A 139,654-nucleotide genomic window follows, 5' to 3' on the forward strand; every position below is an offset into this window, starting at 1 on the left:
CACCTGAATGTGGCAGGCGGGCAGCAGGAACGGGGGCTTCCCCGGCCACTGCGGTCAGGTGGCCACTCTGCTGTGGGCCGTGGGCAGCCTTGTGAGGCTGTTAGCAGTGGGGCAGGGATGGGATCCAATTTGGATTCTGGGTCATTCTGGGGGAGGGACCATGTGGAGGTCGGACTGGATGGCCGGCTGAGTGGTGCCTCTGGCTTGGGGTCTCTCGTGAGGCTGCAGTAGAGTAGTCGGCTGGGGCTGTGGTCTCACCCAAAGGCTCAGCTGGGAGGTGGTCCACTTTCACACTCACTCACGTGGTCGTTACCCAGACTCGGTTCCTTGCGGGCTGTCAGCCGGAGTCCACCCTTCGTTCCCTCTGCTGGACGGCTCACAGCAGGGCAGGAGGCTTCCTTAGAAAATCATGCATCAGAGCTCAAGAGGGCAAGCAAGACAGAAGCTGGAGTCCTGCAAACGAGCTCGGAAGGGGTATCCCATTCCTTGTGCTGTCCTTTCTTGTTTAGAAACAAGGCACGGGCCTGCATCACTCAACGGCTGGAATTACACAGGGCCAAAGAGGTGGGGTCCTCAGAGGCCATCCCCAAACTGCCTCAGGGGAGCTGGTGCCCCCCGGCCGTGAACCCCAGTGTCCCAGGGACGCCTCCGAGGGGGTTCTGTTCAAAGGAAACAGACCCAGGGGCTCAAGGCCCCTTGTGTTGTTGGCACCGAGATCCTCACCTTCCCCACCCTCGAGTTTCCGATCTGCTGCCATTCCCACCCTGGGGAAGGCTGTGAGACTGAGAGGTTTCCAGGGCTCACAGTCCTGGTTATGGTGAAGCAGAAGGTGTGAAGATTTTCAATTTTCCTTTTAATCAGGGTGGCGTCCACTGGGGAAAACCTGCCAGGTCATTCTGAAGAGCGCTTGCCAAGTCCACGTTCCTGGGGAGATTGAAATAAATCTGGGAAAACATGGCGAGGATCCCACACCAGCATCAGGGACCCGGGACCCGCAGCCGCCAGCCGCTCCTGATGCAGACGCGATTTCAGCGCGCCCGTCCTGAGCCCCTGCACACCTGCCCGTCCTGTTCTTAGGACTCCCCCTTTCCCTCTTCACACCCCTCCCCTCGCCCACCGCACTGCCCCAGCTGATCTGATGACCCTCCCTTTGAGCCTCACCCTACTTCTCCCACGCTGGGCTGCTGCCCCTCTGGAAACAGCGTCTTGGTTTGCAAAGTGCCCACTCGGGTCTCCTCTGAAGCTCCAGCATACCGTGCCGGGGGCTCTTGTTTGTAGGCTGAGACAGAGTTTAGATCTAGGATGTAGCAGGATGCAGGGGGCGGGTGACACAGAGGACGAGCTATGCGTCAGCTCCCCCGGGGCAGAAGCTCCCCAGGGAGCAGAGTTGAGCAGAGACGTGGGCGACAGTGAGGGGCCCAGGCGCCTGGCTCACAGAGGTAGTGGCAGGGAAGTGCGTTGAAAAGAACTGACACATACACATTACCATATATAAAATAGATAATTAATAAGGACCTACTGTGTAGCACTGGGAACTCTTCTCAATACTCTGTAATGACCTATATGGGGAAAGAATCTAGAAAAGAGTGGATACATATATATGTATAACGGATTGACTTTGCTGTACCCCTGAAACTAACACAACATTGTAAATCAACTAGACTTCAATAAAAACTAAAAAAAAAATTGCCCAGAAAAAAAGAGAAAGAAATAGGAAGGGCTGGTCTGGTTGGAGGATGCCTGGCAGAGTGGGGCTGGGGGCAGGAGCGGGGTGACAGGTGCAGCCCAGGCAGAGGTGGTTGGGCCGAAAGGTGTGGCTGTGGGGTGCGCTCAACGTCACTTCCCACAGCCCATCAGACCCAAACGCAGCCGCAGCATCAGGACTCTTTAGCTGCCAGCAAAGACCTCTGCGTGGCCCTCAGGGGAACTGCATCCCTGAGGGGTGAGGGAGAGAGAAAAGTCACATTTTCCAGCATTTTCTGAGAGACCCCCGCACTCCCGGCCTGCGGAAGCCGAAGAAGCTGCTGTCCGTGATTAAAGGGTTCGGGGCTCCCCGGCGATGTGGCCGGTGTAGGACACGCAGGCCAGGCTTGATTACCTTCCAGGAGGGGAACGTGGACGTCCAGGCTGTGCTCTCGGCCCCCCAGAGCCCCCGGAGCAGCTGCATCCCTAAACCTCCTCCTTGGGGCCTTGGACCAGCCCCGCAAGTTCACCACAGACCAGAGGTCCCGAGTGTGTGCTGGAACTCTACACCCAGCTTCCTGTCTACGCCACACCGTGAGTCCTCTTGAAATAATACACCATGAAAAACACGCACTGTTTCTAGCGAGGCCCCCGGTTGGGAAAAACAAAGTCTCAGCTTCATGGAGGACAGTACCTGCTCCCAGAGGGCCACTCAGGTGAGGCTGTGACCAGAACCCACTGGGCTTGGGCTCCACCCAGACCTGGCCCTTCTCCCAGGAGGGTACAAAATCAACATAGCAAAAGAAACTTTTTTCATATCCTGGAAACAACCATTTGGAAGTTGAAATTTAAAGAAAACCATTTACAATAGACTCAAAAAATATGAAATATTTTGGGACAGATATGACTGGGTGAAACCTGCTCCCTGAAAACCACGAAACATCGCTGAGAGAAATGAAAGGACTGAGAAATGGAGTAACACCCCACGTCCACGGGCTGGAGGGCTCAGTGCGGTCAAGATACCAGCTCTCCTCATTTTGATCTATTTGTCAGTGCAATCCCAGTCGGAAATCCTGGCAGGATCTTTCAAAGAAAATGACAAGCTGATTCTAAAATTCGTGGAAATGTAAAGGGATTAGAAGAGCCCAAACAACTTTAAAAAGAAGAACAAAGTCAGAGGACTAATGCCATGTGGTTTCAAGACTTACAAAGTAACCAAGATGCTGTGATGTAGGCATAAAGACAGATCTGCGCAACAGGACAGAGTGTCTGGAAATAGACCCACATCTATATGGGCAACTGACTTGTGATAAAGGGGCAGAGATAATTCAGTGCTGAAAGCTTTCACAAACGATCCTGGAACAACTGGATACCCATTTGAGAAAAAGAAAAAGATCTATACCAGGCTGGGAGAAGTGGGAGGGAAGGGTGCAGGGTTACTAGGGGCACAAGGAAATTTTTAGTGGTGATGGTTATGTCCATATCTTGACTGTGGTGATGATTTTATGAGTTATACATGTAAAAAATTATCGAGTTGTACTCTTTTAATATGTGTTTATTTTATGTCAAAAGTTGCCTTTAAGACCCTGTGTGGCCTGTCCATTTACCCCCTGACCTTAACTCCTATAGCTCTGTCCCTCGCTCAGTCACCCTGACTACAGAGGACTCTTGACTGGTTTTCGGCCACGCCCTCACCTTGGGGCCTTTGCACCTGCTCTGCTATATGTCTGGGGCGCCTTTCTCCTGGAATCTGCTCTCTCACCCGCTCGCCACCACAGCTTCCTTAGGTCTTGGCTCAAATGTGACCCCTCAGAGGCTTTCCCTGGCTGTCCTATTTAAAATCAACACCTTGCACCTCTCCCAATACACACACACACACACACACAGAGTCCTGACCCACTTTGCTGCTTTATTCTTACCCACGGCACCCACTAATATTCTACAAGTGTTATTCACTCATTTCCGGTCACCCTCCCACACACCATGACATACACCTTCCAGAAGGACAAGCACATTTGTCCCTGTGGTTCCCCACTGCATCCCCAAATCTTGGAATAGGGATGGTCACTTTTGAGACACTGGATACACATGTTGCATGAATGAACAAAGAAACGTTTACATAGTGGGATATTACGCAACTGTTAAAAAGGGTTGGAATGGACTTATTCATGTTGCCTTCCTCTCAGCATGAACGGGGCTCAAGGAAGCCTCTATTTAAACAGCTTCTCCCAGATTCTTCTGCGTGGGGTCCTGGGGCCCCACCCCAAGGAGGCCTCAGGACATCCTGCCATCAGGTCAGATGTGTCTCCACCTGCAGCAGCCCCAGCCTCCGCCCGGGCCCTGAGCCCGAGCGCTCCATCTTCAACGCACTACCTGGGAGCAGACCCCACCCGTCATACCATCCTCCCTCCCACTCTCCCAAGTCTGTCAGATCAGACATGAAGGAGGTGAGTGGAAAGTGGGAAGGGGCCAATTTATCATCACCTCTAGCCCCCCTCATTTTTTTAAAAATTAGGCAGAAAAGTTTTTACAAATCAGAAAATTCTTCTGGCTTGTTTGTGATGCATTTTGAGTCAAACTGTATTCTCTCTTTCTCTGAACTCTGAACATTAGCAAGAGGAAGTAAAATCCAAAGAAAAAATTCCCACAATCAGGTAAAAATCCACGTCCCTAATTTTTATTTCAACTGTAAGTTTAGTTAATGCCAAAACAGAACCTTAAAATGCTGTCCCTGCATGTAGAAAGATGTCCAAGATATAGTAAGTAAATTAAGCAGTGTGCAAAGCAAATGTGGAGAGGATTTCAGTTATATAAAATGAATTCACTTACACAAACAAACACATCAACAGTTGTTAATTGTGGTTAACTAGGTAACGGTGGGATCGCGGAGGACTTGCATTGATTTACGTTATACACTTCTGTAAAGTTCAACCAATTTTTTGTCAAAAATGTATTATATTTATCATCACTGAATAATAACAGTATTTCCATTGGGGGGGACACAAATGAAATGGGGGAAGGAAACATTTCCAATTATCCTGGACCTTCTGAATACGCCAAGTAGGCAAATTATAAGAATAAACAAAGAACGAGAAGATTCTCATTTTTGTTCCTAAAACCTCTTTGTTATTTTAAGAATGCTTGAGAAGTAAGCGCTCGAATAGTCTTGATTTCCCCCACCTCTCCCATTTGCTATGCATTCTTTCCTCTTGGCAAAGGCTAGTTTGCATTTGGCTAGCCCGCGGATAAACATGTGTGTCGAAGATAAGCTTGGGATCAGGAAGAAAGCCTGTTCTCTTTCCACGGGGGGCCCAGGAGAAAGGAGTGAAAATGCCAGTGCCTCGTCCAAGGGCATCTCTCTGTGGCAGGAATGTTTGGTTGTTGGACGTTGTCCTTGTAAGCGAAACCTGTCTGGGGGGAGCAGAGAGCCCCAGACCGAGATGTGATTGAAATTCCTGGAAGCACGGTGAACCTAACGACTTCCATGGTGGGACGGATGCCTCACCCGGGTAAACCACAGAGCCCTATCCCAGGGGGGCCAGAACATCCAGCTGCCAGAGTCGGATTAGCTCACTTCCCGAAGGTCTGGATGACCCGGGGAAGTAATCTGAAGCCGTGGGTTCCGCCCAACACTACTACTGCAAGAATGTGGCCAGGTCAGGACAGCGATGGGAGCTGCCCAGGCCATTTGGACTGGACTCCACGGGCAGGGGTGGGGGGCTCCTCCTTTGGAGGTTCCATAACCCCAGGAAGTCATCTTTCTGGCCCAGTCCTGTTATGGACCCCAAGCTTGTACTGCTCGCCACATGCCAGACCAATAAATCAAGAGACCAGGTGTTGGGCAGGGAACGGGGACTTTACTCGGAAAGACAGCAGACCGAGAAGATGGTGGACTCGTGTCTTCCCCCAGTTAGAAGTCGGGCTGCTTTTATACTCAGAGGGGCGGGGTTAAATCGAACACTTCCTGCTTCCGGTCTGCCTCCGGAGGGGACGTGTTAATTTCTTCCTGCCTGAGGTCACTTATAGGTGGGCCTGGTCAGGATGTTTCCTGTGAGCTCAGCAGAGGTATTTTAGCTTAATGCTCATTACCTGGGAGGCACGGTTCCCAGAGATGGGCCATTATGTATCATTTAAGCTTCTAGGCAACGTCCCTTCAGTGATGAACTTGCAATAAAATACAGAGGTTCTTCCGTGTTACAGTCCCACTGTCTACCTACCTTCATATTAATGTTAAAAAACAATGATTGGCTCCCCCTGTTTATGAAATGCAGTCAGGATTCCTCCACCGGGTACGCTCGTGGCTTCAGCCTTACCTACCAGTGTTGCCCAGACCCTTTCCCCTCCAGCTCCTTGCTCTCCCTGTGCCCCTCCCAGCGAAATACCCCTTGAGTCAACACCCCCTCCCTTTCCATGTGTCACACAGCGTGACGCGACCCCCGTGAGTCACAGCCTTGCACAATCCTCTCCCCTTGAGTGTGGCCGGACTGTGACCTGCTTGCAGCCATCACTATGGCAACTAGGATCAGGTATCAGGTGGCCACGAGTGTGGTTTGCACAGGACAGACACCTGCCCCAGTCACCCTTTGCTGAATAAAAAAGGACTTACTGGGCTTCCCTGGTGGTGCAGTGTTGAGAGTCCACCTGCCGATGCAGGGGACACGGGTTCGTGCCCCGGTCCGGGAAGATCCCACATGCCGTGGAGCGGCTGGGCCCGTGAGCCATGGCCGCTGAGCCTGCGCGTCCGGAGCCTGTGCTCCGCAACGGGAGAGGCCGCAACAGTGAGAGACCCGCGTACCGAAAAAAAAAAAAAAAAAAAAAAAAAAGGACCTACTCCTTCATGCAGAGTTAATAGCATATTTTTCTCTAAGGAAGCCCCAGGATTTGATTAATCGTGGCGTAATTAAAGGAACTACGACCAGAAACCTACCCAGCAACCAGAACATAACTGGATCACAGTTGAATCTTTAATCTATTAACCAAAACTAAGTGAGTGAAAATACGTGAATAACCGATTCACCTTTGTCACGATCATTATATAAACGAGCTTCTACATCAGCCCTGAAAAGCACATTCTCAGCTGACTCAGTGTTGACTTAATAAAGGAGCAAAACAAATCTCTGTTTAATAAACAACCCTGTCTGTAATCACATTTTTAACCACTTGCCATTTGAGACTAAAGAAAACTAAGCATTCTGCCTCTTGGGAAAATCTCTGTAATGTCTCAGCGTTTCTTCTCAGAGTAGAAGGTATACAGCCCCGGGCAGACACTCGACTGACAGAGTTTGGCTATGAGACAGCCAGACCCTCTGCTGCCTGCGTGGAGCTGGAGGGCTCCTCTGAGAAATCAGAGCTTGCTTCGGAGGAGGCGGAATTTCCAACCCTGCGCAGGCGGCGAGGGGAGGGGAGGGTGTGCAGGAATGGGGGCAGTGGCGGGCTTCACCTCCTGGCCTCTCTCAGCAGGTTCTCACGGGCCATCAAGTTTAAATTCCACACCCCAGGTGCCCAGACCTCGGGACGGCACACGCGTCACCACCGACCAGCGCACTGCGGCTATCACGTCAGGATGGCAGACGTGTAGAGGCTGCTTCTGGGGGGCCGGGGTGTGTGGTCACCCGTCCCAAGCCATCCGAGGGACCCGCACCCGTGGGTCCTCCCGGCTCAGTCCCTCTCCCAGTCGTGTGACAGGTCAGCACCTGGCACAGACTGGGAGCAGAGGGTGGGAGGAGGACCCCCGATGGCCAACCCTGGTGGCGTTCAAAGGGCTCTGCGGGCAGAGGCCCGGCGAGTATGCTTCCTTGATAACAGGACAGAGGTTTGCATTTCCAGGTCATAGCGCCTTTGCTTAACAGGGGGGATCCCAGAGCAGACAGGCGGTGAGTATGTGGGAGAGCACAGGTGACCTACCTCACAGGACAGGACAGAGACCAGACAGCCCGTTCCTGTGGCCACAGCCCTGACCCTGGCAGGCTCACGACCAAGGTGAGGGGCACTGGAGTCTCTCCAGGGCACGGAGTCACCCAGGGCTGTCGGTCAGCTGCCTTTGAGCCTGGAGCCAGAGGCCACGTGGAGTCTTCTCCGTGAGCGCCGGTCACAGCTGTGTCCAAAGCCAGTGGCTGGAGGGCAGAGACAAAGCTCGGGGTGGGGGTGGCAGGCATCAGAGAGGAGGGAGAGCAGACACAGAGGGAAGGAGGTGGCGGGAGAAGGAGGGACAGATGGAAGAGGGTGAACTGCGACTCGGGCCGTCCGTCTGCCACGGAGCCCGCACCCTCGTCCAAGAGCTGCCCTGCACGACTCTGCCCTGCCTGCCTGCCCTTGGCCGAACCAGGGTCAGCTTCCCCTGTGCCCCCGGCTGGGTCAGGGAGTCTTAGGGCCCCACCAGCCACGTGTCCGCCTTGGACGCTCTCAGAGGAGCTGTCTGGACCAGTTCTCGAGAGCCTACACGGAGAGCTGCCTAAGTGAGAGGTCATGTTGGCCCTCCTTGCCGGGTGGTGTAATTTTTCTTTCTTTCTTTTTTTTTGAGCTTAGAGCCACATTTTATTTTATTTTATTTTATTTTGGTATACACTAAGCTTTTTTAAAAAAATTGTTCTTTATTGAAGCATAGTTGATTTATAATGTTGAGTTAGTTTCAGGTGTACAGCAAAGCGACTCGTTTATGCATACACATCTATTTTTTTCAGATTCTTTTCCCTCATAGGTTATTACAGAATATTGAGTAGAGTTCCCTGTGCTCTACAGTAGGTCCTTGTCGGTTATCTGTTTTATATGTCGTAGTGTGTATATGTTAATCCCCAGCTCCTCATTTATCCCTCTACCCCCCTTTCCCCTCTGGTGGCCGTGTTTGTTTTCTACGTCTGTGGGTCTGTTTCTGGTGGCGCAGTTCTGAGTGGTCGACGTCGCGAATTAAGAAAAGCAGGAACTTCACTCTATGTGGTTTGGTGGCGCTGCCTTTAGCAGTGCCGGCTCAGGGCATCATGGGTCACATGCCCCTTGGCCCCTGAACCGTGGCTGCGCGAGATGACGGGAGCCGTCCCTTCCATAGACGCCCCGCCACGGGTTGATGGCTCACCTCCCGCCAGACGAGGGCGCTCCGGGCAGCTTCACTGGGCGGCATCGGTCAAGGCACAGGGCGGCAGGGGGACGGTTCCATTGACCCGTTTCTGCCCACAGCCACCCCAGAGGTGCACAGGGTGCACGTCTGAGCTGGGGCAGCACAGAGGCTGTCGCAGAGGTTCCTGGGTGGTGGGGTCAGGCCAGGGGGCCGAGGCCCCGGGAGGGCCACCCAGTGAGGGTACAGGCGTCTGGGAAGCCCGCCTCCTGCCTGCGGCCCAGGCTCCCTTTGTTCACTATGTCTGCGGCTCTAGAGAAAATACTGCCTCTCTCCCCAGCCCTTCGTGTCCCGCCCTGCTTCGTGTCTGTCTGTCCTTTCGCCCACTGCCTTCACACAGCCCCCCGGCGGTCACCACCCTCCCTGTGCCTGCCTGAACCCTGAGCCCCCGCTGGCCCTGCCCAGAGCCCCACAGGACAGTGGAGGGCACGTCCCCACCGGAGCCACAGCCAGGGCGGTTATGCTGGGATTGCTGCCACCCAAAGTCTGACTATTCAACTGACTGCTGTCCCCACGACGTCTCTACAGCCCAAGGACCCCGTCGCATCACATGTTACGTCAGCTGTCAGGTCCCCTGAGTCTCCTTCCGCCTGCCCGAGCTGCTCAGTCTTGTCTGGACTTGGGCGATCTTGCCCCTTTCCAGGCGCAGGGCAGTCGTGGCATAGCCGCCCCCAGTGTGGGCCTGTCCGCTGTTTCCTCCCGTCGGGTCCAGGCGCCGCGCTAGGGCAGGACTCCCAGACCCATCCGGTCCTCAGCTGCATCCCGTTGGCTGGCACGCGGCTTCGGTCTGCCCGTCACGGACGGTGTGCACGTTGTTGCCTGAGCGGCTGTCCCCGGAGCTTCCAAACTGCCAAGTTGCTACGTTACTATGTAACTGTACATTTTGCTGTGTAATTAGGACATGTTTTGCAGGAGATTCTTTGAAAGTGTGTTAATGTCCCTTTTCTCATCAGACTTGCCAGGAAGTCATTTATGTATGTTAGGATAGACCCGTGGTTTCCCGTCCTCAGTGAGCTCTAGGCCTCTGCTGGCCGTCTGGGTGACGAATGCTTTCAGATTTAGCTAGAACAGCCCGGGAGGCTTCCCAGAGGAGGACACCTGGGTGACCCTGGAGGGAGGAGCAGTCTTCCAGGTGGACAGCTCAGGGTGGGGACAGCACTAGGGACAGAGCGGGCAGCATGACCCCTCAGAGCATCATGGCCAGCCTGGGCACTGCGGTGGCCCCAAGCAGCTGGAATTTGGGAAGCGAGACAGGGAGGGAGGAAGCAAAGGGGGAAGGGCCCGCAGGGCTAGAATGTCTGGACCAGAGTTCCCGAGGGTCAGGGAGGTCAAGGAAGCTCGCGGGGGAAGTCACGGCAGGCAGGAACCACGTCCCCCTCCCCTCAGAGCGGGAGAAGCAGCGTCGTCGGGGGGGGGGGGGGGCAGCCACCTCCACACCTGATGGTTGGATGTGCTCTGTTACCATGGAGATGGCCCAGCCCCAAACCCCATCAGGCATCTCTGAGAACACGGCCCATCCAGGAAAGACTTTAGTCACGTTGAGCGTCACCCCAGAGGCCATGAAGATCTCCTAGATCGCCTGGGGGAGGGAGTGCGTTAGTCTCCTGGGGCAACAAAGCACCACAGACCCCGGGGGCTTAAGACAACAGAAAGTTATTCTCTCCCGGTTATGAGGCCCGAAGTACGAAATCAAGGTGCTGGCCACACCAGGCTTCCTCCGAAATCCCTAGGGAGGGTCCTTTCTGCCTCTTCCAGCTTCTGGGGGCCCCACCCCTCCCATCTCTGCTTCCGCCTCCACACGGCCTCTCCCCTGTGTGTCTGAGTCCAAACGCCCCTCTTCTTAGAAAGACACCAGTCACATCCCCTTTGGGCCCAAGCTCCTCCAGGGTGACCTCATCTTACCTTCACTAATCACATCTGTAACGACCCTATTCCCAAGTAAAATCCCATGCTGGGAGCCAGGACTTCAGCCTATCTCTCTGGGGGACACAGTCCAACCCCTAACAGGGAGTCACTGTCCCTGCCTGGGGCCCCCGGGGCACGGTTACCCCACAGGGTCAGGCCAGCCCTCTGCACCCCTGTCTCCCACCGGGGTCTGCTGGCCCCTCGCCCTCCGGACAAATTCCGGCTCCTTCTGTCTGCTGTCCCGTCCCATGGCCATGCCCAGAAGGTTTGGCCTCCGACGCCTTAAGCTCCAGTGGCCATCTCTGCAGACTCTCTCCTGTCCCCAGGCCCACTCCCTCCACTCTGCAGGAACCCAGCCTTGGCCCTCAGCAGGCCTCTCTGGCTCCGTCCCCCAGGCTGGATTCCGGGGTTGACCGTCTGTGACTCACATCGGGACAGGTGCACAGAATCCCCAGGTGGGTCTGGGCACAGAGTGCTGATGGCAGCCGGCCAAGGAACCTCCAGCCATGGATGCCCCCCACCCCAGACCCTTCCTCCACCCCTACCCGGCCACTCCTCAAGAAATGAGGCCATCAGTCACCATGTCACTGGCCACTTTAGGGGAACTCAACAAAAATCAATTTTTCTGAAAGGAAATTTTCTGATGGCCAAGTGAGCAACTGATCACCGCGTGCCCCCGAGCCCTCGCGTGGAAGGGGGCGTGCAGCAGAGAGAGCGCCTGAAGAGAGGGCCGCCGGCCCGCCGCACGCACGCACGCATGCACGCACGCACGCACGCACGCGTGGGAAGGCTCGCACCCTGGGCGCGCTGGGTGGGCTGGCGCTCGGCTCCCGGGAGGAGGTGCCTGGAATCAGTGAAGCCCCAGCTCCCGGGGAAGGTGCTGCCCTGGCCCATAAGCACCCGCCTCTCCCTTCTCTCCACTGGAGGCTCCCCCCGCAGCCTGCACGTCCCCAGAGCCTGCGTCCCAGGCCTTCCCCGCTGTGGTTCCCAGGGGGCCCCCCACCCCGAAGCCACACACACCACTTCCCTCTTGAGCCCATTGACCCGAGACCCCACTGCCTGCCAGTGGTCTGTTCACCGTTTCCACCCCCAGCTCCTGCCTGCCCTCCCTCCACTCTGACCCTCTCCCCTTCTGAAAGCCCCCCACGCGGGGAAGCCTGTCTCCCCTCCTGAGCACCCTGGCTGGCCCGCCCCTGCCCTCCTCCTGGAAACCTCGTCCGGAGATGCGGGCCCCCCCGTGAGGCCCCTTAGGGTGGCCGCCCCTCCTCCCCCCATCCCCCACTTCCCTCCGCCCAGCTGCCCCCACGGCCGCACCCTGAGTCCCCTCCTGGGCTGGCGCTGCTCTTCCCACACTCTCTCCCCCTCTCTACAGGCTGATGGCCCGCTGCCCCCCAATCCAGGACCCAGCCCTCCCCTTCTGCCGCCAGCCAAGCTGACCGCTGACCTCGCAGCCGAGGCCAGTGTCCTCCCTCCGTGTCCCCACCTGCCCCGAGGCCAGTGTCCTCCCTCCGTGTGCCCCCACCTGCCAAGCCTCAGGGGGGCCTCGGCGTCTCCCCCCGCGCCTGCGGAGGCCCAGGGGCGGCAGCAGCATTGCCCAAACGGCAGGACCGGCCCGAGATCGCCCGCTCGGCTCGGAGCTCAGGAGCAGTGGGTCTGTCTGTCCATCCTTCTGCGGCGAGGGCTAGAGACCCCGGCTGGCACACCTGCAGGCAGGTAGAGGGCACACGGAGGCCTCAGCGCCCGACCCTGAGCTACCCTGGGCGTAGCACCCACTCCAGGAGGAAGCTGTGGGTCTCAGCTGCACGGGAGACGGTTTTCTGAAAGAGCTGCCGGGGGACACCACAGGCTGTCTGTGTGACCCTAGAACAGGGCCCCTGGAGCCCCAGACGCCAGCCAGGGGTGGGGACGGGTGGGGAGGCAGCAAGCCAGAGGAAGGCGGGCCCCCCTGGGGTGGCCTGACCGCCCAGCTTCACCCCCAGCCCGGCGACCAGAGGCAGCGCCGTCCCCGCCGGCACCCTCCGTCATGCTGGAGGAGAAGCGTCCCCGACGGCCCCGAGGTGGCCCACTTTCCCTGCTGAGAGCCTCGGATCTCCCATCGTAAGAAGGCCTTTCTGCCCCGTGGCTGAATCAGAACCTCGAAGCCGCCTGAGCAAAGGGTGGGTCGGGCCTCGTGGTGGGGGAACCTTGGCCCTGAAGGCGTCCATGTCCCGGAACTGAGACCGTGTGGGGACTTCGCAGCTGGGATTAAGGTAAGGCTCCTGAGGGAGAGGGCGTCCTGGATTGTCCGGTGGGCCCAGTGTCCTCACGAGGGTCCCTAAACGTGGCCGACAGCAGCAGGAGTCCGAGAAGGAGATGCGAAAGGGAAGCGGCTCCGAGACACCAGACGGACAGACGGCGCTGCCTCTGCGGGCGGGGGAGGGGCCGGTCAGCCAGGAGCTGGAAAGGCAGTGAGGGGACGCCCCCGGGCCCCCAGGAGGGACTGCCTCACCTTGACTTTAGCCCACATCCCCTTATGGACTTCACGTTCTCTCTCGTCTGCATCTGAGCCACCAGGACAAGATGCGGCAGCCAGGCCGCGACGCGGCGCTACAGGTGGAGGCGCCCGTCACGCATACCTGCGCACACAGGTGTCGTTGCCCTACACGCTTGCCCTAGACACGGGGATTCCGAGATCCTATTTCGCACATTTCTCTATAAAGAAAAAAGTGTGTGGTGAGTTTCTAATCGTGCGCCCGGAGTTTTAGTCAATTCGGTCCAAGTCGGAATCCTGAACCAGGAGCACGGATGTCCTTGGTGTCCCGGCTCGAGCAGAGAGCGAGGTCGCCCTTCCTCTGCCGTCTTGTCTTATTTGGCCTCAGTGGATCGCGGGATGCCTGCCCGCATTGGTGAGGATGACGTTTACTCAGTCCATCGACTCAGATGCTAGTCTCTTCTGAGACACCCTCACAGACGTGTCCCCGTCTCTGGGTATCCCTCGGCCCAGGCAAGCTGACACTCCTGGCCTGAGGCAGGAAAGGACTGGTGTCCTGCCCGAGCATCCCTGAGAACTGCATCCTCCACCTTAGACCATTTTCCTGAGCAGCTTCTGCACACCTCACCTTGCCTCTCCTCCCCCACCCCTCGTGCTTCTGTTCCGTGCGCTGTAGGATGTCACCTCTGGCCCTGCTCCTCCCTGCCACGATTCCAGGCACGGTGTGGGCGGGACCAGTCCTTCAAGCTCACCCCAGCCCAGGACGGCTAATGGTGACGCACCTCTGCCCAGAGAGACTGCAGATGTCCTGAATGGGTCCCACGAGACCCAGGCTGCTGAAGATGTCCTCCACGGTGCCCGAGTGCCCACGGCCAGCCCAGCACCCGGGACACGGGCAGCAGAGCAAAGGTAACGGGCTTAACGTTTGGTTTCTTGCTCTTTGCCAAATGTACAAAACTGTGTGACTGTCTGAACTCGGTGCTGAGGCTTCCCAGATCTTTGGAACAGGTTCACACAAGTCCGGATGCTCCCTGAATTCAAGCAGGTTTGCCGTTGGGGGTAATCCCATTTGGGGAATCAATCATATAAAGTAAAACTGTGAATATAAGATACAGCTCCAGGCATCTGCATGGTTGCTAGAGCGGCCAGGTCCTGGGACCCACAGGAGAACTGTCGAATAGACGCGGCTTTGGGCTGACAGTAGAGCCAGGGTCTCCTGTGAGTGTGCCCCTGGGGACACGTGACAGTGTTCAGACATTCTGGGTTGCCTTGACAGGGGCTACTACTGGCATCAGGGCGTGGAGGCCGGGGATCCTGCTACACGTCCACCATGCGCAGGACAGCCTCTCCATGGAGGATTATTCCACCCCAGCCTCCGTGGCGTGAGGCGGAGGCACTCCGTGCTAGAGTATTAACGGCTGTTGCAGAGAGCGGGTGAGCCTGATATACAGAGACCTGGCAGAGGTCCAGAGAGGAAAATGCAGCAGTGGGGAGCGTGTTTACAGAGCAGGACAAACTCTGGGCGCCCTGGGCGCACACGGTGCTTGGCTGGGTGGGGAGGGGACGGGGAGAGGGTCTGTCCACGCCGGGCCGTTAGCACTGAGGGGCTGCTCAGAGAAGCAGAGTGGAGAGGGGGTGGTAACCACCTTGTCTCTCTTTTTCACTTTAAAGATATTTCTCTGTGTGCGATGTGTTCCCATTGTTTGGCCAGCTTAAGGGGCCAGCGGCTGACGTCTCCCTGGGAGCAAAGCAGGCGGCGAGGCTCGGCTTTCAAGGCCCACGGGCTGCCTCCCGGCCGTCCAAGGAGCCGGATTTAGCGCTGCTTCAAAAGCCATTTGCAGCCCTTTAATTCCCAGCCGCCACTCTGGCCCAGCTCGGGCCTCCTGGCTGCCTGCGTCGCGGGCTCACAATACCTGCTTCTCAGATGAATCGGGGAATCTAGGACAGCCGGCGAGAACTGAGCCAGGCAAGCTGCTCTGTCATCAACCTGTTTCCACCAACACCAGGGAAGGAAGAGCCACAGGATCAGACAGAGGAGGCCGGCGGGCGGCCGCCAGGATGGCTGGTGCCCAGCTCCCAGCAGAGACCCTCAAAGGCAGGAGAGCCGGGAGCCCCCGACGGCGGCAGGACAGGGCCCCGCTGCCCGGACGCCTCGGTCGGGCTGAGAAACACGCCGAGCCCCGGTTCCCATAAATCCGGCTTTTATGTGGCGATGAATAGGGGTAAACAATGGATCTATTTTAGGCTGCGGAGAAACTGGCCCAGCCTGGGTCTCCCTCCTGCAATTAGGAGCCTCAACATGGCGGGGCCTGGAAGCCCTGGCTGGCATGGAAGCCTCACGAAGACCAGGTCCGCCTGGTTTGGGGGAGGAGATTCCACCCTCCCCTGGGGTCTGTTGCTGGCAGGGCCCCCTCTCCCAGCATGGGAGGAAGTGATGCTGGCAGCCCCGGCTGCCAGCAGGGCCCAGCTGGTGCTGACTGTCCCATCGCCCCGTCTCTGCGAGCACAGGTTGGCCCTTGGCCTCCAGAGGTGTCCCGCAGCTGCCCCCAGAACGGGGAGCCCCTCCACGACCCCTCCCGCACGGCGGCCAGCCTCGGCGGGACCTCCCCATTCCTGCTGGAGCACGCCCCGAAGACGTCTCAGAAGCCACGGTGCCTCCCTCCAGCCCCGCACTGCCTGCGGACGCTCAGCCCACCCGTGGGGTGGACACTCAGTGCGCCAGGCGCAGCCTGATGGAGCGAGTTGGCCACACTTGCACAACAGCCCTCCCTGTCACTGCCACGGTCCAGGGGGGCATAGCACCCTCCCACCCCGTATCTTCCTCCTCCAGGCAAGCGTCCGTTTAAAGTGCATCTTCTCCAGGCCCTCATCACCCTGTCCCCAGCCCTCCCCCGGGTAAGGATGGCAGAGGGCATGGGGATGGCCGAGGGCCCTTAGGTGCCACACGGCCCTCACCCAGCTCCAGGACGCACTCCCCGTGCATGGGGAGAAACGCCCAGCCTGTCCCTCCTGGAAGCAGCCGTTCACCTCTACCAGCTGTTCTTCTGGTCTCCACCTACTTCTGTCCAGAGAACAGTGTTCCCCCCATGACGGTTGCCTCTGTGTGTCACCTGGGCTGGCCACGGTGCCCAGGTATTTGCTCAAATGCCAGCCTAGATGTCACTGTGAAAGTGTTTTTTAAATGAAAGCAGACAGTCCTCCACAGCGCAGGTGGGCTAAGCAGAATGCTTTAAAAGAGAAAAGACTGAGGTCTCCAAAGAAGACGGCATCCCGCCTCCAGGCCATCTGTGGACTCAGGCCTGCAGCCTTGACGCTCCCCTGGGCGTCCCTCCTGCCAGCCTGCTCTGCAGCCTTTGAACTTGTCAGCCCTGCAACCGCATGAACCCCCTCCTTAAAGTACGCCTCTCTCCCTCTGTCTGTATAGACACATCCTGTCGGTTCTGTCTCCCTGGAGACCTGGACTGATCCACACCCTGCGGTGGGCAGCCTCCGAGATGGTCCCCAGTGATCCCTGCCTGTGGGTGCCTATGCCCTCCCGTGAGTGTGGGTGGGGGCTGGTGACGGATCCTAATACAGAGAGCCTGGCACCCGTGGTGAGCAAACCGCCTCTGGGATTAGGGTACAGAAGGATGCCCGTCGTGCTCACCCTCTCTTCCTCTCTCTCCCGGGGGTCAGAACCTTCCCTCTGAGGGAACCCAGCGGCCCCGAGTTCAACTACCCCATAGAGAGGCCCGTGGGGCAGGAAGCCTGCAGCCGCCAGGGCTTTGAGTCCAGGCAGCAGCCCTGCGAGTGACGTGGCTCCTTCCCCAGCCCGGCCTTCAGGAGGTACAGCCCCAGGCGACACCTTGTGGGCGACCCCGAGTTGGGAGACCCCGCTGTCCTGTGCCTGGATTTCTAACCCGCTCGTGGGTTGGGGTCTGTTGTTGGAGGTGCTTGGTTACACTGGAGCAGGTAACTAACACACACCTGTTTCTTTATCATCTTAGAACTTATCTCTTGACAGCTTCCTCTCTCAACTCTGATTCTCCCTTCTCTGGCCTCCCAACACGTCTCAAAGTTTAGTTAGAATCAATATTCCAGTCTCAAGGGATTACGACCAGGTAAAGAAAATGTGCTACTGAGCTAAACTGTGCATTCTGATGGTGTTTCACTCTCTATGTTTTCCCCCCAGAGTTAGTTATTGCCTTGCTTTTATTTAAAAACAAAAAGGGTGGGGGCAAAGTGTAGCTTCCATGTACCCGTTTATAATTATTCAATAAATGCTCTATCAGAATTTCCAAATGCCGTCCATGTCTGCCCAAGAGCTCAAATGCTCAGATAACCTACTGTTGCCATTTCCTTTTCTGCTGAAAATCTAGCCCCGTCCCTGGAGTCCTGGTTCCCTGGGCCTGCAGGATACCTGTCGCTTAGGGGCTTCCCTTCACCTCTCTTTGGAGGCGTGAGACCGACTGTCTGTGTTCCGCTGCTTCTCAGAACACTGTGTCACAAAAACACGGGACGGGGAGCCTGGGAGATACAATGCTGAGTCTGTGTAGGTCCCCAGATGCCTGTATTCTCTCCCAGGGGTGGCTGATGCGTGTTTTAGGCACAGTGTCCTGGCCCCCATCCAAAGGCCGGCGTCATCTTCCTGTGTCGCCCAGCTTCCAGGGTGGCCAGAGAGATCTGACGCCACTGGAATTCCCACTCTTTTTATGTGACCTGTCCTTGCAGCTTGGAGACTTGTAGACTTTCCTCTCGTGTCCAGTGTCCTGAAATTTCCAGAGTTGTGCCTCTGCGGGTCTTTTTTCTCACTGGACGGGGTGCAGCCCTGTCTTTCTGGAGGCTCAGTCCTTCCCCACGAGGACACTCCCTTGAACGACCGCTGCTGACGTTTATGTCGGATCTCCTGAATTCATCCTCCACTGTTCCCATCTTTCCTCGGCGATTTTCTTTTTTTGTCTTTTTGTTGTATTTTAGGAGAGATTTTCATTACTCTACCCTCCTGTCTTTCTGTTGATTTTTAAGATGTTAAATTATTGTATTTTGAATTGTCAATTCTGTTTCTTGTTTTCAGAATGCTACTTTCATTGTGACATCCCATTTTGTTTCGCGGACACAACGTCTCATCCGGCACTGATAATATTAATGTTTTAAGCCGTTTTTTCTTTCCTGCTCCCTCAGATGTAGGCTCATACCTTTAATCTGGTTAGTCTTGATACTGTAATAGCTATCACCAAACGCCCGGAGCTTCCTGGATGTTATCCCGTGATTTTGCCCATTTCTTGGGTGAGAATCTGAGGCCCTGAGGCGGGGTGTGTCCTGCCCATTCTCAGAGCCTGTCAGAGGTCAGGCCAGACTCAGGCAGTAGGACCCCTCCTGAGCCTGGGCTCTGACCACTGGACCATCCTGCCTCAGTCTGGGGCCAGCCCGGGAGGCGGAGCCCCTCACTCCCACACATCTGGCTGGCAGGACGGAGGCCCTTCACCGTCCGCCCTGAGCTCGTCTCTGCCTGAGGCGCACTCTCCGTCTCTCTAGAGCGCAAGTCCTTCCAAGACGCCCCCAGCCTTTGGATGGGGGCCGGGACATGCACCTAAAAGATGGATCAGCCGCCCCTGGGTCCAGGACATGCTGTGGAGGCGACCCCAGCCCCAAGTGACACCAAGCGGCACGGCAGACCCTGTTCCCTGTCCCCAGACCCTGCCTCCTCACACAGCCCGAAGCCCGGGGTCGCCCCGGGTGCATCAAGGGACCCAGGGGTCATCTTGCACGTGCACCCCCAGCCTGCCTCAGACCACCCTCCTCTCCACCCGCCCTGCCCAGCCACCTTCTCCTGCCCGGCCCTCACCCGGCTCCCGGGAAAGTCCTTCTCTCCTCCAGCCTTGGGGAGGCAGGGTCCCCCTAGGCCCCACCCACTGCCTGCAGAGAGCGGACAGGACATGCAAACCGCAGACCCGGGAGGGCACGAGATGAGTGGGCCCACGCGGCCTGCAGAGGGCTGGAGCATGCCTGCCATGCAGTCCCCAGCCCCCTCCCACCAAGATGTCCAAATCCAGTGAAAGAAAACTCGCACCTCTGAGGGATAGACATCTGGGTTGGATCCACCCTGAGGGCTGCCAGCGAGCGTCTGCCTGCTAACTGAGAGGGGCCGAGAGCCTGGGAGAAGAGGGGCAGGGGGTGGGCAGGGGCCCCTGAGCCAGGCCAGAGGAGGGGCTTCCTCTCCAGCCAGGGACCTGGCTGCCCTCCCCGCCCCTCAGTGACACAGGCCTGAGGCGGGCGTCCTAGCCCTGTGGTCCAGACACCACAGTGCTGGACACAGTTGAACGTGAGTAACTGTCCAGTGAGCGGCCACCCGGCTCCGCCGATCTCAGGAACCCTCGGCTGTCCTTCCAGAGCCATGGGTTACAGAACCCTCTGGGCTTCTTGTGGCCAGGGTGGGCCCCGAGCCACTGCAGGGAGGCTGCAGCAGCACCTGGGGCGTGTGCCTCCTGGGACGGGACGGGTGGTTCTGTCTGGGCAGCCAGCTGGACGCACCAGCTCCCGGGAGCCCAGGGGCCCTCAGAAGACCGGGGGCATCGTGACGCCGGGAGCGTGTTCGAAATGCCGGGGCTCGCGGCTAGGCCGTCTGAATGAGACTCCGCAGGGGCACGGTGTGCACCCAGGGCGGGGCGGGGGGTGGCGCAGGAACGAGTGTGGTCTGACCCTCTGAGCGGGGCTGCCCCTGGGCCTCCACTGTTTACTGGCGGCTCCGGCAGGTCCCCAACTCTGAGAGCCTCGGTTGGTTTCTTCCCCAGTGAGTGGGGACAAAAGCAACAGCTCTGACCGCACTGGGAGGCAGGGATTTTGGTGGTTGGTCCAGAGAGGGGCCTGGCACAGAGAATGCCGTACGATGCCAGGCCCACGGGTGGAAACCCAGGGATGGGGTCACCTGAGTAAGTGTCGCGGTGTTTTATCACACAGCGAGGTGACCTGGGTACCCTGGAGGCTCACCGTGCCCTCCGGCACACAGATCGCTGAGTCTGACTTTGCCACGAGGGGAGTATGGACCCGGGTTTGGCTCTGGTCTGGCCTCAGAGCGCTGCACTGCGTCCTTGGGAGGACTGAGGGATACACAGGTCTGGGGCAGCCTCCAGCCCACCTCACGCCCATCCCTCCACCCCGCCTCAGTCGTAGTGCCCAGCTCCGCCCAGGCCTCACTTGCTCTGCAGCCCCTCGCCTGCGGCCCCCCTCCATTCCCTCCGTGCTTCTCTGAGACCCCAGCACCAGACCCCCGCAGGACCCCAGCGGGCACCCCTCGCCTGGAGTTTGGGGAGTTAACTCCCAAGGGCAACCCCCAACCAACGAGACAGAAGACCTCAAATCAGCGCTTCCTCTGGTCTGAGGACTTGGGAGCCCCGGGTGGGCGACGGCGTGCCCCGGGCCCAGCTTCGCCCCTTCTGTTCACGGCTCCATGCGGACTCCCAGCCCTGCTCCCTGACCACGCCCCAGACAGAGCATGCTGGCTACGCCCACACCGGGCGACGCTGATGGAGGCCTGCGGTGCTGGGATGTGGCCCTCGGGAGCTCTCAGTACCCTGGGAGGTGGGGGGTGAGTGGGCAGCCCCTTGTCCTGCGTCTCCCATCACTCTCCCAGGTGGCGACCACAGACCTCTCCCTCCAGGGCCCTTTCCTCCCGCACAGCCAGGGCCACACCTACGGCCTGGACACGATTCCTGCACCACCATGCTGCCGAGGCCCTGGGCTGCCTTCTTGGGGAGTATTTCCAGGAAGATGACCGCTGCACAGGAGCCTTGGGGGCCTGGGGGCACAGCTGGTCCAGCGCTGTGTCACAGACGCGTCACAGGCTCCTGGCGTCTGTCACAGCTCACATCTCATGCCAATGCTTCCCATTCTCTGAGCCTTGGGGCTTTGGGGCACTGCCCCCATGTCCTCATCCCTGGCCCCAAGGTCCCTAAGCTCCAAGCCTGAGAGGAAGAGGGCCCTCTAGGAAGGTCTGCCCCACCTCTCCGGCTCCATCAGGCTCTCTCTCTTACGAGCTCCGCTGGGCCCTAGACAGCTGTGGACTCGGGGTGTGTCAGACCAGGAGCTTCGCTGACCGGGGGAGCTCAGGGCTGCAGCCCGGCTGCCCATCCCGTGTGATGACAAGACCTTTGCGATGCTCCAGGAAGAAGCATCTTGGAAAAGACCCTCCCATGCCTGCCCCGCCCCCAGGGCTGGAGTCTCCTCTCACTGCCTGCTGGAGCCTAAAGCCTTGGCTCCGGGCCAGAGCCTGGGCTTGTCACCACGGGCCAGGCAGGGCCACATGGCTCCAGTTAGATTAGAACCTCAAATAATCAGTGAACACTTTTGAGTAGCGGGGTGTCCTGCATTCCACCTGTCCACCCCGGCACCCGATGGGTCCGCGCTGCCTGGCCTCACTCCACCCCAGGCCAGGGTCCCCTCGGCTCAGGAGAAGGCTTCTCGTGGAGTGAACTGGGACCTGGTCACAAATTCTCACAGATCATTGAAAGGACGGAATGATTTTTGTGAAGAATCACACGGGCCTTAGGCGTGTAACTCCCGAATCTCCCCTCTGCCTTCGCGGGCTTTGACCAGCTCTCCTCGGATTCCAGTGAGCGTGGCGCCCCCTGGAGCCCACTCTCGGATGCGCCGCCCATGATGTCAGGTGTGGGTCTGTCCCGGTTCCAACTTTGCAGAGTTCTCCAACCCACACTCGACAGTAGTTTCCGGCAACGTTCACCTCGAGTCGGCCTTTCCAAGGCAAGTGAGTTTTCACGCACGAAACTCTGTTCACGTTCGTTAGCTTTCACGGTATTTAATTAAATTCTTTTCTTAAAATGACAAATACAATCAGAGCCTGTGGGTTTGGAAACAAAGAATGTGGCTGTCTCTTCGATAAGTGGTGCTGGGAAAACTGGACAGGTACATGTAAAAGTATGAGATTAGATCACTCCCTAACACCATACACAAAAATAAGCTCAAAATGGATTAAAGACCTAAATGTAAGGCCAGAAACTATGAAACTCTTAGAGGAAAACAGAGGCAGAGCACTCTATGACATAAATCACAGCAAGATCCTTTCTGACCCACCTCCTAGAGAAATGGAAATAAAAACAAAAATAAACAAATGGGACCTAATGAAACTTCAAAGCTTTTGCACAGAAAAGGAAACCATAAACAAGATGAAAAGACAACCCTCAGAATGGGAGAAGATATTTGCAAATGAAGCAGCTGACAGAGGATTAATCTCCAAAATTTACAAGCAGCTCATGCAGCTCAATAACAAACAAACAAACAACCCAATCCAAAAATGGGCACAAGACCTAAATAGACATTTCTCCAAAGAAGATACACAGACTGCCAACAAACACATGAAAGGATGCTCAACATAACTAATCATTAGAGAAATGCAAATCAAAACTACAGTGAGGTATCACCTCACACCACTCAGAATGGCCATCATCAAAAAATCTAGAAACAATAAATGCTGGAGAAGGTGTGAAGAAAAGGGAACACTCTTGCACTGCTGGTGGGAATGTAAATTGGTACAGCCACTATGGAGAACAGTACGGAGGTTCCTTAAAAACTACAAATAGAACTACCATGTGACCCAGCAATCCCACTACTGGGCATATACCCTGAGAAAACCATAATTCAAAAAGAGTCATGTTCCAAAATGTTCATTGCAGCTCTATTTACAATAGCCCGGAGATGGAAGCAACCTAAGTGTCCGTCAACAGATGAATGGATAAAGAAGATGTGGCACATATATACAATGGAATATTACTCAGCTATAAAAAGAAACGAAAGTGAGCTATTTGTAATGAGGTGGATGGACCCAGAGTCTGTCATACAGAGTGAAGTAAGTCAGAAAGAGAAAGACAAATACCGTATGCTAACACATATATATGGAATTTAAGAAAAAAAAATGTCATGAAGAACCTAGGGGTAAGACAGGAATAAAGACACAGACCTACTAGAGCATGGACCTGAGGATATGGGGAGGGGGAAGGGTAAGCTGTGACAAAGAGAGAGAGTGGCATGGACATATATACACTACCAAACGTAAAATAGATAGCTAGTGGGAAGCAGCCACGTAGCACAGGGAGATCAGCTCGGTGCTTTGTGACCACCTAGAGGGGTGGGATAGGGAGGGTGGGAGGGAGGGAGACACAAGAGGGAAGAGATATGGGAACATATGAATATGTATAGCTGATTCACTTTGTTATAAAGCAGAAACTAACACACCATTGTAAAGCAATTATACTCCAATAAAGATGTAAAAAAAAAAAAAAGAATGTGGCTGTGAGAGGCTCCCCTCCCCGTGCAGGAGCAGAGGGGCGGGCGCTTCTCCAGCGGACCTGGGTCATGGGGGGGAGTGAGGGCAGCACAGCCGGGCGCAGGGACAGCCGAGTGAGTGGCTGGCAGGACCCGGCTCTCACACTGACCAGGTGAACCCGGCCAAGCACAGACCTGACCCAGGTGTTCAGTCCGTGCTCTCAGCCAGCCCCATGCACCCTGGCCAGGAGCTGTTCCAGGCCCGGGACACTCGGATTCTCTCAGGAGCCTAGGGCTCAGAAAGGAAGTGGGCAGAGCACAGAGCCAAGAAGGAGGGCAGTGTCGCCTGCTGGGACCAGGGACGTGGGACAGAGCGACGTGGGCTGGGAGATGGGGGAGCTCCAGAGGAGGCGGGGCTCCTGGGCTGGGGAGCAAGTTCCCCAGCGTTGAAGCGGCGGGCACATTCCAGGGCCCGAAAGCAAAGCGAGCTGGCCACTGGGGTCCCGGGAGCGGACTGGGTGAGCAGCGTGGACCCTTCCAGCAGCAGATCAACACGGCGGGTGGAGGCGCGCTGAGGGTGGTCCTGGGAGGGGCTCAGGGAGGAGGGGCCTCCAGAAGCACCGGGCAGGGGGCCTGTGTCCCGGAGGACCTGTGGCTTTAGGACTTCATAATGAACAGGGCTCTGGCTTGCGTTGGAACGGCTGAAAGAACTGTGACGCAAGCGCCCTCCTGCCCTCAGGAGACCCGAGGTGGGCCGGGTGCTTGTCCTGGGGGGCGCAGGCTCTGGAGTGTGCAGGGCTCAGGCACCGTAGCAGGAGGCCACACCTGGTGCTCCCGAGCTGGCAGCAGGGGGCGCCCCGAGACCTCCTAATGGGAGCAACTGCGGGACTGGCCCGGGAGGACCGGAACCAGGGAGGACCGGAACCAGGCCGCCCCTGGGGCAGGTGGAGCCGCAGAGGTGAAGGGCCCCCAGGTCGGCCGCCCCGGCCCCGCCTGCCCGCACAGCTGGCAGAGCTCCGCAGCCCGGCCCCTCTCTCTGCCTGGGTAGCAAAGAGGGAGACGGGCAGCTTCTGTCCACTTCGTCCCTCGAGACCCGTATATTGCAACCAGAGCTGCTTCTCACCGCAGGCAGGTGGGACCTTCGGAGGCTCCGAGGCGTCCACAGGGAGGGTGCTGGGCAGGGCAGGGCAGGGGCAGTCAACCCGGCTTCAGAGATTTCACCACCACCAGCCTGGGTCCCACCCCTGAACCATTATATTATCATCCTGCCTCAGGAGCCTGGGGGCTGGAAATCCTGACTATTTAAAAGCTCTGCAGGTGGTCCCCATGTGCAGCCAGGGTTAAGAACTTCTCTGGACAGCGGCTCTCAAAGCCTGGCCCTGGATCTGCTGAGCGCACCCCTGGTAATGTGATAGAAAGGCAGAGTCCTGGGCCCACCCCTGAGCTCTTGAATCAGAACTCTGAGAGGTAGGGGCCCAGGGATCTGCATTCTGCCATGTCCCCTAGGTGATTCTGACACTGCCCAGGTGGCGAACCTGCTTGTGCGTGCCTCCCTGCCCTAAATGTGCTCTGGGACCAGCAGCACAGACATCTCCTGGGAGCCTTGAGGGATGCAGGGTCCCAGGCTCTACCTCCAACCTGCTGAATCAGAACTGCATTTTAACAGGATCCCTGGGCGATCTGTACATAGTGTGAGAACCACTGCTTTGGGGTCCCACTGAAAAAGAACAGTACACGGCTGGGTGTGCAGAGCCCCAGCAAGGGTCACTGGGGGAAGGCTACCTGGTGAGGGGGTGAAGGGGCCATCTTCCAGGGGGCAGAGGAGTGGGCCCCAGTTGGGGTTCTCCAGGTGGGACCCTTCAGGTGGAGCCCCTCCAGGTAGAGCCCTCCAGGTGGTGCCCAAGACGTTCTGTGTGCAGGTCAGCAAGGGAGAGGAGCTTGAAGAACTCAGGAGGCAAGAAAAGGTTGGGGGTGGACACACCTGGGGGTGGATATGGAAGACCCAGGAGGTTGACCCAGGCCAGCAGATCAGAAAGCTAAGTAACAGGGAGCTTGGGGTGGTGGGTTTTCTTAAGATTTTTTTTCCCATTATAAAGGTAAACAAACTTATGGTTACCAAAGGCGAAAGGTGGGAGAGGGATAAATTAGGAGTTTGGGACTGACATATACACACTCCTATATATAAAATAGATAATCAACAAGGATCTACTGTACCGCACAGGGACGAACTCTACTCAATACTCTGTAATAACCTATATGGGAAAAGAATCTGAAAAAGAATGGAAATATGTGTATGTATAACTGAATCACTGTGCTGTACACCTGAAACTAACACAACATTGTAAATCAACTCTACCCCAATATAAAATAAAAATTAAGTAAAAAAAATAAAAGTAATGAATTAAGGAAAACGAATACCCAGAAAGAAGGAAAAACATATATACCCATAGCTCCCAACACCATCACTGCCCATAGCTCCCAACACCATCACTGCCCATAGCTCCCAACACCATCACTGCTCATTACTTGTGGACTTTTTCTATGTATAGTGTTTTATAGTGAAGTAATCAGTTATAAAATAAGTACTTGTAATTTTATTTCGTTTTCCCCAACATCACAGGGATGTTCGCACATCGTCTTCAGACATGGAACCGTTAGTGATGGACAACGTGGTGATGACGGTAGCAAGACCGGCTGGTCCCCGCTCCCCGCCGCGCCCCGACCAGCTGCACACTTCCCCCGCAGAGCACCGGCGGTCCCAGGCTCACCGCAACGCCGGGCCCGAAACGCACAGACGCCAGACCCCGCGGAGGCTGGCTCCCACCCGCCCTTCCAGACTTCACATCCTCAGCTCCCCATACTGCATAAGGCCTGTTCCTACCTAAACCCCGTGTCCCCTTACGCTCCGAGTGGCCCTGTTGGGTGGAGTACTGGAGCCGGGAGAGGGGTCCAGGGGGTTACAGGGCTCAGGAGGGGCTCGGGAGCTGCTTCTCTGGCCTCTGACATCGGTGGCGCCATTCGCAGTGGTCAAGGGCCTCCGTCGTCCACCATCGTCCACGGCACCAAGTGCAAGATCGAGTCCCGAAGCCAAGTGCCTACAGGAGGCACAGCTGTGGGTGACCAGGCAGCTGCTGTCACAGCCCCTTAGTGGGAATAAGGAGTAAAGACTGTTGGGTTGGCTGGTAGCTTCTAAGTGTGCTGGAGAATTTGGGAAAAGGAAATGAGGAGCTCAGAGCTTAAGATTCCCAGCCAGGGGCAGACAGAGAACCAGAAAGCGTCTGTGCTGTGCAGAAAAGCCCCTCAGACAGGCCTGCCCGCGAGGCTGGCCCTGGGCTGGGCGCGCCGGGAGGGTCCCCAGCCCCCTCGTGGAGCAGGCGGCCTCATGGCCCCTAGACGTTTGTGCCCAGTGAGGCTCCTGCGGAGTGCCGCTTCCTCCTGGGAGTCTGGAACCTTCACCAGGCACAGGTGCCCGCGACCACTCCCAGGAAAGCCCCAGGCGCTGTGTCTCCGACGGGCTCCCCGGGGAGACAGCACGTCACGGTCTCGTCACGGCTGGTGGTGCGGAGCTAAGCGTGTCGTGTGAGGGGAGGGGGCTCTGGAAGCTCACGCCTGGTCCCCGACTTGTCCCTGCGCCCCTTCCTTTTACTGATATTCTTTGTATCCTTTCTCTGTCCTGAATCCAGCTGTGAGCACGGCCTCTGCTGAGTCCTGGGGGCCTCCTAGCGAACCTGGGAGAGGTTCTGGGGTCCCCGACACAGTTACCAAGTGCCCACCTGAGGACCCCAGCTCAGCTTCCCTAAAAGAATTTCTCTCTTGGAGGCACAGGGTCCGACTTCTGAAAATAAAACCCAAAGTTCAGCCTGGTGTGCGGCCGCATCACAGGCAGGTTGAACAGAGGACTCTCGGGTCCCATCTCTGAAAGTCTGGGCATTCTGGGGGGAAGCATAGCCCCTCCTCACTTGGGTGGGGACGTGTGAGCAGATTCTGGTGGAGCCGGGGACTCGAACCCCTAAATTCTGCTGGGGCTTCTTTGCCAGAAGACATCCTTCCTGCGCATCTGGGGGCTATAGTCCCCTCATACCTGAGTAACCTGTAATGGTCACCTGCTAAGTAGCTGTCTTGCGTGGCGACAGACTTAATCACTGCTTATAAGCCAGAGGCGCCAGTCTGGAGGTGGGACATCAGGCTGGACACCCCGCTTCCTGCCTGTCACTGTGCTCAACGGTGACCTGTCGGCGGGGACTGCTGACCCAGGGCTGCTGTTGGCTCCCCGAGGGTCCCGTCCTGCCTGCCTGTCCCCGGGGCAGCTCTGTGATTACCCTGCTCCCACAAGGGGGGCATCGCAGCCCCAATGTCAGACTTCGAATGTCTTTCTCTCCTGGTAGAAAGGAAATTGGGTTTATTTTGAGTACCAATGTTGAATTCAGTCCTAAAACCTTAGGCCTGTGCAAAAATGTTTTTCTCCCAATTTGATCTTTGGATCAGATTCCCAAAAGTGGACTCCTGGGAGGTGGCCGCCAGCAGGGTCACAGAAGCCCTCAGTCCTCTGGGCGGGGATGGAATATTCAGTTTGAAGGTTCACGGAGGTGACGTCTGCCCCTGTCCCCGGCCTTTTATAAAGGGGAGCCTGTGCGCTGGCAGCAGACGCCCGCCAGGCTACACGGCTGGGGGACAGCAGCTGCGAGGTAACCTCTGGGGAGGGCATATGCGGGGTTGGGGGGGGATTCCTTAAATAGTTAAATTAAATAAGGCCAACTGATTCTGCCTGGGGGTTAGCCTCAGAGGAAAGGCTTGAAGCCACTGAAATCGAAATTGTCAGGAAAACACTGGCAACTTCTCTTTTCACCAGAGCTGTTTTCCCAGGAGTGGCCCACCTGTGGGTGGCGGGAGCAGTGGCGGTCCGAGGGGTGGGTGGTCTCACCTGTCCGGGTTCCTCTTGCTGCAGGTGGACCTGAGCACCATTGGTCGGTGGGGGACAGGCCTGGGGAACATGAAGACCTGCCTGGTGCCCGGGCTGGCCCTCTGCCTCCTGCTGGGACCTCTGGCAGGTGAGGGGCTGCCTGTCCTCCTGTGCTGTCCTGTCTAGGCACTGGAGTACCAGTGGGTGGTGAGGTCCTTCCTGGGGGGCCTCTGGGGTGACTTCTCTCCCTTCCCTCGCAGGGGCCAAGCCGGTGCAGGAGGAAGGAGGTACCGTATTGCTTTCCCGATTCTGGTCTCACGTGTCTGGGGGGCGGTGGGGGAAGAAGAGTGGCTGGGTGGGAGCTGGCCTCCGGTCCAGAGCAGGGGAAGTGGGAGCCCCGGCTCAGGTGTAGGCTGAGCCGCACTGGCAGAGGGACTGCAGCCTCTTCCCTGGGCCCTCTCCTCCAGCCACTGGGGACACACCGGGCAGGAGAGACCCTCTGAGCCCCCGAGGACCCCAGCATTCTCATCTCAGGCCCCTAGTCCCACCTTGGTGCAGAGCATCCGGACTCCAAGGCTGGGGGCTGTGGTGTCGTCCGAATCCCACCCGCATGCCCTGCATCCCGCTCAGTGTCTGCAGGATGGGCCAGACTTCGCCCTTCTCCCCTCCTCTGTCCCCCAGGCCAGGAGTCCTGAGGGGCAGGGCTGGTGTTACCCGCAGCTGCTCCTCAGATGGCCAGGCTCAGTGCCTCCGCGCAGGTGCGGGTGGGTCAGCCCCTGAGCAACTGTTGTCCTCCCTCCAGACCCCTACGCGGAGCTGCCGGCCATGCCCTACTGGCCCTTCTCCACGTCCGACTTCTGGAACTATGTGCAACACTTCCAGGCCATGGGGGCCTACCCCCAGCTGGAGGACATGGCCCGCACCTTCTTTGCCCACTTCCCGCTGGGGACCACCCTGGGCTTCCACGTCCCCTACAGGGAGGAGTGAGCATCCGGGGCAGGGGGGCCCCCAGCCCGTGGGAGTCGGGCCGGCCTCGTACTGAATAAACTCCTGGCTTGAATGCACGACGCACGTGGTGGTCTTCTTGGTTTTCTTAGGAGAAGCATCTCCACTCTGCTCCGCTTACTCTCTCATTTGACAAATCAGCCCGGCCCCTCTTGCCCATCAGGGAACACTTCTTAGAAAGGCCTGTGCATGGTGTCTGTCCACAGAGTACCAACTGCGATGCCCCCTGTCCTCACTGACCCTAGGAGGATCCTCGGAGTGTAGGGGGGGAAACTGAGGCAAGCAGACACCAGGTAACTGCCTGGCTTGTTGACAGGACCCAGGTCCCATCCAGGCAGCTGCGCCCCAGGAACCCCCCCACCCTTGGCCACTGAGCTGGACAACAGGCAGACCCACAGCGGCCTCCCTGGGCTGGACGCCCTGCCGGGGCTCCACCCCTCGCGCTCAGCTCACACCAGGGCAGCCGGTCTGTGGGCATCGCCGAGTGCCTGGGCGCTGGGTCTGCAGGCAGAAGGGCCCCCAAAACATGACCACCAGCAGTGCAGACTCGGGGACTTGGGGGGAGTGGGGCTGCCTGCCCTGGGCAGAGCCAGGATGCCGAGCTTCGGGCCCCGCCCCATCAGGGGGCGAAGAAATCGGTTTAATGGGCTGCAAGCTGCTTGTCTTTAAAATAAAATAATAGAAAATACTCCCTATTTAACTTTAGACACTGGTATTTGTACTAGCATCTAACCATAGCAACCATTACACACAATAAGAATTTTGTAAGGTTTTGTGAAACTCGGGTGCTGCGTGTTCTGCTCGTTGGAAATATGTGATGGAATGAACGCCATCCTGTGTGCAGCCTCCAGGGTCTGCAGGCTGTCCTTTAAGGTGAGTGAGAAGTAGGGGTTATTCTGAGAGTTCTCTCCCGGGACGCTGGCATGGACACCCAGCTGTGCTGGGAGGGACCTGGGAGGGGGAGGGGAGGTGGCCGCGGTGCCCAGGCAGTGGCTACCCACTGGCCCCAGCCGTCCAGCAAGGCTTCCTGCCCTCACTTCTGTCTCCACCTCCTGTGGCCAACGTGTAGCTTCCCTCCCTGTGTCCAGGCTTCAATGTGAAAGAGGAAGAATCTGTTGGCCTAGCCTGTCGCTTTGGGAAAAACCAGTACATTCTTTGTTTCTTTTCCCCCTTGAGCTGGTCTGAGTTTGGTTTCTGTAAATTAACTGCACACACACACACACACACACACACACACACACACATACACACACACACACACACAAAGTCCCGACTCCCATGAGAGTCCACTTGTGGCAGCTGGGCCTTGACCAAACGTACCAGACGAAAGGCACCCTCACCCCCTGGACATGGTGCTGACCTGTGTGTTAATTCATGTGCGTGCGTGTGTGTTTGCGTGTGTGTGGTCATTTTCATGCCACTCGGATTTTCATGCACCCGGTTACGTCAAGCATTGGAGAATGACGGCTCCAGATGCCCCTCCAAAGTGCTCGAAGGACTGCCTCCCGTGCGCCTCCCGGGGAAGCCCCTGGGGTGCCCTGGCCAGAGCTGTGTCCCCTCTTGGACACACCCATGACCACCCAAGACACATAGCTGCATTATTGCGTGTCTTCAAAGTCCCAGCTGCCCTCCTGTTCTCAGAAGAAGAAAAACCCACCCTCAAGCAACCCTCAGCAGACGCCCTACCCGCCTGCCCTGTGGCCCTGGGGGCACCCGGCTCCCCATTCAGGATCCTCTCTGTTCACCTGAGCACACACAGCTCCATTTCCCTTCTGTGCACCCCTCTTGGTTTCCCTTCACAGTCAGACCTGGTGGCGGGGGACCCCTCCAATTCCTGCCCCATGTCCTCAGCTGGCTTCACCCCTCAATGCTTGCTACCAACAAGCACCACTGGCAGCCACTGTCTTCTCATCCCTGCCTCGCCGCTGATGGCCTGGGGGGCCACACGCCCTCTGTGCCCAGCAGTCAATGCCCCTGTCGACTGAAAAAAACGCACAACCTAGAAGTTGAGAATTATGTTTTATTTGGCAGACATACTGAGGACTTAAGCTCAGGAGACAGCCTCTCAGATCTCAGGGTCCTGAAGAGGGAAGGGAGGAGCCAGGATCTATAGTTTTTGCCAAAAAAGACTAGGTAGTTGGGACATCAAAAGATTCCTGCTAATTAAAGAAAACCAGACATCTCAAGTTAATGAATTTAGTGCTTTTCTTTGTACGGGAAGATGCAAGCGTCTGGGCTCACTGAAATTACTCCTTTGATATGTACCTGAACTCTCCTGCGGGCCAGGATCCTACTTCCCTCCATCCTGAATCCCCTCAGGGTGCACAGTGGGAGCCGCTGCAGAGGCTGAGAGGCTAAGGGCCTGAGGGCCTCAACATCCTTTGTTTACTGATATGGCCTGCGACATTCTTTGTTCACACCTGCTGTCCTGGAGCAGTCACCAATAGGGTCCCTTTCACTCTCAAAGGATATGGTCTGGATGTGATCACCCAGCGACAAGCCCAATCCCCTGGTGCTCTGGGGGTCCCCCAAGCCTACCCTGTCCTTCCAGCCCTGTGACATCACTGCCCTGCTTCTGCTCCTCCACAAACATAAACATGTGTCCCCTGGGGCGGACTCTGTGCCCCGCTCTCCTGGAGACCTCACCCCTCCACAGGAATGGGGGTCCCTGCGCTTTGAAACGACTCAGAAGGGGAGTTGGCTGGTACCACGGACTCAGGCTTCACTGGTCTGACTTTCCCTCGGGCACTTGGGGTGACTCGTGTCATGGTGACATTGGAGGCTCACCCACCCGGCCAGTCACCTTCCCTTCTCCCTTGGCCCTGCGCTGTCCACCCACGCCTGACCCGGGGCCACAATCCCTGCTCAATCTAGGCTCAATTCCCGTCTCCCTGGAACCACCCTCCCTTTCCCCTCCCCCCCCACCCCCACTTCTCTGGCAGCTTAGCCCCCAAGCCTACCTACTTCTAAAAGTCTAGCTCAGATATCTCATGCTCTCCTTCCCCACCATCCCTTCCCCTCTCCCTCCTGCCCTCACTTCTCTCTCATTCACATTCTTTTTAAAAACTTATGATAAAATGCATACAATGGAACATTTACTACCTTAACTTTTTTTTTGTTTTTGTTTTTTTTGCGGTATGCGGGCCTCTCACTGTTGTGACCTCTCCCGTTGCGGAGCACAGGCTCCGGACACGCAGGCTCAGCAACCATGGCTCACGAGCCCGGCCGCTCCGCGGCATGTGGGATCTTCCCGGACCGGGGCACGAACCCGCGTCCCCTGCATCGGCAGGCGGGCTCTCAACCACTGCGCCACCAGGGAAGCCCTATCTTAACTATTTTTGAGAGGCATTAAGTGCATTCACATTGTTATGCAACCATCATCATCCATCTCCAGGCTATTTCTTCTCCTCATTAAGCACTAACTCCCCCTCCCCCTCCCCCAGCCCCATTCTACTTTCTGTCTCTATGAATTTGATTACTCCGCGTACCTCATATAAGCGGAATCATACGGTATTTGTCTTTTGGAGATTTCACTAAGCATAATGTCCTCAAGGTTCATCCACATTGGAGCAGCTGTCAGAATGTCCTTCCTTTTAAAGGCTGAATAATATTCTACTGTATGGATGGACCACATTTTGCTCAACCATTGAAATGTTGAGGGATACCTACCCGAGTTCTTTCACATTTTAGCCATTGTGAAAAATGTTGCTGTGAACGTGGGTGTACAAATACCTCTTCGAGACTCTGCTGTCAATTCTTTTGGGTTTATGCCTAGGGTGGAATCCTGGACCATACGGTAAATCTATGTTTCACTTTCGAGGAACCTCCGTACTGTTTTCTACAATAGCCGCACCATTTTACATTCCAACCAACAGCGCACAAGGGTTCCAATTTCCCCACATCCTTGCTAACATTTGGTATTTTCTGGGGTTTTGACAGTAGCCATGCCGATGGATGTGGGGTGGTATCTCATTGTGGTTTGGTTTGTCTTTCTCTGATGATCAGTGATATTGAACATCTTTTCATAGGTTTATTGGCCAGTTATAAATCTTCTTTGGATAAATGTCTATTCCAGTCCTTTGCTGATTTTTTAATCGGACTCCTTGTTTTCTGTTGTTGAATTTTAGGAGTCCTCTGTACATTCTGTATATTAATCCCTTATCAGATATATGGTTTGCAAATATCTTCTCCCATTCTGTGGGTTGCCTTTTTACTCTGTTACCCACGCATACTCTTTAATGGGTATTTCCTGGGCACCTGTCAGTGTCAGGCCCTTAGGTCCAAACTGTCTGTGGCCGCGGTGAAGTCACGGCTTCCCTTGTGTGCCGGCAGCCACGCGGAGACCCCGCCCACCCCAGCCCCAACCAGGCCAGTCCTGCCCGCCCCGACTAATGGAGGAGGGGACCATAGCGTGGAAGGTCCTCCGGCGGCTAGACCTGCCAGATGGTGGGGGACGAAACCATAGAGTCGGCCGTCCTCTCGAGTCTAGACTTGCCAAGGCGGGGCTTGCACCGGAAGAGGGAGTCAGCGGGCCGGAAGTGGTTTGGGGACGCCGGAGCTGCAGGCGGAGATGAAGCCGGCGGTGGACGAGATGTTTCCCGAGGGTGCGGGGCCCTACGTGGATCTGGACGAGGTAAGGCGGGCGGCGCCGGGCCGGGCGGGAGCGGAGCCAAGGCCAGCTGTCGGGCGCGGGCCGGGTCTGGGGCGAGAGAAGGCGGCGGTCTGCGCGGGCGTGCTCGCCGTCCCGGCGGTTCCTATCTCGGGCGAGAGAATGGGGCCTCCGGGAACCCAGTGAGGTGGCAGCCGGGATGGCTACGGGCCGGGGTTGCGGTGAGCGTCGGTGCCTGCGGCCTGGAGCCCCGCAGGAGCGATTGGTGGGGACCCCGGGGACGGGGTTGAGCTCGTGCCAGGTGCTGGGGAGGAGGTAGGCCCCGGCCGGGATGGCGTGCTGTGGCGCGGCGGGGGCGAGTCCCCGTCTGGGAGGAGGGGAGACGAGAGCTCGGCTGACCAACGGCCCTTGGAAAAGAAGCGGCCGCCAGCCCGCGGAGCGGGGGAGAGGGGCGCCTGGCAGGTCTGTGCTCCGCGCGGGGCAGTTGCGCAGGGTGGTTGTGTCACCCCATGCTCTGGGCACAGGGCGTTCCTGTCTGGTGTTGGTGGTGTGTGCTCGGAGTGTCAGGCCGGCTTCGCGGGGTCCGGACCTCGATTTCTCCTTGTCAAACCTCAGGGGGGACAGACCCATTCTGTGTGCTCCTGGGCGTCCCGGGAGCACAGAGAGACGCTGGGTGCCAATTCTTAGTGCATCAAAAGGCGGTGCGGGTTGCTAGAAGCCCCCGGGCTTTGGGGTGGCCCAGCAAAGGCTTAGGAGAGCAGCTGGCTGCAGCCAGATGCTGGCGGCGCGCTGGGGCGCAGGTAGGGGCGAGGCCTGGCGGGATCGGGAGCGAGGCCTGCAGGGTCTAGGGGAGGGCAGGTCGTGCCTGAGAGAGCGGGAATGGGATGGAGCCGGGCAGGTGGGGTTGGGGGGCAGATGGTGCATGGCCTGTAGCCGTCCTGGGACAGGTGGGCCCTCTGCACCGCAGTCCCGAGGCACCTGCACTCACTCCCTGCTTCTCAGCCCTGTGCTCCAGGCTCTACTTTAGGCAAGCGTGGAGTCGCTGGAGGGCTTTAAGGTGCGGAGTGACGGCTCTGACTGGTTCGTGGCGCCGTCGCTCTGGAGGGTTTGGGGTGAGAGAGTGGGGCAGTACAAACAGGGGGACAGGGGGCGCGAGGAGGGTCTGAATGAAGGCAGTGCCTCCAGAGGGAGGTAGGCGCAAACTCCGCAGCTGTGTCACAGGTAGAATCCGCACAGCTTCCTGTGGGGACGGGGCAGGAGGGCGCCTGAGGAGGGAAGGAAGGCTCTGAGAGTCCCCGCTGCTAAGGGAGCACGGGAGGTGCTCTGCCCTTTGAGCCAGCAAGAGGCAGGGCAGACAGCCTGGGGGCGGTCGGGAGTCAGGGTGGCAGCGGGCCTGTGGGCCGGCCGTCCAGGGTGCTGCCACCAGAGGCCTCTGCTCTGGCTGTCACCATGTGACTCTAAAAGAGGCTCAGAACCCTCGCCACGTTGCCCAGCTTTGGTTGTGGCGTTGTTTCACTGCCACCGTTGAGTGGTGGCAGTGGGAAGGCCCGTGATGGCCCCGCCCCCCTCCCCAGAACCCCAGGTCAGCAGGTCGGTTTCTCAGGGGAAATGGTTTAACTCTCAGAAGCAGTCCAGAGCAGAGCAGGGGTCAGGCTCAGTCTTGCGCGCACTCGGGGCCTCTTGTCCAGGTGTGCGCAGCAGGGCTGCTGTTCGGGGCAGCGGCAGGACTCTACGGAAAAGGCGAGAGGAGTCGAGGACGTCCGACCCGAGGGGACCCTCGCCGTAATTCCTTGGAATGCCGCCTCCCCAGCCCTGCGCGCGCTCCCTCCCTTCCCCTGGACTAAATGTTGTCTCCGGCCTGGACACTTTCTGCCCAGGAGTGGTGTGGAGCCTGCGTGGCACTTACACCACTCGTTCTCTCGGAAAACCCCGCTGCCCTGAGCTTTCCTTTCCTTCCCCAGGCAGGAGGCAGCACCGGGCTCCTGATGGACTTGGCGGCCAATGAAAAGGCAGTTCACGCAGACTTTTTTAATGGTAAGGACGCTGGGATTGGCTGGCCGGTTTTAATCTGTTTCTTCTGCAAGTTATGCAGTGGAGCAACTTCGTGACCTGAGTGACTTGGATCGTAGACCAGTAAAGGCCAGGTCCTGTGCCATTCTTGGAGCGCCACGCAGCCCTGTTTTTCAGGAGGGAAAAAAGCTTCCAGTCTTATGTTCCAGTTGTTGAGTTTGAGCCATGAACGTGCACTTGGACACTGAAACTGTAGCAGGGTCTGGTCCGTCTGGCTTTCTCGTCTCCCCTCTCTCGCGATGGCTGGTTTGCTTTCCTCTCCCTGTTCGCCCCTGGGTTCCTGTCCCCTGGGCTCTGCCTGTGCAGAGTGGCAGCCGCACTCCTGCTCTTCTCCGCCCCTTTTCTCTGACACCGGGAGCTACTCGCATGTAAGGGCTTAATGCTAGCTTCAGGAACATGGGTGGAGTTTTACCAAATAAACAGTGAGAAACTAACTTTATAGGAAGTCTTCATATACGTTTGAGGGGGTCCTTCTCGTGTCCCCTTCTGGTTTCTTAAGGCCTTGTTCCTATAGAGTATGTTCATCCCTACCAAGGGTTAAATCATAAGAAACACAAGCTCGCTTTCTTAGGAGAGTAAAGTGGTATTTTATCTCTCACCGTCCGTCTGTCATCCAGGGTGCCCGCCACTACAGAGAACTTTCGTCACTAGTTAGTGGCGGCCAGGATGTTGCCTTGCCATGTTGGTTTTCAGGGGCCCCGAACCTCTGTGGCGCCCGAGCCCGTGTTGCTTTTTCTGGCTGCTTTTCAGGCGTTGTTGCCTAACGAGAGAAGCCAGGCTGCTGCATGAGGGCAGCCTTCCCGGGGAGCCCAGCTGCTCTCCCCAGGCAGCGTCCCCGCAGGACTGAGGGGGGTGACGTTTGTTAAGTTCTCCGGGGGAGCAGGTGTGGGGAGCACGGGGTGCAGAGCCGCCGCTAGGACCTCACCCGGGTAGGGGTGTGTGGTCCCCAGTACGGCACGATCCACTCACACTTTGAGGGTCTCCTTGCAAGCCCCCCTCCTCCTCTGCCAGCCCGGGGCTTAGAGACAGTTGGCTGATTTCCACCTACAGCCCTTTAATTCTGACAGAGCACCTGTGAGAAGGGCCCAGGCCTTCAGGCCAGGTGAGCACGGGAGCGGATGAGGGCGCTTCTCCCTCCGAGTCCGAGTCCGGCAGGGAGGAGAAGGGGCGCAGGCGAGCAGACGCTGCCCGGCAGGTTGTGACGGCCCAGGTGTGCCGGAAGCCGTTCCCGCGAGGAAGCCGAGTGGCCTTTGGAAGGACTTGTCCGTAGTCCTTTTCACTCATGATTGAACAGATAGGTTTTGATGGCCTGTCGTCCCCTAGGCAGTGGAGTTCAAACCCCAAGCGAGGTTCGCTCTGCTCACTCACTTTTACAGAATGGGAGCGCTAGACAGGGTGGGCCGGGACGGCTCGGGGCGAGAGCCCAGACAGGTGGGCGCAGGGGGAGAGTGGCGGAGCTGCGGGACCACAGGCCAGGCCAGGCCAGGCGGTGGCAGAGGCGGGCACCGGTGGGGCCGTCCGGGGGGCGGGGCGGGGCGGGGCAGGAGGTGCCTGGGTGCCTTTCCCCGGGGAGCAGGGGTGTGGGGACCAACCCGTCCTCCTAATGGCTCTTCGCTTACTCTGCACATTCTCAGTGCACGGTACACGTGAGTGGCTTTTTCTCTTCTTGTGAAAGTAACACATAACCCGTGGTGGGGATGTAGGAAATATACAAAGAAGTAAACAGAAGGACAAATAACCATGAGTTTGGCTTTGACCCCCTCGCAGCATGCAGCGCGCTGTGAATTTCTGGCGTTTCTTCTAGTGGGAATGGTGATCAGGCTGTGTTTCTCAAGCTTAACTATAGGTCAGACTCTCTTAAAGGGAGTCGTTCTCACAGGGCTCTGTCCCTCCACCGCCTTTCTCCCCCCAGCTCTGCAGTTTCCTGCTCACGGCTGGGAGCCGCAGGCAGCTTCAGCCCACCTCCCCTGCCCTCCACACAGCGTTGGGGAGAGCAGAGCCCTGGCCGTACTCACGGGCATGCAGTCACGGCTGTGAGGGGTCGCCCACGTGGTCCAGAACACGCCCTCGTGCATTTTCTTAAGATTGTCATCTAAATAGAAACAAGAGTAAAGGTGCACTCTGGACTGCTGTCCCTTTGGACTGTCTGAGCCCCGGTTGGATAAAATTGATAAAATTGAGAACCTGTCCTGGGAAAAGTCCTTTATCAGATTGTTCACTGTTTTCTCTCTAGTTTTGAATGACCATATACCTCATTTTATAGTTATTTCCTCAGCTGTAGACCTCGTGTGCCCCATCAATGTGTGATTTTGCTCATTTTGTAGATTTTGAAGATCTCTTTGATGACGATGATATCCAGTGAGGTGTGTCCGGCGGTGCGTTTGCTCAGGCTTTGCCATGCCGTGGTGTGGTGGATCGCCTCAAAGGACAGTTTTAGATGGTTCTGGAGAACTTGTGGAAATCACTTGAAATTCGGAGATGGTTAACGAAGAAGGAAGAGATAGTTTTAACCATCTGGATGAAGCCTGTTAATCTCTGAATGTGACCGCCTTTTGTCCTTAACTTCAATTAAAAAAGTGATGTTATTCCTTGCAGGGTGATTTTAATGCTTGCGTTTTTGAGTGAATATTACAATCCCTAGACGTCTCCGTGTGCATACGTGTACATGCATGCCTGTGTTCCATGCTAAGAGAAACAGGTCTCAGCATAGAAATACATGGTGCACTTTTTGTTTTTGCGGTACGTGGGCCTCTCACTGCCGTGGCCTCTCCCATCGCGGAGCACAGGCTCCGGACGCGCAGGCCCAACGGCCGCGGCGCACGGGCCCAGCCGCTCCGCGACACGTGGGATCTTCCCGGACTGGGGCACGAACCCATGTCCCCTGCATCGGCAGGCGGCCTGTCAACCACTGCGCCACCAGGGAAGCCCCACATGGTGCACTTTTTGCTCTGTGGCCTTGAGTAATTCTGACAGCTCACGGTTGCTAACGTGGTGTTTGTGTTAGACCCGTAAGCGGTGCAGGCCGGCTCCTGGAAGTGCCTGTGAGACCTTACTCGGGTCCCACCCCTCCCCTGGAGGCACATGTAGCTGCGTGTTTCCCCTCCTAATGTCAGAGCAGCTGCTGTCCCCACATCTGAGGCTGGAAGAAGCAGGGCAACTCGATAATGACTCTGGAAGAGACGCCTCCTACCTGAGAAATGCGTGCGTTGGTCCATCTCCAAGGAGAGCGCAGCACCTACGGGGGAAGTTTCTTGCTGGTCCAGCTCAGCAATTGATAATGGTTGTAAACACTAAGATTACTATTTAATATCAGGCTCGAAGTGAAGAATGTTCCTTCGCTAAGGAAAGGCCCAGGGCACATGGCTTCATCGGTCCCCACAGCTCAGAGTCGAGCAGAGCCACGTAGATGAGTTGGGATGTGCTGACCTTCCCCGTGAGAACTGCCGTACGGAGCACCTCGATGGCCTGGTTATGAAAGACATTTCACCGAAGACCAGGTGAGATTTTAAACAGAACGAGACGTTCCCTCTGCCTGTTTTCTCATGAGTGCCGAGTGGGCTTCTGCCACTTAGCAGGCCTGTCCTGATGGAGCTCGGCCCCCGGGAGGGAGGGCCAGTCATCTAGCGCGGCTCAAGGGGCTGACACGAGGGCAGCGACCCTGGGAAGACCAGCTTGGGAGAAACTGGGAACACCCTTCATTTGAAGCCCCGCCCTGTGTCGGGATTCGGGGCTACATCTGTGTCAGACTCACAGCTCAGATCTGCAGCCAGAGTGACAGGGCCTCCAGGCGAGCTGCACGGCCTGACCTCAGGGAGAGACATCTGCTTGTCCTTGAGGTCAAGTCACAGGCAGCTACGTTTCCTCAGCGGGCTCCTCAGAGCAGGCCCGGAAGGCTCTGTGGGGAGCACCTGGGCATTTGGGTGAGTCCTTAGCCAGCAGGTGGTTGCCCTGCAGCCGGCTCAGTTGAGGCCCTTCGGGGCACTTCACCGTGTTAAGGGCGTGGTGACAGCTCAGGCCGGTGGCGCCCCGAGTTGTCCCTGCGTCGAGCATGTCACCGAGGAGCAGTGGTTGTGCCCCATCAGCTCCCCTGCCTCAGGCCTCTGTTCCTCGTTGGTAGACACAGCCCTTGGTCCCCGCGGTGCCTTCTGGTTCAGGGTCTGTGGTCTTCAGCAGGGAGGAAGCAGCCCAGGCAAAGGAAGGGCTGCCGCGGGCCCGGGTGAGGAGCTGGCCTGTCCCTGCCAGGCCGCGGCTGTAGGACCCCAGCGGGCTCCGTGTTGGCCTCAGAGTTTCAGACCAGTCTGGTGCTCAGTGAACGTCAGCTGTGTGTGTGTGTGTGCGCGTGCGTGCGCGCGTCGGTCTTTTGCACTCTCAGGCCTCTGCTTACGCGCTAGGCTCTAGGCCTCCTTTGCTTTCACAGAACCCTCGCAGCTTCCTCAGTACCGTGAGGCCGCGGTTCAGAGTCCCTTCCTTTCTTCCTCCTCTCGCTGTGGCTTGGCCGGCACCTGGGGGAGCGGTGGCTCCCTCAGGAGATGCTCATGCCTTTGACGAGGAAACTCTAGCCGTTGTCCGTAGTGTGTTTTCGCTCACAGTGACAAAGCACGTGTTTTTCACTTTCTGTTCCTAACTGCCGGGGTCACAGGGATCGGCCTGCGTGCCGGGCTGGAAAGCCCACGGCAGAGGGAAGCTGTACCGCCTTCCCCCGCAAGCTCGGCTGCCAGCCGGCTGCAGAACAGAGGACGGCAAAGCACGACTCCGGCCGGAGTGCCTGCGGCCACCGGGAGAAGAATGGGCGGAAGGCGAGGGAGACTCCTGGGGGCTGGAGAAGAGACAGGAGGGAAGCATCCTGCATTGGAGTCCTTGGAAGCGAAAGAAAGGAAGAATTTGTCGGAAAGCTGTGGAAGACAGGCGAGCAGAGGGCCCCGGGGCTCAGGCCACCTGTGGGCGCACCCGCCTGTTGGCTTCTCGGCCCAGGAGGTCTTCATCCACACGGGAGGTGTGGTTCCCACGGTGCCCTGCTGTTCTGCTGCCAGCGCCACCCCGCTGGGGGTTGAGGGTCCGCAGCAAGCACTTGGGAAGGCCTCTGATTGGCGCACCCTCTGTCCGTCCCACTCCCTGGCCCGTCGGCAGTGTCCACGCTTCTCGCTGTGAGCCAGGAGGGCAGCACCCACTCACAGCTCGCAGGATTGGGAAGGCCCTTTCCTCTGGGGGAGGGTGCACATGGGGGCCGCCGCTCGGTAGCTGGGGTGGGGACCTGGAGAGTATCATCTGCTAAGGTGGGGTGTTGTGGATCCTTGGGAAGCTGCGGGCTCTTGGAAGGTAGGATTCCATGAAGGGAGCCCTTCCTAAGCCACGTGATCAAGCGCGTGGCTTTTACACGCTTTGGTTTTTGAGAATCTGGGTTTGGGGAGGTAACCGGAGAATAGAACTGTTTTGATGCTTTGAGCTGTTGGAGGACTTCAGTCATGGCCTTTGAAGAAACCATCTGCTTCCCCTGCCCTTAGAGTTCTCCTTCTTCCCGGGTAGAGGGAAAGCGTTCATCCCACGGTCAGCCTTTGCACTGGCCGCTTGTTGGGTAGAAAGGTGCTCGGGAAGCCGCCGGGGAGAGGCGACAGGCCTCTGATTCTTGGACGAACACTGAGCAGCCGGGTTAGGGGCACTTCCAAACAAGTCACATTTTTAAGAAGCCACGTTATTGACTTTAGAAAATTCACTGCTGTGAATTCTGCTTGGAGCCAAGATGAGAAAGTGCTGAGAAAAGGATGCTAAAATAAAAAGCTCCTTTGTCCCTCAGGAGGCCAGAGGTGGGCCTTCGGGCGCTTTCCACTGGCTCTCGGGGCCTGGGTCTCAAGAGTCCGGGCCTCAGCAGGGGGCAGAGGGCGAGGCCCCCAGTGCCCCGCACAGCTCCGCCCGCGCTCCTCCCCGACAAGGCTCACGGGACGAGCGGCTTCTCCACGAGCGTCCTGAGGCCTCCATGTCACTCGTCCACCCCCAGCGTCAAGCCGGGGTCAGTACTGAATGGTCACGGCCGCGCTGAGGGGTCTTTTAGGTGCCTGTGTTGTGTGTGAATAATTATTATCTGATAAGTCACAAAATAAACTGCTCATAAGTGGCTTTAATGGCTGTCATCACGAGGGAGTGTGATTCCGTGGAAACAGCAAGGGCTCTGCAGTCAGAGAGGTTGTCCAGGGGAGGGGACAGTGGAGTGATGTCCAGGACAGTCAGCTGACCTGCAGGGTGACTGTGCTAGAAGACAGCTGGTCCCTTTGTCCCTGCACCTGAGCAGAGTGTCCCCCACGTGGCAGGTGCTCGGCGCATGTCTGATCCATGTAAACAGACAGCGGTGTAATAATCGAGTCCTGGTGCTGCTGGGAGGGGAGAAACCTGACCCAGAGGGGTGCAGAGCGCCTGCCCGGAGCTCCACGCCGGTGCCTTGTGGCTTCAGGGCCGGGGCACCGAACTCCAGGCCCCAGGAACTGCCCACGCGTGACTCACAGGGAAAGCCTGGGACTCAAGTGCTGCCACGTGTTCTCAGGTCACACCCGGCCAGAGAGAGGCTGCCGTGTGAGACCCTCAATTCAGAGGCCCCGGAGGTGGGACAGGCCAGACCTCACCGGGGTCAAACAGGCCCTGCCAAACAAGACCGCCCCCTCCTTTGCCCCCAGAAATGTCCTGGCCTCAGCTCTGATTGAGACGGGGATTCGGAGAGGGAGGGGGTAGAGGAAGAGCTCTCAAGACGAAGCTGTGGTGAACAGCGTCCCTGGAGCTCGACTCCCCCTGGGTGGTCTTGGGACACCCGCAGCCTCTGAGCCTGTGAAGTGAGGGTACCATGAACACCTTCCCCGTGCGGGCACGAGAGGGGTCACTGAGTGAATTCGAGTTGCACCTGGACAGCGCCCTGTGTGTGGTGGAGCAGGTGCCTTGAACATGAGCTGCAGTGTTGTTTTCACGTTCGTGAGTCACAGGAACGCCTTGTGCTCTGTGCTTGGGTTTTTTCCTTCCCTAAGTCCCTATCCTTGAACAAACACTGTCTTCTCATCGCGCGAGTGATTTGCCCCAGGTGACTCAGCGTTTGGGAGGCAGAGAGGCGCCGGACTGTGGCCCTTCGTCAAGGGCTGCGTTCTCTCTCCGCAGAGACCACGAACAAAGCCAGGAGACAACCAGCACATTTGGAAGGAATACAGGAAACCTGGCTCCCACACAAAGGGCTGAAGTGATCACATTTGCAGACGTAGAGAACTTTTACAAAGTGGCACGAAGGAGGTGACGCGTTGGAAAATGATGGGCACAGGTTACTGAAAAGTCAGTTTGCAGAAGAACATGTTCAAAGGGCCAGTAAGTACTTCAAGGTGCTCAGAATCACAAGAAGTTGGTAAACGTCCATTAAGGCGGCAAGGCGCCGCTTTACTCACTGGAGGGCAAGGGCTTTGAGTGATGGAAGGCTGCCCACGCTGATGCGGGGTGGGGGGACCATGGGACGTGGCCATGATGAAGACTGGAGACCCGGCGGAACCAGGACAGGAGGTTGGTCCCAGCATTTTCCCTCCTGGCAACAGACCATGGAAAGAGTGAACGATCGTCGCTTGAAGAAGCATTGGTGCATCACACCACGGGGAGCCCTGCACCCCCTAGACCGAGTGGCCTTTGACCTGGAGGGGGTTCCACAGGGCCCTGTGGATGGGGAAGCTGAGATGCAGGAGGTGGGCTGTTACCGGGCACATTTATACCTGTTCATCTGATGTATAGAACTTGCCTCTCGGGTGTGTAAAGAGGTGCGTTTTGGGGGTGAGTGTGTGTGTGCACATACACCTCCTCCTGTGCACCCACCGCAGCCCACGGGTTATGATGATACTTGTGTGTATATATATGATCAGGCGTGTGTATGTGAAAGTTTCACAAAAGATGGAGCTCACAGCCCTGTGGGAAAGGACAACAAGCAAAGAGCCTGTGAAAACACTGTAAAGGTGTGAGGGCAGGTGTGCGGGCAGGTATGAGAGCAGGTGTGTGGGCAGGTGTGAGGGCAGGTGTGCGGGCAGGTGTGAGAGCAGGCAGCCAGGGGCCATCCCCGCTCCTTGAGGTAAATGGGAGAGGGAACCTCAGGAGAGGGAGGGAGAGAGCGGCCCAGGTGTGTGCAGGGCCCAGAGGCGGGCAGGTGGGCCGACAGCAGGGTGGCGAGGGGGCCCCCCGCGCAGTGAGGGGTGCTGGGGCGGAGGACAGCGCTCACACGGCTCTTCCTGTCTCCTGCGTCCGCCCCAAGCTGGGGTCCCGCTCCGTTTCCTCTGGTCCTCGGTTTGCAGCCGAAGCAGAGAAGGCAGGCCTGGCCTTCGAGGTCAGGGACGTTAGCGCTAAAGGGGGGACGGATTTCATGGCTGAATTCCTGAGTTTGGAGAGACTGTCAGGGCCTGGCTGAGCCCTGCAGGCCGGGTGGGCCTTGCCTGGAGGGAGGCGCGCTGGGCCGTCTTCAGCGGGAGCCTGCCCCGCTCCGCAGCGTTTTCTGCTCCCCTGAGGACTGGCCCATGTCCTGGCAGCACAGAGACAGCTCTGTACCGCTGAAGGGCACTTGGGGTCGGCAGATGGAGGCTTCCTGTCGGAAGGGGCCCGTATGGGGACCCAGATGATCGCTCCAGCCGGCAGTCCATGGCCGCTGCTGCTGCTTTCGTTTGTGTTTTATTTTTTTCCTTTGACTTTCAACTTTAACATTTATTTTGCTGAGACTTAATTTATCCTGTCACTTGTAAGGCTCAGTTCTGTCCCCAACTGTGCCCAGCGCAGTTAAATAAATGTTGAAGGAACCTGCTGGAACTTTTGCTGCTGAGACAGGAAAACCACCAAACCTGCTGTGAGAAGAGCATCTGGACAGTTCGCTGTAGTTTTCCTTTACTTAGCATCTTGCTGACGGTCCTAAGAACGCCCCAAAGGTGCCTTTCATTGAGAGCCAACTTCGGGCGCAGCGTTTATAGTCCATCCAGTCCTCAGAATGTTCCAGAGGGGAGGGTCGTGTGCTCTGTTTGCACGTGGATAAGCTGAGGCTCTTGGAGGTGACAAGACCTGCCTGGACTGGCCCTCCGAGGGGACAGAGCGGGCTTCACCCTGGAGCAGCGCAGTGGAGCGCCCTGCTTCGGACACTCAGGCCCGGGTCGCGGTTCTACCTCTAAATTCGTTAACTTCCTTACCTCTGCATTTCCCATCTGCACAAGTGGAGGCAATAGAAACACCCAGCTCAAGAAAAGATGAAGAATTTCTGCTCAGCAAAGATGCCATTGAGGAATGGTCGAACTGCAACTGTGGCAGTGTTGCAGTATACGTAGCTCACAAAGGACCCATTCACAATATATAAAGAGCTCCTACAAACCAACAGTAAAACTCGGGCAGCCTAATGCAAATGGGGGCAAAAGACAGCAATGAAAAATGGATACGTGGAAACGTGCAAATGGCCACTGAGCATCTGACAAGATGCTCGACAATCGGGGAAATGACAGAGCAACGTCCTTTCACATTGACTTGAAGGGCCAAAATCCAGAGTAAAAACTAACGCCTTAATTGATAAAGTCCCCCCACCCCTCCCCAGTAACTTCACTTCAGTGTGAGCCGTGACCTACGCGTATTACTGGCTAACAGTCCCAAAGAGTGTAGTCAAAGCAACGTGGCTTTGGAGAGCATACTGTGAGCGAGGGTTGCGGCTCGCTCTTCTTTAGTGTGGGTGAGGCTCCCTGCTCAGAGCTTTACCTCATTTTACCACTTAATCCTTACAACCCCTCTGCAAGGTAGGTATTATCATTAATATTTTTTCTTCTTTAAAACTCTTTGTGGGACTTCCCTGGTGGCGCAGTGGTTAAGAATCCACCTGCCAATGCAGGGGACACGGGTTCGAGCCCTGGTCCGGGAAGATCCCACATGCCGTGGAGCAACTAAGCCCGTGCACCGCAACTACTGAGCCTGCGCTCTAGATCCCGCGAGCCACAACTACTGAAGCCCACGCGCCTAGAACCCGTGCTCCACAGCAAGAGAAGCCGCCGCCATGAGAAGCCCACGCACACCGCAAATAAATAAACAAATTTATATGAAAAAAAAGCTCTTTGTGTTAGGTACTGAAGTTGCCACCACCCCCCATTCATATGCAATGTTTACATCCTGGTTTTGGTATTAGAAAAGCGCTGGCCTCATAGAATGAGTTGGGAATTGTTCCCTCTGCTTCTATCCTCTGAAAGAAATTACAGAGAATTGGCACAATTTGTTTTCTTTTTTAAATTAATTAATTTATTTTTGGCTGCGTTGGGTCTTCGTTGCTGCATGCGGGCTTTCTCTAGTTGTGGCGAATGGGGACTCCTGTTCCTTGTGGTGCGCCCTGGCACAGTTTCTGTCTTGAATGTGAGGTAGAATTCACCAGTGAACCCATCTGGGTTTGGTGCTTTCTGTTTTGGAAGGATATCAATTATTATTTTAATTTCTTTAAAAGAGACAGCCATAACAAGGTTGTCAGTTTCTTCTTGTGTGAGTTTTGGAAGATTGAGTCAAGGAATCAGTCCATTTCATTTCATCTAGGTTGTCAAATTGTTTGGCATAGGGTTGTTTTAGTAGTCTTTTGTTATCCTTTTAATGTCCATGGTATCTGTAGTTCTGTTCTTGTCATTTCTGATATTAGTAATTTTTGTCCTCTTTGTCTTTTTCTTAGTTAGCTTGGATAGAGGCTTATCAATGTTATTGATATTTTCAAAGTGCCAACTTTTGGTTTCATTATTTTCCTCTCTTGTTTTTCTGCTTTTAATTTCATTAATTTCTGCTCTTCTATTATTTCTTTCCTCCTGCTTACTTTGGATTTAATTTTCTCTTCTTTGTTTCCCTAAGGTGTAGCCTTAGATGATTGGTTGTAGATCTTTCTTGTATTCTAATGTGTGCTTTCACGGTACTCCACAAACTCTGATGAGTTGTGTTTCATTTTCATTTAGTTCAAAATATATTTAAACTGCTCTTGAGATTTCTTCTTTGACCCATATGTTATTTAGGAGTAGGTTGTTTAATATCCACATATTTTGAAATTTTCCAGCTATCTTTCTGTTACTGATTTCTAGTTTATTCCATGGTGGGCTGAGGGTAGAAACTGTAAGATTTCTTTTATTTTAAATTTGTTAAGGTGTTTTACAGACCAGCAGGTGATCTATCTTGGTGAATGTTCCAAGCGAGTTTGAGAATAATGTGTCTTCTGTTGTTGATGAAGTAATCTATAGATGTCCGTTATAGTGATGATAGCGTTGTTTCAGCTATGTCCTTACTAGTTTTCTGCCAGCTAGGTTCACCCATTTCTGACAGAGGAGTGTTGGCATCTCCAGCTGTGATAGTGAATTCACCTGTTTCTCCTGGCAGCTCTGCAACGTTTACCTCATGCATTTTGATGCTCTGTTGTTTGGTGCACACACGTTAAAGTTTGTTATATCTTCTTAGAGAATTGACCCCTTTATCATTATGTAATGCATCATTATGTAATGCAAAACATACATGTGTATATATATTTTTTCTTCCAGTCTATGATTTGTGTGGGCGGTAGGCAACTTCCAAGATGGCCCCAGAAGATCTCTGCCTCCTGGTAGGCAACTTCCAAGATGGCCCCAGAAGATCTCTGCCTCCTGGTTTCATGCTTTTGTTTAGTTCCCTTCCCTCGAGAACTTTGTTACTTCCTTCTAATGAGTAGAACATGGCAGAAGTGATGATGTGATTCTTCCAAGAACAGGTTAGTTATGTAAAGACTGTGGTTTCTCATTTGATCTCTTTCTTTATCTCTCTCTCCTCTGTCTCCCTCATCATTTTCTCTGAGGTAAGACAGCTTTCCTATTGTCAGGACACTCAGGCACCATATAGAGCGATCCACTTGGCAAGGAAGTGAGTTATCCAGTGAGGACCTGACACCTGTTCACAGTCACATGAGTGAGCTGGGAAGCGGGTCTTTCAGCCGATTGCAGCTGCAGCCAAAACTTAGAATTCGAAGTGTTGCGGCTGAGCTGCTCCCAGATGGGAGACCCTCGGTAACTCTGTGAGATAATATATGTGTTTGTTTTAAGCTACTAAATTTTGGGGTAATTTGTTGTGCATCAATAGATATCTAGAACAGATTTTGGCGCCTGGAAGTGGGTGCTTCCGTAACAAAATGCTAATGTAGGAGTGGCTTCAGGACCAGGCATTGAGCTTTGATGAGGTATTTGTGAAAGTCTAGGGTGCCTTGAGGAAGCTATTTATAGAAGCCCCATGGTCTTTGATGAGGGCTTGCAGGAACGTGAGGGGCGTTTTCTTGGAAACTGTATAGAAGGGGACACCAGTTTTGTGGTGACAGAAAGTTTGTTAATGCTATTGCCTGCGTTAATGGGGAAAGTAGGAATTACGGTTACTGAATTGAGATGTCTTGCTAAGGAGATTTCCAAGCAAAGTGTTGGAGGTGCCACCTGTTTTCTTTTTGATCCTTGTGGTAAAACGCAAGAGGATATAGATAAACTAAATTAAATGCTATTAAACAAAAAGGAGCCAGGAATCTGTGGTTTTGAAAATTCTCATTTTCTCCAGATGACAAATGGTGCTTCTATTAAGAGATGAGCTCTGGGCTTCCCTGGTGGCGCAGTGGCTGAGAGTCCGCCTGCCGATGCAGGGGACACGGGTTCGTGCCCCGGTCCGGGATGATCCCACATGCCGCGGAGCGGCTGGGCCCGTGAGCCATGGCCGCTGAGCCTGCGCGTCCGGAGCCTGTGCTCCGCAACGGGAGAGGCCACAACAGTGAGGGGCCCGCATACCGCAAAAAAAAAAAAAAAAAAAAAGAGATGAGCTCTAAGAAAAGCTCAAATCCAGGGCACTGCTAGGAAAACGGGGAAAGAAATGAAGCCAAGGGTGTGACCATGAAATCCTTCGTTAAGATCTTAGAAGGATCTAAAGTGGTGCCTCAGTCATAAAAACTCTTTCAGAACAAGGCTGCGCCCCGACCCCCCTCCACTCACACGATGGTGCCTCCGCGTGGCACAAGGACATTGTCTGCCAGCAGGATGCCGAAGGATAGAAGGAGTTGCCTCAAGGAGCCCCAAGATTTGCAGGACACCTTCCAGGTTCTTAAAAGAGTTAAGTATGCGGAAGCAGCACCAGCTAGCCGTGAGGAGGACGGTGATAAATCAGAACGCGGAGAGGCCTTCCGGTCCCCGGAACTGTGGGTATTGGCAGAAGTCAGGGTGAGAGAGCTATTTAGCTAAAAACATTTTACACCTTTCATGTAAAAGGAAAGATGGGTCAAATAGCAGAACTGAGAACCCAGAGGGCAGAGCGAAGGGCCGGAGAGAATGATTCCCAGGCAGTCCAGACATAATTAAGGAACTTGCAGAATTTCCCAGCTAGATTTGAAACCTGCTGTGGTTCAGTGACACCTTCGTGCTTCCCGTTTCCTTCCTTTGTGTGCAGGAATGTCTGTAGACATTATCTTATTCTTGACCCACCATTGTGTCTTGGTGTGCGGGGATGCAAATAACTTCTCTCTTTAGTTCTACAAGTCTACAGATGGAGAAAAACTGTACTCAGTGAGCCATAGTTAAGCAACTACAGCTGAGGAGCCTCACCCACACTTGGGCCTAATATAAATGATAAGATTCTAGACTTTGAGCTGATGCAGTAATGGGATGAGATTTGGGGAACCCTGGGATGGAATGAGGAGTGTATTATTCATGTGGGATAGAAATGAGTCAGATGAATAGAATACACAGAAATATGGGATGTATTTCTGAGATTAGATTATGAAACAACTCTGGCTTCCACCTTGGGGTTTTCTTCTCCCCATCTCTCTCTCTCTCTCTCTCTCTCTCTCTCTGTTTCTGTCTCTTATTGCTTATTCTGGAGGAAGTCAACTGCAATGTCATTAGTACTGTCGAAAAGATGCTTTTCTTTTAATGAGCTTGGAAGTAGAACTTTTGAGTCTCGTCTGTGGACACGGGTGATCTTGGGAGTGGATACTCCCCCAGTTGAGCCTTTAGATGACCACAGCCCAGAATGACATTTGATTTCTGCCTCAAGAGAGACCTTGAGCCAGAACAACCCTGCTAAGCTGCTTCCACATTCCTGACCCACAGAAACTGTAAGATGATAAATGTTTTGTTGTTTTGTTTTGTTTGTTTTTGGTTTTTTTAGCCTCTAATTTTGGGGTAATTTATTAATCGGTAATAGATAACAGAGCTATTCTAGTTTCTTTGCATTTCCATGTAAATTCTAGAATTAGCTCATAATATGTACCCAAAAAAAGAAAATCTGTGAGGATTTTGATTGGGTTTGCATTGACTGAATCTATATATCATATTTGGGTGAATTGATATCTTAACAGTATAGAATATTCCATTCGTGACCAAAAATGATCTCTCCATTTATTTAGGCTTTCTTTAATTTTAAAATTAGTGTTTATAATTTTGTGCGAATATATCTTGTGCTTATTTTGTTAGATTCACACTGAAGCATTTCATTTCTCTGGTGCTATTGTAAATGGTACTTTTAAAATTTCAATTCCAATTGTTTATTGCTAGTATATATAAATATTATTGCTAGTATATAAATATTTTGTATGCCTACTTTGTATCCTGAAATTTTGCTAAGCTTATTTATTTATTTATTTATTTTGCGGTACGCGGGCCTCTCACTGTCGTGGCCTCTCCCGTTGCGGAGCACAGGCTCCGGACGCGCAGGCTCAGCGGCCATGGCTCACGGGCCCAGCCGCTCCGCGGCACGTGGGATCTTCCCGGACCGGGGCACGAACCCGTGTCCCCTGCATCGGCAGGCAGACTCTCAACCACTGCGCCACCAGGGAAGCCCAAGCTTGTTTATTGTTCTAAGAGATATTTTATAGATTCTTTGAAATTTTCTGTATAAACAGTCATGAAGTCGTCTTAACTGGCATTATCTACTAAAGTTAAACATGTGACCCAGCAATTTTAGTTTACTTGGTATATTTGCAATGTAAATCAGTACTTACAACCATCAAAAGATATACAAAAGATTGCTCATAGCAGCTTGAGTTATGACAGCTCCCAAGGTGAAACAACTCGAATGGCTATGAACAGTAGAGAGGATAAATAAGTTCTGTATATCTATGTGATAGGGTACTAGGCAGCAGTGGGAAAGAATGAAGCCCTGCTGCGTGCAGCAGCGTGGATGACTTCCACGGGCACTGCGGTGAGACCAATAAGCCAGACAAAAGAGTGTACATTATGTGATTCCATTTTTATAATGTTCAAAAGCAGACAAAAGCAGTTTATGCTATTAGAGATCAGAAGAGTCGTCACCCTCGGAGCAAGGTATTCATTGGAAAGGAACACAAAAAGGCGGGCCTTCTTCGGTTCTGAAAGTGTTTTCAGTCTTGACATGGATGGTAGTTTCACGGGGATTTTCATGAGAATCACTGAGCTGCACACTTAGTATTTGTGCATTACGGATGGGGATGGAGGAGATTGGACGACCTCATACAGAGATAGTGATCTTGGAGGTCACCGAGGGAGGGCAAATGATTACAGAGAGATGAGGGACGAGAACAGCCCCCCAGAGGGCACTAGCCTGAGTGAGAGAGTCCCACCAAAGTGTCTGGGTAGGATGGCCAGGGTCGTTTGGAAAGAACCAGTATCGCCAAAATAACATCAGACACTGAAGGGCAAGCTGAGGCTGACATGTACGACGCTGATACCCGTGATTAACAGAAGCTGGCTCATGTTTCCAGCAAAGACGGAAGGGCCAGACCAGACTGAAATTCTTGGGAGAAGCCGCTCTTGACATCCCACAGGCAACTGAAAATAAGCTGCAGTCCTTGCCTATCCCTGGAACTTAGGAGAAACACCATGCATGGTTGGGTTGTCTGGAGGATGCAAATGCCACGTTTGCGCATACGGCTAGCTCCAGTCCACACCCTAAAGAAGGCCATGTTCGAATGGGGGACTCAACAACAGCAGGTTATATCTGAGTCGCAAAAAGCAGCCGCTCTACCGTGCCCTTGGCCCTGATGACCCCACTCAGTTATGGCTCTGGAAGAATCCGTGAGTCACACTTTGCAGACCGGAGCTCATGGCTAAAGCCCGTGAGTGCCGCCCAGTGGCAAACACTGGGATTTTGGACCAGGACGGCTCCAGACCCAGCGGTGATGGTACACACCGTCTGAGAGCCAGTCACCAGTTGCTGTTGGGCATTGAGTGCGAGTGTCCCTGAGACTGAGGACGTAAAATGGTCCTGAAGCCGGAAATACCCATAATGTCTTGGGCGATGTCAGAGAAACACTGCGATACGGAGGGAGTTCCATGATGACCCGGAAATGGACACTCAGGAACACGCTGCCTGGGGGTGGGAGGACCGGTTCCTTGTATTCACGCGCTGGGAGCCTCTTCTCCTATGGCTGGCTTTAGGGCCATATGCAGAGTGGCCAGGTACTGCTGCCGCGCGGACAACTTCCTATGACCATCGCTTGATTGACCAACCGTAAGAGTCTTGGTTCAGGGAGGGAAGCATCCTGTCCCGGCACTCCAGGAGGCTGTAAATGGGTCCTGATGGGAAGAGACACTCCGGACAAGGCTTTGCACACCTGACGGTAGGTGAAAATGCTGAAACACTGTAAAAAGACTGGAAATAAGATACTGTACCGATTTGGACCGCGGAGCTACATTTCTTCAAACCAGGGAACACGCCTTACAGCCCACGGTGTCCAACAGTGGGCAAAGAGACACCGTATCCGGTGGATACATCATGTAGCATTTCATCCTCAGAGTAGTGGTTTGATGGGGAGTTGGAACGGGTCGTCGAAACACTTGTTTAAAGGGTACGTAGCACTGGCTCCCTCTCAGCATGAGGGAGGCCAGGAGAGGGTCCCTACTCAGTAGCCCCCTCCTTTGCTGGGGGAGGGGGAGGGGAGATGCAGTTCTCAACTTTCCTTTTCCTGTGCAGTGGTCCTGGGACCAGGGCTGCCACTGCAGGTACTGGAAGCAGGGAAGGCCCCTCAGCAAGAACCTATAAGGGTGCTTTAAACCTTTAGGCCAGAATTTCCGAGGGAGATGGGGTGAATTGTGCCCCATTGTCTCTGGAAGCATTGGAGCAGGCGGGGAATGCAGTGGTGTGGTCGCTGGTTGAGGAGGCCCATGGACTCTGCCCTTGGGTGCCCCCCCATGTTGGGGGAGCTGGCTGAGGGGGAGGCCCTTGCTGGACTGGCATTGCTGCCAGGATTCTGGAGTAGCACAGGGGCTGAAACTAATGTCCCTTGCAAAGGTGGAAAAGTTTGGACTAAAATCGATGACAAATGGAGAGAAAGAAAGATAATACCTGAGGGCAAAGGAATGCATAAATGTCATCTGCAAGGAGGGAAGTCCAGATAGCCTCCCAAATTGGACACGGGAGACCCCCTGTGACTTTGAGAGAACAAACATTTCTTGGACAGTGCCAACCTAAAAGAAAACGTGAACGAGCGAGACTGATAAGGGAGAAGGCATCTCTCCATTAATAAGGAGTAACTTCCCTCTATCAGCACCATGGACCAACTTAGGTCACACGTCTACCTGAAGCTGAACTCTCTCCAAGGCAACACTGTGAGCTGGTTTTCTGAATTCTGGGTTCTTGTGCATCTGTTGAGGGCAAATGGGTGTAACAACCACGCTTAGTAAACAGGCTTAGACTAGTTAATACTCTCCCAGGAGTTAGGAACAGGTGGTCTTGCCCCAAGTCCCATGGACTCAGTAGGGAAGGGATGGGCCCCCAGACAGACTGGTGCCCAGGACTTCTGTTCATCAGAAGAAATTAGTGAGAGGATGAAGAATGGAGAATATACCAATATACAGAGTGGAGAATATACTTGTAATACAAATAAATTACCAAAAACACCTGAAGTTATAAACACAGAATTCAAATCAATGAAAGAAATACAGTGAGTTCAATTAAAAACAAGTAAAAGACTTAAGTCTTTCACCAGGGGGTAAGAGGATGGGGGGAAGGAGGGGAGGGATGAACTGGGAGACTGGCAGTGACACATACACACTACTATATATAAAATAGGTAACTAATAAGGACCTACTGTGTAGCACAGGGAACTCTACTCAATACTCTGTAATGACCTATATGGGAGAAGAATCTAGAAAAGAGTGGCTACATGTATATGTATAACTGATTCACTTTGCTGTGTACCTGAAACTATCACAACATTGTAAAGCAACTATATTCCAATAAAAATTTTAAAAAAAAACAAGTAAAAGACTTAAGTAGGGGCTTCCCTGGTGGCGCAGTGGTTGAGAGTCTGCCTGCCAATGCAGGGGACACGGGTTCGAGCCCTGGTCTGGGAGGATCCCACATGCCGCGGAGCAACTAAGCCTGTGTGCCACAGCTACTGAGCCTGCACTCTAGAGCCCGCAAGCCACAACTACTGAGCCCATGTGCCACAACTACTGAAGCCTGCGTACCTAGAGCCCATGCTCTGCAACAAGAGAAGCCACTGCAATGAGAAGCCCGCGCACCACACGGAAGAGTGGCCCCTGCTCACCGCAACTACAGAAAGCCCGTGTGCAGCAATGAAGACTTGATGCAGCCAAAAATAAAATAAAATAATAGATAAATAAATTAAAAAAAAAGACTTAAGTAGTTGTTTCTGAAGAAAGAGAGCCAGCTGGACGCTAAGTGTATGAGCAGGGGCCCAACTTTACCTGCAGCTATAGGGAAATGCATGCTGATGTAAGAAGACATCATCCAAGTGGACAAGAACATAAAAATGTGAGCTCGATCCACACTCTTCATTAGTTGGTTAGCTTCTATTGCGTGGACGTAGTACAGTTTGCTTATTAAAGGACATCCGAGTTATTTCCAGCTTTTAACGGTTATGAAAAGAGCTGCTGTAAACATTCGTGCATAGGTTTTTGTGCAAATATACTTAGCTTTATAAGAAACTGCTGAGCTGTTTCCCAGGGTGGCGGTACGACCAGAGTTGCAGCCGCACCAGCAGTGTCCGGGAGTTCCAGTCTCCCTGCATCCTGGCCAGCGGTGAGGTTGTGGCTAATGGAGGTGCACACTTTCTCCTGTGCTTTTGGCCGTCCTTTTATCCTCTTTGATGAAGCGTCTGTCCGCCCATTTTGTAATCGGCCGTCCTTTTTTCATTCCATTGGCTTTCCCGAGAGCAGGAAAGTCACTGGCAAGTTGGGGTATTTCTTTACAAGCATGACAACCTCCCTCTGCATGCTCCTCCCCATGTCCAAGCTCGGTGATTCTCCATCAAGGGCAGCCCCAGACTCACTGGGCAAGCACAGGTCTCTAGGTCACTCCTGTTCTCCAGCCAACACAAAACCATCTTCTGGAAACGTTTGCAAGACGGGCCTGTTTAGGCTGAGACTAACACAATGGTGTGTGTGTGTTGATTACATAGATGGGGGAAAGGTTCTTATGCCAGAAACTCAAATTTCCCTGCCCCTTTGTGAGTAATAACATCCATGAACCCTGAGGTAGGGCAGGGTCCCCACCGAGTCCGTCGCCCCGGACCACGCCGCGGCCATGGCACCTGCAGCGCCCCTGCCCCCAAGCCAGACTCATACCCCTCCCCGGCTCCAAAGGAAGGGGTAGCGTAGGTCTTGGTAAGGACAGTGCTGTGTGGCTGGAGACTGAGTGGATTGGCGAGGAAGCGCGGTCAGGGGCCAGGACACCTGGACAGGGCACAGGGAGTGTCAGCAGCGAAGCCCAGCGGGGCTGTGCCCCCAGCAGACGTCACGAGCAGGACCGGAGGCCCGGGACGGGAGGGGAGATTCCGCGCTAGTTGGTGATGTGGGCAGTCACATCTCCGTGGAGGGGTGAGTGGACCCTGGAGCCCCGCATCTGTGCGCGATGGGGAAATGGCCAACAGCCGTTCTTCCGGCGCCGCCTTTGAACAGGCAGATGTCAGAGCCAGGCCGGCTGCTTCAGGACAGGCCAGGCCACGCTGGGGGCCGCCCGCTCCGGGCCCAGTGGGCAGAGAGGAGCGACGCCCGGCCTGCGGTGGGCTCGGGGAGGCCAGGGACACCCGCGGCTCTCCAGGTAGGTTTCCGTGGGGTCCTGCCCCTCGGTGAAGTGGCCGGTCTGGCTGCCTCTGGACCTCGTCCCTCGGAGGGAAGTGTTTGGGGCGGGGCCGGGGTTGAGAGGTCCCTGATCTCACAAGGTGGGGGCTTCCTCCCCACGTGCTTCACCCCACTGCACCCGCATCTCCAGCATCCTCCCCCCTGAGCTCTGAAGTTCTCCACCGAGGGGCACTCTTGCCACCGCCCACTTCGTCCTCCCCCCAGGAGACTCCTCCCACTCTAGGAACATGCGGGAACCCCTGCCGAAGGTCTGCTTGTCCCTGCCCGCCACCCCAAGCTACTTACAGGATGCTCTCCATCTCTCTCCCCAACACATGCCTGCCTGCCCGGGCCCCCTCCCGTTCCCTCCTGTCCTCACAAGGAGTCTGCTGAAACGGGACATGGAGGGACGTTTCCAGACAGGAACACTCTTTGTGTCTATTCGCCGTTTGCTGCAAAGCCAGAGCGGGTGTTGGTGGGAGAGGGGGGTGCAGGCTGGTGCTGTCTCCACTTTGCTCACGTCCCTTGTCGGGGTGCCCTGAGTCTCAGTGCAAGGGACCCCCGATTTGGGGGAGAGCTACCCCCACCGCCGCCCCTCCGGCCCCGCATCCTCCCCTCCAGCCCCCGCCTCCTCCCCTCCGGCCCCGCATCCTCCCCTCCTGCCCTGCATCCTCCTCTCCGGCCCCCACATCCTCCCCTCCTGCCCTGCATCCTCCCCTCTGCTCACCCGCCTCCTCCCCTCCGGCCCCGCATCCTCCCCTCCTGCCCCGCATTCTACCCTCTGGCCCCCATATCCTCCCCTCCTGCCCTGCATCCTCCCCTCCGGCCCCCGCATCCTCCCCTCCTGCCCTGCCTCCTCCCCTCTGGCCCCCGCATCCTCCCCTCTGCTCACCCGGCTCCGGCCCCCTTCCACTGTCTCCCTCAATCCCACTGTGTCTGGCCCTCATGTAAACTTCCACTGATCCCCTCTCTGATGAGGCTGGAAATGACCACACGTTTCCCTCATAACTGGGAACTTTGAGAGCAACAAGAAATGCAGAGGAACCTAAGAGTCACTTCCTTGAAACACTCTGCTCCGGCCCAGCAGACTAAGGGCTGCTGCACATCTCAGCGTGAAAGCCAGTGGCTTCCCCATGGCCCACGAGGTTCTGCTGACGTCCCCCCTTCCTTGGTGACAGAGCCCCCAACCACTGCTCTGTGTCACTCTGCTCCAGCCAGGCTGTGTCCTTGCCGCCCTCCACGCACCCAGAGGTGCCCTGGTGTCCCCCCCGCCCCCCGTAGCCCCCTGGCCAGTCCTCACCCCGTGGGGACTTTGCCCCTGGGTCGGTGTCGCCTTCTCACTGACACTTGCTCCCCACGACCCTAACCCGGACCCGCCTTCCGGTCTCACTCTCCACCTCCGTACATCCTAAGCAGCTTATCTGCGTGTTATGAGTGGTGTTTACTGTCCTGTCTGCTTCCCTGCCCTCCCTAGAACTTACATTTCATGGAGGCAGAAGTTTCCGACTGTTTTCTCTCCCCATCGACCCCAAGTACCTTGAAACCATCACTTCCCAATAGTGGGCGCTCAGTATCAGATGGATGGATAAGTAGGGGCCCCTCCCCTGCTTTCTCCGTGAGGTCTGAACATTGCGACCCTACTCACTGGGTCTCTACATGGTGGTCCCTCAGATCCAACACGTCCCAAAACAAGGTCTTCCTCCTCCTTTCTCTCACAAGTGTGCACCTCCCTTCTGCACCCAAATCCTGAGCTCTCCCTTTGGGGGCATCTCATAGCAGCGCTGGGAGCCCAGGGAGCCCTCGGGAGGAGATCACAGCTGAGACCTGACGGACGCCCAAGTTCCGCTGGTGACGGGGCGGCAGGGCTACCTGAGGTCAGCAAGGGGCTCTCAGGGACTGAACGTGATTCCTCGGGCAGGACGGGGACAGACAGGAGCGAGGGGGCAGCAGAGGGCTTTGCTCAGGAGAGCGGCGTTTGGACGGATGCGGCTGGGAGAGGGATCTGCGTGCAGTTCTCTGCCCCGCGCAGGGTGGACCAGATGGAGTCAGGGACTGTGGAGAAAGACCAGTCAGAGTTTTGGTTACGATCATTCCGGTGCGGTGATGGAGCCCGAATTCGCGGTGGCTGGAGGAAGCCCACGAGGGTGGCGGCAAGGGAGCCTGCTGGAGAGACGTGAGGCTGTGGGAGGGGTGGGACCGGCCTTGTCTTAGCCACGGGGGTAAGGAGAGCCGAAGCTTGGTGTCCGCCCGGGCAGCGGGGTAGATGGTGGTGCCCTGGTCCGAGATGAACACGAGGAGGGCGTGGACTCCAGGGCCCGTGGAGGCCTCCTGTCATCGGCTGGACGCACGGGTGGGATCTGCAGACAGACAGGGCGGTGCGGGCGTCATCTGGTGGAGACTGGAGGTGGGTGGCTTTGCTGAGTGTGGACAGTGAGAGCAGAAGGCTGGGGCCACAGCACCAAATGCGGAGGCGAGGCGAGTGGAGACGGAATGAAACATCCCCCAGAAATTAGGGAAGGGCTGGTTACTGGCATCTGGGGGGCCACCGGTCCGCGGCGCGTGGGGACAGAAGCCAGGTGGCTGCGGGCCGAGGGGGCAGGAACCCAGACCATGGCTGCCCGTGAGCATTGATGGATGAGAGGGGTCCAGGCGTGACAGAGATGCCAAGTCGGGGGGACGTCTGGGGACTCAGCGGAGACAGGGGCAAACAGGAGAGCCCGGAGGAGAGAGGGCGGGAAGCATGTGCCCAAGGAGACTGGTTGCGGGGCGTGAGCAGAGCTGCAGGGGTGGCTCGGCTCTGAGGCAGGAGCCCCGCACCCCACAGCTGGAGCCAGACCACAAAGGAGCTGCAGGTGCTGCCCGCTGAGAGGGCCATTCTCGCCCTGCCCAAGGGTCCAGCCCTTCCGGGTGCACGGGGACATGGAAGCTGCCCCAGCCCTTCCAACTGTTCAGGAGAAGCAAGAAATCTGTGCTTCTGTGTGGAATGTGCTGATTTTCCAAAACGATGATCAAAGTGAGGGTGTAGGGCTTCCCTGGTGGCGTAGTGGTTGAGAGTCCGCCTGCCGATGCAGGGGACGTGGGTTCGTGCCCTGGTCCGGGAAGATCCCACATGCCGCGGAGCGGCTGGGCCTGTGAGCCACGGCCACTGGGCCTGCGCGTCCGGAGCCTGTGCTCTGCAACGGGAGAGGCCACAGCGGTGAGAGGCCCGCGTACTGTATAAAAAAAAAAAAAAAAAAGTGAGGGGTGTAAAGAGTTTTCTGTTATAAAACGTGTAGGATAAAAAGGGTCGTAATAACTCAATGGTGTCTGGGAGGGACCTGCAGCGTTGCTCAGGCTTCATTTAAATTCTCCCTCTGCCCCGCCATGAAACCTGCCCCCCAGGTATTCTTAAAATGTTGCTCATCTAAATCTTTCACTTATTCTCTAACAACCAAAGCCCAAAGGAAACCAAGGAGCAGGCAGGCCCCTGGCGAGTCGATTATGCCTCCACACTTGCCGGCCATGCTCTCTGCTCCACTGATGTCCGTGGACAAGGAGGCTGGGACTGCTGGGCTGCAAGTACTGATGCTTTATCCAGCGGAAGTTTGCTTTCTGATGTAACATACAGAGAAAAGAGTCATTTCGTTTTTTAACAAATATTTAACCTACGACCTTGGCATCACTTATTAAGCAATCCACGCTTTCCTCACTAATTATATCCCATGAGCTCTGATTTAGGACTTCTGCACTGTTTCCACACTGGCCCATTGACTAAATGGCAGTACTCGTTATTTTTAACATTTATTTTATTAAACTATTAGTTCCATTTTATTGTATTTTCTTATCTCCAAAATAGCCAGTCCACTTCATTAATCCTCTCCTTTCTTTTTCATGAATTTTATTTGCTATTCCCGTCTGTTCATACTTGCAGATGATTTTAAGAATTATTTCATTCTGTTCTTTTAAATTAATTTATTTGTTTTTATTTTTGGCTGTGTTGGGTCTTCTTGCTGTGCACGGCTTTCTCTAGTTGCGGTGAGCGGGAGCTACTCTGTTGTGGTGCGCGGGCTTCTCATTGCGGTGGCTTCTCTTGTTGCAGAGCACGGGCTCCAGGCGCACGGGCTCAGTAGTTGTGGCACGCGGGCTCAGTAGTTGTAGCTTGCTGGGTCTAGAGCGCAGGCTCAGTAGTTGTGGTGCACAGGCTTAGTTGCTCTGCGGCATGTGGGATCTTCCCGGACCAGGGCTCAAACCCGTGTCCCCTGCATTGGCAGGCGGATTCTTATCCACTGTGCCACCAGGGAAGCCCTTCATTCTGTTTTAAGAAAAATAAAATTTGGTGAGATTTCAACTATAATCGAATTAAATTTTAAAATCCATTTGGAAATATTGATAGCTTTACAATATATTTTTCTCATCAAGGAACGTCTTTGTTATTAATTGCTGGATATAGGAAGACAGTTATAATATCGGTTTTGAAATCCCTTAATTATAATAAGGTTCTGGATTTTCTAAGTTAAAAGCCATGTTATTGGATGGGGAGGCTGGGAGGGAGACGCAAGAGGGAGGGGATATGGGGATATATGTATATGTATAGCTGATTCCCTTCGTTATACAGGAGAAACTAACACACCATTGTAAAGCAGTTATACTCCAATAAAGATGTTAAAAAAATAAATAAAACCCATGTTATCTGGAAATAATGATAATTTTGTCTACTTTCTCCTTTTTGTAGTAGGTAGCAGAGGGCAGTGTTGTTGTGTAGTGGTGGTTAAGAAGAAGATTCATCTTCATCCTGATCTCAGTGGGACGGGAGTGATGCTGGTGTCAACCACAGGGATGTTACAGGCTGTTGGTTAAGAGATTATTATTATTTTTTTACCTGATGTCATGATTTATCAGAAGCCATTGCTAAAAGAATCTACAACAAATGGTACTGAGATTTTTTTGGTTCTAAATTTTTATTGGAGTCTAGTTGATTTACAATGTTGTGTTAGTTTCAGGTGTACAGCAAAGTGATTCAGATAAATATATATAATGTGTATATATATCTATTCTTTTTCATTCTTTTCCATTAGAGGTTATTACAAGATATTGAGTAGAGTTCCCTGTGCTGTACAGTAAGTCCTTGTTGTTTGCCTATTTTATATATAGTAGTGTGTATCTGTTAATCCCAAACTCCTAATTTATCACCCCCCTTTCCGCATTTGTAACCGTAAGTTTGTTTTCTATGTTGAGTCAGAGATTATTTATATATGAAAATAAACCCCTTATTTGGGGATGACAAATGTATAACAAGTTTGGAATGGTTTTTAATCTAAGCCTTTCCACAGCAGCTGGGCTCCCGTGTGATCATTTTGGTCACTTTGCCAGCCTGGCAGCCTCCCTGCACTCCGAGCGGCGGCACGCTGGCTTGTCTGCAGCGTGTGCCCTCCTCATGTGCTGCTGGGTGCTACTTGCTGGCTTTTTATCTGATTTTTGTAACTATAGTAAAAAAAAAAAAAAGAAAATTGGCATAGAGTTCTCCTTTTGTGCAAAGGAATTTGCCACTTTGTGAAATGAATTGGGAAGAAATTCCCATGCCCTGTGACAGTTTACAAAACATGAGGAAGCTCTGCTCCTGGTATAAAGGGAAGATTCGTGCTGCTGAAGCATCTGAGGCCACTGGCTTTCTCTGAAGCAACCCGAACAATTCTTGTGTTTATATTGTCGTGATGTTGAGGTTTCTGTCTTCACTTGTCAGTGTTCTCGGAAAGTGGTGACTTTGAGGCTCTAACACTGACCATTGCATGACCGACTGCCTTTAGGAATCGCCTAGGCTCTTGGTGTGTCATTTTCCTCATCTGTAAAATGAAGCTATAAAAAGAACCACTGGGCTTCCCTGGTGGCGCAGTGGTTGGGAGTCCGCCTGCCGATGCAGGGGACGCGGGTTCGTGCCCCGGTCCGGGAGGATCCCACATGCCGCGGAGCGGCTGGGCCCGTGAGCCATGGCCGCTGAGCCTGCGCGTCCGGAGCCTGTGCTCCGCAAGGGGAGAGGCCACAGCAGTGAGAGGCCCGCGTACCGCAAAAAAAAAAAAAAAAAAGAACCGCTGCGTAAATCTTTGCCTTTTCTTCTGGCCAATACTGTTTATTTTGTGAACTTTCATTTTATAGCCTGTTAGAATAGTGTCAGGGGGCAACCAGAAACTCTAACTGTCCATCTTAACAATTCCAAATTTCTAGCCCACACCCATATGGGTTCACTTTTTTCTCTTGTTGCCATCCCTCGGGAAGAGCCCCAGCCTTGGTGTTTGAGGACCCGGTGTGCACTGGTACTGCCACGACCTTGGGTAAGTCGTTGCACTTTCCACTGTGAGCCTCAGATTTTCATCTGAAGAATGTGAGCCTTGTTCTCCCAGGGCCGTGGTGAGGGTTACAGGGGGGGTTTATGTGGACACACCTGACACTTGATAAGGGCTGGGTGCGCCTTTATGGCATTGAGGCTGGCTCTGGGGGACCCACCTGCAGGATGGAGAGAGCGTGCCGGCGCGGCCACCGGACTGCTCTGGAAACACTGCATGTAGGAGCCCTGTTTTCATGCCCCCTTCACTCCCCCATCACCCCGTCACGTGCTGGACAGGTGGCCTCTCCCTCAGCGACAGGTCCCTCGAGAATGTTCTGGACTCCTCCCCTCTGCCGCCCAGCCACCCTCTGCCTTCTGTTTTCTCTCCTCCAGGATCGTGTTGACACCTCCCCTTGCTGTACTCCCTCCAGATCTTTTTGATGTTATGGGGTTTTATCTTTTTCTTCCTTTACCATATTTTAAGGGGGCCTTGACATGGTGCAAAGACAGACACGTGACCACTCTCCCCTCTTGGCCTGGGAGGCTGCTTCTGCTCCTGCAGACCCCCAGCCCTGTGGAGGGACCGCATGGGTCTGGGGTCTGGTTAAGCTGGCTGCCACACACCCCAGCATCCCATGAGCCCTCCTGGTGTCCCTTCCTCTTGTACAGTCATCTCTGAAACCAGGTGAAAGGCCAAGCACCTACTAGTGTAGATGACCCTGTGGCGAAGGGCTGTGCATCCCTATTGTTGTTAGATTCCTTGGGAAAGTCTGGGTTATAGGAGCAATTAGATGCTTTCAAGATTGCCTGGGGGAGAAAAAGGGCAGCGTGTTCTGGAGCCCCAGGGGTCACCAGGAGACCTAGAGCTGCCATGTTCAGTGGTAAAAGCTTAACTTGGAGACACTTTCTGCTCCCCTGCTGCTCCAGGAGCCAGCTGTCCCCTCCTTGGGCCAAAATTCACCCCCAGGCCGAGCTGTGCTTTCTTCCCCAGCTGTCCTCGGCCCTCATCTGGCACGAAGCTGGTTTGCAGCCCTGGGCTCCCCACACGGAAGGATGAGGGGAGAACGTGACCGAGGTCGGCGCCTTCGTGCTGGTGGGCTTCCTCACGGCCCCGGCTGCCTCCCTCTTCGTGCTGGTGGAGAACCTGGCCGTCATCCTCACCATCTGGGGCAGCTCCTCCCTCCACAGGCCCATGCACTACTTTCCGGGCATCCTGTCGTCCCTGGAGATCTGGTACGTGTCTGACACCATCCCTAAGATGCTGGACGGCTTCCTCATGCAGCGGGGACGCATCTCCTTCGTTGGCTGCATGACTCAGCTCTGCGTCTTCAGCTTCCTGGTGTGCACCGGGCGTGTGCTCCTGGCCTCCATGGCCTGCGACGGCTACCAAGCCATCATGACCATGGGGCTGTGCGTCCAGCTGGTGGCCTTCGCCTTCGTGAGTGGCTTCATCATCTCTGTGATCAAGGTCTACTCCAGCTCCAGCACCACGTTCTGTGGCTCCAATGTCCTGAAGCACATCTTCTGTGACATCTCCCCCATCCCCAAGCTGGCCTGCACGACTTCTCGACCACCGAGCTGGTCGGCTTCGTCCTGACCTTCAGCATCCTGGTGTTCCCGCTCGTGGCCACCATGCTTTCCTATGGACACATCACCCTGGCCGTCCCGCGCGTCCCCTCGGCCACAGCCGTCGGCGAGCCTTCTCCACCCGCGCCTCCCACACGGTCACCACCTTCTACATGGCCTTGATATTCATGTACGTCTGGCCCCAGGCCATGGATTCCCGGAGCTCCAACAAGCTCATCTCTGCTGTTTACACTGTCCTCACCCCAGTCATCAACCCCTTGATCTACTGTCTGAGGAACAAAGAATTCAAGGATGCTCTGAAAAAGGCTCTGGACTTAGGTCAACTTTCACAGTAGCACAGTTAAATGTCCTGTAGTCTAATCTGTGGTGATAATAAAAACAACACCTTATAGGACACTTTACTTTCTTTAATAGTGACAATTTATGTAATTAATTAGTTTATTTCTGGCTGTGCCACGCAGCTTGCAGGATGTTAGTTCCCCCACCAGGAATCGAACCCGCACCCTCAGCAGTGAAAGTGCAGAGTCCTAACCACTGGACCACTAGGGAATTCCCACCTTAGGTTTTTTTTTTTGTGTGTGTGGTACGTGGCCACTTGCAGAGCACAGGCTCCAGACGCGCAGGCTCAGCGGCCATGGCTCACGGGCCCAGCCGCTCTGCGGCATGTGGGATCTTCCCGGACCAGGGCACGAGCCCGTGTCCCCTGCATCAGCAGGCGGACTCTCAACCACTGCACCACCAGGGAAGCCCCCACCTTAGGTTTTTTAAAGTAAATTTTAAAATGAAATTTAGCAAACCCACAGGACTGTGAATAAATAATAAGTCTTCATCCGGATTTGGTTTCACAAAAGAACCACACTTATGTCACCAGCACCCAGATCAAGAGTCAGAAGCTACCCTCACGGCCCGTCCCCAAGATTTCCACTATCCAGACTTCTAGCACCAGATACTACTTTTTGACGTTTTTATGAATAAAACCATGAAGGATGATTTTACATTTGACTTCTTGCGTTCATTATGATGTTTGAGTGAATCCTCAACGTTTCTGCATGTAGCAATAATACATGCACCTAATGTGTAATGTCCCACAGTACAAATACATCACAACACGTTTATGCATTTTACTGTTGGGGATAGAATTATGGGTACTGCCTATTACGGATAGCGCCGCTATAAATAACTGATTTGTGTCTTTTCATGAATGTACATACAGTTTTGTGAGCCGTGTGCTAGGCCAGACCTACGTACATAAAGGCTTACGCCTACAGTTCCTGCAACAAAAGATTCACGTATGATCAGGCTTCATAGAAACAGCAAGACTGTTTCCCCAAGTGGGTGCGTGAGAATTCCAGTAGCTGCATATCCTTACCGACACTTGGCACGCTAAGCCTTCTCTATTTGCCTTTCTTCTGGGGTTGCAGAAGAAGTTCTCTCTGCAACCTTAACTCGCATTTCCAATGACCAAGGCTGCTGGGCACTTCTGTAAGTTTAGTGGTTTAATGTCCTTCCGGATGTGCCCTTTCTGGAGGGCTCTTGCAATCAGGTCTTTTGCCTATTTTTATATTGAGTCACTTTTTCTTTTTAACATGCAGGAGTTCTTACATATTCTGGGTCCATGCCCTCTGTTGGTTATATTTACTGCAAAACTGCCCTAGTGTCTGGGCTTGCCTTTCATTCTCTTAATGGTGTCTTTTGATGAAGAGAAGGTTTTTATTTTGATGTCCAATTTGTTCATTTTCCCCGTTTATAGTTAGCCCTTTATTTTCCATCTGTTTGCCTCCAAGATCATGAAGATATTCTCCTGTTTAATTCCAGAAGCTTTGTTGTCTTACCTTTCATGTTTAGATTCAGTCCATCCAAAACTGATTTTTATTTATGGTATGAGATATGGGTCAACATTAATTCTTTTCTATAGGGATATGAAATTGACAAGAACCCACTATTTATTGAAAAGACCATGCTTTCCCCTCCGCAACCTCACTCTTTTCATAAACCAAATACCTATCTATCTATCTATCTACCCTTATCTCTTTTTGTACTCCTCATTCTGTCCCATTGGTCTGTTTGTCTATTCCTGCACTAATACCATGCTGTTGTAATTACTACAGCTTCCTCATATATCTTGATACCTGGCAGTAAATCCTCTGTCCTCGTTCTTTTTCTTCAAGGTCGCCTTGGTTATTCTTAGTCCTTCCCAATGGGGGTTGGGGGAGATACAGTTTAGAATCAGCTTGTCAAGTTCAACAAAAGAAAACTTGGGGGGCTTTTTATTGGGATTCTATTAAATCTATAGATCAATTTGGAGGTAACTGTCCTCTACAATTTTGAGACTTCTAATCCAAGAATACGGCAAATCCTCTCTTCATTTGCAAGTCCTTCAATTTCTTGATCTACTTTTGTGGTTTTCAGTGTAGGGCTCTTTCACATGTTTCTGGGGATTTGAGTTTTTTGGGTTTTTTAAACAAAATTCTAACACAAATGGCATCCTTTCTTTTAAATTTTTAAAGTTAAAATTAAAAATTTTTCTCTCTCTTGTTGCTGGTACATAGAACACAATGTTTTAAACTTTCTTCTTGAAACAATTACAGATTTACAGGAAGTTTCAAAGAAAGATGGAGGGAGGTTCTGTGCACCCTTCACCCTGTCTTCCCCGATGACACTGTCCTACATGATGGTAGCCTCCACACTGGGACACTGACTTTGATGCAATCCGTGGAACTTAGATTCTACCAGTTATACATGCATTCACCTGTGTGCGTGCACCTGTGTGTGTGCGCGTGCACATGCACGCAGATACGCTTGTAGCTCTATGCTGTTTTGTCAGCTGTGTAGCTTCGTGGACCACCACCATCAAGATATGGAACGTTTCCATCACAACCCCCCATTCCCTAGCCTCTGGTGACCACTAATCTGTTCTCCATCTCTATATAATTTTGTTATTTCAGGGCTGTTACTTAAGCAGAATTACATTGTATGTAATCTTCTGAGATGGACTCTCTTCACTCAACGTAATTCTCTCCAGGGGTCCAGGCTGTTGCCTGTATCAACAGTCCATCGGTTTTTCTAGCCGAGCAGTGTTCCATGGTATGGACGTGCCACGCTTTGTTTAGCTGTTCACCTTTGAAGAACAGGTGGGTGGTTCTCAGTTTTTAGCTGCTAGGAATGAAGCTGCTACGAACGTTCATTCGAGTTTCTCTGTGAACCTAAATTTTCATTTCTCTGGGGTTAATGTTTAAGACTGTAATTGCTAGGCTGTATTACAGTTCATTTTTAGTTTTACACCTTTTCCAATTTGGAAACTGCTAAACTGCTCTTTAGCAGAGCGGCTGTACCTTCTCACATTCTTACTAGCAGTGTATGCGTGAACTAGCTTCTCTTCATCTTCTCCACCATTTGGTGTTATCACTATGTTTTTCATTTGGCCTTTCTGATAAGTGTGAAGTGGCATCTCATTGTGGATTTAATTTACATTTTTCTAATGGCTGATCACGTTGAACATCTTTTCATGTGCTTATTGGCTATGTGTATAACCTCTTCAATGAAATGTCTGTTCATGTCTTTTGCCCACTTTTTAATTGGATTACTTCTTACTGTTCAGTTCTGAGATTTCTTTATGTGTTCTAGATGCAAGTGCCTGGTCACACCTGTGGTTTGCAGGTGTCCACCTCCACCCCCATCCCCACAGTTGCTTTTTCATCCTCTAAGGGTTTCTCACAGAGCAAAACTTTTAAAAAATTTTGATGAGGTCCAATTTACCAATTTTTCCTTTTTTGTATTATGCACTTGGTGTCAAGCCGAAGAATTCTTTCCCTAGTCCCAGGACAGTGATGTCCGGTATTTAATTTAAGGTTATTTTGTTTCCTACTGGGATCGCTCTCCCTTTTTCGCTAGGGCATCAGTAAAAGTTGTTAAACACAGAACTTTGTCTTGGGAAGTGAGATGAAGGATGTGTGTTTGCTTGGGGTGAAGCAGGAAAGACAACCGGAGTGCTGGAGGGAAGATGCAAATGGTGTGGACAGTGACACAAGGCCAGAGAGTCTGACAGGGAGGTGTCCCCACCCTAACCCCCCCGGACTTCTCAGACGCGCTGGCAAGGACACGGAGCTTCTCAGACACATCAGAATGTAGAGCCAAGCCTTGGGTGATAAGCGGTGATTCCACAGGGCTGGATGACTTAGGGCTACCTGGTCACGCCTGCTCATCCAGCTGTATTTGAGGTGCACCTGTGATGTGTTAGGAGCTTTGCTTGGGGCTGGGGGCACAGTGGTGTAGGATCTGGAAGTGGCCCATGCTGCCGGACAATGCAGGGTGCAGAACACTATTCTCTCGATGTGGCTCATTGACATCAGAATTAGCTGGAAGCTTGTTAAACACATTTTAGGGCCCATCCCAGATCTTCTAAATCAGACCCTCTGGCACTGGGGACTAGGAATCTGTATTCTGGACAAGCAGGGATTCTCTTGTTAGAGAAACAGCCATTGAAAGGACCTTCGTTTTTACAACTCCATGATCATTCTGAAAAGTTGAAAACCAAATGAAATTTAAACAAAAGAAAAGTTAGGGTGTTAAAAACAATAAGCCCGCGGAGGAGAGTGAGGATCTTAAAGCCTTTTCAAACGGCAGCCTGGTAGGTAAGAAAGCTCACATTAAAGTCACCTTCTAACCTGAAAGGAACTGAGGCCCCCGGTCATTGGATCATTGAGGTTTTAACAGGGGAATGAGGACAGCTTTTGTTTGCATGTTACTCAAGGTGTTGACAACACCAGGCCCGCCAAGGGGTATGAGACCTCTTAGACCTGGAGTCATGAGCCAGGCGGGGAGATGGGCCCTGGGGAGGCGGAGGATGCGCGGACCTCAGCCAGGCCGGCCCTGCTGGACAAGCGCCGTGGGTCGGGAAGGTCAGTCTACGGTCCTCCTTCAGAGCCTCTCGGACGCCCGCGCTCGTGCTGGGTCGCTCTCACGCCGGCCCTCCTTTCACCCCCCGCCCCTAGCCCCAGGCCGCCTTCCTAGCCTCGGGTGGTTTGTGAGCTATGGAGACACTTTCAAGGAGGTGGTTTTGAAGTCCGCACCTGCCGGTCTAGGGAGTTTGGGAGGGTGGGGAGCGTCCTGGACGCGGGATGTGCTGCAGCAGTAACTACGAGGTCTGGGGCGGCCTCGGCTCCCCGCACTGCGCGTCCTCAAAACCGGGCAGTGGGCAGGCCTCCCCTTGGAGCCCGGGCGGCGGGAGCCCCTCCCCTTTGAGCCCTGGCGGCGGGCGGGCACTACAAGGTCCAGACGACGCGGACGCCAAGGGAGACCCGAGGTTAATCAGCCCCGGCTGCGCTCTGCGCGCCTGCGTCCGCCGTCCGGAAGTTCCCGACAGGCGCGGCGCGGGCATCCCGGCAGTGACGTCACTGTGGCGCGCCGGTCGCGGGAGGGGCCCTGTCGCGACTGCGTCCCCTCGGGTCCTTGAGCCGGTGCTGACAGCGGAGCCATGGCCTTGAGGCTGCTGAGACTGGTCCCCGTGTCCGCGACCTCTCGGGGCCTCGCGGCGGTCGTCCAGCGCGTGGTGAGGCGGCGGCGGGCGGAGGCCGCGGGTGGGACCTGGCTTGTCCTCCTGGCGCCGCCCCTTCCTCACCTCCCCGGGCCTCCCAGCGTCATTCTCGGGGGGGATCCTACTGTCCCCTGGAGAGTTTGGTCCTGAGTCGCGAGGGTAGGCCTCGGAAGGGCCGCCGCGAGCTTCTCCAGGTCGTTTTCTCTCAGCTCCGAGCAGAACGTGGGGCCCGGAGGGGAATAGGCGGCCTGGCCGCCCTCCTCGGGGAGGCCAGGTTGCAGATATTATTACCCAGTGCGATTGTGCGATAGACGAATGAGCTGGTGTGGGCGAGCCCCGAGAGCCTGGGGGCGCTCATGCATTCATTAATTCATGTGGCAGCGCTGTCAAGGGCCAGGTAAGGGGCGATGTGACGTTGAGACAGTGGAATGACGTCGTACGCGGATTCAACAAGACAAGCAAATGAACTGTGGCTGGAAACCTTAGGAAAAGTATTTTATGACAGAGACTGTACATAGCTCCTTTAGATACTAGTGGCTGGAGCAACGTTGGTGTCGAACTGTAAAGGGACTTGACCTCTGTGCTCAGGATTTTGATGAGCAAAGGATTTTGAACAGAACAGTACAGTAACCTTATTAAAAAGTCATATAAATGTTTTCAGGAGATAACTCGGGCTGCAAAGTAGAAGAAAGAGAGAAAGAATGAAAGAGGGAAAGGTGATTGTCTGTAACACCCAGCGTACTTCCCTGCATTAGTGACAGTGAGGGCCCCAGAGTAGAGGGGGCTGCCGGGCACACACTAGATGGACCCACCTGTAAAACTGTTCACCTCTGGACGCTGCTCCCTACAGGGGATGTAGATGGCCTTCAGTAGGTCCAGAGAAAAATGAATAAGATGAAAAGGGTATACAGCTTGATACTTGGAATAATTGAGGGAATTGGAAATGTGTCGTGAAAGATCACTTATTCCCTGTGATTCCAGAGAGCGGAAGAATGGGACTGAGGATGGGAAGTAATAGAAAAACTGTCATAACCGTAAAAAAGCACTTTCTAAAGATTTGAAGTCGGGGAAGAGTTGATTGCTTTATTCACATATCACTGTGCACCTGCTGTGTGCCACATCCGAGGTAGATTCAAGTTGGGGACACAGATGGGAGACAGTTTGCACATGGCTCAGAGGTAACCTGGAGGAGAGAGTGATTAATTTCTTGGGTGCAAGGTACCAATATGATTAACACCCCCTCACTTATCTCATCTGCTACTCTTCCCGCACCCAGTCCACTTGGCACCAGCTACACTGGCCTTGCTGACCTTGCCTCAGGGCGTGGGCGCTTACTGTTCCCCCTGCCCGAGAGGGAGACCCTCTTCCAGGTAGCCACGTGGCCAGTTCCCTCACTGCCGTCCAGTCTCGGTTCAAATGTCACTCTTTCTGCGAGGGTTCCGTGACCACCCGTTTTAACGTACATCCCATCCCGTAAACCGACCTCCCCTTCACAGCACTTACTTAATATGCCGTATAATTACTTCTTTTGTTATCCTGTGGAATTTTTTGGCTCACTGCTGTATCCCCATCGTCTAGAAAAAAGACTGCATAGTATGGGAATCTAATGAACAGTTGCCGAATGAATAAATGAATGAGTGAATGACACACAGTTGCAACTGAGTAAATTGGGTATTCGCAGTTGTTGGGATTTGAGAGTTTTGGAATATGTAGAGAACATCCTGCCGTTTACTCCCCTTGTCGCCTGTCGAGGGACCTTCGGTTGGGTCCAGTTGTTGTTGTTGTTGCAGGTGTTACTCCGTGAGCGTTTTGATATGTACCATTCCTCCTGTTTGCTTCTCTTGGTTGCGGTGGCTTCTCAGATTCTCCTTGTTTCTGTTGACCTTGGCAGTTCTGAGCAGTACTGTGTGGGTAGTTTGTCCCTCAGTGGGACCCGTCTGATATTTCTCGTGACTTGACTGGGGCTGTGTGATCTTAGGAGGAAGAGCACAGAGGCAAAGTGCTGTTCTCATCACATAATATGAAAGGTACACTGTGAGCATGACTTACCACTGAGGACCTTCGTCACCTGGCTGAGGTGGCGGTAGTGTCTCTGCTGTGAAGTTACCCTTGCTTCCCCCTTTCCATCGTGTCCTCTTTGGAGGGGAGTCACTGCGTGCACACAGGGAGTGGGGGGTTAGGCTCCCTTCCTCGAAGGCAGAGCAGCCACATAAATGGTTTGGAATTCTTCTTTATGGGAGGTTTGTCTCTTCTCCGCATTTATTTTTTTATACCAGCATGGACTTGTGTATATTTATTTTAAATTTGGGGGTAAAGTTCAGTACAGCTCTCCTTTGTTGCTCAGACCGTTCCAGCTGTGGCCATTGGGAGCTCTTTCAGGGGGCTCCTGTGTCCCTGTAACCTGCCCCTCACGGTGTGTGTTGAGCACTTCCTTACTACCTGGCCTGGCCAGCTGGTAGTCGTAGAATGAGCCATTTCTCTGAGGAGCGCTTGTTCCTTTTACTGGAGAATGGCGTTAGAAACCCAGACCTAGGTACTCCGTGTGACTGATCTTGGAGCTTTGTTGCTTCTAGGTCCTCTCAGCAGACAGAGCAAGGGAGTGTACTGTACTAACCTGTGTACATGCCCACGTCTATAAGTACTTCTCTGTGTCCACTAAACGAGTTCATGCTGTGTCTGTAGCTCCAATGCGGTACTGCATGGGTCATTCCAGCTCCTCCCCTTGCTGATCCGTGGGTTTTTTTGTTTTTCAGGGATAGGGGTTGTTTGAGTTTCAGTGTGGAGAGTAGATTGGGACACCGGAGACAGGAGACAGAGCAGGCATTTGCGTTGCAGACGAGAGACGTGAGGATGTCGCAGAATCGGTGCACTGGGGGCGGGGAGGGGCCGCTGGCCCGACAGACTTCAGATTAGGATCAGTAGGGTTTTGTGAGTGATTATGGAGTTGGAGGAAGGAGGAGGGTATCAAAGGTGACTCGTGGCTTTGCTCTGTTCTGCTTGGTGGATGGTGGATAGGGAGCTTGTGAGGGGAGCAGATTGGGGCTTGGGGTGCGGATGCTGAATTTCAGTTTTAGGTCTGTTAGCTTTCAGGTACTTTCAGGACATCTAGGACATCAGGAGCTGTTTAAAGGCATGAGATAACCCGTTCCAGAGCTCAGGACGGGAGCCTGCACTAGAGAAATGTTCCTTATCCCCTTCCGCCCTGTCCCCCCCTCCCCCTCCTTCCTGCCTTTCTGTCATCCGTCCGTCCATCCATCCATCCAATTTTTATTGAACGTGGTAAGCGTGTCCTGTTCCAGGCCCTGAGGATTTAGCAGTGATCAAAGCAGGCAATCGCTGTCTTTATGAACTTACGTTGGGGGTGGGGCTGAGAGGCAGTAATTCAACAAATAGGTTATACAGAGGTCGGTGTTTTGTCACCAGGGGTCTTCTTGGCGTTTATATTTACCTAATAGCTGCTGGTGTCCGCGGTGACCAGAATGCTCACGTGCTGTTGTCTGCTGTGTGTTTTTCAGGGAGGAATTCACACAAGTGTCCAGTGCAAGCTGCAGTACGGCCCGCTGGCGTACCTGCTTGGTGAAAGAACGACCAAAAAGCTGACGGGAAAGAGCAAAGTGATAACTGTGGACGGCAACATATGTTCGGGGAAAGGCAGGCTTGCAAAGGAAATAGCAGAGAAGCTAGGTATGAACTCGTGTCCTGCAGAGTGACACGAATTTCTCAGATACGCAGTTACTTATCTGAGTTGGATTTTGCTTTAATATTGAGCAGGTAGAACTGCGCCTGAGGTAGGTATTTTACGCTTTTGAAATATTTACTGAAAAAGCTGTTTTTAGTCTTTCAGGTTTGGAAAATTTTAGAAGTCCATGCTGGTTGTCAGTTTGAATTGGGATTTTATCTTGACCATGTAAGCAGAGCACTTTCACAGGAGCAGTCTCATTTGAACTGCGTAACAGCCCGTGGAACAGGGCTGACAATCTCCTCTCACTTACGGACGGGCAACCCCAGTAAGAAGCTGGGTCACAGGCTGCTTTGTGTAGGGCCAGGCGTCCAGCCCGTTTCCCGACTCTGGAGCCGGTGTCGTCCCCGTGCCTTTCTCTAGTGTTTGACAAGCCGAAGCCCAGTTGCATGCAGCGGGCACCCACGCTCAGGCTCTCCTCAGGAGGAGTTCATACGACGGTGCAGTGGGAAATGCTGCCGTGCAGCCCTGGACCTTCATGCTGCCCTTGCACATGTGCTTCAGACATGTCGTCTTCCGTGTCTCGTGTGCTCCCTTTCACGCACCAAGAACACAGGCGTCAGGGTAACTTTCCCCAGGTCTTCGCCGACCGGCCTCAGCAATGGTGTTCAGATGCATCTCCGCCGCTTGCTGGTGGGATGCGCCGTGCCCATAGCATGTTTTGTCCGGTTGTTTCTCTCCTCAGGCCTGAAGCACTTTCCCGAGGCAGGGATCCATTATGCAGCCAGCACCACTGGGGATGGGAAACCCCTGGACATACAGCTCAGCAGCAACTGCAGTTTGGAGAAGTTTTACGATGACCCGAAAAGTAATGACGGCAACAGCTACCGCCTGCAGTCCTGGTTGTACGCCAGTCGCCTCCTGCAGTATGCGGACGCCTTGGAGCACCTGCTGAGCACAGGTGCAGTATCTGTGGTTGGGTAGCTGTCGGGCGTGTCCTGCACTTGAACCCTTTTCTGAAATGTAGTCGTTTTAGATTGCTGCTCATTAGAGCTTTTTCGAAAGGGTATTTGATGAGGCAAGCTCTGGCTTTCCAATAAGATCATGGATTCTCTGAGATCCATGGTGGTGGGCGTGGGGCGGACGCCCGGGGGGTCTTACTGAGCATCTGGGATGGGGGCAGGGTTGCAGTGGACAGGGACGGGGGGTGGGGGCACGGGGCAGGACCTATGGTTCCAAAACGAAATCCCTTTCTCTAGTAGCCGGATGCTTTCGTCAGGGCTGAAAGAATGAAACAGAACGTTGTATCGCCAAAACCAAAAAAGTATTGTAGTTCTGAAAATGATTTCCCACTTAGAAGTGCAAGTGTGTTCTTTTGAAATACTTGGTTTGGAAATGGAATTGTAAGTAAGTTTTTCCCTTTCTAAAATGAAAGGGCTAGTTTTCGTTGCTTTCATTACTACCTGAGTTTTGATGTTTGTCTCCATGTTTTTACACAGGGCAGGGTGTGGTGCTGGAGCGCTCCGTCTACAGTGACTTTGTCTTTGTGGAGGCGATGTACCGACAGGGCTTCATCCGGAAGCAGTGTGAGTCCGGCCGGCAGGCTGGCCTTCCTGGGCGCATGGGGTGACTTGGTAAAGGCCCTGCTACACTCACCCTGCAGTTAGTATGCGTTTTGTGAACATCCATTAAATAGATGAATAATGCCATTCCACAGGAAAAACCAATTCCTTCCACCCTCTCTCCCTCCTAAATTCGTCTCTCCCTGTGAAAGCACAGTGGTGTACTGGATCCTGAACGCACAGCTTACGCCGAGTCTCCACACAGCCTCCCAGGAAACTTCCCGGCTCTCCAGCCACCTTGTGGCACAGCCACGTGGCTCTGTGGCCCGTGGCTAGCTTCACTGAGCGGTCCTGTTCCCGTGCCTCCCTCCCTCCTCTTTGCTGGCCCCCGTGACTGCAGCATTCTTGTCCTTTCCTTCTCTCCTGCACGTGCGGGTCTAGTGCTTTTAGGGACACTAGCACTGGGGTGGGGGATTGTTGAAAGTCTGGCAAGTGGCCAGTGACAAGAACAAAGGCTCCCGGCTGAAGTAGCCTGGCCGCGAGGGGTGAGGGGGCCCGGCTGAAGTAGCCTGGCCGTGAGGAGTGAGGGGCCCGGCTGAAGTAGCCTGGCCGTGAGGGGTGAGGGGGCCCGGCTGAAGTAGCCTGGCCGCGAGGAGTGAGGGGGCCCGGCTGAAGTAGCCTGGCCGTGAGGAGTGAGGGGGCCCGTCCGGTTGGGGCCGGGGTGTCTGGAGCTAGGCGTGTGCTGGACAGGGCTGTGGAAAGGCCGTGTTGTCGTTCAGCCTGTGGGCATTTTCACCGTGAGCTTGGTCGCCTGGATCCAGCAGGCGGCTAGATCTGGAGCGCAGAGTACGAGCGGTGGGTTCCTGAATGGGGAGACCGAAGCCAGCCAAGGCTGAGCGGTGAGGGGGCCGCCCTTGGTCTGCGGGCCCGTCCTGCTGTCTGCGCAGTCCTGGTGCCTGTGCGGAGGGCAGCCAGAGCCCGTGCTGCTGAGCCAGGCACTGAGTCACACAGACACTCCGACAGCCTCGAGGCCAGCCAGCCGGCCTTTCTGGGGTGCGCGCTGTGTGCCGGGCTCTGCCTTAGGTGAGACAAGGCCCGCGCCATCCTGGGGGGAGGGGTGGGAAGGCAGCCTAGGTGCGTAGTTGCAGTGAGCGCACTTGCTGGCTGCGCAGCGTGGTCCCCGGGTGCAGAGGAAGCGTGTCGAGAGTGTCTGACCCGTCGGGAGACGGGGTGTTGTGGGCAGCGTCCCTGAGGAGTGAGGCTGGCTGAGCCGTTGGTGGTGCCGCTACAGGGGCTTTGAGGGCAGCAGGCGCTGGTGCGGCTTGGAGGGGGCCGGGTGCTGGCGGAGGGGCGGGCAGGGCCGCGCTAGCAGGACGGGCACCTTGGCCGGGACGCTTAGGTTCCTCCTGAAAGTACTGAGGAGCCCCTGAGGGGTTTTAGGTGCGGGAGGCATGTGGTTAGATTTGAATTTGTTTATCTGAAGGATGGTTCGGGGAAGGCAGGTCAAGGAAAAGGAGAGCCTTGGGCGCAAGTCGGGGTTGGAGGGGGCCCCGCGGGAGGGAGGCCCGTGGCGGGCAGCGGAGCAGCCTGCTGGGCTGGGCGGACCTGGACACGGGCGCGCTCTTGGCCAGCCCGGCTGCTCAGCTCTGTGGGAGAGGAAGAGTGGACCCAGCTGGGCCGACGGGGCCAGCAGCGAGGAGGACCCGGAGGGGCAGCAGGCTGGGAAGGTGCTGCACCCTCCGTGTGGCCGGGCGCACTTCAGGTCTGGCCTTTAGAAAGCTCTTAGGCCGGGCCTCAAATCCCGGGGTTGGTATAAGTTGCCTGATTTCTCTGGCCTGACTCTTTTGGTCTGTAGAGATGAGAAGCCCTGCCCTGCAGGGTGGCTGTGAGTGCTGCGGTCGCCGTGTGCCAGCCTCACGTGTGTGCAGCTGGCGGTAACGGCCGTGACTGTTACATGGTTCGCAGGTCGACACGTGGCTCTGAGAACCGCGTGTACCTTTGGCCTTTTATTTGAAGAGAAGTGTGCATCTGAGGGCTGTCCGTGGACCATCGGCTGACAGATGGTGCCTCTCTTGTGCCAGGTGTGGACCACTACAACGAGGTGAAGAAGGTCACCATTTGCGAGTACCTGCCCCCTCACGTGGTCATCTACGTCGACGTGCCCGTTCCCGAGATCCAGAGCCGGATCCAGAAGAAGGGAAACGTAACTCAGCCTTTAAGTCCAAGACCACTGTCTCTTTATGTGTCCTCGTTACGTTTGACATAGATCAGCGCTTCACACCGATACTTATAGTGGGATACTGTGAATTCCTGATGGCCCCCACAGGGACGGGGGCACGCACATGGGTCCCCCCGGGGGAGCGGGCACTTGCGCGATGGGCGACTGAAGGAGGCCCCGGCCGCTCACTGCTCTCCTCCAGTGCTCTCCGTCCCTGGTACCATCCTGCCACTGTCCCCTGACCCTGGGTCGCCTGAGCCACTCTGAGGATGGGTGCATCTCCTGACAGGACTTCCCTTTCTGTTTTTCTAATGGGCTTTTCATGCCCTGTTGTTTCCTACAAGTTGAAAATAATTTCTAATACCCTTTCAGTTTACCACTCCCATATGTTGGGCCTGTCTTCCTCTTTTTCCTACTCAGTGACCCTAAAACAGTAGAGCAGTGATCTCCACACGCGTTCATTAACTCTTAGGAGCGTCGAGACAGGCAGGTGCCTAGAAACCCTGTGATTTGAAGTTGGCTCTGCAGGTGTGATGCAGGATGCAGGTCAACAAGGCCCGTCTTTGCCCTTTTGACTAGTTCTTATTTGGAAAGATCCCTCCTACCTGGAGTATTTTTTCCTGGGAGGAAATGCTCTTTTTGACATTGTGATGAAAAGGTAGGCTTGCCTGTATATCTGTCATCCCAGGGCCCGTCCTTAGCGCTGGGAGTCTCGTGGGTGCTCCGTGAGTGCCTCTGATGGCAGGTCCTCGCCAGGGTGGCAGAGACGCTCTGGGTGTCTTTGGTGGTGAACACACGTGACACCCGTGGCTCCCTGTTGGTTACCAGTCTGCACCTGTGTGAGAGTTTCCTCCTAAGTGTGATGTGTAAGGTAGACTTTGGAGAATATTCCGTCAGGTGGCGGAAGGAGGGAACTGCAAGTCAAAAGTATTTAATTATCATTCAGTGGAATAATTTTGAACACTTTTGCTTATTAGAGTGACGTTTATTGAGAAATATGAAGATATATATTTAGAATTCTCTAGATAACTTTTGATATCTGGATAGCAATATTTTAGAAACCATCTTGAGGAACAACTTAGAGCTATGAACATTTTTATTTTTCCAGTATTCCATGAATACTGTCACCGGCTAAAATTACCACTGTGTCTAAGTAAAGGAGACATTTTATCAAAGAAACATTATGTCATTAATAGATGTGTGTTCTTATATTCTAGCGGGGAGACTAATAGTAAACAGGGAAATAAGGAAGAAGTACGGGAGATAAAGGCAAATGCCATGAAGAAAATCAAACAGGGTGACAGATAACTTAGCCTTTAGCGTTGCTAAACCGTGAGAGGTTTTCAGTATGGAAACTTGCCACTCATAATTGGAGCTTTATGTTTCTGAAATTGGCAAACGTTGTATGAAAGGGAAGTGGAGATGGAAAAAGCGGGAGAGGTGGGGGTGCGTGGTAGAGAAGCGGGGTGGGCCACGGGGGCGGGCTCTGCGGCTCGGGGGGGAAGTGGGCCAGTGCCCCTCCCAGTCCCCTCGTGTGGCGTGTTGTCTTGCATCGCCTGCACTCGGGCACGGCCCAGAACGGGAGGCGGGGCTGTAACGATAAAGGGGGTTCTTCCTGATCCTGTTCTAAGTCCACCTCTTAGAGTCTGTGGAAGAAAGGTCATGCCATACGTTCACCTGGGCAGGCTTCCGTGCTCTCTGCGGTGCAATGAGAACTGTTCTAACTGGTACCGAAGCCCCTCCCATCACCCCACAGTTCCTAGAGCACCCAGCGTGACTCGTTCTAGGAAAGCTGTTCGTTGATTCTCACATTTTCCATAAGCACGGGAAAAAGGAAAGTCCAGACGTATCACACTTCTCTGCTTCTTTTTAGCCACGTGAGATGAAGATCACCTCCGCCTACCTTCAGGGCATCGAGAATGCCTATAAGAGGACCTTCCTTCCCGAGATGAGGTGAGCCCAGGGCACAGTGGATTGATGTATTTATTTAATTTTATTTAATTTTATTTTTCTAGATGTTTTTGATGTGCACCGTTTTTAAAGTCTTTGTTAAATTTGTTACAGTATTGCTTCTGTTTTATGGCCTCAAGGCATGTGGGACCTTAGCTCCCTGACCAGGAGTCGGACCTGCACCCCCTGCATCGGTAGAGGAGGTCTTAACCACTGGGCCACCAGGGAAGTCGCAAGGATTTATCCGCCAGAACTCCATACGTGCAGTTCCTTAGGCCCCACCAGCCCAGGGGCGCGCTCTTGTTGATTTCAGTGGATGTCGTCTGGGGAGTTTTAATGTGACGTTCATAAGCAACAGTGACAGCGGATATTTCAGTTTGAGTTAGTAGGTTTGGGGTTGACTTTTGTTTTTTGATTTGCTTATTTTGCCAAGACATTTTTTTGTTGTGTTTTTAGAATATTTTGATGCTAGAAGTGAGCTGAAGCTGTATTCTGTGACAGGTTTTAGGGTTAGAGAACTAATGTGTTCACTCTAGGTGGCAACTGAATGGTCATGTTTATTACCTGGAAGCCTTGCCCGAAGGTGCTCAGTGAGTCCACACAGAATTTGTGAAAGGTCAGCAACGTCTGTCCATACCTTTGAAAGATGTTCTTAAGTGGGGTCTGGGTTAAATGAAAACACCACCAGACCTTTCTCCATTTGGTTTCTTCTCTCCCTCCCTCTTTCTTTATTGAAAGCACCGAGGGATTCGTGGTTTCATCCATTCTCTCTAGATGGTCATTCTGTGGTCTGCGTGTGTGTCATGTGTAAGGGGTCATCTCCTACTGTCACTCAAGTCCAAGTAAAATTAGGATGTTTGAATAATGCTGTTACTGAAGGTCTCTAGTAGTATTTCTCAGACTTTTAGAAAACGTAAGCGTCTCTTGATACCTTAAAGTATTATGCTCTTGTTTAAAATGTCAAAGTAACTGTAAAATTGTGAATAAAAACAAAGTAATGTCTAGCAGTTTTGGAAGAAAAGTTCGATTTTAAATTGGAATGTAATTTTTTTAGCTGTGAGCATTGAGGCTTATAGTATCTCTGCTTGCTTGTGATAAGCTTTTCTCTCATAGGCGGTAGAAGCAACAGGGCGGACTGTAGGTCGTACTGCTCTATTTTCAAGGCCAGAAGTGCAGGAAAAAAGTCAGTTTTGTAAATCTTGTCCAGGGGAATGTATAGAGCTATGAGAATAAACAGAGATGGTTGACCCTAGGATTTCAGTTCCAAAGGTTCCTCTTGGAGATCTTCTGGCTACAAAATCACCACCGACAAGGCTGCCCGGCAGGTTCTCCAATAGGCCGTTCAGCTGTAACATCAGGAAAGTAAAGGCTAGATTGAACTTGCAGATGGGGTGGGATTTTTCCTGTACCTGGCAGTTATTTTCCAGAACTTACCCTCAGGGCTTCCTGATCATGAAGTGTTTAGCAGTGATTCTAAGTATCCGTTGCTCCACTTGGCGCTCCGCCCTTGAGCCGCGTTGGGAGTCAGCTCGTGGCCTCTCCAAGGTTCAGCGCTCCCGAGGGGCCGCTTTCCGTTGTGCTGGAGACCAGACAGCCTCCTCCTCCGCTGGTGAACCCAGCCCAGCACGTTGCCCTCTGGTGACTGGTGAATCCCAGCGTGGAGTGGATGGTTCTTCACATCCTCACCGGCCAGGGCAGACGGTCAGACGTTCAGTTCTGTTGTCACATCCCTGCCTCGGTGGTCGGGCGCGGGCCTTGTGGGTCGCCGCACGATTTGGAAGCCGTGGCTCGCTGGTGATGGACTGGTAGTTCCTAAGGATGGGTTTTTACTGGCTCTTGGTCTCTGCTGGACGGTGGTGCCGCACGCTGGGTCACCCCGCGGGGTCAGTCTGGGAGCTTGGTGGTGTCACCGTAACGGCGCAGGTGTTGTGCCTTCCAGATGATTCCCGGGCTTGAAACAGCAGCTTTCTCTGCACCTCATTCTGAGGAACCTTGCGGGCGGGGTGAGCTTCCTGTGTTGTGGTGTGCGGGGCCCTCGTCGGGAGGTGCCCCTGAGGACGTGCGGTGCGCCGGCCGTGTACAGCGGGGCCTTTGCGGCCTCTGCTGGTCCCTCGTGCCAGGGCCGCTCGCTCTCCTAGAGTCAGGTCGCACTTGGAGGGAGAGGCTTCTCCGGCGTCCTCGCAGGTTGGGCTGGGTCTGGATGTTTTTAAGTGCCACGGGCTCAGTTAGTTCAGAGTCGCTCAGGAGTGTTAGACCTACTGTGCGTTGTGAAATGGACCTCTGTTTCTGCCGCGCGGACTTCCCAGATTCCCGGGTTGGTTTCTTTCTCTCTTCGTCCCCAGCCTCAGCCACCTGAAAGGGGAAGGTGCAGCCAAGGTCTGGCTCTGCCTGTGGAGCCGAACCTGTTGGGGCACCGAGTCGGGCTTCCCCTCCGGGAGGCTGCGCTGCTGTCCTTCTGTTTCCGTCTCTCTCCTTGCAGACTCACCACCAGTCGGGCCCCTCAGGCCCGAACGCTGGCTTCTACTTTGATAAGCAGTGAGCAAACCCGATGAAATAAAAAAGAGGGTTTTTTGTTGATGTTTGTTTGCTCTTCACGCGACATGTAGCGCGGCACTGTGACTACAGAGTCTGTTTATTTTAAGATGATGCATGTATTCACCTGAAAGGAGGAAACTCCACTCTGTTTATGATGGTGTCACAGGCCGTCCTGTGCGCTGCTGCCCGACACTGCACAGGGGCCGGGCTTCCCGCCTGGAACCGCTTTGCAGGAAGGTTGGGTGGAGCCCTGCTTCCAGTAGTTGGTATTGGAGGAGCTGTGTGTGGGCATATGCGTGGGGGGCCGTGTGTTCTTGGAGTAGTGACCCTGGTGTAGATGTGGCTCCCGTCAGTAGGGGGCGCTCTGGTGTAAAGACGCCTGAATGAGAAGATGCGGAGCGGTGTTCATGGGAGGGTGGTCCAGCCTTGCCCTTCTGCTGTACCCTCCTGGAAGCGGGGCGGGGGGGGCGGAGTCAAACACTCCTGCAGAGACAGGCTCTCCAGTGGGCCTCTCTGAAGCGTCCCTCGGGTTGGTCTGGAGGTGGTGGCGGAGGCAAGGGCACACTGACTAGGAGGCGGGTTTCAGTCTTCGCCTGGCTGGGCAGCCAGGTCTCCGCACAGCAGTAGATGTGGTGAGGAAATGGGTAGACGTGCAGGAAGCTCCCTCCACTGTCCCCCTTTTTGGGACCCAGCGTGACTTTTCAGTGTACAGACTGAGGACCTGGACTAAGGGAACCGAGTTGCTGCTGTCCTGTTGCACAGTTTGGTTGAAACAGGTTATTTTGAGGGTTTCATTTGTCTCCGAAATTCCAGCAGCTCAAGTAACGTGCCCCTCCCATCCCCCCTCTGGCTCCGCGACACCCACCCTCCGAACACCACTTAGCTGCTCTCTGTGCGTCCGTCCCACTCAGGCCCCGGGCTCCCCTGTACCTTCCTGTAGCGAGTGCTGCAGCTGGAGATGGTTTGTGTGGCAGCAGAGATGACTCGTGTCCCTGCTCCCTGTAGACGCTGGCCTCACGCCCATGCAGCGGGAACGGTCCATTCAGAGGGGAAGTCAGGAAACAGACCTGCAGCTGTCACCGTCCAGCCTCGAGCATCCCTGCTTCTGACTTGCCCTCCTTAGCTGGTCGTGCCCCGTGAGCCAGTTCAGAGAATGTGGAGTGTTGATACTTAGAGTGGGAGCCTTGATGTCAGGTATTCATTTGTACAGTAACGTCCACGTGGGAAATTTACATGAATGTCGTCTTGTTTTCTCTAACAGTGAAAACTGTGAGGTTTTACAGTACAGTGCAAGGGAAGCTGAAGATGCAGAAAAGGTAAGAATATGGCTGAAAAACTTATAATTATTCTTAAATTTAATTCATGTATAAGGTTTTTACAAATCAGGTAATGAATTCAGCTCCTACTGATCTTAGAGGCGTCTGTGTTTTATAATCTAAAACAAGTACCAAGCCAACCCATCACATTCCCCTGGTCATGAGATTTTGATTTTCTTTTAAACTATTCAGCTTCTAGAATCTTAAAATTATGGAATGGTGAAGCTGCAAAGAACCTTAGGTTATCTGCACCAACATTTTTGTTAAACAGATGGTAAAACTGAAAGTTGGGTTAGTTAACGGGAAAGACTTACTAAGACTGTTGACCCTTGAACTACACGGGTTTGAACCGTGCGTGTCTGCTCATACGTGGATTTTTTCAGTAGTAAATCCTATAGCACTGCACGGTCTTCAGTTTCCAGTAATAAACATCCTGGCGCTACACGGCACCGCGGATGTGCAGGGCACTGTCCATGCACGGGGAGGGCCGCCTCCAAGTTGTACTCGGGGTTTTGACCGCGTGGAGCATGTTGTTCAGCAGCCAACTGTGTAAAGATACCAGCTTTCCCCAGATTCGCAGGTGCATTTGTGAAGTCAAGTCACCCTCTGCAATTTTCGGAACTTAGTAATAACCAAAAATTTTGAGAAAGAATAACATTTTCCTGCCCAAGTATGAAAACATATTACAAACTTACGTTAATTAAGGCACTGTGGTATTAATGCAAGGATTAATAAATACCTTAATGGAACAGAACAGAGTGCAGAAACAGGTGCATATGCGTGCTCATGTGTGTTTGTAACTTTAGCTTGGAAAAGTCAGTACCTTAAAGGTTGATAAAAAACAAAATAGAGGAAAATAGATTATTTCTTAAATGGTATTGAGGCAAATGACCATCTGTTACGTTAAAGAAAAAAGGCCCGTATTTTGTGTTATATATTAAGCATAAATTACTAAAAGCACACAACAAAAGGTGTAAAAAATCTAGAAGAAAATACAGGCTTTATGATCTGGGGCTGGGGTGTAGGTGGTGACAGCAGACAGGAAGCTTTGCAAAGCAGCTGGCTGCTTTAATGATAACACAGCCCTCAGCTGCCTCCTGGCTTGGGGAGAGGGGAGGAGAGAGCTGGAGGGAATAGGCCTCACTCCTCCAGGACGGGAGACCTGCAGTCAAGGCCGGCTCTGGGCCCGGCCCTGGCAGTTCTTTTCGGCTTGGCTCTTTCTACTTGGACCCGTTAAGTTGCATTTCATTTCCTTCCAGCCTTCTTTTTCTGTGATGTTGGTTTTTGTTTGTCTTTGGGTAATTTTTGTTCCTTTGACAGACTGTTTCCGTGGCATGTGCCTGAGCAGAAGAGTAAGACATTTTCTCTGAGACTGGGTTATCATTTGTGTTCATAACTGAATGTGCTCCAATTCTTTTTTTTTTTTTTTTTTTTTTGCGGTACGCGGGCCTCTCACTGTTGTGGCCTCTCCCATTGCAGAGCACAGGCTCCGGACGCGCAGGCTCAGCGGCCATGGCTCACGGGCCCAGCTGCTCCGCGGCATGTGGGATCTTCCCAAACCGGCGCATGAACCTGTGTCCCCTGCATCGGCAGGCGGACTCTCAACCACTGCGCCACCAGGGAAGCCCTGTGCTCCAATTCTTGAAAGCTAAAGAGAGGTCCCCAGGTTCGGTGTGTTTTGGGGGAGAATGCGTCTGGAAAGGCCGCCCCTCTGGGAGGTCAGGCTGTACGGACCGCCGGCTTTGGGGCTGAGGAACTTGGATTATTGGCGCTCTCTAGGACATGTATTTATTTTCTTGTCGTGTTGTTTCGAGTGGCTGAATCTTGCCTTCTGGAAGAAGGGTACATGGGCGGAAATGAGGAGTCTGAGGAATGCTGATTTTCCTCCCTCGTCTTGATGCTTCCTGCACCTGCTCCTTTTCTCCCAGCCTGCCAGGGAGTTTCCACAGCACCCCGGTGTCAGCTGGGCCAGGTGCCCACACTGGGCATCGTCGCTCGGCCCCCGCTTCACAGAAGGCTGTCTGCCCGCCTTCCTTTCATTTCGACTTTCACGGTGCGATTCTCCCGCCAGGTATTTGTGGCTTGTCGTGCACTGAATGTTGTCTCATTAAATTCCTCCGTCCAGGTGATCGAGGATATTGAGTATCTGAAGTACGAGAAAGGCCCGTGGCTGGACCAGGACGACCGCACTTTCCACAGTCTGAGGATGCGGTGAGTCTGCCGGAGCTGGGCGGTGCCGGGTGGGGCCGGGCTGGCTTCCAGTGTGGCGCGTTGCCCGCTGTGGGAACTTACAGAATTTTGGAGTAACTGTGTTGCAGGTTGCCAGATAATGAGGCGTACTTCCTGTTCCCTTCCACACAGGCTCTTGCTCTCTCTGACCTGGCGGTGAATTGATAGGCAGCCATTATTAACTCACCAAGTATTTTGCTTGCGCCCTGTGCCAGGCAGTGTTCCAGATTTAGGGAATATAGTGTCAAATAAAAGTCCTGCTGTCACTGAAACAGTAGAGCCATACGGGTGCTAAAGGCCGGGGAGAAAGGTAACCCTGAGTAATGGGGCAGCCAGTGGCTGGGGTGAGTGACAGAGGGCGCTCTGGGGAAGGCTTGAAGGCCTCTCTTCTGAGGAGAGCCGAGTGTGCGAGGACTGGGCCCCGCAGTGTCTGGGGTTAGCGTGGGGCAGGGATGCCGGCGGGCGGAGAGGTCCTGAGACAAGAGCCGCTGGGGCTGGAGCCGGGAGAGGAGGGGCGGGGAGGCCATGGTGAAGGTGGAGGTGGGGGAGGCCACGGCAGAAGGGGACATGCTGAGTGGGCTACTTTGTTCATGAGAGATGCAGTGACACGTGGGCAGTATTTTGCCCAGAAAGCCCATTAGACACTCAGTGCGCAGAACTTGTGCTGGGTGCTGGTCACACAGCGCCCTCTGCTTTAGTACCTCCTTGGGTCCCAGCCTCCCAGCGAGGAGGCAGGTGCTCACCGTGGTCACGCTGTCCCTGGTGCGTGGGGCTTGGTACTCCAGCCCAGGGAGACGGCGGTGCAGGCCTGCTGTGCTCGCAGCAATGGGCAAGTTCTGTAGGCGTACGAGCTGTGCTTCTGCAGAAGTGTTCCAGGCAGAGAAGACAGCTCCGACCCAGGAAACGTCACTTTCCTGTGAGCGTAGGTGACTGCCCCTGTGCTGGAGGGATCCGGGGAGCCGACCCCCGTAGTGCCCCGGGGCGGGGGCCTGGCGGAGGCTCGCATCGGCCTGCGCTGCTGGCACCCGGGCTCAGGCGGTGGCGGGGCTCAGTCAGTGTTGGGGAACACATGTCTGTGTGACCCTCGCGTGGCCTTCTGCCTGGGTGACCGCTCTGCCGTCAGCCCATCGGGTGAGCGCCGCGGAGCTGGTCTGCTGGCCTTCCGCCGTGCAGAGCCCTTTGCTAGGTCAGTCTCTCTCAATAGCGAACGCACTTGTTTCTTTCCACTTGGACGCACCCTAATATGAGCGTGTATGGAAAATGGACCTGCCGTTAGTTTTCCACATCCTGTGCTTGAAAGTGAATAAGTTTTCCTTTTGAACCTGTTGATTTAGTTGTTAAAACTAAGACTTAAAATTTTATTCATTTTTCACTGTTTTTGTTGTATGTTTTTTGTTGTTTTTTTTTTGGCGGTACGCGGGCATCTCACTGCTGTGGCCACTCCCGTCGTGGAGCACAGGCCCCAGACACGCAGGCTCAGCGGCCATGGCTCACAGGCCCAGCTGCCCTGCAGCATGTGCGATCTTCCCGGACCGGGGCACGAACCCGTGTCCCCTGCAGGCGGACTCTCAGCCACTGCGCCACCAGGGAAGCCCTGTTGTGTGTTTTAAGGTGGAAGAAATCGCATGTTTTGTACCAATGAGAGAGGTCCTGTGGCTGGGCTGGGGGTAAGGATGCCGAGAGGACAGGAGAGGCCCTGCAGGAGGGCGTGGGCTGGTGCACTGATGGGCAGTTCCTGCTTCCCACGCTGGCGCTGGGCAGGCGGGGACAGGGCGGGGCTTAGGGAAGTGGGTCTGTGCCAGGCGCGCCTGGAGCTTCTCTTCAGCTGGCTTCTGTCTTCATAGTGAAATGAGAGAGGGGTCATCAGCCCTGAGAGGAGGCCTTGAGGGCGGGAGGGGCCGTGTTGTAGTTTGAGGAGGGAGGAGAAGGTCCAGAACGCCGCCCAGGCCCGTGGGGGGGACCGGACGGGGAAGGAGCTGTGGGCGGCTGCCGCGGACGGGGGTGCATGGTCATGGAGGTACCGGGGGGGGGGGTGAGGCAGAGCTCTGCATGCGAACAGGGTCGGGCTTTGCCGGTGGATGTGAGCGAGCAGGAGAGCTGAGAGAGTGTGATGATGAAGAATTTAACCTGGGGAGGGGCACTGAAAAAAGACTGGGATCGGGAGGGTCAGAGGTCAGAGTCACACCCACACGTAGAAGAAGGTCAGGAAACAGAAGTCCAAGACGGAGCCAGACCACCTACAGTTCTGCCACCACAGGAGCCAGCGTCAGAGTTTAATGCAGGCTCTTCCAGTCTTTTGTAAAGTGTTGGTGTGTTCATATATTTCTAAATAAAAATTATCTTGCATTATGTCTTTGTATTGTAACTTCTAATATGAGCATGTCCCTATCTTGTTAGACGTTTAAAACTCGATTTTTTAATGGCTGCTCACACTGCATAAATCCATCGACTGATGCCAGTCAGGGGTTGGCAAACCATGGTCTGTGGGCCCACCCAGGCCTCAGCTGCTAAGAATGGTCCTTACATTTTTAAAAGACTGAAGGAAAAAGTGCATATATGAAGCCGTACGTAGCTCTCTCAGGCTGAAATATTTACTATCTGGCCCTTTACAGAAAACGTTGTTGACCTCTGAGATACAGGCATAATCCATTTGCCGCTTCTTTAATATCAGTCTTTTGGGTTATTTCCATTTCTTCATAATCGTAGTAACGGTAATGAGCGTAGTGTATTTATTTTTGTTCCATTTCAGGTTACTTTCTTAAGGTATAAAAGTGGAGTTACTGGGTCAGATTATATGAACACATTTTGAAATTGTTCTCCAGAAGATGTGTACCAGCTTGCACACTTGGACCGGTCTTCTGAAAGCCTTTATTAAGCCAGAATAGTTAAAATAAGAAGCAAACAAAAACTTGTGATTTTGATATCAAAGAAAAGCATTTGCTTTATTTTTGCATTTCATAAACACTGAACTTCAAACAGGTGTATTTTTATTGGCTATTTATTTGTCCTTTGTGAATTTTTTCTTCATGTTTATTGATCTTTTTAAAGCGCCAGCTCTTTGTTTTATTGATTTTCTCTGTTGTTTTCTTATTTTCAGTTTCATTGACATCTACTCCAATTTTTATTGCTATTTTTTTAACCTGTTTCCTTTGGGCTTCAATTGCTCTTCTTTCTCTAGTTTCCTAAGGTAGAAGCTTAGATGATTGGATCTTTCTTCTTTTCTAATGTATGCACTCGATGCTATAAATTTCCCTCTAGTCTAATTCCGCTGTCGTCCTAGAACGTACTTTGTATGATTTCTGCCCTTTTACCCTTGTTAAGACGTTTCTCGTGGTCAGCAGTGTTTTCTGTCTTGAATAATGTTCGGACTGAGCGTGAGAAGAGTGTGTATTCTGCTGTCGTCAGATGGCGTGTTCTACAAATGTCAGTGAGACTGAGCTGGTTGGTGGTGATGTTCAGGTCATCCACGTCCTTACTGCTTTTCTGTTTGCTGGATCTGCCCGATCCTGAAGGAGAGTGTTGAAATCTTTAACTGCAGTGGCAGATTTGTCTGTTTCTCCTTTGAGTTTTATTCGTTTTTGCCTCGTTTATCTTGGTGCTCTGTAAGTTGCGTGCGTGTTTAGGATGTTAAGTCTCTTCTTGGACGACTGGGCTCTTTACTCTTACACAGTGCCCCTGTGTAAAGGATTCCTGATCCTTTCTTGTTCTGAAGTCTGCTTTGTCTGAAATTAATGCATCTGTTCCAGCTTTCACTTAATCTAGCAATGGTGTATCTTTTTCCATCCCCTTACTTTTAGTCCGAGTCTTTGGATTGATTTCAGGTGGGTTTCTTATAGACGGCATATAGTTGGCCTTATGTTTTGAATCGACTCTGTCAGTCTCCAGCTTTAATTAGTATAGTTGGATAGTTCACATTTAAAGTGGCTGTTGATATACTTGGATTAATTTCTACCATGTTTGTCATCATTTTCTATTTGTTGCATTTGTTCCTTGTTTCCTTCCCCTGCCCCTTTTTTCTACCTTTTCTGGTTTTAATTGGGCATTCTGTATGATTCCATTCTATCTTTTCTCTTAGCACATCTGTTGTACTCTGTAAAAATTTGTTACCGTTGTTGTGGTTTCCAGTTCATGTCTGCCTGCTTTCAGGTGGCGATACCACTTCACGGCTGGGGCAGATTCCTCCCTCCACCCCTTATGGCGCTGCTGTCGTTCGTTGCACTCTGTGTGCTCTAATCACCCATATGTTGTTGCTACTGTTATTCCAGGACAAGCAATTGATTCTCATTTTTCTCAGCTTCCTTTGTTGTAAAGGACTAGAGAGGTGGTTTCCAGGCTATTTCCTTGTTGGAGCTGAACCTGGAGTCCCTCTTTGTTTTTTAAAGCTTAGTGGTTGACTTTGTTTTCTGTCAGATACTTACATATGTATATGTGTTTGTAAATTTACCTAAATGATATTATGTACTATTTCGTTCTGAACCTTGTTTAAAAAAGGTAATCTTTACAGGCAGACTTGAGAGATAATGCAGGTTGGTTCCAGACCACCACAGTAAAGCAAGTCTCACAGTAAAGCAAGTCACATGAACTGTTTGGTTTCCCAGCGCATATAAAAGTTATGTTTACACCAAACTGTAGTCTGTTAGGTGTGCAGTAGCATTATGTCTAGAAAAACGTACGTACCTTAATTAAAAAATACTTCATTGCTGAAAAATCGTAACCACCATCTGACGGCGCAGGGTTGCCACGAACCTCCAGCTTGTAAGAGACGCAGCATCTGCACAGTGCGGTAGAGCAGAGCACGTGAGATGAGGTCTGCCTGAGCTGCTGCGTGGGGTTCTCCCTCTGCTGAGAGCTCGAGGTGTCAGCTCGATCCCAGGCACACAGTCAGCGTCGACACCGTGTCTGGGAGGTGTCTGGGAAACGTTTCCTGAGTCCACAGCACTCCGCCTGGTGGAGGTTCCCGTCCTCTTGCAGGTGGGGGACTGGGCCTCCAAGAGCACTGCCCCGCTGAGGTCCTGGAGCCCTCAGCTCGCCGCGCCCTCCTGCGGTCTCCGTTGTGCCCTCCCTCCTATCAGCCTGGAGGCCGGGTGGGGTCGTTGCTTCCTCCCCTGGGGTCATCTGCTTGAACCCTCCTTTTCCCTACTGACCCCTCACCTTCCCCTGGGTCCCGCCCTCAGGGTGGTGCTGGTCTCCGGTGACTCTCCTTTGGGGTTTGATCTCCGTTCCTTGGTTAGTTATTTCTTCATCCCACCCATCCCCTGTGCGTACGCCCGCCAGGTTAATTTTCATAAAATATCACAGTGACCCTGTTCTTTCTTTACTCAGAATCCTTCAGTGGCATATCTTGGTTTAGGCATAAATCCAAGTTTCATTTCCTAGAATTAATTCAGAGTCCTAATCATCTGGTTCTACCTCTTCCATCAGGATACAGTCTCCTGAATCCATTACCTCCCCCTCTGCCCAGTAATTACCCAAAGATCTGAGCATTCTCCTAAGCCTCGCTCTGTGCACCTTCTTTTCTACTTGAACCCTTCTCTTAACTTTTCCGGCTGTCGTTTTATGTGGATTTATATGTGATTCTTGTTCGCATTAGCTACTGCAGGGCAGAGTACGTGAAAAACATACAAAAAGGTGACTGTCCTGGCACCCTGACATCTTGCTGCGACCGGGCTCAGCAGCCCAGTGGGGTGTGGGATGCCTTTTCCACTCCTTCCACGGGTGGTAAGCACAGTGTAATTCCTAAAGGTACTCTGGAGTGTGTATCAGTTAGATGCTACACCGTGTCCAAAGTTCGTGTCTTAAGATCATAGTCTTATTAGTTATTCGGTTATGTTGATATCAGAGCATGGAGAGGGAGCCTGTCATTCCCTCACAGTTTACAAATTACAGCATTCAATTGGTTCAATTATTTTTGAAATAAATGGTATTGTTCTTCCTTCTCGCAGTTTTTTGCTCCTCTGCCTCCCAAGGATATTGCATAACGGTTTACAATGGTAATTGTGTTTACTTTCATTTAAGTACCATTTCGTAATTTGGGAGACTCAAGTGAAAATTATGGCCATTTTCTAAGATAATTATGGTAAACCTGCCATTTACCAGTTGTACTCATTTTGTCTAGAACCTGACCAAATTATTGGTTTAGGACATTTTTGTACCGTCTCCGAACGTGTGTGGGGTATAATTATGTGCGTGTGAGTGCTTATTTCCCAACCTTGATAGCATTTTGTGTTCGTATCCGTAATCCATAACTGACCGGCGCCGCCCTGGTGGTTTCATCCTCGTGCTGGAGACTTGTTACCAGTGAGGCCTCCACTGTGCCCACCTTCCTCCCGCCCTCCAGAGCCTGGGCTCCCCTCTCGCCCTTGCTGACTTGTGTTTCTAAGACTCCTGGAGGATGGCTTTCTAACAGGAAATTCCAGTGCGACAAAAACTGCAGGGTATGAGTTTGGTATCAGAAGTATAGGGTTTCAAGCGGAACTTTGCGATTCAGGAGAAACTAAAGAATATGCTTTGGACATGTTTTAGGAGAAAGTATAAGCGTTCTGTTAATTGGGAAACACTTTGAGTCATAAGTCATAGTTCACTATTGTTGTTTTCTCTCTCTTCTTGGCCTCACTCTTCTGTTTTGGAATTACGTGGCAGAGCACCTCGTTTGTGAACCACACTGTAGGATGCTCTGTCTTCTTACGGGGGGTGGGGGGGCACTTTGGCCTGTGATGTGAAGAGCGTGTGCTCAGGTTTTGAATCTCCTTAATTAAACGAAGTGCTCTGTGAACAGAAGTTTTCCTTTCACTGCTTTTTGCTCCTGAGTCATAGAAGGCTTCCTGTTGTCTTCGTTCCTCTCTTATCTTCAATCTAGAATGTGTCTGTAGTTTTTGGAGGCTGAGATTTCGGGTTTACTGGAGACAGGACACACGGGCTCTTCTTGGTCATCGTTTAAGCTGGTAGTGAGAAAGTGAAGGAGCAGTTTATCCAAGTTTGAGTAAGTGGGAGAACAGTCACTGTAGATTATTTTTTTAATCTCCAAAGGCAGTTTGAAGATATTTGTTCAAAGATACACCCGTTTTGAAAGGGGGGGGTTGTGTGTAAACTGTAATTCTGCCAACTTATGCATAGATGGCGCCGTTGCTCTGTGTATTCCACACAAGCCCCTAGGCCAGTCTGTACTTTCCAGTTCTTCAAGGTTGTGTTAGGTTTTTCAAACCACAGAGAAAATCAAATCATACCCCACTTTGATATTTATTAACATTTAAAAATATAAACTTCATTTTTAGTTGAAATTGTTTATGGTGAGATCACTTTAAAAGTTATCCTTGCTGTAATAAGTATAGAATAATTCTATTTGTGTTAAAAATAAATATGTACTTTATTGATACATGCTGATGAAAGGTGTTCTATAACCAACTTACGGTTAAAACTGAGAAACACTTCTCATGTTTGAGCGTGTACGTTGTAGCCATGTGCAAGATGTCGCAGCAGTGTTTGCTTGGAGTGATGTTAGGTTATTGGATTACTAGTTGTCATATGAGTGACACAGACACAGTGTTTATGGTGACCCTGGGATGTGCCTGTGCCTCCTGTTCAGTCACATTCAGCCTGTCACAGGTTCTCAGTGCTCTGTGGTCCTCTATGGGAGAGGGGCCGAGCGTCACCTGGGCTTGGGCTGGGACCAGGCGGTTCTGACTGCGGCTGAGTCTGCCCAGGGTGCAGGGGACAGGCTGGGCTTGTCCTCACAAAGCGTCTGAGAGCCAGATCCATTTAAAAGAGCTTCCGTTTGGGCCATTACAGACAGAAACTAAGTCATTAATGGGAAAGGGGCCATTTAAAAGAATCATTTTCTTTGTTTTGAGCCCTTAAGAAAGGAAACTTTAACATTTTTTCCTAAAAGCACTCAAAATGCTTTTTATCTTCAAGTATAGTGGTTATATTCAGACTAAATTTAATTTAAAATAAGCAAGTTATAACAAAGTATAAATATTTTAGCATTCAAAATAAAATGGTCAGGCAAGGAGTGTGTCCTCTCATGTGTGTTTCTCGGTGCCGAGAAAAGCAGGGGAGGAGACGTTTATAAGCAGGGCTGCAGCAGGCCGTCCTGCGGGGCAGTTCTCCCCAGCCCCGCCCTGCAGTTCCACTAAGGCCTCGTCAGCCTCCGCCCTGGAATCGGTCCCCCAGGCGGCGTGGGCATCGCGCGGGGCGGTGGGAGATGCAGGAGAGTTGCTCGTCTCTCTTTCCCCCAAGAGTCATTAAATGTGCACATTGTTCATGAGAGCAGACCACGCGCGGCACTGTGACATGTGGTGTTTGTGTTTAGCTCTGTATTCCTGGTAGTCCTATGTTTAAAACACACTGCGGCTCCTTTTTTATTTTTCAAAACTGTGTCTGTCCCCAAAGGGAGTCACCTGTGGCCATGAGACTCTTGAAAGACCCCGTCTCCGGCTGCGGAGGTGGTTTCAGAAGAGCAGCCGCCGCAGCCCGGACGGTCTCTGGGGGGGAGTTTGGCTTCTGAGATGCCTGCTTGGGAGCGCGTGGATGAATTTCTCAACATGGATGTTTTAAAGAACCAGCCTGATAGCTTATTTTGTTATATTTACTTTGATGTTTAGTGTGACTATATCTGCCTTACCTTCTAGGGTTCAGAACAAGTTGGAGGTGCTGAATTACACAACCATTCCTGTCTACCTCCCAGAGGTCACCATCGGCTCTCACCAGAGCGACCGGGTCTTCCACGAGTTCAAGGAGGTGAGGCCCTCGAGTGCCGGGTCTCAGACGACTGGCACAAAGTCACTTCTCTGAAGAATGCTTTCTGTTTGTTTGTTTTAGTGAGAGAGCTCCGTTTTCACCGCAGTAATTCTCCTTTCCCCCTTCATCAGTGTATTGACGCGGCAGGGCTGCGTGCAGGGCGCTGCCCCTCTGGGCCGTGTGTGCCGCGGGCAGCCTTCCGGGTCAGCGTGTTGTCTTGACATCAGAACCTTCTCTCTTCCTCAGCTTTCCTCTACGTCCTTTCATGTCAGATTTCACTCTGGCGTCGCCTTCCTCTTCACGGTACATCCTCCATAAGGAGGGAAGGTGTGTGTTTCTGCAGAAGGCGCTCGGTTGGACGGGAGCCCTCGGGAGCGGGAGGGGCAGGAGTGAGGCGGGAGCTGGGCGGGGCCGACTGCTTGTTGGTCGTCTTTCCAATTTCCGTAGCTTTTTAGTGAATTACCTGTTTTCAGCATGGTGAATGGTGAACTTAGAGAATATTGTAAGTTCTGCCTTGGGACCTGGCCGGTGAGTGAGCACCTCCTCTGAGAATCGTGGCGTCAGTGGGGTAGTGAGAACGTGCCCCGTTTCCGCGTCAGTGGTGGTTGTGTTTGGTTATCGGCAAAGGTGTGAAATGATTGTACTTAGGTCAGTCGCTACTTGGGTGAGTTGGAATCTGGGTTAGATATTGTGCGTGACTGTGAGTCTCTGATTTGATGCTCGGCGCATCGCTTGCAGCTGCGCCGATGGAATGTCCAGGGGTACCCCGTTGCTCTCTTTCTTACCTGAGATACTTGGCCTTTTCTTTTACGTAAGTTCTTTTGGTGGCCTTGGAAGTGGTGTTATTACATGTAGACATTCGGGGAAGTACGTAAAACTGTAAAGGTGTCACTCGGAGGGACCTACAGTTAGTATTTTGGCACATTTCTTTCTTCCTCATGTTTGCGGGGATGTGAGTGCATGCGTGGTGTCTCTTTCTCTTTTTGAGGGGAGCTGGCAGGCCAGAGGCCGAGCTGGCTCCTCTCGGCCGCTGGTGCCTCGATGCCGCTCCTGCCGAGGCCGAGAGACCCACCCCGTCGCTGTCCCACCCTACATGTAATGACCCACCCGGCCTTGATGAGGCTGTCTTACAGGCGGCTGTCCTGTCATCAGGGCCGCTACCTTGTGCCGGCCTCCACCGTCCTACTTAAATTTGTCCTGCAGCTTCCTGTCTGGCCTCCTCCGCGTCGGGTCTCTCCCTGCAGCCCTCCTCTGCAGTGCAGAAGTGCCTGAGCTGAAATGCCAAAGCGGCAGAGTCTGTCCCATGCCTGTAGCCCTTCCATGACCTCTGATGAGTTCGGTCCTGCAGGGTGGGTGCCCTGGCCCCTGCAGAGTCCCCTCCCTCATCGCAGCCCTGCGAGCGCCCGTGGTCTCACTGGTGGTGTCCGTGAGTCCATATATGGGGCCCTGGGGGTTTGGAGGTGGTGCACAGAGAATTTTGAAACAGATAAATAAATTGCCCTTTTAACTTGTAAATTTTTCTGATTACACCAGAGTAGTGATTTACTGATAATGTGTCTTTAACGCCTCTGTAGCGTTCTGTGACCTCACTTTTAAACAAGGAAGCAGCGGGCAGTGGGTTCAGAGATTGTGCAGTCGCCCACGTGGAGTGGGGTTTAGGGACGTGGCTTTGCTTCGGCGGTTTTTCTTATGCTTCCTACTGTGGTTGCGTGGTAATGGCTTTTCACTTGTATTACTGATACAAAGTTTCCTTTTAAAATGAATTTATGTAAGAAAAAAAGGCATTGCATTTTTTAATGTAAGCGGCAGTGCACTTGGTATGCAGCTGTGACCTGATGGGCAAGGTGCCCTCGGATGACCTGAGCAGCCGCCTCTGCTCATTTCAGGTTCTTTGGGCATCAGGCGCTTTCATCTTGTTCTTTCCTGCATTTACTCCATTTGTTCATTAGTTCAGTTATTTATTCCACTAAATATTTATGTGTGTGTACTAGGTGTTATGAGTGGTACTAGGTATTATGAGTGTGTACTAGGTGCCAGACCTGTCCTAGGCCCTGGAACAAAGCAGCGCGTGACCCGGAGAAGAATCCCCGACCTCCCAGGCACTTACGTCCGAGTGGGAGGAAACAGAAAATAAACAGAAGGTGAAGCAAAGAATTCGTTAAGTGACGGTGGCAAGTGCTGTGGAGAAAATTAAATTCCCAGAGGAGGGCAGGGCCAGCTGTTGTGGGCTGGGGGAGTTGGATTTGAAGTCCGGTCGTGGTCCAGGAAGGCCTCACCCAGAAGCTGATGGGTGAGCAGAGGCTGCAGGGGTGAGGGGAGGGGGTGGGTGTGCTGGGGGAGGTGGCCACACGGGGAGGAGAACCCAGGCAGTGGCTCAGCTCCGCATGTCTGGGACATCAGAGACACAGGCAGGAGGCCACTGTGGCTGGAGCGTGGAGGGCGGGCTGGGACGAGCAGTAAGAGGTGGCGGAGGCCCCCCGGGCTGGTGTGAGGGCTCTGGCTTGTCCTGTGCAGGATACGGGGAGTAAGAATGATTTGTGAGATGCACTTGGTAGTGGGAACGTTCTGGTTTCTGATTAAAGGATGGATTGAGTAGGGGTGCAGGCAGAAGCAGGGAGATTAGCTAGGCGGCTGGTAACGGCATACGGACTGGAGGTATGTCAGCTGGGACCAGGGTGGTCCTTGTAGGCGTTTTGGACAGTGCTCAGGTCGTGGATAGACCCGACAGAGGCTGTTGAACTTTTGTATTGGGAAGTGAGAAAAGGAAGCTGATTTCTAGGTTTCTGGCCTCAGGAACTAGAACTCTGGAGTTGGAACCGGCAGACTTTGGGAAGGCGCAGAGGTACAGGTTTCCAGGAAAGATCAAGAATTTTTCATTGGCCATGGCAAGTTCGAGATGCTCGTTATTCCCCAGAGGAGGTGCTGAGTGGGTGGTCGCCCTCTTTTCATCGCACTGTGTGGACACTGTGTTTCTCACCGATTGAAGGTTTGCCTTAAGGCATGCACAGTGGTTTTTTTCAGACATAATGCCACTGCACACCTAATAGACTACAGTATAGCATAAACATAACTTTTATACGCGCTGGGAAGCCAGAAATTCACGTGACTTGCTTTATTGTGTTGTTTGGACCTGAACCTGCTTCCAAGGTCTGCCCGTAATGGGTTTGGAGTCTGGAAGTTGTCAGCGTCTGACTGTCCTGTGAAGCTGTGGTCCTGGTTGAGACGGCTTTGCAGTGAGGAGAGAAGGGGAGCACGGGGTTCAGAGGGGCGGGAGACGGCAGGGGGCCCAAGTCACTGTCTTCAGGGAGCTTATGCTTTTGTGTGTTTATTACTTCATCAGTTATCTTTACAAGTGGGAGACAACATGTTCATAGGAATTTCGTCTTTTCTGTTAATGTATGTCTCTTTATAAACAGGTTGTGTTTATCTCTATCTCTGTAAGCAAGGAGGATTGAGCCAAATGACCCCAGAGAAGTTGAATGGTACCCAGAACAGGCAGGACCCTCATAGCCAGGTAGGGGGGCGTGCACTGTGGTCGAGCATGGGTGGGCAGATGAGGGGCTCAGGAGGTCCAGCAGGGCTCCTGGGGACGGAGTGGCCTGACGTGTCGTGGAGGAGACCCAGTTGCACCGACGTTGTCCCTCGTGGAGTGGGTGAGGGCCCCAGGTGGCCCTGCTCACTGCTGGGAGGAGACACTTCTCAGAGCAAATAAATTCCAACAAACCAACAGCCCAGGCCATCGTCACGACAATTACGGGAAACACTACAAGTTTCAAAAATTAAATCTGTGTGGAAAATGGGCATTTGAAAGTCCCATATAAAAAGGAAAATGCATGCCAGCAAATAATGACAGTTTTGTTTCTTTCTAATCTTTATACCCGTGTCTCTTCCTTGCCTTAATACATTGGGTGTGTCTCTAGTTCATGGTTGGATAGAAATTGTAACAGTGGTCGTCCTTCTCTTGTTTCTGATCTCGTGGAGGAAGTTTTCAATAATTCACCAGATACTATGTTTGCTCTGGGTTAGGTGTAGATACTCTATCAGGTTGGGGAAGTTCCATTTTATTAGTAGTTTCCGAGGACCTTCTGTCGAGTACGGGTGTTGAGTTTTATCACATTTGTCTGTCACGGGTGATTTTCCTCTTCTTTATGTTAATATGGTCATAAAAATTATAGTGATTGATTTTCTCATGTGAGGCCAACCCTGGTTTCCTGGATCAGTCCCACTTGTGTGTGCTTTATAAACTCTCCATGTGTAGCTGAACCTAATTCACGTATCTAGTTCAGGAGTTTTGTGTTTATGTTGGATGGTAATGTTTCTTTCTTGTAATATCCTTGTCAGATTTACTATCAGGATCATGCTACTATCAAACACTAAGCTGAGATGGGACCCTCACATTTTAGTCTCTGGAAGAGTTTGCCTAAGATTGTTATTACTGCTTCTTTCAGTGTTCAGGATTGACTGATGGAGCTATGTTGAAATATTTTAAATTATAAATTTGTTTAATCGATACGGAATGTTCAATATTCTGTTACTTCTTAGGTTTGAAAGTTGTGTTTGTTGAGGAAGTTGCCCTCATTTCTAATTTTCTAATTTCTTTCACTAAGTTGTTTAAAGTGTCCTTTTTTAATGTTTTTAATTAGATCACATCTGATGGTGACCGCTGTCCCCTTCTCCATCCCTGTTGTTGGTCCTGGTGTGTCCCTTCCTTCTATACTCTTGAGAGAAATTTGTCATTTAGGGACTAGCTTCTTGCTTGGTATTGTTTGTTGTACATTCGAATTCACTGATTATTGCTCCTTATTTTTTCCTTTTCATTTGCTGTTTTTCTATCTTCTTAGTATGAGTGGGTGGATCATTGATTTTCAGCCTGTCTTGCTTTTGAATATATGCGTGTAAAGCTGGTCACATTGCCCTCCAAATTTGTCTTAATTAACTTGATCTCATAATTCTTTCTTTTTTAAAAAATTTAAAAAAAATTTTACTTCTTTTTGGCTGCATTGGGTCTTCATTGCTGCACGCGGGCTTTCTCTAGTTGCGTCGAGCGGGGCTACTCTTCGTTGCAGTGCGTGGGCTTCTGATGGTGGTGGCTTCTCTTGTTGTGGAGCACAGGCTCTAGGCGTGCAGGCTTCAGTAGTTGTGGCATGTGGCCTCAGTAGTTGTGGCTTGCAGGCTACTGAGAGTGCAGGCTCAGTAGTTACGGCGCACGGGCTTAGTTGCTCCACAGCATGTGGGATCTTCCCGGACAAGGGCTTGCTCGAACCCATGTCCCCTGCGTTGGCAGGCGGATTCTTAACCACTGTGCCACCAAGGAAGTCCTGATCTCATAATTGTTGATGTTATGTTTTCATTATCCTTCAATTCAAAATATTTTCTGATTTTAATCTGGTTTCTTTTTTGACCAGTGTGCGAATTCAAATTATATTGGATCATTTAAAAGCAGTTGGAATCTTTCTAATTGTCTTTTTGTTACTGATTTCTTGCTTAATTTCACTCTAGGCAGAAACAGTCTTATGATTTCTGTTCTTGGAACATGGCTGAGACTGACTCTTCGGCCGAGCATTGGTCATTTTGGTGATGTTTCACGGTCCTTGAGAAGAAGGCCTACTCTGCCCCATTGTGTGCAAGGTTCTTGCAGCGTCATTGAAAGGAAGTCTCTTGATCACATTCTTCAGATTGTCTCTATGCTCACTGATTTTTGTTTCCTTCTTCTGTCAGTTTGCTGTGAGAGGCGTCTGGAAATCTGTCACTCTGTGTGGGTTTCTGCCTCCTGTATTTCTGTCAAGTTCTGCTTTGTGTGTATCTTGAGGTCGTATTATTAGACATACACAAATTTAGACTTGCTCTACATTCCTAATAGAGTCACCCTTTTATGTGTTATGAAATTTTCCCTGTTAACTTTAGTCATGGTTCTTACCTTAAAGGTTACTTTATTTGAAACTTACATAGTGTCTACAACTTCCCTTTGGTTAGCATTTGCATGCTATTGCTTTTTCTACATCTTTTAATTTCATTCATTCTGTATCTTTGTATTTCCAGTGGACACCTTTTAACCTGAAAACAGTTATGTCTTTAGTTTTTGTCCAGTCTAAATATTGGGAATATTTGTCCATTCACATTTAGTGTAATTACTGATACATTTGTGTTTAAATAGCTTATCCTACTACATGTTTTATATTTTTCTTACCTGTTCTTTGTATTTGTTGTCTTTTTACCTTGCCTTCTTTTGGATTAAGAGGTTTTTTTTTAACATTTTTATTCCATTTCCCCCTCTATTTGCTTACTAGTTATCATTCTTTCAATAGTTTTTAGTGGCTAACCTGGTAATTACAGTATTCATCCTTGATTTATTAACTTCTGTTATAAGTTAGTAGCTCTCTAGTTCCAGAACACTGTAAGGACCTCATAACACTTCTAACTCCATTTACCCAACTCTTGTGTTTTGTGTTGTTTTTGTCATATATCGTAATTCTTCATGTATTTTAAGCCCTCGGGACACTGTGGTTATTGTTCATGTGGTCAGTTCGTGCAGATTGACCCATGGCTGCCCTGCTGCTGCTCTTACCCTCCCTGGTCTCCATACCTCCAGGTAGGATCATAGTTCTTCTGACTGAGGAAGCTTTGCTGACAACAAATTCTCACCCTTATTGTTTAAAATGGTCTTTAATTTGTTCTAGTTTTTATTTTGGAATTTTTCAAACTTACAAAAATAGCAAGAATAGAAAAATAACTTCTGAACCTTTGTAAGTGGTCATCATTATACCCCACTATCTTCAAACATCTTAATGCACAGATTCTCAGAGTGTGGTCCCCATATCGGCATCACCTGGGCACTCATGAGGAATGCAAGTTCTCAGGCCCCAGCCCAGGCCTACTGGATGAGATTCTCTGGGGATGGGGCCCAGGAATCTATTTTAAGGAGTCCTCCAGCCGATTCTGATATGCACTAAGGTTTGGGAAATTGTAACAGTGGTCGTCCTTCTCTTGTTTCTGATCTCGTGGAGGAAGTTTTCAATAATTCACCAAATATTATGTTTGCTCTGGGTTAGGTGTAGATAAATGAAATTAACATTCATACATTGCTACCTCTAATCTACAGACCTTGTTCAAGGCTAATCAGTTGTCCCAGGAATGTTCTTCAGAGCAAAAAGGTCTAATCCAGGATAATGGATTGCATTTAATTATCTTTTCTCTTTAGAATCTTTGAATCTGATCAGTTCTTCAGGCTTTCCTTGATATTCAAGACCTTGACACTTCTGAAGATTACAGGATGGTTACTTTTTAATGTCCCCCAATTTGGTTTTGTTTGATGTTTTCCCATGATTGGATTTAGGTTTCATGTGTTTTTTGTAGGAAGGTCACAGAACTCATTATCTTATCAGGTAGCATGTGATTCCTCTTTGTCCCATCACTGTTTCTATTAACTTTGATCACTTGACTGAGATAGTGTCCTCGCTGTAAAGTTATTCTTTTACTCCTTGTAATTAATAAGTATTTTCAGGGGAAGTACTTTGAAACTAGGTAAATATCCATTTTCTAATCAAACCTTGACCCAGAAGTTAGCATCTGTTGATTTTCGTGGCTAAATTAATTATTAGGTAATTTTCCTAATTCTGTCATTCCTTCTACATTATTAGTTACTATTCTACTATAAAGAAATGCTCTGTTTCTTCATTTATTTATTTATATCACTGTGGACTCACAGACTTCTGTTTTATCCGTATACATCTATATTCATTTCTGTCTCTCAGTATACTGACAGCTGTGAATTCACATCAGTACCTTCAATTCCAGAGTGACACAACAAGGCTCGTTCTCATTGTCCCCCAGCCCACGTCCTTCTCAGATAGTGAGAAACCTGGCTTCCCTCAGGTCAGTGCGTCTCCTTCCTGGATCATTCCCCCCAGTGTATCACCAGGTTCCCACCACTGCTACCACTGCTCCCTTCCACAGTTTCCACTGGTGTTTCTCCAGCCTCTGCTGTGTCCTGCTGCCCACCCATGTAGGTGCAAACCTCTTTTGAAGACCGTTTTCCTGTGTTTCTGGCAAGGTTTGGTTTTGTTTTGTTTTGTTTTAGGTGGTGTTTCTGACTTGGTTCTGAGCAGTCACACTGTCTTGGGGTGTGTGCGTCTGTGCTTCTGTGTGTGCTTTGCTTGTAGCTCAGAACATTCTTTGGCTGACATTCGTTGTCAGTTTTAGAAGAGTCTTGCTAGTACCTCGTCAGTGTTGCTACACCCCGTCTTCTCTGCTCTCCTTGGGCTCCACTTGACCACATGTTGGACCTTTTCACCTTGTGCTGTGTCCCTCTTTTCTGTGTCTCTCATTCTGTTTTCTCTGTGACCTTCAGCCCGGATATGTTCTTCAGTCTGTCTTCTAAGTTACCACTCTTTCAGCGCTTCCCAATCTGCTCCTAGACATGTATTTTCTATATTGGAAGTTTTAACTTTAATTGTAGTCCTTTTTGATTTTAGAATTTCCATTTTTTTAATAATTTTGAGTTGTCTGTTGAAATTATTTTGTTATCTAAATTCTTTGACATATTAATCACAAAGTTATCTGGTAACTGTAATATCTGGACCTCTGTTCCATCTGTTTAAACTGATTCTCCCTCTGTCCTTTCCGTTTGGGGACATTTAATCTTTTTTGGTATGCTGGTATTTTTTAAAAGGCCAGTCATTATTTTGGAAGAACTGTACAGCTAGCGTGAGGCTGCTGTCGCTGTCCTTGCTGTCTTCTGGCAGCGTTTTAGTAGGGCAGGCTCCCGAGTCTGTCAGAAACCAAGCCGGGGACCCTGCACTTAGGTGTGTGCGGTCTGGCGTATTTCCTGTTTGACCTTCCTGGTGGAGCACTTTTACTAGAGCCCCCCTCTTTGGTGGGTCCTGACCTGCAGTTTTGTCCCCACGGCCCCCTCCCTGCTGAGGGCTGGCTCAGCCCCCAGGCTCCTGCCAGAGAGTGGGCGGGGCCCTGGGGGGCAGCAGTCACCTTGCAGCCGTCCTTTTTGCTTTCCTTTCCTGGGGCCTTGGCACCGCCCTGCCTTTGATGTCTCGGCACAGGTGTTTTACATGTTGTCCGTTTGTCTTGGTGGCCTGGACGGGCTTGCTCTGCACTAGTCCACCAGAAGCTGGACGTACTCGTCACTTTACCCAGTGACACGGGGAGGCTGTTTGGCAGGTTTTCATCGTTGGTAAGTTCTGTCTTATTTTTAATCTGTGAGCACTAAGGGAATCTATTAATACTATATTGGACTTACAATTTTAAAGTTTAGAAATGTTGAAATTTTTAATCAATATTTAAATGATTGGGGAAATCTAACTTTTAAAATGCTTAACTGTTTTTAAAAATAACTTCATTTTTTAGAACGGTTTTAGCGTTACAGAAAAATGAAGGTACTGGAGAGTTCTCATATACCCCAGCTTCCCATATTAACGTCTTATATTTGTGGTATATTTGTTACCAATACTGAACAATATTGATACATATTACTAACTAAAGTCCATACCTTATTCAGATTTCCATCGTTTTTTCCCTAATGTCCTTTTTCTGTCCCAGGATCCCATGCAGAATAGCACGTGACTTTCAATTGTCACGTCTCCATCGGCCCCTCCTGGCTGTGACGACTTCTCAGACTTTGCTTGTTTTTAGTGATTCTGACAGTTTTGAGGAGTACTGGTCAGGTGTCTTATAGAATGTCCATCAACTGCAGTTTGTCTGGTGTTTTCCTTACAATTAGCCTGGATGTGTGTGTTTGGGGGAGAAAGACCACAGGGTTAAGTACCATCAACGTGACACATCACTGCTGGTGTTGACGTTGACACCTGGCTGAGGTATGTCTGTCAGGCCTCTCCGCTGTGTGTTTGCTCTTTCCCCCTTCCCAGAAGTCACCATGCCTGCCGTAGCCTTTATATTTGTCTGTGGGGTAAAAATTGTGTGACTGTTTAGAGGAATGCTGTTTTCTGAAAGGAAATTTAGTTGCTTGATATTTTAAAAAATGATAAATTGAAATTAGAATGTAAATAGAGTGACTATATTTCTTCATTCACAGAATTTCTTTTGAGTGTTGAAGACATGAGCAACAGTTATTACCAAATTTCCCTCTAGAAAGCGTGTTATGAGGGATAAAGACGAAGGAGTGAAGCCCTTCTGTGAGCGTCTCCTGCAGTTGTTTGTAGCTGGAAAGGTTTGTTGCTCCTCAGAGAAGGTTCCCTGGCCAGGCTGCAGAGCGTATTTCTAGAAACGCCCAGGCGAGCGGCCGGGAGGCTGGTGTGTCTCTGAGACACCGAGACACCGGTTGGTTCCCTGCAGGGAGGGAGCCAGCAGTTTGGGAACATTTTAAGGAATTGTTTCTTTTAGAGAAGGACTGGTTCAGTATTAGAGTGGAGGGTGTTTTGTGGCCATTTATTTCCTGGAATAAGGGGGGGTTGATGGTGTGCTTTTTTATGGCAGTGGTCTGTAGAAATCAGTTTCCCTGGTTCCTCATATTCTAGGAAAAAAAAAAATTAATGTTAAGTATGTTTTAGCCAAACTCCACTGACAACGTGAGAAGTTTATACAGTTGACCCTTGAACAACATGGGGGCATATAACTTACAGGCGGGCCTCGGTATCCACGGTCTGTGGTTCCCCCTGTCCGTGGATTCAGCCACCCAGGGCCCGGGTGGCACGGTAGTGTTGACTATCGAAAAGTATCCACAGATGAGTGGCCCCACAGAGTTCAGCCCACGTTGTTCAGGGGTCCACTGTATCATCCTGATTAATATAACAAGGGTGATAAACTTAGAGACACACTTCATGGTTTCATGAGAAGCTTGAAGGGCACTTGCACTGTGCTTATGGAGACACTTGGGAAGCCTGAGGAGGGAGGTGTTCTCATAATACATCCATTGTATCGTATGCATATTTTATAGTGGATATGGAACTTGTTGATACTTCGTGGCTGGAAATTATTGGCCAACACTTCTAATTCTTGGAAAAAGTCATGCAACGTCCTTTTGTGTTTTTTTTTTCTTTAAACACAGAAAAAGTAAACCAAAATTTATTCATATGCATATGGGGAATTATAAAATAAGTAGGTGGTAAATGGCTAAAATTAGACGCTTACATGATTAACTTCAGAAGGGAAAGGGAGGGGCAACAAGAAGCTTGCATCAGAAGAACAATTTTGTTTCTAGGGGAACAAACGGGAGGTAAGAAAATTTGTGATACTAATTGTTTATGCAGGTGCAAGTGGTATTTTCCATATGTTCATGGCCATAAACACCCCAGCAGTAGGAATTTATGACAGTTTCTTCTTTCTTTAAAAAATTAATTAATTAATTAATTTATGGCCGTGTTGGGTCTTTGTTGCTGCGCACGGGCTTTCTCTGGTTGTGGCGAGCAGGGGCTACTCTTCGTTGCGGTGCGTGGGCTTCTTGTTGTGGAGCACAGGCTCTAGGTGTGCGGGCTTCAGTAGTTGCAGCACTCGGGCTCTGTAGTTGTGGCTTGTGGGCCCTAGAGCGCAGGCTCAGTAGTTGTGGCGCATGGGCTTAGTTGTTCCGCGGCATGTGGGATCCTCCTGGACCAGGGCTCAAACCTGTGTCCCATGCATTGGCAGGTGGCTTCTTAACCACTGCACCACCAGGGAAGTCCCTTTATGACAGTTTCTTCCCCAGAAGTGTCTGCTTCCTTTTTTTTTTTTTTAAATGAAATATTATGGTCTCCTTTTCTCTTTCAGGAACTTTCTACTCTTCCTGTCTGGTGTTTTAGAGTTTAACCAAGATAGGTCTAGATTTAAATTTCTCTTTTGTTACGTGGGTACTTTCTGATTTGTTGGTAGGACCTTATTCCTTGCTTCTGTTTTCAGTTTCTTCTCTTGCTTCGAACATCTTAAATGTAGTCACTGTCTTCTGTGTGTGATCTCAGGTTTGGAGGCCTGTCTGACTCTGTCGTTTATTGTGTCCTCTGATTCTCACCCATGGTGGCTTATTTCCTTCTGCATTTTGGAGACTTTGGACACTGAGTTCATGCTTCGTGGGTATTTATCCCTGGGCCTCAGGGACGTTTGATTTCAGGTGAACCCAGACTCTCTCGGTGTAAGCACGTCCCAAATATTTCGTTCACGGGGCATCCTGTGTTGTTTGCTAACGCTGACAGCCCTGCTCCTGGAAGGTCTGTTGCCGCCTCCAGGCCCTGAGATTCAGGAGGAACCGGGAATTAAGCTTCCTTTGCTGCTTGTGGGATTCCAGGCCCCGCATGGTGAGGATTGGAACCCCACACTTGTGTGAGGACAGGCTGAGGCTGTGAATTCTTAAGACGCCCGCTGAGACCCCCTTGCCGTCAGGGCGCTTTCTTCCCTCCCGCCTTCCCCTGAGGGTGCGGCCTCGGAGCTGCACATATGTGCAGAGGTGCATCACAGGTGTCCACCTGCACGGGGCGCCGCTTTGCCTTGCCTCCCAGCGGCTCTGCAGATGCCCCGGGGTGGCGGAGGCTGCAACTCTCCCTCTGGTTTCCAGCTCGCTCTTCATTTCAGCCCCTTATGATTTCTCGCAGAGCCCATCAGTGCATTTAAAAGCATTTGTAGAGGTTTTATATCACGAGGTTTTTCAGGGTATTGGGCTGTTGTTTTGCTGGAAATGGAAGGCGTCTGTTTCTCTGTATGATCTGAAAGCTGATTTGGTGCTGGTTCTTCCCGTGTCCCTTCCACAGAGGGTCCAAGTGGGGAGCTCTGCATCTTCCTTTGCTCAGTATGTATTTGCTCAGTGAACCCCCGGGATGGAGAAATCTTTCAGTCCCCAGCGTTGAAGGCGTAGGAGGGAAACGCAGAGGATAAAAGGCTTGTGCGGTGATGGGAGGATTCTGTCCGGGAGAGCTATTCGGGCATCTCCAGAGCACTGAGTGGCACGAGGGATGGTGGCTCAGCCCGCGCACGTGGTGCTGAGCCTGACGTTGCAGACACGCCCCAGTGGGGTCATCTCAGGCCGTGTTCTACATCGAGTCGCTTACCCCTCAGCAAACACTTTCTGTTGCAGGCACTGTTCTGAGCACTGGGGATATTGGGGAATAAGACAGAGTTGGGGGAGGAATGGGCAAGCGATCACCAAATACGTAGGGGGGCCTCTGAGTGCTGTGGGGCGGAAGTAAAGCCGTCCCGGGTGGGAGCTGTTTTGTGGAGAGAGGCCTTGGGTACCAGAAGACGTGGGTGTCCCGGCTGCACTTGCGGGGAGGGGGCAGGGTTGGGAGGTAGAGGCAGGCTTGGCACGTTCTAGGAAAGGAAGAGTCCACGTGGTGAAATGGAGGGGCGGGCCCAGTGCAGGTGAGGTGAGAAGGTAGCAGGGTGCGCGCAGCAAGGGCCTGTGGGCTGTGGTGTGAGGACTTTGGTTGAAGTCGTAGCAAAGCTGTGGCCCGTTGGCATGCTCTGAGCGATAGAATCTGAACCACGTGTTAGGAGGATGGCTCTGCGTGCCGTGTTGGATGTTGACTGGGGCACGGGTGGAGGCGGGGAAGCAGAGCTTCAGGGTGTGGGTGAGAGACGACGGGGGCATGGCTGTGACCAGGACAAGCTCACCTTCCTTCCCCGCAGCTGCTGTCTCCCGGGCAACCTTGCTGTTCCCTGTGCAGCCAGATTTGTTCTTACTCCCTAGGTTTTCAAAACTAAACTATCATTGAAGGATTCAAACGAAAGAGGGTCCACAGGGGAAGGGCTGTGACTGCGAGACAGCAGAGTGGGCACCTGAGGTCCCTGCGATGGACGTGGGTATTGGTCTTACGACTTTCAGACTCACGTGTATGGTCCTAGGAAGAGAGTGGGGAGCAGTGTAGACCACACCTGGGTGTGCTCTGAACTGGATGCTGGTGGCAGTGGGGACGATGTGGGGGTGCAGGGGATTCCTAAGAGGGGGAGTTGCTTGTGGCAACAGTGGCCTTTCGTTGTAGACCGTCAGGCACTCTGGTTTATGGATAGCTTTCCTTTAGAGGCTGGACAGACTCAGGGGGGCCGGGGCCTGAGCTGGGAAGTGTCCAGGTCACAGGGCCCAGGCAACTCATTTTGCTTCCTGGGCGTTTGTAATTCTTTCTTTTGCTTGCCCTTGTGTAGTTTGAGGTGCACGCTGACATTTGGGCATGCGTTCTGCATGACTTAGGCCCCGACAGGTGGCCCATATCCTGGGAAGGGGCCTGTTTTTCCGGGAACTTCTTCATGGGGCCTCTCAGCTCTTGCAGCCCTGGAGTTGGGCGCCTGCTTTCTGGCTCCGCAGCGTGCAGTGATACGTTTCCGTGGTGGCCACGCTTGTCACACCGCAGAGCCAGGAAGAGGCCCTGGGAGCTCCCCTGTCCTGTGTATTCATCCGGCGCCCATTCGTTGCGCTCTCAGTGCCAGACGCGGCTCTAAGGACACAGAGCTCTGGAGAGTCACCGACCGGTGGGGGCGACAGACACGTGGACACAGGATGCGACGAGGTTCCCGCTGGGGGCTGACGGGGGAGAGGGCTTCACGGTGGTGGCCCGGGTGTTGGGATTACAGGACGAGGGGGTGAGCCGAGTCGTCAGGAGCCTGGGGGCCTGGGTCTTCTCCGAGAGGAGAAGGCTGGAGGGCTGGAGGCCGCCGGGACGGGGCTGCCGCGGGCAGGGGGGCTGGTGTGTTGGCTCCGGGGCGTGTGTTCATGACGGGAAGGGGGAGTGGTGAGGACTGGGAACCGAGGCAGGTCCCGGGGGCTCCCGGCTGCTCGGGGATCCTGAGTCTCGCTGCGGGGAAAGGGCTTTTGTGGGCCCCTGGGATGAGCCGCGGGCTTTGTTTAGAATCACTGACTGCAAGAAGCCCTGTGAGGAGAACCTGAGAGACGAGGGAAGGGCGTGAGGCTCGGGGGCCAGCCCAGGGCGACACTGGTAGGAGGAGGTGTGCGGCAGAAGCGGGGTGGAGGTCGGGTCAGGAAGGCATCTCCCCACGGCCGTGCACCTGGGGCACCCGGGGCGGCGGGAGCAGGCGGGAGTCGGGGAGGCTGGCCTGAGGGTGAGGCCAGAGGGTCACGGTGGGAGCGGGCCTGAGGGCACGGGACGGGAGCGGGGTGGGGGAGGAGGCTGACGAGGAAGTGGCCTCGCTGGCCAGCTTTGAGCCCCCGTGTGGGCGGGCCCCGCGCTGTGCCCACAGGAAGGCATGACAGTTCTCGTCGCCGCTGGTAGGTGAGGCCCCGCGGCTCCGCGAGGGCAGGTGAGGCCACGGCGTCTGCCGTCCATGGCAGGCAGCCCTTCACGCCCAGGTCCCGGCTGGGGCCGCGGGGCCTCCCGTGCAGCCTGGGCCGGCGGCTCGTGGCACAGTTCACATGTCAGCACTGCCCCTTCAGCTGTGTTGTGGCCCTGGGGCCTCCACTAGTGCGGAGCGACCTTTTTAGGAGAGAAGGGAGCTCGGGTTTTCATAGAACAGAAGGACTTGTAACGTCGGTTTGGTTTGGTTTGGTGGATCTGGTGGCCTGGGCGTGTGGCTCAGTCCTGTGGCTGGACCGGCTGGGGTCCTGCTGGCCTTCAGCCTCCCCTCTGGTGTCCAGGGCCTGCCCTGGAGTCCCCGGAGCCTGAGAAGCATGTGTCAACGCATTTTTCATGCACACAGCCCCTCCCATTTTCTGTTTGGAAGTGACCCTACAGACAGATTCATAAATACCTAGTGTGTGCATGAGCGCCTGCTAATTCTTTTAAGTCATTTTTCAGGCACTGTGCCAGGTCACTTTTTGTTACTGTGCAGCCCTCCCTTGGGGTAGACAAGCTGTGAGTCGGTCTCCACTTTACCGATTCCATCTCTTTCCAATTTAAGGAGGCCAGATGCTGTTAAGATACTGCGTTCCTTCCATGAATCCGATCTTGTCCAAGACAGTTGCTAGGACAACAGGATCTTCGGTTTTCTCTCCTGCTATTTTTATTTCTTTACTATCTCAGGTTACTATTTTCATTTTCCGTATCAAGTTCCTCGTTACCATTTTTAAAAATAGAGATGTTTAATAACTTTAATATGTTAACACTGTATGTTCTTGCCTTTACGAAGTTCACCTTAATAAAGACAAACTCGCAATAAACAGAAAGGCCTTAGGATCAATGTATCTAAACCTGCCGAAGAAGAAAGGTACAGACTCGGTCGTTTCATGTTTCCTCTCGATGTTCAAACCTTAGTTAGAGCTTAATTTGGTATTTATTTTTTATGTTAAAATACCGATTCTCAGTTTAGAAGTCGTTTAACGTGAAAGTAGGTGCTAAATGTCTTCAGTCTGTCCTTCATTAGTTGTGGCTGGAGGAGGCACGCACCCCTCTGCCCTCAGTGCATGCCCCATGGAAAGCTCATGATCGAAGTCCAGTGTTCGTCTCCATGTCCCGTTATTTATATTTCTGCGTGCAGGAAATAACGTATGTCCCTTGGAGAAGAAAGTTAGTGATAAAAGGTAGACTTTCTACCAGGTGCACTGATTGGTGTGCAGTTGCAGGTTTTCACAGGGACCTGCTGGTGCGAAATGATAGGGTAGTGTTTCACACGCACCCTGGCCCACCAGGGGTGCCTGGACTTTGCGTGTGTCCAGTCATTACCTGGGTTATAGAATTTTTAGGACACATCCCGCTTTCAGGTATTTGAACGGGCGCTTGAGTTAGGAGCTTTTCTTCTTCACAGTTAATATGAGTTAAATGGGATTCAGACATTTAAAGTATATGATGTTGTGACACGTGTGGTGTGAAGATAGGACCTCAGTGTGGATGTATGTGTAATAGGCTGTGGTGTTCGTGTGCTAAAAATAGGAGGCACTCATTTTTAAAATAAAAAGATTGTTTTTGAAAATGGACTTGGATAAAATAAGATTTTTTGGAAGTTGATTTCATTTTTTTTATACTTGATTTATGTTTAACGGTAATGGAAAATTGGGGAAATTGTATATCAGAGAAGTGACTTTAATAACTAATTTCTCTGGTGCTCTTCTTTAAAATTAATGAGAAATTCTTAGCCGGGCTCATCAGCATTCGTATGCAATAATGAGTAACAGGGGTGGGCGATTGGAGTCCCCGAGCCACCCCGCAGTTAGTTAGTAGTTTCCAGCTCCTTAGTGCATCTAGACAGAGCAGAGTCAATAGTACCTAACAGTACCATTTACTGCTCCAGTGGAGTAGAGCGGATCCAGAAGAGGCAAGGCGTGGTCCATCCTTTTTCAAAAAATCCTCCTTTTTACGGTAATACAGCACAGGATTTGATGCTAGAATTACGACATATATTTAGTCCTCCAGGAAAACTCTTCCAACCAGGAAACCCCGAGCATCACTGACTACCCCTGAGGTGGTGCTAAGAAATAAAAGTGCCCCCGCTCCCCGGGTAGTTCTTTGAGGCACACGTAAAAGGGCAGGAAAAGCGGGGCCTTCCCAGGGCAGGATAGTTGTGGACTGGACCCTGACATGCGTCCTGCAGTCTCACAGCGGCAGAGCTCAGTGTGTACCGGGTGACAGGAGGGGAAAGCTCCACGTGGTGCAGGGACTTCACGTGCTAACAGCGCACGGAGACGCCGTTTAATACAGCGGATACCTGCAGGGGGTGGTGGGCAAGACGTTCCTGGACTCGAGAGTCAGAGCATCTGGGCTCGGGTGTCAGCCTGCCTCTTCTTGCCCGGTGACCTCGAGTGCGTCACTTAACATCTTTTACCTCCGAGACAGTGCCTGCCTGCTGACCTCCCGTGTCCGATCCCAAGGCGGTGCTGGGACTGGCAGGCAGGCCGCCCTCTAGGATCCAAGTCCATCTTCATTGCGGCAGGCATCACCAAGTTGGGTACCCATAGGATGGGACGGTGGACTCGGGAGTTCCCAGGAGTGGTGCTGGCTCCCTCAGCTTGAGGAAAGGTGCGTGGAGGAGCGGGCATCGTTTAGGGCAGGCATTCAGGAGGAAGAGATAGATGCTCAGGAGGGCGCTCCAGGGAGGGCAGCCAGTGCTGGGGAGAGCGGGTCCGCGCACGTCCAGGAGGCTCGCTGTGGGCCCGTGAGGACCCTCGATTCGTCTGATGGGGGCTGAGCAGCGGGGGTGTGGTCGGCTTTCTCCCGAATGGTGTTTCCAAGGGCATCGGGTCATCAGACTCACTGAGTGTTCTTTCCTCCCGAATCGTTAGTTTTCATAAAGCGGCAGTTTTCTTACGGGACTTCTTTCCTGAGAGTGATTCTCTAACTGGTAGATAACTGCGTGCAGTAGCAGCTGGGGCTGGAGAGTTAGACGTTCTCTGAGCAGAAACCGAAGTACCGGCACCGAGGTCATCCATTGAAGGGGGCGCGCCCGTGACCTTTGTGCTGTCAGCCGCCTCCGGGGAGGGGCTTCCTGGGTCTGGGCGAGGCGCTTCTGCTGAGGCACCCGCTGCTCCTGACCTGCTCACGTTTCAGCCCTGCAGCAGCGTCTTACTCCCTCTTTCCCTGGCTTCTGTGTGCTAGCTGATTGTTTAACGTGGTTCTGTTTCATTCCCTCCGTTGACCTATCCGCTGCACCTCTTTATCTCATCGTTAGTGACTGCTGTGAGGTGTGCAGTGCACACCTTTACCTTGTCACGGTCCCCCAGAAAGCCAGCATCGGGCCACGTCACACATGACGTGAGCCCCTCGCAGCCGGCGTCTCTCCCCGCTTCTGTCCTCTGTGCTGTTACGCGTGTGTATTTCACTTCCACACATGTTAGGAACCTCAGGATATACTGTTACTACTTTGGCTTTAAACAGTTCATTCGAGCTTTTTATTCCGTCTTTCCTCCTTCCTGCCCTTCCTCCTGCAGCTGTGGTTCCTGCTGTGCTCGGTTCCTTCATGCAGGTCCAGGTTTCACCTGGCTGAGCAGAGCCCCCTTCAATAGCTGAGCTCCTACTACAGGCCTGCTAGTGATGACTTCTATTAGCCGTTGTTTAGAAAGATACGTATTTCCATTTCATTTTGGTAGATTTTTCATTCATCGTAGAATTCTGGGTTGACGGTTGTTTTCTGCCAACACTGAAGATACTCCATAGATTCCTGGCTTGCACAGTTTCTGATGAGAAATATGAAATTATTCTTATCTTTGGCCCTTGTACCTAACGGAGCTTTTTTCTCTGGCTGCTTTTAAGACCTTCCCTTACTCTCTCTTTAATTATTATGCGCTCCTGTGGTTTCCTCTCTGTTTGTCCGGCGTGGCGTTTACTGAGTTTCTTGGTGGTGAGGGTTATTAGTTTTCCTATCATTTGGAAAATGTTTGGTCGCTATTTCTTCAGATCGTTTTCCTCCCCCATCGAGGACTCTGAGTGCACATATGCTGGATGACTTGATCCTGTCCCACAGGCCACTAAGGGTCTGTCCATTTGTCCTTGACCTTTTCTCTCTGTGTCTTGTTTGGGATAGTTTCTGTTGCTCAGTCTTCAAGTTCACTGCTGTTTTCTTCTGCGGTTACATGTAATAACGCTATTAATTCCTTGCGTTAGTTTGGGTCCTCCGAGAGACAGAAGCCAGGATGGGAGTAAACACTGATGAGGTTTTGGAGGGAAGCCCCTGTGAAGGATAAAGGGACCAGACCTGAAGTGGAAGGAGTCTGGCCCTGTGACAGGGAAGGGGGGAGGAGGAGATTGGGGAGGAACAGTCCAGGAAGGGTTTGGCCAGGCCGACGGGGTGTCCTAGAGCCAAAGGCTCCTGCTGAAAGAGGCCCACGGCCCACGGATGGGCTGCCATGGAACTTCTGCTGCTCTTGGTCGTGGGCTGCACCCTTACGTGGGAGGCGTGGCCTCTGCGTGAGCAGGGTGGCGGGCCCAGAGGGTCAGCACCTGGGCCCTCGGCCACTCGGGCCTCCTTGCAGCAGGGCATCTGAGCAGCACATCTGCATGGCTGCCACACCTACCCAGTGGAATCTGTATTTCGGGAATCCTGGGTTTTTTTAAATTCTAGAAGTTCTTTTTATCTTTTCCAGTTCTTTCATTATTTTCCTTTTCCATTTAATTTCTTGATTACATTGAGTATTTTTATAGCTGTTTTAATGTCCTTGTTTCCTAATCCATCATCTTTGTCATGTCCTTAGTCTGCTTGACTTTTCTTCCCCTGGTTACAGGCTACATTTCTCTCTCTCACGTGTCTAGAACATCGGTTGCCGTAAGTCATGAGCTTTTATGTTTGTGAGCACCAGGTTTTGTTTCATTCTGTTGAATGGCAGGCAGTTAAGATACTTGCAAGTCAGTTTAAGCTTTCGGGGCTTGATGTTTAACCGTTTTGGTGGGTCTAGAGCAGCCTGTCTTCCAGGGAAGGGTTAGCCCGGCCCCCGGTGTGCAGTGAGCGGTCCCTCTGCTCTGGCTGGCTCAGCCCCAGGGCAGCTCTTGGACTGCTCACCCGGAGACACCCTGGGACGTCCTTTGCCTGGGGTGCTCTCCACCCGCCGCGGGGGCACCGCCCCACGCACCCTGCCTGCTGCTCAGCTAGAGACCAAACGCGCTGGACGGACGTGGCTCTTTTCTGCCCAGGTCCCTCCCCAGCACCCAGCCCGTGTCCACGCAGTGCCACCAGCGCACTCGGGTGGCCCAGTTGCCAGATGTGCGCGGCCAGGCGTTGAGTCCAGGCCCTATTACTCCCTCGTGGCGGGAACTACAGGCATCACCTGGCATGGGTTGGCCTCTCGCTTGGGCTGTCCCTAGTGGCGCCGCTAGAGGCCAAGGTGACTGAGGTCGTGGCCATCAGGGAGCAGCTTCCCACGCCCGGCGGCTCCAGCAGGACGCGCTCCACCCCATCCTGTCACCCTTGCCGCCCCGTCCTCCTGGCCGTGTCCTCTTCTCCGCTGTCCGGGTCCGTCAGGGAGGACTTCTGCATCCCCTCCACTCCTCCAGCACTTTCCACCTGCTACCATCCCACTTCCCAACTGGTTTATATGTTCTGTGTATTTTATAAGGTTAGAGAAGATGGGACTTTTATTCGTGTCTCAAAGCAGCCAGGACACAGTGTATCAAATGTAGAAGGAATGCACAGTTTCCTCCAGGAGGATGAGTGCATGTATGTTTCTCTTCTCAGCTGGCTTTTGTCCAAGCAGCTGCCGGCATCTCTAAGCTGCGTGTGACAGCAGTGCCTGGGAGGAACAGCCTCTGCGAGCCCAGACCTGTGAGCCCAGACCTGTGAGCCACTCACGGCACCCATGCCGTCCCGGCCTGTAGCGTGTAGAGATGGGCGCCTTTTCCTAAAATCACAACTCACCCAGGGTTTAAAGTGTCCTCACGGTCAAACTTAGCAGCATCACTTTGTTTCAGCCGCACCACCCTGAGCTCAGACCTACCATGCCTGCGGCTCCCCGGCCTGACCCAGGACAAAACTGACTGCGGGCCCGCGTCCAGGAGTCACGCTCTCGTGCTGACGGTCGGACGAGGTGCCCGCGTCAGCTTCTGAGAGATGCTCCCGCCAGGAGGTCCTGGGCCACTCCGTCCTCACAGGGCCACAGAGCGTGTTTTCTCAAGTGGTGAATGTGGTGGACTGGGGCTGGGCGGTTTGAAGGCTGCCTTAAAGAAGCGGATGCAGATATGAGGTGATGAAAAGGAAGCAGCTTTGTTTCGCTTTCTCGTTGTGAAACATCCCAAATGGGAGCCCTCCTGGGGTACTCTGTTGGCTTAACTGCACTGAAAGGGAACCCTGAGGGTCTGGGGACCCTTGTCTGGGTATGAAAGGCCAGTTAGGTGCTGCCCCAGGAGGTCCAGAGAGCAGATTTTGTGATGCAGTTAATAGACGCTGGCTGCACTCAGCGGTTCCACATCCTGCGAGTTTTTATTCTCTGCTCTGTGGTTTAAAATTTGATTTGCAAAGAAGACAGCAGAGCCAAACTGTGGCCTCCCGGCCCTTCCTCAGCAGGTGCTGGGGGCTGGCCCGGTGCCGGTGTGCTGGTGTCGGCGAAGCTTGAAAACCTTTCCGATGAAAAGAAATCACTTTCTGGTGTGATAAAAATTACGGAGTGATAAAAATTAAGATTGTTCTTTTATTGCTGCAGCAGTTGTGTATTCATAGCAGTTGGCTGGGAACGTCTTTGTGGACAGACAGGGAGAGACCACGTGGGGAGATGCACCCCCCCCCCCGCGGCTCCTGCTTTGTGGCCCCTCTGCCCCCGTCCTGGTTCTTGTTCCCAGGGGGTGGCCGCTCTCCACGGCCTCAGCGCGGCCTCTCTCTCGTTGTACAGACACGCCCAGTGTCTCTGTCATAAAACGCAGAACAAGCTGCGTGGGTTTTCTGTAGCAGCTGTAACGAACGGCCACCGGCGGAGCGGGTGAGAAGGTGCCCGTGTCATTTTCCGGTTCTGGGGGTCAGAGCACAAACCCAGGCGAGGGGCTGTGCTCCCACTGGGGCTCTGGGGAGCTTCTGCTTCTTTCCTTTCCAGCTTCTAGGGCCCCTCGCACCTTGGCTCCCGTCCTCGGTCAGGCCGACCTCTGCTTCTGCCACCGCATCTCCTGACCTGACCCTCTCCCAGGACCCTCATGATGACCCTGGGCCCACCTGTCAGTCCAGGGCGGTCTCCCCGCCTCGAGGTCCCGACTTAATCATGTCTGCACAGGCACAGGGTCTGGGGGTGAGGGCGTGGGAGTCTAGGGGGGATTTTGCGATCTCAGTACCCCCTTGACACACAGGCTCTGCTCACACCCCGTCTCCGCACACAGCGCCCCCTGCTCGCAGGCTCCGGGGCCCCTCCTCTCCTCGGGTTCTCCCCCGCGCCGTCCTCGCTGGGATGGCGACCCCTCCCTCGAGATGCCGGGGCGGCAGCTGTGCAGCTGGGTCTCCAGCAGAGCCCCGCCTTCTCAGCCACCGACCCAGCTCCCCCCGTGCCCGTTGGTGGTCTCCCCGCGGCGGCCCACGCGCTGCTCCCATTCCGCTTGGGAGCCAACCGGGGTGCCCGCCTCCCTGGGGCGCCACCCTCTCGTGCTCCGCTGTGCTGCCCAGGCTCTCCTGAGCCCTTAAGGCCCGTGGAGGTCGCTGACACCCTCGCGCAGGGCCGCACTTGCAGCTCTTCCGGCCCAGCGACCACCTTCTGCCGCAGTGCCTGTCGGAGTTGGAGAGCAGGGGCGCCGCCCTCACTCCGGGTTCTCCCGCCACTCCTGTCCCCTGCTCCTCCCGTGGCCACGCCAGGCGTCCCCGCTCGCCCCGTCCCCGGGCTCTGCTGCTCCGTGTGCGCCCCCCGCCGGCTCCCCCTTGGCGGGCACCCTGGTCCGTCGTGTGCCACTGGCTCCCTTCCCAGTCTCCGCCCAAGAGGATGACTCCTGGGGGGGGGGGGCCGGGTGTTTCCTTTTTCCTCTGTTGTATACCCAGGGTGCTCCTAGCACCTGGACGAGACCTTGTGCACAGAGGCTCCCAGGGCCGGAAGCTGCGGTCAGCCTGCACTTCGGTCCTCCCCACTTACAGGTCCCTGCTTCTCTCCACGTCCTGCAGCCGCGCACGCCCACTGCAGGCCTGTGCACCTGCCAGAGGGGACGCAGGCTCAGTGCGGGATGGGTAGTGTGGCCGCGGGGCGTGTCCAGGCAGGGCTGTGTCTGGCCTCGGGTGTGACTGTGACCCCCCTCCTTGCACTGTAGCCTCTGCCTCCACCTCGGTGTGGCAGGTAATGAATGCCCTCTGCTGATGAGAATCAAGGAAAGGCGGATTTCTTTTTTAAGCTGCTTCAGTACTTGTTCTCAAGGGCAAAGTGTGGAAGATTTTTGTGTGCAGTATGTAGTGTGTACATATCTACTGCTGGACCACATTAACTGGAAGGCAGGAAAAAGAAAACTCCGTATTTTGTCCCCACTGTTAACTGGATGAATCTCATTGTGCTTTGCCTGTTCCCTGCCCGGCCCACGCAAGACTCCTTCCAGCCTGGCCTTCAGAGCCAGGCTTCCACGCTCCACGGTGGAGGCCAACCCCGTGACGCGCCATCCCAGCCTGTGGACCCCTCGCCCTCGCCGCAGGCTCCCTTCCCCTGGGAGCCCTCCTGGCCATGTGAGGGAGCCTCTGTGCCCCTCCAGGTCCACCCTGTGTGTGCCCTGCACCCCTGGGGCCCCTGCCCCCGATTTGTGGTGGGGCCCATGGCAGGAGGTGCTGGCAGGAGACGGGCAGGTGGGGCAGAGAGAGGGGCTGAGACATCTCCCCTCCCGCCCTCTCCCCCCGAAAGCTGCGGCTCCCCTAGGTCAGTGCCACTTCTGCCCGAGGCTCCACGGCCACCCTCCCAGCAGCAGCACAGACACGCGGGTTGGCCACTGGCGTTTGTAGCCCCCCCAGCAGCATGGAGGCTCCCGAGGGCAGGGTCGTGTTGTGCTTCCTTCCGCGGGACCCCTCACCCTTACAGTGGGACCGCCAGAAGCAGGCCCTGCCGGCGCGGGGAGGGCAAGGGTGGAGTGGAGGAAGCCGTCAGGTGAGCCGCGGGGACGGACGGACGTTGTAAACTGCTGGTGACCACGGCTTTCCCTCCCGCAGCTGCCGGGCCGCAGGTACAGCCCTGGGTACAACGAGGACGTGGGGGACAGATGGATCTGGCTGAAGTGACGGCCGCCTCCGTGGAAGCTGCCTCGCGAGGATGGAGGTGCACCCAGGCCGCCTGACTCCCCTGGACTCCACGTAGCTTAACATCGGGGGTGGGAGTGAATGATCCTGAAGTTGCACAGTGGAAGAAACGGCCCAGCAAACGGCAGTCTGCCCTGCAGTGTACTTACGGGAGTGGAAGGAGGCGCCCCCATTTAAAGGGGGGCCCTCCAGCTTTATTCTGGGACGATGATCACTGGGGAGAAACAGTCTGCTGGAAAGAGCAGGTGTCACTTGGAGAATCTCATTTCGTCACAGTCATGCTCTGTGTCAGGCAGGTTTTGTACACTGTGTATTCAGACTTCAAGAAATAAAACCGTTCCTGTGGCACATCCCTCCATTATACATCTGCCCACACGCGTACGCGCCACACACGTGTGTACGCACACACACTTACCATTAGCCAACAGTTGGCTTTGATGTGGTTTGGTTTGATCAAGACATATATTAGGATTGAAGAGTTTTTCTGAAGCATTTCTTCTTTTTGTTTTAGAATGTAACTACCACAATAGAGAAAAAGGAAAAAAAGCAAAGAGGAAATACCAAAAAGAGGAAGCAGTTACCCTAGATTCACAGGGCAGAGTATTGGCTGTGAAAGGGCTTTGGGAAGAGTCTCCTGTGACGGCCCCCGTCGCTGGTGGTGCGACTCCTTCCTGAGGGGACTTTCAAGCACAGAGTGTCAGTGGGTAAAACACAAAAGCGAAACATACTCTCTTTATCACCTAAAAGTCAAGTTGTTGATCAAAACTGAGTCACGTGAGAGAAAATCGCACTTGCTTATCCACCTCTGTTGAAACTTAGAAACAAAAGTAAGATTTCCTGAAGGCCAATTGCTGAGGTCCGCGTTTTAGTTGCGGAGTTAAGCTGTGAGTCCTGTTAAGTTGGGTTTTCTACTGTGGAGCCCCACTGTGTTCAGCATGGTCCCTCCGAGCCCGCACGTGTCTATTTAAATGTAAATGAATTAAAATCCACGTCCTCAGTTGCTCTGGCCACAGCTCAGGTGCTCGGAAGCCACGTGGCCCGTGGCTTCCGTCCCGGACGGCGCAGGCGAGACGGCATCCTCACCGTGGAAGGTGCCCTCCGGCGTGGCTGTGTTGGAGCTCCCGCTGGCCCCCGCACCATCCTTCCTTTCCCTCCCTCCCTCCCCTCGCCCGTCTCTCCCTCTCTCTCTCTTTGGATTTTAAGAACTGAACGTAAAGATTCCCAGCAGTTTCCGAGTTGGAGTCTAGATTTAAGTGGGCGACATTTTGCATTTCACTAAAACCCAAAGCGCTTTCACGGTTGACTGAAAGTGCGCCAGGCGTGGGGCCAGTCCTGCAGTCTCGTGGCCCGGGCGCCGCACAGACCCCTTAGAGAGGGGAGGACGGAAGAGGGGACCACGTTCAACTGTCCTGGCTGCTCTGGCGTCTGGGCTGTAACGGGCCAGCGCATCCCTTCTCTCGCCGCCACCCTGCAGTGTCCCTCCCGCCGGGGTCGGCGTGCATGTGGCCAGAGGACTTGGGTGGCAGACAGGCCTCTCGGGCGGGCAAGGCCGGTTCCAGCTTTGGGGGCAGCCTACACCCCCGACGGGGTGTGGCTCTGTGATTGGTGGGGCTGAGAGGGTGAATGGTGTCACGTTCGGTGGTTCCTTTCCCGTGAGGTTGGGCAGAAGAGCAAGTGGATGGTGCCCAAGTCTCTGCACATTGAAGCCCCGAGGGGCCCGGCCGACGCTGCGTCTTTGCCCAGAGCTGCCGCGTCGTCGCCTCACAAGAATGCTCGCAGCCCTGAGCAGACCCAGGGTGGCAGTCAGACTGCATTCTGAGTGTTTCCTGCTCGAGGATCGGGACGGAACGACGCGGTTACATGTCTTGCAGGTGTGTGTTTCCAGGCGAGAGACTCTGTATTGAGGAAAAAGTGCTCATTCTTTTCCTAAAGTACATTTTTTGTTCTATCAGGTTTTGTAAGCAGAAAGGTGAGAACGGCGGCTGCCCAGAGGGAAACGACAGACGGTTTCTTCCGTCCACCCTAGCCGGTGGGTCGCCCCGGCCTCACCATCCCCCGCTGGCCGCAGCCGTTCAGCAGTCACCCGCTGGGGCCCGCAGCCTCGTGCCGACAAGGCGTGTGGCCCAGCGAGGGCAGGTGACGAGGCTCCTGAGACGGCAGGTGTGCCGAGGACTCTCTGGTTACGTTGTTCTCATCTGATCTCGAGGGCTGGGGTCTGTGATACAACAGGAATGAAAGGCGCGCCTGCCTTGCCTGCCAAAGAAGCCCCTTTTGTTTGTCAAAGCCTCCCCCCCCCTTCAGCCACCAGCTTGGCTTGGGACCTTGCTGTGTCCTGTGTCCTTACCAGTTACCCGCTTCTGGGCTGGTCGTCCTTAGAGGTGTTTGTACGTGTCAGAACGAAGCAAGCCTTCAGCTGCCTTTTTGTAGGAAAGCACGGTCCGTGCTCGCACTGGGTGCAGACCAGTGAGACTCGGGCATCGGCAGAGCGCGGGTGGAGAGAAGGCTGCAGTTGCTGTCACGCTGGGCTGCAGAGGAGGCGCCTGTGTGGGCGGCAGCCCCTGGCTGGTCAGGGCTGGGTGAATGGAAGCGTGCGCCCGAGGGATTCGGGGCTTTCACGCGGCTGCAGATGAAAGGCGGGAACCTGAGGCTTCCTTCGGGGACATCGGGAGAACGCAAGGGCAGCGGCTCTGGTGCCACCCCGCTGCAGGGACTGCCTGACACTTTTCTGAATTTTGCTGAGGAAAGTGTGCTTTTAAGTCCACATCCAGGACTTGAACCAGAGGTTTCCTCGGGGGGGGAGGTGCTGGGGGCTTGGCCAGGATGAACCTGGGGTGTTGGGACCCTCGGGGCTGCAGGAGGAGGTGACGCTTCCCCGCGCAGCGTGGTCACCGGGCTCGCAGTTTGGCTCAAGCTGCCCTCAGGATTCTCCCCTCAGGAAGCAGTGAAGCGTGGTCAGACTTTACCTTCAAACACGTAAATAAATTCCACATCTATACCGTTGACTTACTAGTCTTGAAATTCTTGACGAAAAATTGTAATAAGAGGAATGACGTGTGTTTCACAAGTGGTGCTTCCTAGTTGAGGTTCTGAAGCTCCGTGCTTAGACCCGGCTGCTGCTGGTAATTTGGAAAGTACTCAGGTTGGTACCATGTAGTTTCATGGAATTAACTTTTTGTTAATCACGAGGCTATGCTAGTGACTAATAAAATCCCAGCTTTTCATTTTTAAAAAGGCCTTTTCCTCGGCATGGTTTGCGTGGCGGTGGGTTCTTTAATACGTGGGTGTGTGGAGCCTCCTGGGTCCCAGGCACCATGTGCGGCCCTGGACGGAGGGCAAAGAAGAAACAGACACCAACCGCAGCTCCAGATGTCGGGTCCCTCGTGCGGAGAAGCGCTGGACGCCGTGAGGCTCGGTGACCGGCAGGGTGAGCGTGTCGGCCGAGGAGGTCCAGGCCGGCCCCCGGGGCACCCCAGCACCGACTCGGGAGCTGAGGTCGGGGGACAGTGTGGCTTTGGGAGGTGGCCGGGCCGAGGTCCTGGGAGGATCTGGGCCAGGAAGACGGCCGGGGATGTGACCCCCGGCAAGAGCTGCGTCCGGAGGTGGACGGAGAGCCTGGTGGGTGGGGACCAGGTGGGGCAGGGAAGCACGTGGGGACAGCTGGGAGCAGAGGCCAGGGTCCTGTTAAATTCCGAGTTTTCCACTGGGCCTTCTTGTAAAGTCAGTCCCCACGCCAGAAGTACACGAGGGTGAGCACGTGCCCGTTCCTCGTTGCTGAGCCTTCGTCTGCTTGGGAAGCGCCGTGAAGAGATGGCTGGGGGTCACCGGGGGCAGCCTCGCCCGGGCTGAGCATTCCCTCCCGAGACGCAGGGACACTCGGGCCGGGGAGGCCACGTCTTCTCCGAGTGTCGCAGTGGAGTGTACAGCTGGAGCCCTTTCGTGGGAGTCTGGGAGCCTGAAGGAGGACGTCGACTTTAATCTCTCAGACGTGTGCTAAGTGAGGCCAGGGCCCTGGCCGGACGGGAGCCAGTGCTAAGCCCCCTCCTGCTTGCGCTGCTGCTCCCACCTGTTCTCCCTCTAGAGGAGTCACCTGACACGTGGTGAAGACGCCAGTGTTTTTGCTTGAGTTTGTGCGTCTCACCTGTGTGGCCCTGGGGGCTCACCTGGGCTCACGTGGGCGGCGCGTCAGCAGGGGGATGTCCAGAGCTCAGTTTTCTGTCGGGGGCCAGGGATGAGCGTGTCTGCGTCAGCGCGGCATGTGTCTCCAGGGATGACTCCAGGCCCCTGACCTGGCCCCGGCCCCTTGTCCTGTTGCTGCCTCCTCTCCTGTCCCAGTCCCGGGGCACCCAGCCCATCCCCCTGCGGCGTGGGTGCATGCAGCCCCGAGCCTTGCTGCTGCCGCCCTTCCTGCCCTTGGTCCCTCAGCGGGGAGGCAGTGCTGCCGCCGGAGGAGAGCATGTCTGCGGAGGGGGCCGGCGGCGGAGTCCACGCAGAGCTCGTGGGTCGGTGGCTGCCCCCTCCCCCAGTGCCGCCCTCAGCTTCCCCGCCTCCTCAGCCTAGGCTGCCTGTGGGCGGCCCTGGAGGGGGGTCTTCAGTGGACTCACAACTCTCACCCTCACCTCGTAGGCTCTTCCGTCCGGGTACCGGGCACTGTGAGCCTGGAGCTGAGGGGCCCTGTGGGCCGGACCCGGATGAGGAGGCCTGGGCACCGAGCGCTGGCTTGGCCGCTGGACAGCCGCATCCTGGTCCCGTTGCCATGAGCTCTCTGCCATCCTGAGGCCTGGACGCCCCCGCTGGCGCCCGGTCATCACACAGCCAGGCACCCCGAGGGCCCCTCCACCCTCCTCTGGCCCCTTCACATTCTGCAGAAGGGTCTTCCCCCACCCCCAGCCCCCAAGTGCTGAGGTTGCCGAGATGACCTGCTCTCAGGGCAGTTTTCCACATATATACGTCTATAGTATTTGTGTACTTCATGTGAGTCTTACTTTCTTAGGAGATAAATGCAATAAACCCGTTTCTGTTGAAATAAAAAGCAAGACTTGCAACGCACCCGTCAAAGCTGAAACGAAAATGAATCCCTTCTGCGAAGGGGGACAGTCTTGCCAAGAGAATGTAGCTTAGATGCAGAAAGAATTCCAGCTGGCAAGAAATCCCCAGTGCAAAAAGCCGGCACATGAGCCGCTTGTCCGAGGAAGCGTGGCTGCCCGTGGCAGGGAGGGGTGGCGGCGGTGACGGCGGTGACGCCTGGGTCTTAGGACCCTTGTTTCCAGAACGAACTCGAAGCCAGCGTCATGGCGTCAGTCACTGCCTGCCAGCCGTGCCGTGCAGTCAGGCATCTCTGGTCTTGCTCTGGCTTTTTCCAGCTGTCAGCAGGTTTTACATCTGTGAGTACAAAAAAAAATCGAATGATAGTCTTTACCTGGTCAGAGGTGGCTGGAAAGACCCCAGACCTTCTTCTTTGTTGTAACATAAAACAGCCCTTTTCTCTCCGCCAACAAGTCTCATCACGTTTGCTCTCTCGTGGGTCCATGTCTGTTGCTGCTGCTTCCCTCGAAGGTGCAGGGTCGGCCGAGTGTGCAGTCACCTCGCCCTCCTTAGGAGCCGCTCCTGTGCCCCGACGCCGCTGCTCTGGAAGCCGGTTGGCGGTGGACCACCCCCCCCCCACCCCGGGGCCGGGACGTACCCCAGAGGAAGCTGTGGCAAGCGCACGTGGGGACGCCGGGGGACTGGCTTTTCCCTGCAGGGCCAGGCCTGGAGCCCGGGTGAGGCAGCGGTGGGGAGCCGTCCTGTGAAGGACGGTGTCCGGTGCATGGAGCGGGTGTCCAGGCGGGAGGGGCCCACGGTGGGTGCCTGGAGCCCCACGCGATTCTGCAGGGCGCACTCGGCGGGGCCTGGGGTGGGGCCGTCACAGCCGCCACGGACTTAGGGGGTCAGAGGACACCTGTGTCCTCTCGCAGTGGGCCTTGGGTCCAGCTGCCGGCAGGGCTGGTTCCTCCCGGAGGCTCAGCGGACAGAGGCCAGTTCCCTGGCTTTTGCAGCTTCTGGGCGCTGCCCGCAGGCCCTGGCTTGTGGCCCCTTCCTCGCACCGCTGGCCTCTGCTTCTGTCCACACGTCTCCTCTGGCTCTGGCCCTCCTGCCTCCCTCCCTGAGGGCCCTGTGAGGACATGGCCCACCGAGATAAGCCGGGGGTCCTGTCTCAAGGTCCCCGATCACATCTGCAGAGCCCCGTCTGCCACACAGGGTCAGAGCCACAGGTTCTGGGACCAGGACATGGACATCTCGGGGGCCGCCAGTCTCTCCACCACGAACCCCATAACACAACGACTGAAAGGCCCTTTAAAGGCCACGGGGATGGCCTGGCAGTGCTCCTGGCGGTCCTGACCGTCTCCCGAGGGGCCCGGCCGGGAAGGTCCATCCCTGGAGAAGGTGCTCGGCACTGAGAACCACCTCGGGGTTGCACCCCGCTGTCCCAGCAGCTGTCGACAGCCCCGGCCGTCGTGAGCCAGGCCCACACTCGCTAGGATCCAGCAGCTCCCAAGGTGGGCCCTGCCCTCCCCGGGGCACCCTGCCCGCACCCAGGCCGGCTGCCCACACCTTGGGGGGCGGCTCTGAGCGGTCTCCATGGGCTTGCCCAGCGTGGTGGCTGCTCCCTGGGGAGGGTCCCCGCCAGAGCCGCCGGCCTCCCGGACCTTCACTGTCCATGACACCCGCTGCCTCCTCCCCACCCGGGTTGGGGTGCGCCCTCTGCTGCCGCCCTGCTTTGTGGTCCCCGGAGCCCTGCCGGCCACCCAACCCCTCCCCGGGCCTGCCTGCAGCCTCTGTCTCCCGGGGCCTCTGCTGCGTACCTCTCCGCGAGCTGCTCCACCCATGGCCCAGCTCCTCTGAGATGCAGCGTCGGGGCCACGTGCGTGACGGCGTGGGCCGGGCCCGGCAGGGTCACCGTGCACATACCTCGTGTGGACCGTGGGCCGGACCCCGAGGCTGGGCGGGGACAGGAGCGCTGGGCACCAAAGCCCCTTCCCGAGCGCAGTGTGGGTGCCGTGGCCCCACTGAGCTGGGCACGTCCTGCCAGCCGCTGCTCGAGCCCCGGCCGTGGGGACGGGAGGGGATGTCAGGACCGGAGAGGAACGCTCCCACACCCGCCCTCCCTGCTGTCTGGGTGATGACCAGGCGGGGCCCTGGAGGTCAGGGCTCTGGGGAAGTGCCCCAGCCCAGCCGGTGGCATCAGTACCCCGTTTCCTTACAATCCTTCCTCCCCACTTCCTGATGCACCAGTACTGTGTGACCGTTTTACACAATTTAGGGATTCCAGGCGGCAACAAGGAAGAGGACTTCGGAGTCAGCTGTGTTCTCTTTCTCCACGTCCTTAAAGACCTTCCCAGACAGTGTGCCGGCGCTCGGTGCCCCCTGCCCAGACGGGATAGAAGTTGTGATCCCACCCTGGGGTTTCTCACCTGAGCCCAGTGGCCAGTGTGCCCCGTATTGGGGGTTCAGGGCACCGGGGGGAGCGTGCTGAGCAGTGGACCCTGGCCCAGTGCTGCGGGCATCTCACGGGGCCGCTGGCGTTGGTACCTCTGCCACTTTGCTTTGCTGGTTTTCCCTCTTCCAAAATGAACGTTCCCTGATGCCTTGTGGCCGGACCTCGGGCAGTGGTGGGCACAGCTCTGATGCCTGCGCCTCTCCGTGGTCTCGGCCGAGCTTGCCCGCGAGCGAGGACACGCGTGGACCTGAGAAGGGGCCACGGAGCCCGGCAACCTCCAGCCTGGCGAGGAGAGGCCTCCGTGGGCACCGTCTGTGTTGATTCAGGAGTTTTCACTTAATTAGCGGATCCTCTGCGGCAGGGCCCTCCAAGATCAACTGCCTGCCGAGGGAGCCGGGCTGGAGTGGAGAGGTACGGAAGCCGTGGCCGGCACGTGGTCAGCTGGACGCCGACAGGACACCTTCCTGAAGCAGGTGTGGGAGTCGTGAGAACTGTTTCCCTGTAAACTGTGGGACGGTAGCCTTCAAATGTCTGCCTGTTCTAAGGACACGGCAGAGCGCGAGGGGCCCCCGGACACCAGGATGAAGAAGCGGGGTGTCATGGGTGCTACCCCCGAACCCAGTGAGGGACGTGGACCCGCTTTGGGGTGTCTCTGGTTCCGTGGCGGCCCGAGCCCAGTGCCTGCAGCCTCAGATGGGCGTGGGAGAGTGGGTCTGTGCTTCTGATTCCTACACCAGTCAGATTCCCAAGTCGGTGTCTTCGAGGGCAGGGAAGGGCCTGGCCACCCTCCTGATCTCCAAGGGGAAGGCGCCTCGAGGGCTCCGCGGGCTTCAGCTGCCTGTGGGTTCCCGGGGTCTCACGGCCACGCCTGTGCTCTGACAAGGCTCTGGGTGGGTGCACCGGAGACCCGGCCTTGCTTTACCATCGGCTCCTTGAGTCAGTAGCAGGCGGCAGACCATTTCCCTCCAAGCTCAGTGCGGCCCCAGACCAGGGACACCATCGCGAGCGCTGCCAGGGGGCCTTGGAGCCGTGCTCCCAGAGTTCGATCTTGCTTCCCAGGAAGACTCCAGCTTCTATTGAATTGCAGATCATTTTTTTGATCCAGGCTGCCAGTTCCCGTGCAGAAAAACACTCCGAAACCAGCGTGGTGGGAGCCCCACCTCCCTGGCCTGGCTAGGCCAGGGCTGAGTTAACACACGAGAGAAAACCCATCCCTGTGGGCTCGCCGAGAGCAAGGCTGACAGCCTGGGCCTTGGGGGTCTCCACCGTCTGGGACGGCACTCAGGGGTCCCCGGCGGGGGGCAGAGGCCCACCCCGCCACCCCGTGGGATGCTCTCCCGCTACGTCGAGTGATGGGAAAGGCCTCAGCATCCACGGGTCCTTTCAGGTCTGGCCTGGGGCTCCTAGCAGGAGGACCGCAGTGCCCGGCAGGGGTTGTCCAGCCTGTATCAGCAGCCTGGGTCTGGATCCGTGCTCTGTGTCCTCGGGAGGACCAGTCTGGGTGGCCGCAGACCCTCAGGATGCCGGGGGAGGCCCCGCGATGCCCCGGGACGAGGGAGCAGGGCACCTGGAGTCTGAGGTCCCCCGGCGACGGTGGCCGGCTAGGGCTGACCTCAGCTCTTTGCCCCGAGCACTTGCGTGCCGAGGTCCATCCCTGGGAAGGGGCATAGGGAACCGGGCCCTGACGTGAGGAGGCGGGAGCTCCAGGCTCCCACGCTCACCTGCCCACACTCGCGCTCCCACCTTTATAAAGCTCCAGTGGGTGCCAGGCACTCTGCAGAGAGGGGTCAGCACTGAGGGAGGTGGGAAGGCCCCCGGCCGCCTGCGGGGGACGAGGATGTGACGGGGCACGGGGGCAAGGGGCCCGAGTGGAAGGTCGCACACAGAGCCCTGAGGATCACTCTTGAGAGGCCGGAGCAGCGAGGGGTGGGGGGCCGTGTACAGATGGGCCAGGGTCCCGGAGGTGGGCCGAGGTGGGGAGTGTGGGAGAGCAGGGGAGCCCTGGAGTCAGTTCCCAGGAGCGGGGAGCGACCGGTCCTGCGTCTGGAAAGTCAGCGCGGCTGCAGGGGGTGGGTGGTAGGTACCGAGGGGGCAGGAGCTCAAGAGGAGGGCGGGGCGGGCCGTGCAGGAGCAGTGGGCACCGCAACGTCTGAGCCCCGGCGCGGCATCCAGGTCGCACAGCCCACCCGCCTCGGGCTTCGCCGGCCGCAGGGCGTCTGGGAAGTGCCTCGCTTTCTAAGGAGCCCGAGTCCCGCCTGGGAGGACGTCAGTCAGATCCGGAACCTGCCTGGGGGACGTCTCCCTTCTTGGCCTTGATATTACTTTTCGCTCTTTTGACCTGGATTGCGCTCCAGTCGTGGCCCTAAAGCACTACGTTTTCCCTTCTCAGGGACATCCCCAGCATCCCCAAATCAGATATGCTCTTGCGGGGCTAAGAGTTGTCCCTGCTTGTGAACATTCAAAAAAAAGGTCAAAGATAGCAGATGAGGCAGAGGCTCCTGCCCCCAGTCCCTGAACGAATAAAAAGGAAACGATGACAAATTAGAAAAAGAATCCCAGCAAAAAACAAGCTAGGTCATAAACTTCAGACACAGGTTGCTGAGGAAAGAGGGGAGGGCTCCACGGCAGAGTGGCGGCGCAGACCAGTTGGCGCCCGGGCCCGCCCTCCTGCCTTGGAAACACGCCGGCTGGTGACTGGGGGCTGGGAACCCTGGATCGTCTGCACATACGGACCCTGGGAGGTTGTGGCATAGCAGAAATGGGGCAGGCTGTGGGCTGACCCTCCCTGGGGGAAGGGGAGGCTCCAGGCACGCTGGCCATGGGAGTGGCCTGGGATCTGGGACTGGACGTGCCACTCTCCCACTGTGAGTCCAGGACATTTCACGGGATTTCAGGAGGAAGCAAGGTCGGGCTTCTAACAACACCCCTCCCAGGTCGTGGAGACCTTCCTTCTGCCACCAGCCCCTCAAGCATCCCAAGTCATCCAGAACACAAACGTCTGTGCCTCCGATGGGAAAAAAACATCATTGCCAGGCTTGGAGGGACAAGGGTTAAAGATGCAGTGGGACACTTGGACACAGTCGCTCAGGCTTGAACAAGATGGAAAGGGGTGGGGTGGCCAGGCTGTGTGCAAACAACCACGGGAAAATAAGTGACTCAGTGCACAGGACAGGGTCATAGCCTGCAAAGATGACTACACACCCAACTTAGGAAAAACACAGCTAGGGAACAGAACGAAACCTCCTCCCATGCTCTGGCTGAGAGAATAGTTTGATAAGAACACGGACTCATAAGATAAGCATCAAAAATATACCAAAGGCTAAGAAATGAAAATAAGGTTCCAGACCTCAGAAAACAACTTGAAAACCAAACAGTATCAATAAAGAACCAATAAATGAATTACAGAGAGCAAGGAGCAAAACAGACAAGGCTGAAGTCAAGCAGGGGACGAAAAGCAGTGTTCTCGGAGTGTGGTCCCTGGACCAGCGGTGCTAGCAACTCTGTTATAAATGCAGGTTCTCAGGCAGACGGTATTGACTCAGAAGCTCCGGGTGCAGGGGGCCACCCAGCCTGGTTTAGATGACCCAGTAAATGAAGTAAGTTAAATAGGTTTTTATTAAGAACTGTGTAAACCTAATTCACATTAAGAATAGACAAGACAATCCAACATAAGGATAATTGGTGCTCTTGAAGTGGAGCTTCCAGCAAAAGGAACTTAAAAGGTGTGCCTGTGGGGGGGTATGTGTGTGTGTATGTGTGGAATGCACATATGTGTTTTGTGTGTGTACGCCTGTGTACACACGTAGTGGGGTGTATGTACACATACGGGGTGTACACGTGTGGGTGGGTGTGCACACGTGTACGTGTGTGTGCACATGATGTGATCTTTCAAAACCAGTTTTGGTGTTTTGTTTTGATTTGTTTTTTCATTTCAAGGGATTTTAAAAATCAAAGGTACAGACTGTTGTGGTGCAGAAATATTTCAAGTTTAGAAAATGCACTAGTTTTACTTCTATTATGTTAAACCAACATTAAATGAAATTAAATATACTTTGAGGCAGCATCTATAGTAAGATTTCATTTTATAAAAGTGTAGCTATCCTTCTGTATGTACGCACTTGAAAGTGTCACGTTTGCTTATGTGAATGGTGGTTTTGCTGAAGAGAAGACCTTGGCCTGTTTTCCTCCTTCCTTATGTGATTTTTTGTGTAGATGGCGTGGAGGGACGTCTGACACCAAGGACTGAGATGACCAGGCTCTCGGTTCCTGGTGCGTCGTCATACCTGGGCCACGGCAGCCCCTCCTCGTTCGTTTGCTGATGTGTTTCGTCCCCCGTCTCTCCCCTGACAGAGGCCGCGGGGCTCCTGTGCTTAGTCCGTCTGTGCCGTGCGTGTGTGTTCCTGCCTGATGCGTTGCTTTGTGTGCGGGCATCTTGATGCACGCGCGCGTCTGTGGGATCTACAGCTCCTTGCGCTGCTTGTATGTTTTGTCCACTGCTGTGTCTTAAAGATCCGTCCTGATGCCATGTGCACCTGGCTGGTCACCCCTAACCGCCCCGTGGGGTTCGGTGGTGGCGTACCTTCTACAGGGACGGACACTCCGGCAGCGCTGTGAGGACAACCCTGCGGGTGTGAACGTTCCCACTTCAACATTAAACTGTACGTTGTCTAGAGAACGCGGTCAAGGTTACTTGATTCTAGTCTGTCGTGGGCTTTGGGCTGTTTTCCAGCTCTGTGGGGCGTAGGTGACTGAAGAGCACAAAATACTCCTTATAGATGGGCAAGCCCTGCACCACCCATGGACGCTAACCAACACCTCCTCTCACAATGTCCTTGTCCCTTTAAATCCGGGTCCATCCGTGTCTGGTCTTCGGATTCTCTCTGAGCCAGTTACAACGTCAGTCCTATTCCTACAATGAATAGAATAAAATCTCTAATGTGTTCCTTTTTACATCTCTCCATTGAGAGACATGACTTTCTTTCTAGAAGTTATCTTGTCCGCTGAGGGGACCCCTGACTCCTCAGGGAGCCATGCGAGTGTTTCTTTGGGAAACGTGTCAAAGGAGGATCTCGCTGATGGGCCGTATTGCACGTTCTCACCAGCGTCTGTTCTCTCCTCCCTCCGGGTGCCTGACAGCCAGGTGGCACCGGACGACTCCTTCAGGTCTCTGGGCCGGGAGTAGAGGTGACACGACATCTCCAAAGCAGAGGAGACCCCCCGATGAGGGCTGTGCGCTCCATGCTCACTTCCCTGGCCCTGGGGGTGCGCGATGTTCTAGATCAGGGGTCAGCTAACTGTGGCCCGTGGGCCGACTCACCGTCTGTTTCTGTAAATAAGTTTTATTGGGACATAGCTGCCTCTCATTCACTGGCTCTTCTGTCGGGCAGAGATGAATCTTTCCAACACAGGAAAGGCCTTCTGACCTTGTTCTGGTGGTAGGGCCTCCATCAGGTGAAGCAGAACCCACTTCAGCACGTCCGGGAGCCAGGCCTCTGCCGGGCGGGCCGCCCAGATCTGCTCTCAGGCTCCCGGCGGCTCTGTCTGCACGTGACAATGCAGGCTGCTCCCAGCCCCTGCCCACACCCCTCCACGCCGGGCTCGCCCCCTCCCTGACTGTTTCTCCCTGAAGAGCCCTGGTTTTGACGCACGATTGCCCGTGGGAGGGGTGTGGGCAGGGTCATCCGTTAGGGTCTTGCTTCGTGCCCGAGCTCGATTTCTTCCGAGTCGCCTGCTGCGTTCTTGGCTCCTTTCTGGCTGGGAGAGCTGTGGTCCTTTTGTCGCTGACATGGAGAAAATCCTTTTCTATTCTAGAAACTGTGCACATTACAAACATCTCCTACCATTTCTTTTTTTTTTTTTTTTTTTGCGGTACTCGGGCCTCTCACTGTTGTGGCCTCTCCCGCTGCGGAGCACAGGCTCCAGACGCGCAGGCTCAGCGGCCATGGCTCACGGGCCCAGCCGCTCCGCGGCACGTGGGATCTTCCCGGACCGGGGCACGAACCCGCGTCCCCTGCATCGGCAGACGGACTCCCAACCACTGCGCCACCAGGGAAGCCCCATCTCCTACCATTTCTTGAGTGTTTCTGCACGGCTATCCTTTATAATGAACTTGCATAATTTTTACCAAAACAATGAGATTTTTCTTAAAAATACACACAGAAAAGTGTGGCAAGAGCAGAAATGCTTTAAGCAGCGGTGGAAACCTTGGGATAAGCGAACCCCGGGGAACTGTGCTGCGCGTAGCAGCATCGCCTCCTGGTTGCGTGAGCTTTGCGGGCGGGCGTTCCTGCTCCTTTCCTCCGCAGAGCCCTGCTGCCTGCTCCCCCAGAACCCACGGTTGTTTCAGCAGCCGCCCTGTGGGGTGAGCTGGATGAGTCACCTCCTGGAAAGTTGCGGGAAGACGCCGGGGTGGGTACGGCCCGCCCAGCTGAGACCCTGTGGGGCCTAAGACAGCCACCTCTCTTCCCACTGAGCGCCCCCAGGGAGGATGGGTGCTGTCTGCCGGGACCCTGATGGGCACAGGCCCCCCACATCCTCCCCCAGGTGGCACCACCTGTGTGATGTCCCTCCACCAAGCAGTGTTTCTCCCAACTTTATGGTTGGACAGGAACCAGGTGGTGGACGAGAGACCCCACTGCCCTCGTTACTCCGTGTGTGTTACTGGGCGCGCTTGCCAGTCAACACTCCTGCATCCCTGCCCGCAGGCCCGGGGCAGCCCAGTCTCCCCACAACCACTCCGGTTTAGTGGTTCGACCTTGCAGGCCTGCCAAGCAGGAGCCCGGCCTGGCCCATGCCCCCGTGTCCTCTCCTGGCAGCTCGGCCCTGCAGCTCGGCGGGACCCAACTCAGCACCTGCTCGGAGCAGAGGGCACAGGGAGGGGACACATCCTCTGCACACAAACACAGGGGTCCCTTCCTGCATTAGTTATACAGCCTCTGGCCAAATGGGGAGCAGTTGACCCGTTAGATGAGCCGTAGGACATGCACGACCGCTGTGACCCCATAAACTCTTCAGCGGGGACGGGCCAGCGCTGGGTCTGATTTTTCTGCCTGCACGGTTGACGGCTGAAGATCTTGGGCTGCCAGCCTGGCTGGTCGTGTTTGCAGCAGCTCCGTCCCAACAACGCAAACTGGTACTGGGGATCTGGTGTGAAAATGAGGTGAAGTAGAGGCTGCTCTCCAGGGACTTAACCGTGACCTAGTGGGTCCCACAGGGACAGCGTGCAGGATCAGGGTGCCGCGAGCAGCTGCGAGGTGCGTCACAGACAGTTTGCTGCAATGAAAGTCAGTGGCTGTAGGAAAAAATCAGACAAGAACAAGCGCTGGCAAGGATGTGGAGAAGCTGGAGCCCTCGTGCACAGCTGCTGGGAGTGTAAACACGCAGCTGTTTTGTAAACAGAGTCACCCGTGGCCTGGCGGTTCCACCCCAGGTTGATACTCGAGAGAAATGAAAACACGTGTCCACACGCACCCTTGTTTAGGTTGTTCACAGCAGCTCTCTTCACAATAGCCCAAACCTGGAGACGCCCCAGTGTCCATCAGAACGTGGTCTGTCCACACAGTGGAATACTGTTTGGCCATAAAAAGGAGTGAAGCCCTGATAACATGCTACAATGTAGGTGAACCTTGAAAGCATGATACTGAGTGGATGAAGCCACTCAGAAAATGATCACGTATTTCACGATTCCCTTATTTGAAATGTTCAGAATTTCAAGGCCAGAGAAGCAGGGGCTGGGCGGACGGGAGTGAGGAATGATGGCCAGTGAGCCGGGGGGGTCCCTTGGGGTCGTGGGGATGTGCTAACATTGGATTTGCAGTGACTGTTGCACAACTCTGTCGATTGATGAGAAAGTGTTAAGTCGTGCACTTAAAATGGGTGAATTTTATGGTATGTAAGTTATGCCTCTGTAAAGCTGTGAAAAAACTGAGTGGCAAAAAAATAAAGTTAATGGGTTCGAGTTTGCGTATTACTGACGCTTTTGTGAATCTCAGCTGAGCGGAGATCGTCTCGAGGTGGACTCTGCTGGCTGAGCCTCCGTGTCCTTCCTGGGTCCACGCCTTCACCCTGGAGTTTGAGCCAGGAATGAGGCACGCTGTTCCCTCCACTCCTGATTCACCGAGAGGGGGCACGTGACCCGGTTCTGGCCCACAAGACAGGAGGGGAGGGCTGCTGAGGCTTCTGGAAAAGAGTTCATCACTTTTAAGAAGGAGGCACCGGACGAGATGCCCACCCCCTGCCCCTGGACTTCTCCCCGCCTCCACGTCCAGCCGCCTTGTAGCCTTGAGGAAACCAGCAGGGACGCGGGAGATCCTGGGTTCTGGAGCTCTCCTGTTTAAGTCGGTGTGTGTAGGGAACTGTGCTTTACTCTCAGCAAAACCGTCCTAACTGCCTGTGTCTGTCCTTCCTTCCCCGTCTCCCTCACCCTCCCGCATCCTCACGAGTGCTCTTGAGCAGAAGAATAACAGCTGGGTCCACCGTCAGCATTTTGATAACCACACAGCCCGCTGCCTGGCCAGCTCTGCTGAGCCCTGGGTGAGCAGGTAGTGACAGCTTCCTTAATCACGGGCGGCTTCCAGGACGTTTCTGAAGGTGGCAGGGGTCTCCTCCGGGTCAGGACATGCCTGCCGATGTCATCCCTGACTTTGTGGGAAGATGTTACAGGCCAGTGAGCTCAGTGGGGGCTACAAAAGTGTTTATCAGCAAATACGCAATGAAAAGCTGAGCAGTTAACATGCCCCGAGCCAGCCCATTGGGGTCCCGTTGGCCAGCGGGACCAGGGGATCTTGGGATAGAGCTGAGAGCAGTTCCTTTCTCTTATTCTGCCGTGAATCACAGATCTGTGACTTTCAACGAGGTTATGTCCTGATAAGCGCATCCTATGTTGGAAATATCGTCAGTTGAAAATGCACTTAATACCCCTGACCTACCGACAGCTTAGCCTCCTACCTTAAAGGTGCTCAGAACACTTACGTCAGCCTACAGTCGGGCAAAACCATTGAACACCAAGCCTATTTCACAGTGAAGTGCTGACCGTCTCATGTGATTTATTGAACACTGTCCTGAGAATGAAAAACAGAACAGCTGTCCGTGTATCGGTTGTTCACCTGGTGATCACGGGGCCGACGGGGAGGTGCACTGCCCGGCATCACGAGAGGGGATCGGACCACGTACCACTGCCCAGGAGAAATGCAAAAGCCAAAATTCAAAGTACGGTTTCTACTGAACCCGAATCACTTTCACACCATCGTAAAGTCAAAAACTCAGAAGTTGAACCATCCTAAGTTGGGGACCGCCTGTATCAATGTTCCTACCCAATGACACGGGGCAGTGTCCACATTAGGAAGGACTCTTCCCTTGGGTTACTTCCAGTCCTTTCACTAAATGTGTTTGGGTGGCTTTGGTTCGCTCTGATTCACGCCTGCGGCGCTGCTGGAAGGGCAGGCAGGCCCCTTGAGTGCGCGCCCAGGGAGGCTTAGCGGGGAAGGAGTCTCCCGGGAAGGAGGCGTGTGACACCCACAGCGGGTGCTCGGGCCTACAGGTTCAGAGGTGGGAAGCCCTGTGCCCACCCTCCCGGCCCGGGCAGGAGAGGAGTAGTGCCATGGGGGACTCCCAGCCTTCTGCACTGTTAATTCACTTAAAAAATGAACATGGGACCATCTCAGTGTGAGAGCCGCTTGTCCCAGGAAAGGTGTCCTCCCGATGCCTCTCTCTTGCCCGCGGTTTTGGGGAACGAACGTCCCTATCTTGTTGATGTTCGGGATGTTCCCCGACATAGCATCCTCAGACCCGAGACGTTTTCACGCAGGAGTTTGCAGGACCCCCCGCGCACCAGCACCGTGAGGACTGGCGCGGGCCAGGGAGGGGCCCTTTGGCTGCACGTCAGAGATGACGGCTCAGCACCGAGGTGGCCGCCCTGCCTGTGCTCCCCCGGGCCTGGCTGAGGCCTCTTTCCCCCTGACGACACCTCCGCAGGACCCTGGGCTCCCTCAGGAAACCATAGGAAGTGGGAACTCCCGGGTAGACGTGGAAGAGCTTGGAGGATCTCTGGCCAGTGTCAGAAGCGCCCAGTCCAGATGGGGAAGAAGGGGCAGGACTGTGGGGGAGTGTGGCTCCCAGACTTGCTGTCAGCCTTGAAGGAGTGAAGACGTGATGGACCCCCAGCTCTGCGGCCCCCCATCCCCACCCCACCCCGGGCTCCTGGTCCTGCCCGGCTCCACCTCGGCAGGGGCCGCGGCGCTGCCTCCACCCGGACGGGCCCTTGTCGGAACCTCGGGTCGCTCGGGGCTGCAGCCCTTTGTCCACAGGCTGTCTGCCCCACCTCGGGAAGCTTCTAGAGTGGAGGGTGCTGACGTTCACGGTGTGAGCCTGAGAAATGACTTTCAGATAAATGGATTATGCAATCTATGACATACGCTGACCAGAGAGTCTCACTTTTGGAAACACGTCCCAAAGAAAGACCTACGTTACGAAAGAATTCACAGCTTTGTTGTCGAAAACAGCCAAACGCACAAAGAAACCCGCCCACCGTCCTCTGACTGGCGCCCCGGAAACCGTGCCGACGGCAAAGCGAGAAACATCTCGCTTCTGTCAACGTGGTGGCTGCCTGGACATACGTGGTTCTTGGAAAACAGTTTTTAAACTGTTAGAAGAAAAAGAGAAAGTGAAAGAACGCATATACACTTATTTCAACCACATAAAAGGGTACAAAAATAGGGACTGGGATCAAGCATATGAACCGAATCCTTGGTGTTTACGGTAAAAGGGTATTTGAGGGTTTATTTACTGTGCTTTCCAAATATGAAGAGAGGTATTTAATCAAAAGAAAAATTCGGAGCTGAGCCCCACACTATAGGATCTGGCGGAAATCCTGTTGAGGAGATGCCGGCCCGCCTGTCTCCAGGAGGCGGGGGAGGGGGGCGGTCCTCCCGCAGGACGCAGGGCTTCAGGGGCTGCGTGCAGTTCCTGGGCCATCCTTCTCATTTTACTTACTTTACACTCAGTGAGTGAACACACACTCACTGGGTGCCTACTGTGTTCCGGACGCTGGTCTGGGCGCTTGGAGATCTGGGAGGGAGTGGTCTGTGCAGAGACCCCGCCTGCTGGAAAATGGTTGTAGTGGGTGTGGGGTGGCCCCCCAACGCTGTGTCCACCTGGGGCTTGTGAGTGTGGCCTTACTTGGAAAAAGGGTCTTTGCAGATGTGATTATTTGAGGAGATTGAGAAGAGAGCCTTCTGCCTTTAGGGCGGGCCCTGAGTCCAACGACTGCTGTCATGTAAGGGGGCGGAGAAGGCACAGAGAGAAGCAGGGAGAAGCCAGGTGATGCTGCAGCAGAGGTGGGCTGGTGCCAGGGTGGCAGCAGCCCCCAGGGGCTGGGAGAGGAGCAGGACATTCTCTTGCACAGCCCTGCCAGCGCCTGGAACGGGGACTCTGTTCTCCACGCTATGGCTTGAAGCCAGCCTGGTGCTTCATCGCAGGCGCCCCGGGAAACTCAAGCCGGAGACGAGCTAGATGGCCGGTGTGGCCGTGCTCAGTGGGAGCCCCGGGAGAAGAGCCCGCCGTGCCCGCGGGGCTGCAGGACAGAGCGGGGGCTGGGACATTCCCGGAGCAGAGACCCTGGGCACCGGGCGGAGGACATTCCAGGTGAGCGGCAGGGCCGGAGGCCCTGGGGGTGCACACACGGGTCGCGCTCAGGCCGTCACTGTCGGGGGACGGGTGGGCCGTGGGGCAGCTGAGGGTGTCTCGGGCAGAGGGCGCCTGCTGGGACCCCTGCCCCTCCCACCCCGTCCCTCGGGACGGGCCGCGGACCTTGGCGGGCGTGCACTCCCGGAGGCGGGAGGGTGTCTGCTTCGTGTGGGGACCCGCGGGTGTGTCTGCATGTCGACACCGTGGATCAGCAGTGAGGTCAGAGCAACACAGAAAGGAAGCCCAATACTTTGCTCATCTTAGGAGTCATTTTCTGGGAGCGGGATTCCAGAATAGTCTAGGAAGATCCTTGGAAACACCAAGGAGCACTTAAGATGCAGCGCAGGATGGAGCAGACAGGACTGGAGGCAAGAGGGGCCGCAGGGCCCACCCAGGAGGGGACGGGAGGGGAGGGAGGAGGGGGCCTGATGCCGTCCACGCACTCAGGGCATGAGCCTGCGTCCAGGTGGAGGGCACGCGGGAGCAGAGGGGCCAGAGCACACCTGTGCAGGGCGGGGAGCCCGCGGCCCAGAGGGGAGCCCGCGGCAGGCAGGCTGCCCCTCGCAGAGAGTGGGGTCCCGGGTCTCCCGGCCCCCAACTTGGGTGTGTGGGCACAGCGTGGTCTCAAGACCTCAGCGTGTGCACACCTGCCCAGAAAGTTCTGTGACTGGACGGCCTCCTGAAGGTCTCCAAGCCACATCTGCTCCCAAATTCTGCGTCTTTGGACCCTCCGACTGCCCTGTTAGGCAGGACCCCACCCTATTATAGATGAGGAAGGAGGGGTTCAGAGAGAGAGCCTCGGCCGAGGTCACGTGGCTGTGAAGCGTGGTCACCCATTAACTCCTGGAGGGGAGGAGGGGGTGTGCCCAGCTGGGGTGTGGGGCGCAGGGGTCACCGGGAACCCGGCCGCATGACCCTCCCTTGTGGACGGCAGAGGGTGGCTTCCTCCAACGTGTGGGGAAGACCCGAACCCCAGCAGCCAGCCCCTCTGAGTCCGGCCCACGGATGGGAGTACAGGGTCCAGGCAGGTCCGGGAGGCGGCCCGATCGGGACTCGCCTCTGGCCCCAGCGCTGTGGTTCAGAGGCGATGCTCTTAATTCACTCCTCACTCAGCAAGGAGCCAGAATGGTCCAGCGCACGGCCGGGAAGCTGGGAAAAAGCTCGTAGTAAGTGCTTTCTGGAGCTCGGTATCAGGACCTGTGAGTCAGCTGTCGGGTGCTTCCTCCAAGAGCGAAGGATGTACATGTAGCCAGCCGTCAGGGACACGGAATTACTGCGTTTGAGGGAGTAGCGAATAGCCAGGTTCACGGAAGGGGTCCCACAAGTGGGCACTTATTTAAACCCGCTCGAGGCGACCCACCCAGACTGACAAATCCCTTTGAAAACGGAAGGCTTAATGGCCCGTCTTGGGCAGGTAATCTCTGTTTTTGCTGCAAACGTGGCGTCCCGCCGTTGGGCCCACTTCTTCCCTGGCCCCTGGCCCTGTACACCTGTCACCTCCCTGTGTACAGGCACGCTGCAGGGGGGCTGCAGTTACAGGGCAGCTGTCCCCCCTCTGCTGCGCCCCCTACCCCACTGCCCTCTCTCCCCTTTTTCTCCTGACCACTCACCTTCTAACCCACGGGCTCTGCTTACCCTTTACTCCTGTTTCCTCCGGGGCAGGGGGTTTACACCGTCTTCTGCTGCGTCCCCACACCTGGCTCCAAGCAGCAGCCCAGGTTCTACCTGGGGAGTGAATCAGCCGTGAGTTCCCAGGGAGACCCAACCAAGAGAAGAGAGAATATCTTTAAGCTTTACGGCTTGGTGGCCGGCAGGGCTGAAGCCCACGGAGCAGGCGGCCGTCTGGAAATTGGGGTGGGGCTCGAGCCACAGCCTTGAGGCAGAATTTCCTGTTTCCACAGGAAACCGCCGGGTTTTCTCTTAAAGCCTTCAACTGATTGGGTGAGGCCCACCTGCTTTGTTGAGGTTGATCATCACTCCAAGATGCTGAAGGCTGGTGCTACCCAGCCTGCCAGGTACCTTCACAGCAGTGTCTGGATCAGCGTTTGAACCGTGGGGACAGCAGCCTGATAAGACGGCACCGGAGCCGAGTGTCCAGGGGGTGAGGTACAAGCCCCGTGGCACCAGAGTTGGGGCTCACGGCCCGTCGTGAGTGGGAAGCAAGGAAACTTCCTGCAGGAGAGAGCAGGGCAGCAGAGGCTCCAGCGAAGAGCTGCCTCCTGCCTCCTGCCCCTCCCCAGCCCTTCCCACCCCAGGCCCCTCCCCTGGCTGAGGGAGGTGGGAGCTGCGGACAAGGCAGTGGGCAGGGATGCGGAGGGTCGCGCAAGGGGCCGGGGCGCTCAGGGCT

At 54.0% G+C, this 139,654-nt stretch overlaps 4 protein-coding genes across 5 annotated transcripts; all 4 read left to right on the plus strand.

Moving 5' to 3' along the window:
- The first annotated feature begins 28,410 nt into the window (after positions 1-28,410).
- Positions 28,411-29,307, plus strand: OTOS (otospiralin). Its single transcript, XM_033860360.1, has 3 exons — positions 28,411-28,468; positions 28,581-28,607; positions 29,123-29,307. The coding sequence occupies exons 1-3, from the start codon at positions 28,411-28,413 to the stop codon at positions 29,305-29,307; spliced, it is 270 nt and encodes an 89-aa protein (XP_033716251.1).
- Positions 29,308-33,806: 4,499 nt separating this feature from the next.
- On the plus strand, positions 33,807-38,598 carry COPS9 (COP9 signalosome subunit 9). The gene is made up of 3 exons (XM_033859437.2): positions 33,807-33,958; positions 35,896-35,968; positions 38,329-38,598. Exons 1-3 carry the CDS (start codon positions 33,896-33,898, stop codon positions 38,364-38,366), a joined length of 174 nt encoding a protein of 57 aa, XP_033715328.1. The 5' UTR covers positions 33,807-33,895; the 3' UTR covers positions 38,367-38,598.
- A 4,232-nt stretch (positions 38,599-42,830) lies between these two features.
- LOC101337977 (olfactory receptor 6B2) lies at positions 42,831-64,909 on the plus strand. The gene is given in 6 exon segments (XM_073807880.1): positions 42,831-42,917; positions 43,558-43,701; positions 62,524-62,575; positions 63,397-63,894; positions 63,897-64,028; positions 64,031-64,909. Coding segments are annotated over 6 exon segments (1,143 nt in total). The 3' UTR covers positions 64,261-64,909.
- A 4,406-nt stretch (positions 64,910-69,315) lies between these two features.
- NDUFA10 (NADH:ubiquinone oxidoreductase subunit A10) lies at positions 69,316-118,496 on the plus strand. Of its 2 annotated transcripts, XR_002174013.3 has the most exons (11): positions 69,316-69,473; positions 72,974-73,142; positions 73,883-74,098; positions 74,637-74,723; positions 76,781-76,902; positions 78,791-78,870; positions 82,664-82,718; positions 84,844-84,929; positions 93,575-93,683; positions 97,100-97,197; positions 118,062-118,496. XR_002174013.3 is itself a non-coding variant. In XM_019923524.3 (10 exons), exons 1-10 carry the CDS (start codon positions 69,399-69,401, stop codon positions 118,128-118,130), a joined length of 1,068 nt encoding a protein of 355 aa, XP_019779083.1. In that variant the 5' UTR covers positions 69,316-69,398; the 3' UTR covers positions 118,131-118,496. The 2 variants fall into 2 exon arrangements, 1 of the variants encoding a protein (XP_019779083.1); XM_019923524.3 differs by lacking the exon at positions 97,100-97,197.
- The last annotated feature ends 21,158 nt before the right edge of the window (positions 118,497-139,654 follow it).

The sequence above is a fragment of the Tursiops truncatus genome, chromosome 7 (genome assembly GCF_011762595.2).
Source record: "Tursiops truncatus isolate mTurTru1 chromosome 7, mTurTru1.mat.Y, whole genome shotgun sequence".
Lineage (NCBI taxonomy): Eukaryota > Metazoa > Chordata > Mammalia > Artiodactyla > Delphinidae > Tursiops > Tursiops truncatus.

Bases quoted from the DNA above. Each gene is read 5' to 3' on its own strand.
- NDUFA10 (XM_019923524.3), top strand. From the start codon at position 69,399: ATGGCCTTGAGGCTGCTGAGACTGGTCCCCGTGTCCGCGACCTCTCGG. The intron at 78,871-82,663 runs GTGAGCCCAGGG...TTTCTCTAACAG, and splicing joins ACCTTCCTTCCCGAGATGAG to TGAAAACTGTGAGGTTTTAC. The intron at 93,684-118,061 runs GTGAGGCCCTCG...TCCCTCCCGCAG, and splicing joins TCTTCCACGAGTTCAAGGAG to CTGCCGGGCCGCAGGTACAG.
- COPS9 (XM_033859437.2), top strand. From the start codon at position 33,896: ATGAAGCCGGCGGTGGACGAGATGTTTCCCGAGGGTGCGGGGCCCTAC. The intron at 33,959-35,895 runs GTAAGGCGGGCG...TTCCTTCCCCAG, and splicing joins CCTACGTGGATCTGGACGAG to GCAGGAGGCAGCACCGGGCT. The intron at 35,969-38,328 runs GTAAGGACGCTG...CTCATTTTGTAG, and splicing joins TCACGCAGACTTTTTTAATG to ATTTTGAAGATCTCTTTGAT.
- OTOS (XM_033860360.1), top strand. From the start codon at position 28,411: ATGAAGACCTGCCTGGTGCCCGGGCTGGCCCTCTGCCTCCTGCTGGGA. The intron at 28,469-28,580 runs GTGAGGGGCTGC...CTTCCCTCGCAG, and splicing joins CCTGCTGGGACCTCTGGCAG to GGGCCAAGCCGGTGCAGGAG. The intron at 28,608-29,122 runs GTACCGTATTGC...TCCTCCCTCCAG, and splicing joins GCCGGTGCAGGAGGAAGGAG to ACCCCTACGCGGAGCTGCCG.